Consider the following 115,726-nt stretch of genomic DNA (forward strand, 5'->3'; position numbering starts at 1 on the left):
TGGTAACTGTTTCACAGTACTCCGCAAGGAGGCTCCCTCTGCTAAGGGGGAAAATCCAACTTTAGAAATTACATTTGGTCTGGACGTTTCCCCCCTACAAATAAATACCCAGGCAATACTGGGTTATCGACTAGTTTCCAACAAAATGGACCATATAGCCTGGGACCTGGTTAATTGAGGGTCTGTCTCCTATAGTATCTGTCCGGCTAATCTAGTCTGACAGGTTTGGTGTGCTCCAGGTTTCTCCAGTTGAACAATGCTGTCTATCGAGACCCCAGTAGCATGCCTTCTCTATTCGATTCCATATAACAGTTGTCTACAAGGAGGTACTTCCCAAGGTCCAAGTGCCTGCCCCCCGGCCACTAGTGTTTCGATGGATCCCCAAAAATTGACTTTTCACCCATATCTTTGGCAACTAGGGGTGAAAGCCCCCTTTTCTTCTTATTCTTTGTTTTCAACCTGGTTTAGTTATTTTTGCTATTTTGACTCTTTTTTTGTTTTGTGTTGTTTGATTGTTTCATTTTTCACACTTTGTAAACCACCCAAGGTAACAAAGAGTCAGTCAGCAAACTGAATAAATAAATGGAGCTAAAATCCTCACTTTCAACCTCAGCAAGAAATTCAACTGATGCAACTTTGCCCACTACTGTACTGCTTCAAAAACAACAGCTCAAAAGTACTGTGTATCATCTCTACTCTTCATCATCATGGTGAAAATAGTTTAAAAAAGCACAAACATTTTCTCAAACATAATCATGTGGGCAAGTCTAAATTTCAATCAGTCACAGCCAAGAGCAGAAATACAAGTGTTCATGGTTCCTAATTAAGGAGCCACAAAAAAACACAACAAAGGTGGATTTTGAAAATCCTCATTCCAAACACATTCATGGAGCACACATAAGTATTTTAGGACTCTCACCTTCTTTTTCACCTGGATTTCCTGCTGTGAAACTGTTTCTGCAGGGAGTGGAGAAGTGCTTTTCCTGAGACTTGGTTGGCAGCATAGGTAGGTCTCCTGATTTCTTTCAACTTTTTGATGTTCTCTGGGCAATGACTGCTTTGGGAGATGACATGATTCTTCAAGTTTAAAACTGGTTCTTGTCCAATAAGAAGAGACAGTTTCTTGATGGTTTGGGGCATTCAGTGAAGCAATGGTGAAGTCTGTAAGGGCCTGAATAGGTTTGGAAAAGCAAAGTGGATGTAAGGGATCACTGTTCATGGATAGAGCTCCACAGAGATTCTCAAAAACAATCTTCTGTACAGAGTCCTCCTCTTCTATATCCTGATAATTCTCTCGGTCTCCTGAATTGTTGCCATCAGAGCAAATTTGGGTCTTACTACTGTCTTCCATCTCATCCTCACTCCACCAGTCTTCTGAACTGTCATCATTGTCATCTTCTTCATCTTCTAGTGGACTATAGAATAAGGAAAGTACCAGAGAACTCTGGAAGCTACCGGGGTTGGTAGGCGATTCCATGTTACACGTAGCTTCATTCTTTCCACTCTTTTGCTTCATTTCTGGTTTTTTCTCATCCTTTGAAGAACCAAGTGAACATATTAAGCTTTGTTTTCCACCTATTGGCGGATCCTGGTTAGATTTCATGTTCTTCTCCAGTTCCTGGGGAACGAAGGTGGTTTCCAAAATTTCATCAAGGCCCTTATTAAAATTTAATTGTCCATTAGGATTTAAGCAGTCCAAAGTATTTTCTAAGCATCCACAGAGGTCCAACTCTTTTATAAAGATTTCAGGATTGCAAGTATCTTCTTCCAACAACTTAAGAGAGACATGCTCAGAACTTTTTACAGTCACACATTCCATGTCCTTTCCTGAAGAATCTTGCCAATTATTTCTCAAATCAAATACTATCGTAGGACTTATTAAACACAGCTCAGAAATCCCTTCCTCTTCCAAATGCATGTTATTTACTGGAATGCTGCTTGAGTCGATCAAAACTTGTTCAATGTCTTCTCCAAAACAGTCTAAAAGCAAATTTCTCTCCGAAAGATGGTTTGTATGACTCTTCAGAAAACAACGTTCTTGACAGCTGTCTTTCTCCATCATCATCTCAATGTTGTTTTTATTTCTTTTAAGTTCTCTGGCCTTCTTTATCTTCTCTAAGATGGGCAATGCTCTTCTAGCAATGCCCCTCAACACAGTCTTCATCAGGTTTGTAGAGAAAGGCTGCCAAAAATATAAAAATCTTCGCAACCAGACCATAGTGAGCTTGAACATATGTCGAAGAACTGAAAATGTGCCAGCAGGTGTGTAACTGACTGGTTCAAGAGGTGGATTTTTTGTCATCCCAGAGCCAAAGGGATAGCAACTGTTGAGGAGAATATTTTGGGGTTCAAAGGGTGAGGTGAACTGGCTGTCCATGATACACGGAGGCATTTTAAATCTGAAAAGAAGCAATCGGTGTTGGAATTTAGAGTAAGAACATGTAAGTTGAAACTCAAGATTGTTGGACTATAACAAACTACAGGTCCTTTGACTTATAACTATAATGAACCCCAAATTTCTATTGCTGAACAAGACAGGTAAGTGAATTGTGCCCCATTTTACCTTTTTTTGGTCACAGTTAAGTGAATCGCTGCAGTTGTTAAGTCAATTATATGGCTGTGAAACGAATATGACTTTCAACACTGATTTTGCTTGTTGGAGTGATCACGTGACCCCAGGATAGCATGACTATCATAAATACATGCCAGTTGCCAAGCACCCAAATTTTGATCATTTGACCACAGGGATATGTGTGTGTGTGTGTGTAAAGGGAAGGAGGGAGGGAGGGAGGGAGGGAGAGAGAGAGAGAGAGGGAGAGAGGGAGAGGGAGAAGAGAGAGAACATCAAGTCTAGCACTGTCCTTTGTCTCATACAGATCTCTTTCCCATCATCTGCTATTTTTAACAATATACCTATTTAGGACTAAACTACACTACTCACATATAGTTCTACCAAATACTTTACTATAGTAGTCTTCGTTTTATTTTTATGCAGGAAACCATGACAACTTTAAGATGTGTGGATTTTAAGCATGGCTGGCTGAGGAATTGTGGGAGTTGAAGTCCACATATCTTAAAAGTTGCTATGGTTGTATTGTGCATACATAAACACACATATAAACACACACACACACACACACACAAATCTACCAAACAAACATTTTATTATAGTAGTTTTTCTTTTTATGCAGGAAACAATAACAAAATAAAAATAATGAAAACATGGAAATATCAATTAACATAAGTAATAATGTAATAGACCAGTTTGTTAAAAATATGTTTTGACATATTTTCTAAGGATGATCGTTTTATGAGAACCTAGTGAAGGGGTCATGCTGTGATTGAAAATCAAGTCACGGGTAATCCTCACCTTATAACCATTCTTTTAATATAGGCTTGGCAAAAGTGATTCATGATCTGTTCTCACACTAATGACTGTCACCACCCCTGTGGTCATGTGACTGCAATTATGGACCTTAGCTACCAAGTCACATTTACAACCTGTTGCAGCAGCCTGTGACTTGGTGATTGCAATTTGTGACTTTTTTTTGCCAATCTCCAGCATGACTCACTTAACAACAGTTGTAAAAACTATCATAAAATCGGATTTGATTTCACTTACGACAGGAATTCCAGTCCCAATTGTGATCATGAGATGAGGACTATATTTCATTCTAGATATTCTGGTCCATAACTCCTAACACCCTTCAGCTACATCTGAGATTTCTGGGCATTGCTATTCAACAACATCTGAAAAACCATAATTTCCCACCAACTTTCTTACACTATTCTGATTAAAACCTTTTAATTTGGTCCAGAAAAATAACTGGCATTCTGGCACAAATTTTTAATATGACTAAAAATGCATGATATTCTTTTACTGCAAAGTCTGCAAGAATATTTTTATTTTTTTCAGAGGGAAAACAAGAGCATTTAATGCTTGCTTTATACTAAGTCATGTTCCTGGTATCAGATTCAAATGCTGAACCTCAAAGCCAGAATAACAGAGTTGGATGAGACCTTGGAGATCTTACAGTCCAGGGGTCCCCAAACTTTGCAAATTTAAGACTTGTGGACTTCAACTCCCAGAATTCAGAGCTGGTTGGAGAATTCTGGGAGTTGAAGTCCACAAGTCTTAAAGTTGCCAAGTTTGAAGATCTCTGTTCTAGACCAACTCAGGAAAGAGTTGGCCTATACCATTTCAGACAAATGGTTGTCCAATCTCTTCTTAAAAACTTCCAGTGAAGCCTGAAAGGGAACAGGTTCTGGCATTTGGAAAACCACAACTCCAGCATTCTTTAGAAAATCAAAGTGGAACAAATTCCCTTCCAGGGCATCCTTGTTCCTTTGCTAATCCACTTTTCTCAACAAAAGGCCAAATTCAAAATAAGCTTTGAGAAACAAGAGCTGGCAAGTGGAGGCACGGGGAAAGAGAAAGAGGCTGGAAGACCACATTCTTAGGTGCCTTTCTCCCAAATTCCAGCACAATTCCTTCTGCCCCCTACCTGTAGGGCAGTTCACCTCCCAGCTTTCTTAAGGAAGGTTTCACCAGTTGAGGTGTGTAGGCTGAATTCAGGGCGCGCCCCAGACAAGTTGAAGCAAGTGCCCCTGGAACGCTGGCAACACCCCAGTCCGGAAGAAAGGGGGGAACCGCGCGCGCACATACATACACACACACAGAGTTCGGATGCTGAGTGTGCAGCTGCCAGGAGAGAGGAGGAGAGACAACCCTTCTGACCCACAACAGGTTAGATCTGGAAGTGGGGGGAGGAGGGGACTATATTCACAAAGGGAATCATCAATGTTTGAGAAGCGACAGTCATTACAAAGGAGCAGAAAGGTTTGCAAATGATTGTGGACTGAAATTCTTTTTGATGGTGGATTTGAATGATCAGAAGTTATCAGTGCAAAGAGCTTGGATCCTCTAGGAGAAGATCCTAATGGAATGTAGAGGAATGTTATGGAAAGAGGGACAAGAATTGCAAAGTGGCTTTTGCTGAGGATATCTGGTTCTTTCTGAAAGAGGAAAGTAAGGAGGATCCAATGAGTTTCCTAAGAAGCATTTGATGGATAACAAGCAGTAGCACTGGAAGGAGGGGGGGAGGGGGCTGGTAAAATTGGAAGCTGAGTCAGGAAGAGGAGGCTGATTACTTTGGGGGGCAAAGAAAGGGGAGGAAAGGGAGAAAGAGACTCAAAAGAGTGTCGATAAAAGTCCCTATTCTACAGCAAAAACAACAACACAACACATCTTGGAATATTCTTTGGATGAGGAATCTCAACTAACCCTTCTAGAAGACACCAGGTTGGATAAGCCATCCTACACTTTGGAGAACCACAGACCAAGACTTGAATAATTCACCTTGCATGAAAATTAGAGAGTGGCATAGCAATGATATTTTGAAGGACCAGAGCAAAAAGGACAGCACCTTGGGGGGGGGGGGGAGTGGGGGAGAGAGGCAAAAGCCAAGAACAATCTAGGCTTTAGATGGGGGATCCAGGATCGAGGGAAGGAGACCCACCACGCTTGTGCCAACGGAGGAGAAACAGTTCTGAGAACCGCACGAAGCGAGAGGGAAGATTACCAACAATTAAAAAGGGCGGATCGCTTGGGTGGATGCCTGGGAAGGCAACCCAGAGGGCGGAGGTGGCAGGGCTATCATAATGCCAAGCCGGGACACCTGGCCCGAGTTCGGGAAAACCAGAACTTTTCTGAAAACAGGCGTTGCCTTCGGGAAGTGCCTAAAGCACGCGAGAAACAGAACACACGGGGTGTGGAGGCAGGGAATCAGCTTGGAAACCCGCATTTTTGCGGGGAATAAGCAGGAGATCGAACCCCACAATAGACCAAGGGGTCCAGGACACCCAAGAGCCCCAATACATTGGGGGGGGCAGCATTTTGGGATCTCCCCACCCAACCCCGCCCCGGGGGGAAGAAAAGTCTAATGGTTCTTTTAACCCTCTTACCTGTGGATTTTTAGCCAGTAATTAACTCGCTCCAACATGTAACCGCGGGATAAACGCGAATAAGCGGCCGGACGGTAGGCTTTGCAAAACAGCAGCTCTTCTCGGCACGAACCATTTCGCCCTATCGAGAATGACCTTTGCTTTTCCTGTGTAGATTTAGAACGGAATGTTTGATGGCAAAGCGAAACCCGCAGGCGCTTTATATAAACTCGTTCCGCAATGGAAAGACGTCATCGCATTGTGACGTTGAAGGTACGGGGCGTGGCCAGAGCCGCAGAGGGAGAGGGACGTGAGGACTCTAGAAGGGGAGGGGCGCGCGAAGGATGTGGTGACGTCAGGGGAATTTTCGGTTGCCGACGGCCTGTGTGGGGGTGGGCGGAAATGGAAACTTACCCAATACTTTCAATTTTCGCTTCTGGAGTTTAAAAAACATTATTTGGAAAAACTCACTTTAAAAAAAAAAAACATCCTTGAATAATGTTGACAGACTGTAGGGCAGAGGACACTCACTGGTGATCCACGGACCACTGGTGGTGCGCGAGAAAATTTTTGGTGGTCCTCAGAAAAATTATTTGCATTTTTTATATTGCACTAAATGCGATTTATCTTTTTACTAGTGGCCCACGGGATTTAAAATTACGAATTTAGTGGTCCCTGAGGTCCAAAAGGTTGGTGATCCCTGCTCTAGGGAGATTCTCAGTCATCCAGGTCATGGTTGTCCCAAAGATGCTTTTTCAAGAGGCAACTGGAGTCTGTGGTTTTTCTTTGAAGACAGCTTCTTGGATGAGGAGTGAAACGTCTTTAAAAAAAACGGCAAGAAAGTCCAGTTGCTGCTTGAAAAAACACCTTTGGGTCAATATTGTTGAGACTTTGGAAAAAATGCAAAGGAGAAACAACTAAGATGATTAAAGGCCTTGAGACAAAATCCTATGAAGAATGTTTGCACGAATTGGATATAGCAGTAGACTTATATACCGCTTCATAGGCCTTTCAGGCCTCTCTAAGCGGTTTACAGAGAGTCAGCATATTGCCCCCAACAATCTGGGTCCTCATTTTACCCACCTCGGAAGGATGGAAGGCTGAGTCAACCTTGAGCCGGTGAGATTTGAACCGCTGACCTGCTGATCTAGCAGTAGCCTGCAGTGCTGCATTTAACCACTGCGCCACCTTGGCTCTTGGATATGGCCAATCTACTCTAGCCAAAGGAGGACTAGGGGGGGGGGGACGGGACAATACCAGTGTTCCAGTATTTGAGAGTTTACCACAAATAAGAGGGGGTTCAATTTATTTTACAAAGCACCAGAAGGCAAGACAAGAAACAATGGATGGGAACTAATCAAGGAGAGAAGCAACCTGGAATTAAAGAGAAACTTCCCAACAGTGAGAACTATCAACCAATGGAAAAGCTTGCCTTCAGAAGTTGTGGGTATTTCATCTCTGGAGGTTGTTAAGAAAAGATTGGACAGACATCTGTCTGAAATGGTCTCCTGCTTGAGTAAGGGGTTGGACTAGAAGACCTCCAAAGCCCCTTCCAGCTCTAGTCTGATGATGATGATGATGATGATGATGATGATGATGATGATGATGATGATGATGATTCAAATAGAATTGGATGCCTTGTTTGCAGAGGAAAGAGCTGCAGCTAACAAGGAGTTTGGGGTCTGAAAAATACAAAGCTTATTTCATCATCCATGTATAGATTTATTTACCAACATTTTGCCCCGCCTTTTTTTCAACAACTCACTCTAGCTGCTACTGGATAGGGAGTCCTCGACTTGCAAAAGTTCATTTAGTAACCCTTCAAAACTACAACGGCACTGAAAAAAGGGACATGGCCATTTTTTTACATGGCCATTGTAACATCACAGGATCAAAATTCAGATACTTGGCAACTGACTCATATTTATGATGGTTGCAGTGTCCCGGGATCATATCATCACCTTTTGCTACCTTTTTTTAAAGCAAAGTCAGTGGGGAAATAACTAGAGCTACAAATAGAAAAGGCTACAACTCAGTTTTTCTACCTTTGATACGGTCACAGATATTTTACATGAGACAAAAAAAAACCCACCTTAATCCTGTTCAAATGCACACAAATAAATCTACAGGAAGAATAGAATAGTTGGAAGTGAAGTAAAGAAAAAAAACTTTTTAAAACTTTGTTTTCAAAATCCTTTCCCATTTGGTAAGCAAGACAGGTGGTATTTTGGAGCGGAGAGATAATGTTTTATACATACTGTGCCACCATGGCAACTTTAATATGTGTGAATTTTTAACATGGCTAGCTAAGGAATTCTGGGAGTTGAAGTCCACACATCTTAAAGTTGCCATGGATGTATTATGCATAAACAAACACACTCATAAACACACACACACACTAATTTGCATGTTGTAATAAAGTGCAACAAGGAAAGGACACCAGGAGTTCATATGGTTTTCTTGCATAATAGACTCTGACTACAGTCATTATTTTATCGAATCCCAAAAGACTAGCTAGGCTAGGCATGTCACACCCACCACCCACAGGCTGCATGTAGCACCAAATTGTGATTTATATGCCTTAACTATACTATATATTTTACATGCGATCCAAGACAATTCCTCTATACTCAGTGCGGCCCAGAGAAGCCAAAAAGTTGGAATGGACACCCAGGTTTCAGACAGATGACAATTTCATCATAAGGGAAAAAGAAGAAAAATAAATAACACATGGAATACCAAAAAAAGTCAAAAGATAAAAACTGGAAAGCTACCAAAAATATTTTTGTTTTTTCTCTGTTTCTATAGTCTCTGACTCAGGGGTGGGTTCTTGCCAATTCTAACCTTCTCTATAGAAGAGGTTCCACAAATCTACAGTGCAGTTTAGAACCAGTTCCAGCTCCCTCCCCCCACCCGTCCGCACATCATCAAGATGAAGAGTGAGAAGAGGAATTTTGGGAGTTGAAGTCCACAAGTCTTAAAGCTGTCAAGTTTGAACACCCCTGGGGTTTTTTTTCCTAAGGGTTAGGGGTGCAAGGGTCTTGTAATTTGACATCTTTAAGACGTGCGTGCTTCAAATGCCAGAGTTTCTGAGCCAACATTTTGGTTGTTAAGCAAGAGCGTTGTTAAGTGAGTTTCACCACATTTTACAAGTTGGCCATGCCCACCCAGTCACATGGCTGGCAAGCCACTCTCACCTGGTCATATGGCTGGCAAGCCACTCCCACCTGGTCACATGGCTAGCAAGCCACTCCCACAAAGCAGGCCACACCTACAGAAGAGGTTCTAAAAAAATTTGAAACCTACCACTGCTCTGATTTATTAGAGATTTTGCCTTGTATAATTTTTTAAACCAACACTTCCCTTCCAAACTTAAGGAGTGAAATTAAAAGTGTTTTTTTTTTGCTGATGATTGAAAATTAATGTACAATTAAGTAGCCCAAGTAGGGGAAAGGGATAGAAAATTCTAACCCTAGCTGTATTATTACTAGTACGTACATGATCAGATACATGTACAGCAGTGGTGAGTTTCAGATTCCGTTCCAACTAGTATGGTTGGAACAGCCCCAGAATCACCCACATGCATGCGTGTGGTGCGCGTGGTACGCGTGCACCCCTGCGCAGTGCGCATATGCATTGCAGCATCAAATGACGCTTCCACAAGCCTTCACGACTCTCCAGCTGCTCAGTAGAGTGTTGCGCAGGTGCCATACGTGCCATGCACATGTGCAGAAGCACAAAAAGCTTAAAGCACAGGTAAGGAGCTCGGGCGGGCAGGTGGGCCCTCCGGAGCACCGTACCGGAACGGTACCCGGTGCTCTGGGCAGGATCCGCCTGCAACGCACTACTGATGTACAGGTATGATAACTGTTATCTTAATTTGCATTAGTACAAATTAGTCAAATTTAGTCTATTCTTAAGTAGGATGTATGATTATTTGCATTACATGTAAATTAATCTGAATAGGAATTCCTAATGTCTAACACATTTTTATCAAGCAGAGTTTTCAACAAAGGTTTATAAAATGAATAATACTTGTGTTTAATGTTTCTGCCACCTTATGGTACATTCCTTCTCCTAATGATATTACACTGGATATACAAAGATGATGCTTTAATAATGAAAAATAAGTCATTTTTTCTCGCAGTCCAACCCACTTAACAGGGTTGTTGTTGTTACAGAGAAATATAGGTGGGGGGAAAATTACAAAATAATAAAGGTAAATATATAAATGGCAAATCAAAGGAAGGACTTTGTTCTATATTGGACATACATAAGAGATCTATTAAAGTTCTGAAAGGTTTTATTAGAAGGGTCAAAGAAAATGAAAACAAGCTCTAGGACATTGTTTGAAGGGATTAAAGGTCAACATTTTTAAAAGTAAAAGGAAGAAATACAATTTGAGTTTATTTGATCAAGGTTGAAATAGTTATGATTTTATTTCTAGTAATTCTTAATGGACTTTTGCTGATTGAATGACAGATTTTAAGAATTTGTTTATAGGTGAGAGATGAAATGTGGGATGAAAAGATTGTTTATTGTATTTTAAGAGAAGATGATAAGGTGTTAAATTGTTTATACTTGTGATGAAGAGGCGATTCTTTCTTTAAGTATTTTTTTCTTTCTTTGCTATACTTTATGCAAAGGAACAATAGTTCTTGCCTATTTATCTTCTTTCTAAAGGACATGTCTGTCATCATAGATGCAGAAATACGATTAACATATTTCTAGACTCCTTCTCATGAACCTAAGATTATGAGCTCTAAATACTTGACATTCCTAGCAAGCAATTAAAGCTCAGGAAATAATTAAGACTTGCCCGCACAAATTATTCTTATTCCCTTTTTTTAAACCACCTCTGACCCTCAGTTGCTCCTTCAGCTTCAGTCCTTTAAATATAAACACCAAAGACTGATATCTGTAATGTCTTTTAGGATTTTAAAAATATTAAAGGCATTTTTTGTATATTAAGAGCATGCAACAACATGCAATGTGTCATCCAAATAACATGGATAATGTACTTGCCTCAGGTCATGACATGAAATGATGCAAAAGTACCTAATATATATAATTTGTACAATTATCTCTTGCCACATGTGTCCATTTCAGCACCCTCGTGGTTTGTAAAGATGTTTATATCCTGCAGTCTTCCCTTCTCCAGGTTAAATGTACTCAATGCCTCCAACGTTTCCTTGTTAGTTTTTCCTTAAACATTCTTCTCCATACTTCAGTTTCTCTGTGTTCATCCTAAAATACAGGATCCGCACCTGGATATTTGTTTGTTTGTTTGTCAAACATGTACAAGATAACAAGGATAGGTATGAACATAAATATGAACAAAGGAAGTAAATGCAGATAAATGTGGACAGTAAGACAGGGATGGTAGGCGTGCTGGTGCGCTTATGTACTCCCCATTTACGGACTACTTAAGAATGGGGTGAGATCCACAATAGAGAGTTTAAGGTTGAAGTTGTGAGAGTTAGAGAATCTAACAATGGAGTCATAGAGCATTCTAGATTTTGACGACTCTGTTGCTGAAGTCGTTTTTTCTGCAATCAAGTTTGAAGCGGTTTACCTTGAGTTTGTATCCATTGTTTGCCCGTGTATTATTGTTGTTAAAGCTGAAGAAAACGTTGACAGGCAAGATGTTATTTTGTGTACTAAGCTTAAATTAAAACGCAGGGGGGCGCGGTTTCAGATTGTCCAAGCCCAAAATTTCAAGCCTGGTGGGATAGGAAATTTTATTGTGAGCAGAGGAGTGGAGTACTCTTCTCGTGAAATACCTCTGGACCAGGGGTGGGTTTCTCGCCCCGTTCCAACCGGTTCGGTTGGAACGGGGCCAGCGTCGTCCTCGTGCACGTGTGCAACACCCGCGTGCGCGCGCACAGCACACACATGCGTACTAGCATCTGTGCGATGCTCCAGCTGCTCCTGGAGGATCGCGCAGGCGCTGTATGCATCCTGTGCATGCATGGAAGCGCAGAACTCGTCAAATCCGGGTAAGAAGCGTGGGCGGGCGGGTAGGCCGTTCCCCGTTCCCGGAAGTTACTTACTTCTGGGTTCGCCGACCAACCGGTTTGCAGGGTTCGCCGCGAACCGGTTGAAACCCACCCCTGCTCTGGACCTGCTCAATCGTGTTAATGTCTGATATACAGTGTGGATTCCAGGCAGATGAGCTGTATTCGAGAATAGGTCTAGCAAAGGTTTTGTATGCCATAGTTAGTAATACAGTATTACCAGAGTAGAAGCTTCACAAAATTAGGTTAACAACTTTTAATGCCTTTTTGACAATGCTGTTACAGTGAGCTCTGGGGCTTAGATCATGTGGATCCTACTCATATAATCTTCTGTGTATGATCTGATCAAGACAGAGCAGAGAGAATTAATTATAATTATTTTGTATTTGTATTTGTATTTGTTTATTATTTATAGGCCGCCCTTTTCCCTGAGGGGACTCAGGGCGGCTCACAATTTATAGGGAGGGGAATACAAGACGAGACATGAGACAATACATAAAAGTAGAACACAACATTCATTCATCATTCGGGTGGGGACGGATTAGAATCTTTATCCCCAGGCCTGACGGGATAGCCAGGTCTTGAGGGCTGTGCAGAAGGTCTGGACGGTGGTGAGAGTGCGAATCTCCACAGGGAGATCGTTCCAAAGGGTCGGAGCTACTACTGAAAAGGCTCTCCTCCGCGTGGTTGCCAGTCGACACTGACTGGCGGATGGAACTCGGAGGAGGCCTAATCTGTGCGATCTAATAGGTCGTAGGGAAGTAATTGGCAGGTAATTGGTAATTATCCTCGTAAGTTGAGGACTAATTGAGCCCAAAATGTACGCAGTTAAGTGAGACATTTGTTAAGTGAGTTTTGCCCCTTTTGCAAATTTTCTTGCCAAAGTTGTTAAGTGAATCAATGCAGTTGATAAGTTATTACCCTGATTGTTAAGTGAATGTGCCTCCACCATTGACTTTGCTTGTCAGGAGGTCGCAAAACGTTATCCCCTGGCCCCAGGACACAGCAACCATCATAAATATGAACCAGTTGCCATGATCATAGGGATGCTGCAAAGGTGGTAACTATGAAAAATGGCCACGAGTTACTTTTTTCAGTGCCGTTGTAACTTCAAACAGTCACTAAACAAACTGTTGTAAGTTGAGGACTACCTGTATATGGAAACAGATGAGGAAGTCACTTTCTAGTTTCTTTCTAGTTTCATTTTCTCTTTTCTTTATTCCCTCCAATCTGCTTTTAACCTTGTGAACTAAATACAGTTGAATTGACAATTTAACCAATTCATTTGTCCCATTGAAACCGGTGGGAATAGTCTAACTAGGGATACACCTATTGAAAGGGGTGTGTCCCTTATTGAATTGGGGGGCTTCAAATCTCATAACCTAGTAATTTCAAAACTCAACTATTGCAAAGTGCTTTACATGGGGCTGCTCTTAGAAAAAAACCTCAGAAACTTCCAACAGGTTCAGAAGAAAGGGACATGGGCATGATGACTATGCCCACATGAACCTCTGTTTCCCAAGCTGCACTGATTGCCAATTTGTTTCCAAGTGCTAGTCAAAGTGCTGCTCTTTTATATACAGGTAGTCCTTGACGTACGACCAAAATTGAGCCTAAAATTTCTGTTGCTAGTTGCTTCAGTTGTTAAGTGAATTGCTAAGTTTGTAACACGGTTGTTAAGTGAATCTGGCTTCCCCATTGACTTTGCTTGCCAGAAGGTTACAAAAGAGGATTCACGTGACCCTGGGACACTGCAATGTCATAAATATGAGTCAAATGCCAAGTGTCCGAATTTTGGTGATATGACCATGGGGATTCTTCAACAGTTGTGAGAAAAACAGTGATAAGTCACTTTTTTCAGTGACATTTTAACTTTGAACAGTCACTAAATAAACTATTGTAAGTTGAGGACTACCTGTCATAACTGTAACCTTTAACTGGACAAAATGATGCATTATGGGGCAACACATTTTGAACCAAAATATCTCAAATGGGTTAACTTACAGAAACTTTCTGTTGGTAAGTGAGAAAGTTGTTAAATGAATTTTGCCCCATTTTACAACCTTTGTTGCTACTCTCGTTAAATGAATCACTCTCGTTGTTAAGTTAGCCACACAGTTGTTAAGTAAATCTGGTTTCCCCATTAACTTTGCTTGTCACATGGCCCCCCAGACACTACCACCATCATAAATAAAAAACAATTGCCAATCTTCTGAATTTTGATCATAAGACCTCAGGGGGATGTCGCAACTGTTGTAAGAGTGAAAAACAGTCATAAGTCTTTCAGTGGCGTTGTAGCTTTGGAGAGCCACTAAATGAACTCTTGTAAGTGGAGGACTACCTTTATTATTGTAAGCCACCCAAAGTCAGTTTGGAATCAGGCAGTGCCTAAATTGAATTAAATGAAATAAAAAATATTTGACTAAATCTGATACTAATTTTTATCTTTCTTTGCAAATGGAAACAAATTGAAGGCACTATGGAGAAATCTTACGCATAACTGTGTGAAGCAGGTGGAAGGAAGAACATCAGTTGAAGGGTCCTGTTGCTTGGTGTTACAGGAGGATAAAAATGAGGTCGAAATGAGATACCAGAATGAGATAGAGTTTAAAAAAACAAGATTATGGGGATAACAAAGGATTAGCAGTTCAGAAGTAGAACTTGATGGTCTTTTTCAACAGCAGAACTCAATCTGTAACCCTATAAGTGCTTAGCTTGAAGCAAGAGACACTGAAGTCAGCAGAACAATAATCCTGTGACATAGGATTGTATTATCAGAGAGTACAAAGATGTGAGTTGTTGATGGAAGACACTATATTTCACCAATTACATGGACTGTTCTTGAAGCGGATACTAATTTCCTTGTTTGTGGGGATGTTTATGTTCCTAATCTGGGCATCAGTGTTTCTCAACATCGCAACTTTGCCATTTCTCTAATTCAATGTTATAACCAAAATTTCCTGCCCATATAATCATTGGTTCTTTAACCTGTTCCTCTTCCATTTTAAATATGTATAACTAAATAAGTAGTTATACATTGTCTTTATCATTTTTCATCTGTCCCCATCAGAATCTTATCAAGTTTTATTGATTCTTTGTTTATGCCTCATGTTTTAACATCTTTCTCATATCTTGATTGTAGCTGGAGGCTACCAATTTAACTTCACCTTTTGATTCTGAAATTGTTGACTAGTTTTCAACTCACCATTTTCGTTCAAAATATCTTTTGTAGAGTACAATTTCTTCAAAATTAATGAGGTTTGGATATATTAATACTTCCATTGTAGAAAGCCAGACTGGTATTTCCATGTAGTGTTGTGTTTTAATTTTTTCCAAAATATAGAGCAGTGAATTCCTCACATGATGCCTTTGGAAGCATCCATGCACCGTATCCTGCCATACCATAAGAAGGCAAGCCAACCTAATCATGTCCTTCTAATAGTAATAACCTTCTGTTTGTCAAATTTATCCAATCTTTTATCCATGTAAGAGCTGATGCCTAAGAATATAATTCCCAGTCTGGGAATCCAAACCTCAAAATTTTAAGATGCACAGATTTAAACTCCCAGAATTCCACAGCCAGCATACTGTACCTCTGTACATGTACGTCTGTCTAGATCATGATTCATCACGGCTAGGCATTAGACCAGATTTTTCTAGACTGGCAAACCTCCTAGTGAGACTTCAATGGTAGTTGAATTTTGGGATGTTTGTGCATTTGAATGATATTCAATGGACATAATTTTAATAAATCTCTGCCTCTAGACATCCCTTTATCAATTTTTGGGAATAGTAATTCAATGCTCCACAAAGTTTGTTTGATTTTGGTTTATTGTGTTATAGGAACTTAAATCTAAATATATTCAGTAGACTATGATAAAGCTGAGAATTGTTTAGTACAAAGTGTGAATGTAGCTATGACTGCAGAGGTGGTATTCAGCTGGTTCGGACTGGTTTGCTCGAACTGGTAGCGGAAATTACGGGTGGGCCCGCTGGAATTGGTAGTGGAAATTGCAGGAGGGCCCCCCCCTGGCTCTATGCCATTGTTCTTAGACATGTTTTTAAGGCCGGGTGCATGCACAGAACGTGCGTGTGAGCACAAAGCGCATGAGTGGAAGACTGGGTGCATGTGCTGAAGGGGCGCGTGTGCCCGCAAACCCCACCGCTGTATGAAGTTATTTTTTTCAAGAGTATCGATTGTATTGGATTATAAAAACCTTGTCTCCTAAAAGAGTCACACAACCACTATTTCTATAACCAAAAAGCACCATCTGCGTGCAAGGAAGAGATAGAAACTGCACTGGAAAACTGATGTTTGCAGAAACCGTCCTAAAGAAAGAAACATTCGAAGAAACTTTAGCCAAACAATTCTGCAAGTACTCGCTGAGCTTAGTTAATCACAGTATATTGGCTGATGGAGGAGACGAGATTCCACAGGAACTGGAGCTCAAACAGGGAAATGTGACAAGCAGCGCATTTTGCTATGCAATCTTCTTTAGGGGGATGTAGTGAAGAGGCGTTTGCAGGTCCTGAGAAGCTTACTAGTTTATTGTGCTTGATCCCTTCTGCAAGCCTTGGGAGTTCCTACATGGTTTATTGCAGGGGTGGGCAACTATGTCCCCTTTATGATCTGAGGACTTCAACTCCCAGAATTCTGACTTCTAACTGACGGATGATCTTGCTTTAGTGGCTCAATTTTTCCCTTGCACCTTCCTTTCAACATTGAGGGGAACCAACCATAGTAAAAGGAGAATGACCACACGACTATGCTCCCTGTTCCTAATCCAAGTACACCATCCAGAAGGATAACGTGATAGATGCTATCAAAAGCTGCTAAGATATCAAAAAGGCCAGGGGATTTTTATGACCTCAAGCCAGGGTTCACCAGAGATCATCAACAAGAGGAAACAACGATGCCTCAATACTATCTCCCAATCTGAAATCTGATTGAAAAAGGACAACCCATTTCTTCCTGGAATCTCTGAAGTCATAGCCCAATAACTTTTTCAAAAAGCTTCTAAGAAATGAAGTTAGAGACTGGAGAGAAGATTTCCAGAACTGTTGAGTCTTCACTCACTAGTGTAGGAAGTTAGCACCCATCCCTTTCCTAGAAGAATGAAATATTTTGTGAAATATTAAAAAGCCAGAATATTATATTTCCCTAAAGGAGAAATAGAGGAACCCGCAACACTTCAGCTGCTCGGTGGAGTGTTGCGCAGGTTTTGTATGCTACATGCACATGGCCCGGTTCAGTCAAATACAGGTAAGGACGGCAGGCAGGGGGACGGGCCCTTTGGAGCATCCTACCAGAATGGTAACTAGTGCTCTCAGCAGGCACTGGTACCATTTTGTCTCCAATGCCTTTCTCCTGGTTTGGAACTAAACCAGATAAATATTTCTTCCAATACTAGGAAGGGAATGGATCTGATAGGTGATCAATAGCATTAGCAATAGCAGTTAGACTTATATACCGCTTCATAGGGCTTTCAGCCCTCTCTAAGCGGTTTACAGAGTCAGCATATCACCCCCACAGTCTGGGTGTTCCTTTCACCCACCTCGGAAGGATGGAGGGCTGAGTCAACCTTGAGCCGGTGAAATTAGAACTGCTGAACTGCAGATAACAATTAGCTGAACTGGCCTGCAGTACAGCACTCTAACCACTGTGCCACCTCGGCTCTTCTTAGATTATAGATCAGATTATAGGATTTGCCCAGCCCAATTCCAAGCAGACGTATCCACCAAATACTCGGAATATTCTTCAGAGTAGCCCTGAAGATGATGCTGTGCTTCAGCCTTCCTAAAGAGAGATTAGTGACTGGGTGACTATCTGGAAATGGAACAACAATGGAAGAAATAACCACATTTTTTGCCACTGTTATCACTGCAATAGCTTTCCTAATTTGTGCTCCTACTCACAGTTGGTCAGAGTCATTCTTTGTCTTTCATATTAGGGCTATGATTCACAGAAATAATTGGAAGCTATAATCTTAACACATCTGGAACCCAGAGGATCAACAAATACTTTGAACTTTCCATAAACAGCACATTTGCTTTTCATATCTTGGAGGAATATTGATCTGGCCGTAATTAATTTCTGTTGCTTTAGGGAAGTTGGGGTATTTTTGTGTCTAAACCCAGTTTAGAGTGTCTGCATTTGTACAGAAATTTATCATCATCTTACTAAAAATTCAACTTATTGCTTGTTCTAATAAATAAAATTGCTTGATTTCATTTTTCATTTTTTATTTTTCATTTCAAGAAAGATATATTTGATTCAGGAAAGGAGGATTGTTCAAATAGTTCTCAATGCTACTGCTTTTTTGTTTCACTTCCTCGCCCCTAATATGAAGAAACAATCTAAAACAACTCTACTATCCCTGCCAGACACATGGATGGGCTAAGAATCAAAAATATTTTATGAAGCAGATGGTCTTTGTTGCAATGATGGCCTATTTTTCTAGAAGGGGTTTAGCCACCAGGGGGTGCCAGAGGCTCTGGCTTCTTCTCCCAACCTCAAGGGGACATCAAACCCATTCCAGCTCACCAGTCAAAAATGTTTCTATCAACTTCCTAGTTCTCTGTTTTTCTAAAGCTTTGAGACCACTCCTTTCCCAGAGTTAAGGTCAGGAATTGTGGCGCCCATCACCTCTCCTGTGAACCCCCCCTCCCTTTCTCTGTATGGTTACCCTCCCCCAAGCCAAGCCCCCAGGAAGGTGGAGTGATAGATCCTCAGGACTGAAATTCAATCGCTTTCCTTTATTCTTTCTCTACTCTCATTCCCTAAAGCAGCAAAGGAAAAGCCAGAAGAACAGAGGGAGAGGGGGAAAAATATGATTAGGAAGATTAATTACAAGGGGCTGAAGATCTAAGAACTAGGAAGCTGAATAACATAGAGAGGCAAACTAGAGGGGGAATTGGAGGGAAATGGGGAGGTGGAGAACAGAAGAATAGATAAGAGGACTCCAGTGGGAGGAGAAACAGAGTGATGAGGTGGGGAAGCAGCCAGAAGGAGTGCTGAAAGGAATGGGTAGCATTAGAGAAGGAAGATGAGAGGTAACTGGCCCAAATAAAAGGGGATATTGTGCCCCGATACTAATGCCCAAGAGCTACAGTGGTGGGAACCAAGGAAGACAGAAAATTTCCTGGGATCAATAAGTTTCCAAGGAGAGTGGTCCAACTTTTCCCCCTCAATCTGCCTAGAGATTTGGCCACCACCCAGAAGCCAGGTAAGAGCAGTGATTCATCCCTTTCATCTTAATATTTCCCTTGTATTTGCAAGCTCCCAAGTTGTGGGTGGTGAATTACTGACCACAATTGGATTCCAGCAACTCTTTGCAAGAGAACAATGGATGATTGCAAACAAAAGTGATATTTTCCTGCAATCAGAGACAAGAAGGGAAGAGGGCAGCAGATATAGAAGTTGGGATTCCCGGGGGGGGGGGGAAGGAAGAGGTTTGAAATATCTGCGGAAGGGCTGAGGACAAAAAAAGTAAGGGGGCAGAGTATTGAAGCTCTACCGCTTATTATGTGCATTGCACATAATAAATTTGTGCTCCGAGGAGCCTCCCTAAATGCTGTGTGCTCACAGAGATAATTCTTTGAGTTCAAGAACAACTTTATCTTCCTGCCTTATAGAAGTTGTGACTCTACGGTATCCTGATCAGCCAATTCAACCATAGCTTTCTGCCAACAGTGTGCCTTAGCTGCCAAAAAAGCCAACACAGTTCTAGGCTGCATAAACAGAGGGATAGAATCAAGATCACGTGAAGTGTTAATACCACTTTATAATGCCTTGGTAAGGCCACACTTGGAATAACACATCCAGTTTTGATCACCACAATGTAAAAAAGATGTTGAAACTCTGGAAAAAGTGCAGAGAAGAGCAACAAAAATGGTTACGGGACTGCAGGCTAAAACATATAAAGAACAGTTGCTGGAATGTGTCTAGTTTAATGAAAAGAAGGGCTAGGGGTGACAGGATAGCAATGTTCCAATATCTCAGAAGAGGGAGTCAGGCTATTCTCCAAAGCATCTGAGGGCAGGTCAAGAAACAATGGGTGTTTCCACCATAAACATGGAACAGTTGCAAGCATCTGAATTTTGATGACATAACTATGGGGTTGCTGCAAATGTTGTTCGTGGCACGACAAAACCGTGCTCATCAAAATAGCGGTGATAAAATCGCATCGTTAAAGCCGCGACGTCATCACCGTGCGTCATCACCGCTGCGACAACAGCGCGGCAACAGAAGGGCGCTTTAAAACAGCGCCGCAGCAGAAAGCTGATTTCAATTAAGGTAAGGGTTAGGATTAGGTTTAGGTGTTTGTTTTAGGGTTAGGTTTAGGGTTAGGTTTAGGGTTAGGTTAGGGTTAAGTTTAGGGTTAGGTTTAGGGTTAGGTTTAGGGTTAGGTTTAGGGTACTGAGTGCTTGGGAATGCACGGATTTGCCCTCCGCGATTATGTCATCGTGGTAGGGTCGCGTTTTTCCTTAGCGCTTCGAACGGCGCAAATTAGTCTTCGCGCTTATGTCTCCGCAGATAAGGGCTTCGCGGATTTGTGGTGGAACCAATGTTGTTAAGTATGAAAACCGTCATAAGTCACATTTTTCAGTGCCGTTGTAACTTCAAACAGTCACTAAGTCAAGGATTAACTGTTTATTGTATACTTTTGCTAGCATCCAGATAAGATGAGGAAGGAAAACGTCAGTTTCTAGTTTCATTTTCTCTTTTCTTTACTCCCTCCAATCTGTTTTCACTTTGTGAACCAAATACAGTTGAATTGGCAATTTAACCAACTCATTTGTCCCACTGAAACCAGTGAGAATATTCTAACTAGGGCTACACCTATGGAAAGGGGTGTGTCCCTTACTGAATTGGGGGGTGGGGGCTTTGAATCTCATAACCTAGTAATTTCCAGGCTCAAGTATCTGAATTTTGATCATGTGACGATGGGATGTCACAACTGTCGTAAGTATGAAAAATGATCATGTCACTTTTTTGACTGCCGTTGTATCTTTGAACGGTCACTAAATGAACTGCCGTAAGTCGAGGACTACCTGTACAAGGGGGGTCAGTGACATCATCACCCAAATGACAGCGAAGCACGTGATGTCATGGTAGCTTGCATCATAGGGCAATGGGAAACACTGGAGATATGGATAAAACCCTTATTTGCACTTCCAGAGGCTTTTCCCTGCCCTGCTGGGACCTTAATGAGGCTTAAATTCAGGGCCAAAGTACAGGAATCCAAGCCCAGTGGAGATTTCAAATAGCCAGAAAATAACTTAAGGGGTGGAGACCAGCTAAGATGACTTCATTTATTTAAAATGCGTTTATTTCAACGCCTGTTCATTCTTCCTATTAGGAAAGATTGTTTATTCCCAAGAGCTTCATACCTAAGATTAGGCTATCTAAAGGGGCCTCCGGGATTTAAAACAGATGCCACACTCCCCCAGTTACATTGATCTCAACACTGAAACTTGACAATAATGACTATGTGTATTCTGACAATTTTAACCTAGCATGCTGCATGATTCCGTCTAGTCTGTGTACACGTGTGTTTAGTGTGTTTGTATGGGGGAGGGGAACTGCGATGCTTAAAATTTTATTTTATTTATTCGGTTACTTTAACTCCAGAGGACAAATAGACGGCAGGAAAGAGTCCCTGTATGTCTGTGTTGCTCTCTATCCCTGAATTTCTGCAATCTAAACCCTATAGCCCTACCTGAATGAACCATAGTTAGTTACAGTATTTTTCGGAGTATAAGATGCACCTTCCCCCCCTAAAAGAGCGTGGAAATATTGGTGCATCTAATACACTGAATACAGACATTTTTGGCCTTCGAAGCTCCACCCCCGCATCCCATTTTTGTGAAAAATGGGCCATTTTTCGCAAAAATGGGGGTGTTTTTGCCTTCCCCCAGCCCTGCCAAAGCCTGCAGAGGGCTTCTGGGGGCCGGGGAGGACAAATACTTTTTTTCTTACTTACCTCTTTGAATTTTTTTGTGCATTTTATAGTCTGAAAAATATGGTAATCTCAGGTAATTATGTTCTATCTGGCTAAGCAGAGTTTCCCAAAGCCAGCACCTTCTTGGTTATGGCTTAGTTTACAGCCTGGCTCCACGTTCCCAAACTCTTCTGTGCCCTATTGCCAAGTCTGTGATTTTAAAGGGTTGCTGAACTCCTATGTTTTTTTCATTACACATCACTACCAGCCAGGAGAAGCCAGTCCTCGACTTAAGACCACAACTGAGTCCAAAATTTATGTTGCTGAGCGAAATGTTTCTTAAGTGAGTTTTGCCCTGTTTTACGGCTTTTCTTGCTGCTGCTGTTAAGTGAATCATTGCAATTGTTCAGTGGGTAACACCATTGTTATGTGAATCGGGCTTCCCCATTGACTGCTTGTCAGAAAGTCACAAAAGCTGATCGCTTGACCCCAGGACATTGCGACAGGTCACGAATCTGACCCTGTTGCCACGCATCTGAATTTTGATCACGTGACCCATAGAGATGTTGCAACCATTGTTAAGTGTGAAAAATGTACACTTTTTTCCCCAGTTCCATTATAACTTTGAACGGCTACCTGTAAATTAAGAATGTGAATTTTTTCCCCTGTGGTGGGCTGCTGCTTTGGAGGAAGCAGGACCAGTAAAGGAACAAAAGAGGAAAAAAAACATTTAGGTTACTTTGGCATTCCTTGTGAGCTGTCCCATCTAAGGTATAGATGGAGATTCTCAGCCATCCAGGTCTCGGCTGCCCCAAAGGTGATTTTTCAAAAGGCACCTCAACTTCCTTTGTTTTTCTTTGAAGACATTTCTCTTCTCATCCAAGAAGCTTCTTCAGCTTCAAGAAAGCCCAGTTGCCTCTTGAGAAAAGCACCTTTGGGACTCCCGTCTCTAAGATCCTTACCTCCCACCCACCCACTTTAGGAATAGGGCGAAAGTGGCAGGAGGCGCCTTCTTGGCTTCTGGGTGTGGCCCGGGTTATGCGGACACACACAACCGCTGTGACTGATGCCAAGTATGCTTTTTTCGCCCCCGCGACCAGCTGCCCCGACCCCCTTTGTCTCAGCTGCCGGCCTCAAATGCCAGCGGATGAATAAACGAAGCCATCCAACGGCTGAGAGAGCAGCGCCAGATACACTTAACACTATTCCAAAGGAGGGGGGAAAAAAACACCCCACCCAGCCCTTCACTTCGGCACACCCTGCGCGAGAATCGGGGCTGCTCGTTGCATAGCTCGCGTCGCCCGCACCTCCCAGAGGATCATCAGCCCCGCTGGAAGTAAGGGAGAGAGGAAGGGGACGAGGGTCTTTTACGAGCGGAGGCTCACGGGGGAAACTTGGCTGTTTGTTTGGGGGGAAGTTCCTGGGTGGGGAACTCGACCTGTTGAACTCCTCCCGCGCGGTTGGCCGGCCGCTAGCCCCTCGGGAGGTGTGGCGTCTGGTTTTAACCGGCTTTGTTACAAGGGGCTCGCGGAAAGTTTTACTTGCCACGCGACGCGGAGTTCGTCGGGGCACATTGGTTCGCAAAACCCTGGAAAGGCAAAAGAGGGATCTTCTCCGGGGAATGCTGGGAACCGACACAATTCCAAACACCTGCAAAGCATTTGGGAAGCTGCAGGGCTGCCGATGATTCCACTTCGGTTCCAAGAGTAGCAAGAAACAGGTGCCTTTGTTGCAACCCCCCCCCCATCCCCAGCAGTGTTTCCAGGGCATTAAAAAGGAATTCGCGTTATTGATCTCCTCCTTTTCCCCTTCCACAGATGGGACGGAAACTCAGAGGCAGCTTTTCCTGCCATGGCGCTCTCTTAATAATTTGAAATTATATGCCATTTTCCTTTTAAAGGAATAATAGAATGCATGTCCCTAAGGAGCAGGAGCCACCTGTATAAGATGCTGGGTTGGCACAGAAAAGGATTTTGTTTTCAGTGGCCCTGTGACTTCTGTGGCATTTGAAAAAGGCTTTCTAAAATTTTAGCTTCGGATTATAATGTATGCATTTTCCCAGGCAATTTAAGTTTGTCATCCTTGCCTCTTGAGATGCATTGTGTTATATTTGGGACAGCATCTTTATTCTGCATTAATTTAGTGAGGGTACAATTTTATTACTTCAATACTTTGGGTTAGAATAGTGGATCCCAGCCTTTTGGACACCAGGGGCACCGTGGGAAAAGATTTGGGTCAGAGTTGGGATGGATTTGCATGTTGTCTGCATGCCACGGATGGGGCTTAGCTTGTTTCCCGAGTGGTTGGCATGCTGCAGACCCGTGCTGATCATGGATCACAGTTTGGGGGTCCCTGGGTTAAAAATATTAAAAATATATAAAGTGTACGATTGGGTATTGTGGAGCACCATGAGTCATCTGAAATGGTACCTATTCATAGAAATGTACAGCAGTTTTCAAGGAAATGTGATTTTGGGGTTCCCGGACCCCTTTCGGAAGGTCCAGAAAGTCATATATTTTAAAATTCCTAATACAGTAAATTTCAATAGATGTAGCCCATATAAAGGGACGTGGTTGCTCAGTGACTAAGATGCTGAGCTTGGTTCGAATCCCTAGCTCCTGTTACTTGTCCCAGCTTCTGCCAACCTAGCAGTTCGAAAGCATGTATAAATGCGAGTAGAAAAAAAATAGGAACCACCTTTGATGGGAAGGAAAGTAACACCGTTCTGTGCACCTTCGGCGTTTAGTCATGCCGGCCACATGACCATGGAGACATCTTCGGACAGCCCTGGCTCTTCGGCTTTAAAACAGAGATGAGCACCGCCCCCTAGAGTCGGGAATGACTAGCACATAGATGCGAGGGGAACTTTTACATTTACTTTTAGCCCATAAAAAAGAAAAGTGCCTTTGGGGTCCTCCATCGTTTTTAAGCACTGAATCCTGAGACCAAAACGTTTGAGAACTGCTGATCTAATAGAATCATTAACAGAGATAATGCGTTATAGGTAGTCCTTGACTTACCACCTAATTGAGCTTAAAATTTCTCTTGCTAAGTGATGTGTTTGTTAAGTGAATTTTGCCCCATTTTGCAATCTTTCTTGGCATATTTGTTAAGTGAATCACTGCAGTTCTTGAGTTAGTTAACACAGTTGTAAAATGAATCTGGCTTCCTCATATAAGTCAGTTGGAAAACCGTCATAACTCACTTTTTTCGGTGCCGTTGTAACTTTGGTCACTAAGTGAACTGTTCACTAAATGAACTGTTGAAAATCGAGGATTGTCTGTGCCATAATTTTGATTAAGCGTTTGTTTCTCCACTTTTCTCCATGTACTCTATTAAAAGTGATTATATTTGTATAAATTTGTAAGGATGCTGATTAGCTAAAGAATGCAAGGTACTTTAAATATTACAAAGTTATGCAAAATATTACGGTACTGGTTGTATTCTTAATCATCCTGCCTTAAATAACCATCTTCAAAGGATTCCCTTTGTTAGGGAATGCAAAGTGCTTTAAATGTTCCAATGTTATGCAAATAATTACTATGGTTGTATTTTTAATCATGCTCTCTTAAGTAATCAACTTCAAAAGATTCTGCTGTTTTCACTCTGCTTTTGCAATATATATAATTTACTTTTGATTTATTTTCTGCCTCATAAAGCTTCACAGTTCATCTAAATAAGTTAATTGCTTGGCAAGACCTTTTAGGGAATAGTCTGAAGTCCTATGGAGGAATCCATGTGGAATCCATTATAAAATTGATCATTCCTGTGGATTCTTGAGAAATGAATTGCAGGCACAAGAGATCTTTGGTTATAACTCTAGGTGGGGGACCCTTTTGAGATGTTTTTCTTCCCAGACATGATTCTCCTCTTAGGAAGGTGTCACCCCAAACCGAGGCATCAGTGGTGGTCCCTTTCTCTTGATTTCTTGAGTTATGCCAGCAGATAAGGAAAGGAAGCTTTGGAAGAGCAGAGCTGCCCAATCAAGGTTATTTTCCAGTTCTAATTCCTTTTCTAAGTTAACCTATGCAGAAGGGTATGCATGTGAAGCATTGCAATGTGTAGGTACAACTGAATGCACCTAGAAACAAATTGGGTGAATACTTTGGGGTTTGTTACTGAGTAAAGTAAAGAGTGCCAAAGAATTGAGGCCTTTGAACTATGGTGCTGGAGAAGACTCCTGCGAGTCCCTTGGACAGCAAGATGATCAAACTGGTCAGTCCTAGAGGAGATCAACCCTGACTGTTCTTTAGAAGGCCAGACGCTGAAGATGAAACTTAAATACTTTGCCCACCTAATGAGAAGGAAGGACTCACTGGAGAAGAGCCTAATGCTGGGAACGATTGAGGGCAAAAGAAGAAGGGGACGACAGAGAATGAGGTGGCTGGATGGAGTCACCGAAGCAGTAGGCGTGAGCTTAAATGGACTCCAGAGGATGGTAGAGGACTGGAAGGCCTGGAGGAATATCATCCATGGGGTTGTGATGGGTTGGACATGACTTCACAACTAATAACAACAACAACTGAGTAAATATATTCTTATAAAGGATTATTTGTAACACAGGGTTGACATGAGAGATCCTTGGTGCTCTCTGAGCTCGCTTGTTTTCTTACATACATTTCATTACCCAAACTAGTCCAGCACTGATGATGTTACCTAGTTTGGGTAATGCAACATTTGCAAGGAAATAAGCAAGCTCAGAGGGCACCAAGGACCCCTCATATCCAGGTGAGGCTGAAGACTTCATTTCTTTGCTGGAGATGAGCTAGAGGTGTTTCCAGGTAAATCTATGCTTGGTTCACCCATCAACAACAGTGATTTAACAGAATAACATAATTAGAAGGGACCTTGGAGGTCTTCTAGTCCAACCTCCTGCTCAAGCAGGAAACCCTGTACTATAGTTTCCACCCATCGCTTCTTGTCCTGCCTTCAGATGCTTTGGAGAATAGCTTGACTCCTCCTTCTTTGTGGCAGATATTGGAACACTGCTATTAGCTTTGTGTAAATATACCCAATTTTCTGGGCTCATTTATCATTAAACCAAACCCCAAATCATAGCTTATCGTGATGTGTGAGCCCAATCTTCTCATTAGGCCCAGAGAACATCATTTTTGGGTGGCAACCCTCAGGTGTTTCTCTTGCCAGATTGGCTGCAGTAATCAGTTAAAGAAGGCAGTTGGAAAAGCTGTACTGTGTCTTTGTTTGCTAGTGTCCTCAAGCTTTAAAAATGTGTAAGGTTAAAGAGGTTCAACTCTCTCCTGGAACCTGGCAGCCCTTCCAATGTAATGGTGCAGAATTCTGAACTGATTTTCAAGCTGGGTGGGAACTTTGAGTCCCATAGATTCAACCTATCCCAAAGGTGGCAGAGGAAGGACAGGGGAAATAAAATGTACCCAGTGTGGAAATTGTGAAGTGATAATGTATGCAATAAAGATCAAACGTTTTCTTGATCTGTTGACACACAATGGTGTATTTATAGGATTGCTTCAGTCCAAAGGCTGAATCTACTTCTGAATGAAGTACTGAATCACATACAGTATATATACATTGAACAGATCAGAGGATGGCAGAGGACAAGGCCATTAGTGCTTCATCCCTGTTAGCATACATTTTTCTTTCCACAATGAGACAAAAAATAATCTCATTTTGAATGGAAAAAAGTTAAGGTGTCAAGGAAGGGAACCTGTGATCCCAGTTTTGCTGTCCAGAAAGTGGCTATCAATGCTTGGTCAATTGGAGAAACTTCAAGTGGACTGAATCATAATCATGCTAAAGGTCCAATATGGTCCAATACAAAATGTGCACATTGGCTTGTCTAATCTTTGCTGCTCTATGACTTCTTTGCAGAAGTTACTGGGTGGCCAACGTAGAATTGCCTTTGAAGAGCAGCTTTAAATGTGACTTTTGAGGTGTCACTTGCTTGGTTTAGTACTTTCTCTTTGAGAACCACAGGATGGACGAGGTAAAAGTCAAGATTGCAGGTGTTTTATCTGGAGTTCTCAAAGGCAAATGATTTATGGAAGCGCCTCATACATAGCCAGAGTAGGCCCATAGGCTGTGCTGAAAGTTTCCCCATTCCTGCCTTGTAACCTATAAATTGGAATCATAATTCTTACATAAACATACCTTCTAAAGATGCAGAAACAAGAAACAGATCATTCAACAGAGCAGGATAGCAATGAAAGAATCTTGAACAGGTTTCAGTTGAACTATGTGGCTTTGAAATTGGATAGTAGAAAATGCTTTGAATATTTTCTCTCTTTACATAACTTTAGGGGTACAGTCTAAACAAGAGGTCAGGGTTAGATTATCCAAAATATTAGCATTGGGTGGGAGTTGGAGAGAACAGAGCGGCAGAGAAATTTGTAAAAATGATTTGTGTATAAAGATATATTTGGGGACGACAGACCAGGAGAAGTGTTTGTAGATGCCAGATATAGTTGCTGCAGCATTTCAAGATGTAGTGCAAAGTGTGAATATTAATCCGCTCATTACTGCAAAATTATGTTTAGTGCATGGAATTATTTTGGAAGTTTACAATTCTAATTGAACTTCATTGTTAAAAGCGATCCCTTTATTTTAACCTAAAGTTTTTAAGACATGAATGATAAATCTGTGGCCCCCTTAAATTTGTTTGAACGCCTGTAATTGACTACCCTGGTTGCATCTGATAAAAACGGAAGTGCATGAACACTTAAAACGGTTTCCTCTCTGCTATAGGAGAAATATGTTCAGCATAGAATCTTGGAAAATAGGGCCTGTTTGGAGGAAGGGTAAGATGCGCATTTTGAGCTTAGTTTGGGGGTGGGAGGAGAACTATGCTTTCCTAAATGTAATCTATTATTGAATTCAGTGGAACTTAAGTTCAAAGCAAACATGCATAGAGTAAGAGAAAAATGCTATAAGGTAGGTGGGAACAGTCAAATAGGGCCCCAAGACTTTGACTCCCTCGGGATTGCATCACCAAACTTTGTAGTAAATAGCCCTGTTTGTCTAAGGGCATGCCTAATTCTTTTTACAAGCAAAATAAGCACTAAAATAGATAGGTTAAGCATCTTGAACCTTTTCTAAAGCAATTAATCACCCCTAGGAGTGTTGGACTGTGTTGAATGAATGTGGAGTGAAACACTTTATAGGCTCTTTTTTTAAAAAAAATTATTTTATGAAAGTTTTAAAAAGAAAAAAATGCAAAGTAATATGGAATAAGAAAGAAAAAAGGAATAAAAGAGAAAGCTAAACTGTAACAAGAAAAAAGTAGAAGAAAAATAGGAAAGAAAAAAAATATATAGAGGCTTCCAATTTTTACACCAGTAAATGTACTCTTTTTCTATAAAGTTATGCCATGAGTCTCTTCTTTCCATAATCTATTCTAATAGCCAAAAGCATAGATCAGAAGTTCATTGTTTTCTGTTTTATGAAAAAAGTCTGCAAGTGGTTTGTAGAGAGCAGTAGATGTAGATATTGTCTTTTCTCTAATCAAACAGGGCAATTTGGTCATTTCGGCAAGTTCTACCATCTTCATGGTTCCCCTTCTTTTTAACTAACAGTGACCTACCATAAACTCAACATGAGGAGTTTCCAGACAAACTGGGGTGTGTGTCTTTGTGGGTGGAACAATAGTTGTCTTCTTGCAAATCACCTCTGGAGTTTCCTTCTTTATCTGGAACCTTCTGTGTTTGTGTACTTCTCTCTTGAATTTTTTTCTCTCTTCAGAAGTTGTTGAGGAAGAGTTAAAGTTACTGGACAGCTGCAAAAAAAAACAACAAATTTGACCATGTAAATACTTAATTTCATCCTGACCTTTGGTCAAGCTGTGAAGTGCCAGAACTAAGCCATGGTATTAGGACATTTCAAAACCTCTCCTGTGTGTTGTTTGAAGGGGGGGGAGGGAGGAAAAAAATGAGTTAACAACCTGAACAAATCAAGGCACTGCTGTGGAGAAGTGTATGAGGATAGAGTTGGGGGGAACAACCTTGAATGCTAAAATGTGTCAACTCAAACTGCTATCTAGCTTTTAACTATTCAATTCAATTTATTTATTTATTTTTTTAAAAAAGAAACGGCAATTACATGTCATTTTTTAAATATTTCATTCATATTAGTATTTTTTGGGGGGGATAATGCCCCGAGAAAGCCAGTTTGTTGAATTCTGTTCATACATAGAATTAAATCAAAAGAAACTTCCCAGGACCTCTCATTACGCCTCTAATGATCTACCAGCAATCCTGCCATTGGTGACTTTTCGGAGGAAGACTACATACAACCTTATCAGTTCAACTACTGTAGTAGGGTCATCAACTGCCCTGGCTGGGAACGATGGGAGTTATTATCTGGTGCTGCGATAAATCATCCACTTTTCAGCAACTCTTTATCTACTCCCCAAAATATTTATATAGCCAATTCAGAGAATTTGAAGCCGCTTGTGTTTGTTTCTTGAATATTGTTTACAACAACCTGTTTTATTACAGTTGGCAGCTGAGAATGAAACTGCATTACTTAACCTGGGTGGTCCATTGCAAGTTAGGCACCCAGCCCTGGCATCTTTGGACAGCTGCCAGATCTCCAGTTTCTCAATAGAACTCATAACCAGCATTTATTCTAAGCTTCCTGCAGGGAAAGAAAAACAAGCTTTCCCCCTCAGGCATTTTTTTTTAAAATGAGTCTAATTAAGCACTTAGTTCAGTGTTTTTTTCAACTTTGGCAACTTTAAGATGGGTAGACTTCAATTCCCAGAATCCTGTTGGCCAGGAAATTCTGGGAGTCGAAGTCCACCCATCTTAAAGGTGCCAAGGTTGAGAAACACTGATTTAGGTTTTCCAGGGGAATCTAAAATGACATTAACATTTAGGTGTATTGTAGGTATCAGAAATGGTATATACTCAATAATCTGACTCGGAGTGCTTGGAGGACAGCAACGTAGCATCCTGGATGGTTCTTTATCGCCTTAAAGCTGAATTTAACAGATCTTGAGCCTATCATCTAGGCATGTTAGCTATTCCTGCCAGCTTAGTATTACCCCAAAATTTGGTAAGTTCCCCTTCTACCCTCATTAAATCATTTATGAAGATATTGAAGAATACTGGGCCAAAGATGGAACCTTGTGGTACCCCACTGCTTACTTACCTCCCTTTAGATGTAGTACGATTAAGGAGTACTCGTTGAGTACTATTTGTCAGCCAGTTACAAATCCATCTGATGGTGATGTTATCTATCCCACCTTTTTCCAGCTTACTAGGAAGTTGGTTGTGATCTACTTTGTCGAATGCCTTTGAAGTTTAAGTATATTATGTTCACAATGTTTAGCTGGTCTACTAATCTAGTCACTGTGTTGAAGAATGAAATAACATTGGCATGATCTGCTTGTATTGATACCCCTGTCCCTCATAGTGATTCCTTGCTAAACATTCTTACTAATTCTACAAAGGGAAATAAAAGAGGACTGGATCTCCATGATGGAACAGATTATTTCAAGCAGGAGAGTCCAATCCCTGGAAGGTCTAGAAAAACTCTTGAGATTTGACAGATTAGCTTTGATACTTTTCTTCAATAAGCAATATAGTAACTGTCCCCAATCTTCCTGGCCTCTGCTGCAAAACAGGTTCAGAACTCGAGTGATTTGACAGTTGAAATTACCTTTAATATAACTGAATCCTGAGCTACATGTGAAGGGAGAAAGCAAGTTTAAGGGACATGGGCCCTTCCATGTGGCATATACAGGGCGGGGCATAACCTTTTCCTAGGGGGTCACAGCAAGATCGACAGCAGTTTACAACTTCCGCGACACCTCATTTTAAAGCCCATAAAAAACTGAATTGAATGAGCTATTAAATGTTAAATTTGCTTTAAGAATGGCTGGAAAATTTGATTCGGAAGAACAAAGCTCCTTGCATGCGTGCAAATGCGACTCAGCAATTGTTAAAGGAAAACAATGTCGAATTTTGGGGCAATGACGTCTGGCCGGGAAATTCGCCAGATCTCAATCCAGCAGAGAACATTGGGGCCATAATTAAGGATGAAGTGGAAGCTCTGATGATTCAGGAGCAAGGTCAAAATCGATATTCGGTTGAAACTTTGAGAATGAATTTGGAAACTGTGTTGAAAAATCTGGAAAATCGAACGGAACTGTTTGAAGATTTGTTGTGTTCTTATCCACCTCGTTTGAATGCTGTTCGAAGGGCTAATGGTGGTCATACTGACTATTAAATCGTGTCAATAAACTCAGTTTTTGATGGGCTTTCGAATGGTGTATGAATTATTTGTGTTGTTATTACAAGTGTTGCTGTGACCCCCTAGGAAAAGGTTATGCCCCGCCCTGTATTCATTCTCCTAGCAGCTATCTGTTTAATTTGTTTAATGCACGGTTTCCTCCCTTCGGAAACTTTAAGATGCATGGACTTCAATTCCCAGAATTCTTCAGGAAGCATTTCATACTAAGGAATTGTAGGAATTGAAGTCCTCATATTTTAAAGCCACTGAGGTTGGGAAACACTGGCTTAATGGTAGGGCTTGCCCTAAATCCTGAAGGTCTGCGTGCTTGCTAAACATTTTAGAATTGGGCTAGGAACATTGAGAATTGGGGTTCTGACATCTTTTAGAGCCTTAGATGAGTTATGTTAAACTTGAGGGATATAAATTCAAAATTGTATCTTATCTTCACAAATTAACAACCTGGGATCACCAAAGTTGGCTTTCCCCCTCATTTTTATTGCTCCAAAAGTATAACCTGCCGCCATTCACTGGTATATTTTCTTGCATGGTCAGTTCGCAACCTTGAAATCCTTGAATTTGGAAACAAGCAGATGGCTGTAGCAGCTTGTGTGTGGATTCTCACACATTGCATAGAGTCAAAGTGTGATAGGTTTTTGAACCAGCCATTTGACTTGATATCAAGTGTGAAACCCAACCATTGAGGCTTACTCCTCCCAAAATGTAAAACAAATCATAGCTTAGCATGAAGTATTGTTCTAAGTAGTGAACAGTGCAAATTAGCATGTTAACAATTAAAGCAAGGGGAAGAGCCACTGTACATCGCTCGCCCCTTTAAATTGCACTGCAATGAAGTGTCTTCCTCATGCTAAACTTTATGGTCCTAAATGCCAAGCTTGGAAGCAACCTATGCACTTGTTGCATTTTGCATCATGTAGCGCAATTGTGAAGATGGTTCTTCTCCAGTCCCATGATTTTGGGGAAGGTCAAGCTGCTATTTTCCAATTCCCTCATTATATCTGCTAAATATTCCATCTTTCTCTATGGCTCCAGGCGAAGGCAGAAACATGACGTTCCTCAAACTGAGTGTGGGTGTTTGAATAAGGGCCTTCAGTGCTCCCCTTGCTGTTCGGGATCAAGGCGGGGTAGGGGGGTCCTTCCTGAATCAATGCTCCATTCATCCACTTGGCGTCATAGCCAGGGTAAGAGGTGGGAGGGAGAGTTGATGGAATGCAAAGGCAAAGTGTGCCAGGAGTTATGGGGGTGCCCTTTGGTTGGAGATCATGAGACAAAATGTGTTGCCAGTCAATGCTGGTTGGGAAGAAGTTTTGCGCAAAATGCTTCATTCCATTGTTGTCTCCTTCGCCTTGTTATGGTGGATGGCAAATTTCAATTGGTTTGCAAGTAGTTCTCAACTTGCAACCATCCAAGATTCTTTTAAACTTTTATCTCTTTGCTCAGGTCTCTCCTCCCCATACTTGATAAGGTAATCCTCATTTGGAAACTGTTTGGTGACCATTCACAGTTACAATGGTAATCAAAATGCAATGTTATAACCAGTGCTCAGATTTACAGGCTTTGCAGATCTGTAAGGCTAAAGGTCATAAGCACAGTCCTGGTTATGTTTAGTGACCGCTTTGCTTAATGACCAAATTGCCAGTCCCTGTTGTGATCACTGAATTAGAACTACTGTGTGAAATTGATTTTCTGAATGGTTGTATGGAAATACAGCTAGTCCTCAACTTACAATCACAACTGAGCCCGAAACTTTTGTGGCTGAATGAGACTTTCGTTAAGTAAATTTTGCTCAATTTTATGACCTTTCCTGCAACAGTCGTTAAATGAATCACTGCAGTTGTTAAATTAGGGTTGTTAAGTGAATCTGGCCTCTCCATTGACTTCGCTTGTCAGATGATTGCAAAAGGTGATTACATGACCCTGGGGCACTGCAACCATCATAAATATGGATCAGTTGCCAAGTGTCTGAATTTTGATCATGTGACCACAGGGATGCTGCAACATCCCTCTGTCATAAGTGTGAAACGCTCATAACTCACTTTTTTCAATACCCTTGTAACTTTGAGCAGTTACTAAATGAATTGTTATAAGTTGAGGACTATCTGTACTGTAATTTTACAGGATTGTTTGAGCATATTTTATATTATACATTGGAGCTATGACATCGTTTGAGGGGTGGGCAAAGGGTGCTTTTGGTGTTAAGTGGCATCCTGGGATAGAGGGCTTCAAAAATTGGGCAGGACACAATGAAGTTTTGAGTTTTGCAAAAGTTTGATTTAAATATTAATGTAGCTAAAAATAAATTAATTTGATACAATTAGATTACTTCCTATTTGTTTGATACTTCTTTCTTTCACATTAAAATTTGTCAGAATATTCATGAACCGGCAGAGACATGGTAACAAGGTTGGCCAATGGGGCTTGTTTGGAAAAAAGAAAGTTAAGTTTGGGCATGGCTTAACTGCAGCTCTGAAAGTGCTGTGCAAAAAAGAAACAGAAACTAATATAGTCTGGACTTGTCTGCTGAAATGAAACTGTTCTCTGCTGTTGATATTGTATATATTTATTCATATGATATTATGCATATAAAGAAGTTAATGAATCCTTCTGAATCTATTACCTGTGCGTGCTTTCTGGATTTGATTTTTGCAACAAACTGACAAAATTCACATTTTGATAGCAGTTCAGGAGAGGACACGTGTTGTCCTCCCGTAACCGCTTAGGGGCCCACTAATAATTAAAAAAAATTACAAAATGCAGGTATAATTTGCATCAATAGCATTCCTGTAAAAAGAGAAGCTGTGGCATTTGAAAATTATTGTAATTGCAGCCTGGTAGACGTTTAGGGTGCCAAATCATGCTTGCCCTCAACAAAATATGAATTATGCATGGAAATCAACAATAACAAAGCGTATCATTGGTAACTGAGAAGCAGGAAGCTCAAAACGCCGCTTAAGCGTGAATCAAAACTGGCTTGAGATAGTTAAAATCTCAGATATTTAAAAACGTGGAGGTTCTGGGGTTGTAACAACAAAGGGGACAAGTAACCACAGAATTCTGCTGGCAGCAAAAAGGGATGGAATTTCCCATCTTCAAGTCGATACTGTCTGGAAAGAGATGCCAGACACGAGCAGGTGGGTTTGATCCAAAAATAACTAGAGGGAATGAATGGCCGAGGGCCAAACAGTGGAATAACTTTTGTACTTTCAATACTTCCATTTTGAGTTTCAGCTCCATTTAAAAGAAAAAGAAAAGATCAATGGGGCAGACAAAAACTCATAGTAAATGTGTTATATGGAGGAATGAACGAAAGGATTTTAATTAAACCATGCCTTGTAAGCCTTTCTGCTTCTAAGAACTTTTAATCCCCCCCCCTTTTTGAAATTTTGCTCTGACATAAAGTAGGGAAGGGAACAAAACAGGTTAATGTAGGTTTTACATGTTTGATCGATACCAGGGGGGTGGAATTGGTTCCTGAAGAAAATGATTCAGGATGCTAAATTGGAAAGAGGGGGTAAAATTGATGTAGAGGTTTATGGGGGTGCTAGGTTTGTGGGGTGGAAATAAAGTCTTGGGCACAATATTTTTCCTATTCCATCTTATGCTTAACAGAACTAAAAAAAAAAACTTTATTGGTAACTAAAGTTGCCAAGGGCTTTGTTAATAAAATGTCCTGACAACAAAATATGTTAGCAAATCTGGCTTGCATATTTTGTATTTAAAAGAATCTACCACTATGAAGGAACGCTTTATATTTATTTACTAAATATGTACATCTTTTGGATTTTTGGAAAAATGGCTAATAAAAAAAATAACTAGAACAACGACTCATTTCTTTGAAAATAGGAATAATTTAACTTGCTTTAAAAAACGGAAACAATAGGAACAAGAGTGCTGATATGCTCAGGAATCCAAATTCCATGTCAAGCATTGGATTTTGGGTGGACTTTCAGGATGACGAAGTTCTAATTACAGATATCATAAGCCAGTTTTGTATTTAAGCATTATCTGGTTGCCATAAGTGACAGAAGAATTATGGGCAGGTTTAACGATCAGGCTGATGGAAAAAGGTTGTCTCTCCTTTGTGGTCTAAAATTAGTATAAAAATGTCTGATTCATTACAGACTTTCAGCAAGAAACTCTGAGCTTAAGTTCTCTTTTCTGTCTGATCCCAGTTGGCCAATAAATTTTTTTGTGGATTTGGAACCTTCATTTACAAGGCTGTTATGAGAAATGAGTTCATATTTCCTGAAATAGGCCACGGCTGGCTTGTTTGATAAACCTGGATTAGGACAATATATTATTCTAAACTAGTGATTCCCAACCTTTTTTTGGCCAGGCCCCACCTAAGCATCTTTAAAATCCTGACGCCCCCCCTACTCCCCGTCATATAATTCGTACTTTACTCAAAAAGTGAACTCTACTCACATGGAGGAAAGCCTAAAAGACCATTAACTTGGTTTAAACAAGGTTCAAATTGCCCCCATTAAAAATCAAATTGCCCCCCTGTGGGGTGCGGCCCCCACATTGGGAAGCATTGTTCTAGACAGAGACTCAATTCACTTTTGTTAAAAAGAAACAAGGAAAGGAAGGGAAGTCTGCAAAGAGGAGAGAGAGGTAAAGATTAAAGAACTGACCAAATCTGGATTCACCAATTGGTTAAGAGTTAGAATTATATACAATAGCAAGGTTGGAAGGGACCTTAGTGGTCTTCTAGTCCAACCTTCTGTTTGAGCAGGAGATCTTGTCCCATTCTAGATAAATGGTTGGTGATGGTTAAATTTGATACCTTCTGAAAAGCTGAAAACATATGCTCCATCTTTCTCAAAAGCAGATTGTTTCAAATTGTACTCGTGAGTTCCCCTTAAAAGCGGTGTTTCTCAGCCTTGACAATTTGAAGATGTTTGGACTTCAATTCACAGAATTCCTCAATCATCATGGCTGGCTAAAGAATTCGGTTCCACCACAAATGCGCGCACAACAAAAGCGCGCCTGACTAAACCGCGGTGTCTAAAGCGCGGTGACAAAACCGTGCAACGAATGAGCGATGAATTAGCCCTAAAGCGCGCCGACAGAAGCGCGCTGTAACGTAACCCTAAACCTAACCCTAACCCTAACCCTAAACCTAAACCTAACTCTAAACCTAACCGTAAATCTTACCTTAAATTAAATCGCACTTCTGTCGGCGCGCTGTTGTCGGCGCGCTGTTGTCGGCGCGCTTTTCACATCGCGGTTTTAGCGCCGCGGTGTTGTCGGCGCGCTTATGACGTTCGCGCTTTTGTCGGGTCACGAAGAATTCTGGGAGTTGGAAGTCCGTGCTATCTCAAGTTGCCACTGAGAAACACTACTCTAAAGCATCACATTTATAACAGAATCTTCTGGGCTTTTTTTTTTGCAGATTAACATCAAATTCACCAGAGATCATGTCAGAAGGGGATCGACCAAAAAGTGGTCTGAGTTTAGCCAGCAGTACAGCCACCATCTCTTCAGTTTCCATGGGAACAAAGGTGAGGACCTGGAATTGGTGGGAATCTGACAAATGAGACATAAAAATGAGTCATTTACCATTTATTCACCTATATTTGTTTTTTTCTGAGTGTTGTTGGGCTGTCATTCAGTCTTATTTTCAAAGAACTTCAAAGTAATTGGTTATCTTTGGGGTCAAACACTTGTGCTTTTTAAAAGCACAACACTAGAATCCCATTCCAAGAAAGAAGGAAAGCTAAAAACTTGCATAACAACTACTAATCCTCAAATATTTACTCTTGTCCTTATATATCTGCATTAGCCATTGGTGTTATCTTGATGGTTTGAAAAGAAAATTTCTGCTTGTGACCTTCAGTTCCTTAGAAAGATAAAGCACTTTTCAAGGAATAAAGCCACAATATAATAGCCTCCTATGCACCTAGACAAACTTTTAATGGTTTAAATATCTCATTTATACCTTATGGCGCATTAATAACAATTAAAATGTCAATTGCTTACTATGAGAAATAGGACGCTCGCTCCCTTTGGGGCTAAGGCTAAGTAACATTATACAAAGCACAGAAAAGGAATTAAAAGTAATAAGTAAAAAATAATGGAGGCAAGTAATGAAGGAAAACAAAATAAGATACAGTTAAATCCATAAATATATGAACCATTCACCGTATATTTTTGTCCTAGTTCAGACTACACTGACATTCATCAAGTCCAGCCGTACATTTGCACATTGCTTTGAGTCTTTGAACTTCTCCTTTTGAGGATCTTATCAATTTCACCCAAACAAAACTTACTTTCTTCCACTTCCTTTTGATCCATTCACTTTTTTTCTGCCTCTAATGGTTACAACTAATGAATCAACATTTGATCCAAAAAGCAGACCTTATACCTGCGGTGAAAACATCAGGTAGAAAAAAAAAAGTTTTCTGACACAATTCTCATTTGTTCTTTGTATAGGGCCAGCTTCCTTGATATTTCCTACAATGATTCACTTTTATGTTCAGTTCACATTCATTCATTCATTTTCATTACAAGTAGTCCTTAACTTACAACCATAATTGAGCCCAAAATTCCTGAGTGAGAAATATGTTAAGTGAGTTTTGCCCCATTTTGCAACTTTTCTTGCCACATTTGTTAAGTGAATCACTGCAATTGTTCAATTAATAACACAGTGGTTAAGTGAATATGGCTTCCCCTTTGACTTTGCTTGTCAGAAGATCGCAAAAGGGGGATCCCACAACTCTGGGCACTGCAACCATCATAAATGTGTGTCAGTTGTCAAGCATCTGAGCCATGGCGGCACAGTAGTTAGAGTGTAGTACTTCTGCTGCCTGCTGGCTGCCTGCAGTTTGGCAGTTCAAATCTCACCAGGCTCAAGGTTGGTTCAGCCTTCCATCCTTCTGAGGTGGGTAACATGAGGACCCAGATTGTTGGGGGCAATAGGCTGACTCTGCAAACTGCTTAGAGAAGGCTGTAAAGCTATATATAAGTCTAAGTGCTACTACTATCTGATTCACATGACGATAGGATGCTGCAATGGCCATAAATAGCAATAGCAATAGCAGTTAGACTTATATACCGCTTCATAGGGCTTTCAGCCCTCTCTAAGTGGTTTACAGAGTCAGCATATTGCCCCCACAGTCTGGGTCCTCATTTTACCCACCTCAGAAGGATGGAAGGCTGAGTCAACCCTGAGCCGGTGAGATTTGAACTGCCGAACTGCAGATAACAGTCAGCTGAAGTGGCTGCAGTAGAGCACTCTAACCACTCTGCCACCTTGGCTCATAACATAAATGGTCATAACTGACTTTTTTCAGTGCCATTGTAACTTCGAATAGTCACTAAATGAACTGTTGTAAATTGAGGACTCTGTTTCACTCACTCGCTCATCCATTCCATCGATGTTACTATATTCCCACTGTTGCAATTTATATTCGGATTTTTCCTGGATTTCACCCAACTCTCACTTGAAGGCGGTCTCTACTTGAGAGACCGCCTTCTGCCGATTACCTCCCTCCGACCGATAAGATCGCACAGACTGGGCCTCCTCCGAATTCCATCCGCCAGTCAATGTCGACTGGCGACTACACGGAGGAGAGCCTTTTCTGTTGCAGCTCCAACCCTGTGGAATGATCTCCCCGTCGAGATACGCACCCTCACCACCGTCCAGGCCTTCCGCGCAGCCCTTAAGACCTGGCTCTCCCAGCAGGCCTGGGGATAAGTCTCTAATTTGCCCCACCCGAGTGCTGAATGTTGAATGCAAGTTGTGTTTTTACTACTTTATTTATTTTGTTCACATATTGTTTGTTTTGAATTGCACCCCCTCCCTAATGATTGTAAGCCGCCCTGAGTCCCCTCAGGGAAAAGGGCGGCCTATAAATCCAAATAAAATAAATAAAATAAAATAAATAAACTTCAGTGACGCACATTTGTTTCACTTCTTTTGGCAAGTATGTCCTTCATAAGAGACCACATAGGCTATCTTCTCAGGTCTTTTTTACCTGTCCCTCAATGTATCCCTCCAATACGTTGTTAATATAACTCTTTCCTCTTATTTCTAATTTTGAGGTTTTAAATTCCTTGAGAGCAGCAAAACCACCTTTTTTCCTGTTGTGTGGGCCAAAGAAAAAGACATAGTTTTCTTAACACGGGTTTTAGCAATAGCCGCTTTATAGTGCTTTACAGCTCTAAGCGGTTTACAGAGTCAGCCTATTGCCCCCAACAATCCAGGTCCTTATTTTACCTACCTGGGAAGGATGGAAGGCTGAGTCAACCATGAGCCTGGTGAGATTTGAACTGCTAAATTGCAGGCAGCCGGCAGTCAGCAGAAGTAGCCTGCGGTACTGCAACTCTAAACACCGCGCTACCATGGCTTGTTTTAGGTTCAGTTCTTAGCTTTTCAACTAGGAATCTTGCTTTGAAACTCTGGAGAACTATGTTTAAGATCAGTAATGCTGAGGTAAGCAAATGGGTAACTCAATAGAGAGAGTAGGTTGTATTTTGTTCTTGTTTTTTTTTGTAAAAAGTTTTTTTTTAGTCTCATACATATATTTACAGGTACACATTCACATAGTTATTGTTCTTATTATATTTATCACTTTTACACATTTATTTTTCCATGTAAAGAATTAAAGTATACATTCGAGATTGCTTTGCTTACCGTCCCATACACCTATTTTATGTTATGACCACCCTACTTTTCCTTCCTTTTCTCCCTCCCGCCCTTCTCTACTTCCTTCCTTCCTCCTCTCCTTTCCCTTTCCTTATTCCCAGTGGTGGGTTTCAAAAATTGTTGGAACCTACTCTGTGGGGTGTGGCCTCCTTTGTGGGAGTGGCTTGCCACCCATGTGACCAGATACAAAATTATGAATTAGTACTTAGGTCGGTCCAAGTAGCTATTCAGAAACTCTGGCATTGAAGCATGCAAGTCTTAAAGCTGTCAAGTTACAAGATCCTTGCCAGTGGTGGGTTTCAAAATTTTTTGGAACCTCTTCTGTAGGTGTGGCCTGCTTTCCGGGCCCACCTCTTCTAACCAGTACGGTAGATTTGATGAACCGGTTCTACCGAATAGGTGCGAACTGGTAGGAACCCACCTCTGCTTCTTCCCCTTCCTTTCCCCTACTCCTCTCTTCCTCTTCTCCTTCCTACCCCCTCTCCTCTTCTGATCCTTCCCTGACTTCCTCTCCTTTCTTCTTTCTTCTTTCCTTCTCCTTTGCTCTCTTCTCCTCAGTAACTTGATTTTGCATTTACCCATTTGTTTCTCCGTAGCCAAACGCAGCCCGGCCAGTCCGGAAAGTGCATACATTTGGGAAGAGAGCAAACTCCATCAAGAGAGATCCTAACTCTCCTGTTATAATGCGTGGCTGGCTTTATAAGCAGGTAAACAGTTTCTGAGAAATGCATATTTCTTAGTTTGAGGGATGATGGACTTTTAAGGGAGATCTGTAGGAAAGAAACCGTATTAATCTAAGTAGTCCAAAATCAGGAGGAGTCTGATAACACCTTTTAAGATTTTTAAGTAATCTATATTTTAAAGCCTCAGCTTTCACAAAATTGATTACAGAGACTCCTTGACTTAGGACCACAATTGAGGCAAAAATTTATGTTGATAAGCAAGACAGTTGTTAAGTGAGTTCTACTCCATTTACGACCTTTCTTGCCATAGTTGTTAAGTGAATCGTCGTAGCTGTTAAGTTAATGACATGATTGATAAGTGAATCTAGCTTCCCCACTGACTTTGCTTGTCAGAAGGTCACAAAAAGGGATCACAACACCCTGGGACACCATAACCGTCATAAATATGAACCAGTTGCCAAGCATCCGAATTTTGATCACATGACCGTGGGAATGCTGCAACGGTCGTAAGCATGAAAAACAGTCCTAAGTCATTTTTTTTCAGTGCCATTGTAACTTCAAATGGTTACCATAAGTCCATGATGGAAAACCTATGGCACATGTGCCACAGGTAGCACGCGGAGCCATTTGTTAGGGCACGCGAGGTGTTGACCTATCAACTCCAGCGCACATGCGCGTGCTGGCCAGCTGACTTCGGCCTTTTTTTCGCCTGTTTTTCACCTTCCGTAGGGCAAAAAACAACCCAACGCTTAAACTGGAAGTTCGGGAAGGGACGAAGGCTCCGGAGGGTGAAAAACAGCCCTACAGGCAAACTCCAGTGATTCACTTAACAAATGTGTAAAAAAATTGGGCAAAAATGGCTTAACAAATTTTTCACTCAGGAACATAAATTTTGGGCTCAATTGTGGTTGTAAATTGACAACTACCTGTATACAAATGGTTGTTAAGCCAAGGAGTACCTGTGCTTTGCTGAAGTATGTTGTTTTCTTGCTTTCTTGAGTTCAGAAACATGCTAAAACAGTAGGTAGTTTTAAATTTGGTTTAACATCCTTTAAAAATTGAACGACTCTTCACAATTCCCTTTTAAAACCCCAGGAAAAAAAAAAAGGAAAATTCTGATCATGAGCACTAAATGATTCATTTGATATCATTGTACAACTGTGGAGGATCTGAGCCCTAAAAAGAGTTAAAATCAGGCAATCCTGTTTTACTGAGGTAAAACTTTGACGCAGCTTTTGCCTAACTCACCATCTTTTCCTTTTGGTTCTTTTAGGATAGCTCTGGGCTGAAACTATGGAAACGGCGTTGGTTTGTCCTTTCCAATTACTGCCTCTTCTACTACCGAGGTAATTTGGATTTTCTTGACTTTCTGTTTCGGTTTTCCTTGAGATGGAAGCAAAGCATTTGGAGGTAGGACTGTTTTGTAGCTCAGGAGATGCATCAAGATCAGGCAGAGATCAAAGCAACATCCCCAGGTTCTGAGGACAGAAGTTTAAAAAAGAAATGCAGGTAGTCCTTGGTTTATGACTGTTCACTTAATGACGGTTTGAAGTTGAGGAACATTGCTGTAAGCGTAACCCAGTTCCTTGAAACAGTCATGTTGGCGGAAATTGGGAAGTTGTAACTTTCTGAGCAGGAGCCCTGGGAAGCAACACTGAAGTTTCTTTCTGTGGGATTTTGTGGGTTGTATTCCAGATAGCCGTGAAGAGATGGTTTTGGGCAGTATCCTCCTCCCCAGCTATGAGATTCGGACAGCTTTCTCCAAGGAGAAGAAGAACCGTCGCTTTGTATTCAAGGTCAGGAGGAAGGACTTCATTTATGCTTTTGTCTCTCCTGTGATGATGGAACTTTTCTTAAATGTCCATGGTCACTGTTTCCTTGAAACCACCCTAGAATCTGACCATTGCCTCAGCTTTAACGAGGCAATATCTATGTGTGGTGAATACTGAGCAGAGCATATCTTTCTCCTTCTGTCCTGGCCACTTTTTACAGAGGCGCGATTGAGAGCGTTTTAACAAACTGCATCACTGTTTGGTTTGGTGGTAGCAGTGCCTCAGGTAGAAAGCCCATACAGAGAGTGGTAAGGACAGCCGAGAAGATTATAGGAAGCTCACTTCCCGTTATTCAGGGTACGGCTTATAAGCGCTATGTGCTTAGAGCTCAAAGCATTGTTAGAGACCCCACATACCCACTTTATGGTCTATTTCTGTTGCTCCCCTCTGGGAGGAGGTTTTGAAGTATCTATATAGCAGGACTACTAGATTGTGCTTTGTTCCTTATGCCAGCTGTCTTATAAACTCGCAGGATTTTTTTCACCATGTACTGTATACATATATATCCGAAATAAACTGTGATGTTTCTCTGCGACATTTGTGTGTGTATGTGAGTATGTGCAAAATAGTTATATTTTGAGAGCTGAATGCAACAAAATTTAATTTTAATGTATGCTGATTAGTGTATATTTAAAGTGTCAAAAGTTTCAATTCCTATTCTGTTCTATTCTGTCCTGTTCTATTTCTATTCTATTTCTATTCTAATTCTATTCTATTCTTTATTTGCCTCTGTTGTTGGCTCATCTATCTAATACAGGTAGTCTTCAATTTATGACCAGTTGCTTAATGGCAATGCAAAATTATGACAGACTTTGAAAAAGCTATTTGGGACCTATCCTTGAAGTTAAAAGTGCTCCTCCCCCTCCCTCCCAATCAACTGATTGCATTTTGGGTGAATGGCAGTTGGCTCACATTTTCCAGCAGAAAACGTCAAAAGCCACCCATTGGATACATTGGATTTGGTTAATGACCATGGGATTTGCCTAATGACGATGCTGTTTGCTTAACGACTGTGATAACTCACTTTACAAATATCATACAAATGGTTATAAAATCAAGTCAAGTCATTTGGTGGCCTGTATTTAATGACCACAATGACTTATAACCAAAATTCCAGGGACAGTTGTAGTTGTAAGTTGACGACTACCTGTATCATATATTGATTTAGAATCAATTGATTTGGAATTGATTTAGAATCTTTCAGCCTGCTCAGAGGAATTCAAGGGTACGTGTGCATCCAGTTTCTAGAAAGAAGCTTCACTTCAGTTAGTTTAAAAGCTGCATCAACTAGGATTTCTTGCTCTGCCTGGTAGCAGCTGATTTACAGAGACTTTCAGACAAAAGAACACAAAACACAGAATAATAGAGCTGGAAGGGACCTTGGAGGTCTTCTAGTCCAACCCTCTGTTCAATACCATGAGATGCATAGATTGGAAGATGTAGAAATGGTACCAAATCTAATGCAGGACCTCTTTTTTTTGGGGGGGGGTGTGTGTGTTGAGTTAGCGTTGACTCATGGAGACTGCCAGGGCAAATCCCTGCAGCATTCTTGGCCAGGCTTTAGAATTGCTTATGGAAGCTCCTATCCTGCCTTTAGGGCAGTGAAATAGCCACATTGGATGGCAGACAGGGGGAAACCAAGCCCATTCATTGTCCTTCACTGCATCTCCGGCAAGAGGCTGCCCAGAATGCTTTGCCACTTCATTTGGCCTTTCTAATGGGTGTCTTCAGAAGAATGGATTGTGAGATAGCCACCTGGTGCCTCCTTGCTTTGGCAGCCATGCAACTATCCTACAGAGCTGTGTTTCTCAGCCTTGGCAGCCTTGAAGACGTGTGGACTTCAACTCCCAGAATTCCCCAGCCAGCCATGCTAAGGAGTTTTGGGAGTTGAAGTCCAGATATCTTCGAGCTTCTGAGGTTGAGAAATACTGCTGCAGAGTTATCTTGAAGCACCCCACAAAAACAAACGAGCCACACCCCATCCGCTATAAAGCAGAGTAACATTCTTTGCCAGGAGTAGTATATAGGAAACCCAACAATTCCCATTCTCTCCTTTTCTGCTGGTGTTCTAAGACTTGTATCTTCTGCCCTCTTCAGGAGGCTCCAACCACTACAAGGAATTTCTTTCCCTTTGCTTTTTTTCCCATAGGCTGAACACCCTGGCATGCGGACTTACTATTTCAGTGCCGACACCCAGTTGGATATGAATAGCTGGATCAGGGCCATGAACCAGTCAGCTGCTGCTGAGTGCAACTGTGGAAACCTGTAAGGGCTGGGTATGGGGACAGGCACAAAACCCTGTTGTGGGTGTATTGCCAATTTTGTGTAATCAGGAGTTGGGGCATAATGTATTGTAGAAAGTTCCAGAAATAATAATCTCTTGGAAAGACAGTGAACTTACTATTTAAGTAAGAATTGGTCAGGGGGGAAAAGGACAGTGGAAGAACAGAACAATTTTCTGGAAAAGAAAAACCTAGTTATCCTTGTGGAAGAACTGGGGAAGATCTTGGTAAAATCAATTGGACAGAGCAGCATTTGATGGAAGAGGAGGAAATCAGATTTTGCACTGGGAATAATGGGCAATATTATGGAGACCTGGAACAGTCACTTGGATTTATTGGTCTGGTCTGGTGGTTAAGGTACAAGACTAGAAACTAGGAGTCGGTGAGTTCTAGTCCTACCTTAGGCAGGACAGCCAGCTGGATGGCTTTGGAGCAATCACCAGGTGACTGTGAATTCTAGTAGCATTTTAGGCATGAAAACAAGGTAGACTTTGGGCCAATTAGCAATCGCCAGGAGTGTTAGTTCTAGTTCTGCCTTAGGCATGAAAATCAACTGCATGTATTGACTTTGGGCCAATTACCAGGAGACTTTGAGTTCTAGTCCTGTTTTAGGCATGAACATTGGCTGGGTGACTTTGGGCCAGCCACTCACTCTCAGCCCAACACACCTCAGAGGATTTTTATTGTGAGGAAAATAGGAGAAGGAAGGTGCATGGAATGGTTCCACCACAAAACCGCTTTTGACTAAAGTGCGCTCGACGAAACCGCGTAGCTGATGTCATCACAGCGCGACAACAGCGCAGAGAAAAAAGCAAGCTGTAAACGCTAAAGCTAAAATTAACCCCTAAACCTAAACCTAACCCCCCTAAACCTAAACCTAATCCCCCTAAACCTAATCCTAAACCTAACCCTAAACCTAACCCTTAAACCTAACCCTAACCCTTAATCTAACCCTAATCCTAACCCTAATCCTAACCCTTAACCTAACGCTAAACCTAATCCTAACCCTTAACCTAACCCTAAACCTAACCCTAACCCTTAACCTAACCCTAAACCTAACCCTAACCCTAATCCTTAACCTAACCCTAAACCTAACCCTAAACCTAACCCTTACCTTAACTTGAACCGGCTTGCTTTCAAAGCGCTATTTAAAGCGCCCTTCTTTCTCCGTGCTCGCTGTTGTCGCCCTGCTGATGACATCAGCGACGCGGTTTAATCGGGCGCACTTTAGTCGAGCGCAGTTTTGTCGTGCCACGGCATGGAATATGTTCGCCACTTTGAGTTATTTGTAAAAACAATAAAGGTGGGTTACAAAATAAATAATTAAAATTAAAAAAAATTCCCCTTCTGCTCCACCTCAGCAATCAAGGGGGTCTCCACAGCCAGTCAGTGTCTGCCCACACCAGCTTTGAGGACATCCGGCTGCCCCAGGGTGATTGTGCCAAAAGCACCGAATCACTAGAAGTTGCCCATCTCTCAGAGATCCAGGAAGCCCGGGCCTCCTCATCCGAGAGCCTCCACCTGCCTGACATCCAGACAGGATCTCCTTGCGTTAAGAGGGCTTCTTTATCTAGTTCACTCAACGGGAGCGTCTGCTGTGAAAAGAAAGAGCAGCCAGAACTGAGGTAAGAAGAAGCAAAACCAATTTCACTGCTCTGGATGCTGTAGAGCACAGGTGTCAAACTCACCGCGTCATATTGCTGTCATGTGATGTTTCCAGGGGTGGGTTCCACATGTGCACACACAGTGCAATAAAAATTGCTCTACACATGCGCAGAAGTAAAAAAACCAAGATGCAGCCACCCGGAGAACCAATGCGGAGGCATGGCAGATCTGGGTCGTTGCTGGTTCCAGAGACCGACACCACCAAACCACTACGGGTTTGGCTGAAGTGATCCTAAGTAGTAGGAACCCACCACTTGTTATGTTTTCCCCATTCGCGGAGCTGGTGTGGGCGTGGCCTGTGTGTGACACATCTGGCCTGTGGGTTGCCAGTTTGACACCCCTGCTGTAGAGGAAGGATGTCCAATCTTGGTAACTTTAAGATCTGTGGACTTCAAATCCCACAATTCTTCAGCCAGCTTGGCTGGATGGGGAATTTTGGGAGTTGAAGTCCACAAGTCTTAAAAGTTGCCAAGGTTGGACACCTCTAATGTAAAGAATGGGAAGGATGTAGTAGCAGATGGCTGTATAGAGTTTGGATCACCATGATTGACTTTATCTTCTCCTTCATCTTCTCTTGGCAGCTCCCTGTCATCCCAGACACATGGATGTCCCTCTCCTATTAGTTGCACCAAGTTCGCTTCCCGGCCACGGAGCCCACTACCGCCTTCATCTGAGAGTCCACCTCCTCCTTCTCCATCTCAGATATCTCAGCCTTCCCCTGTGTTTTCACTGCGTTCCTCACGCGCTTATTCCCTCCCAGTAGCCCCAGCCGAGTCCCCAAAGTTGCCACAGGCTCACCTCCCGAACATGCATGATCCCCACTGGAGCCTTCATGATGCCCATCGGAGCCCTCCGCGATCTGTAGTTGCACAGGCTGCCTCCTGTGATGACCTCTCTATCATGAGCTCGCCAAGGAGTCTGCATGCTAACATTCCCATGGGGAGGGTGGACATTGCCCCCAACAAAGGCCTTCCCAATAACCCTTACGCTGTTGTATCACCGGCCCACAAAGGCCACTCTCTGACCCCTGCAGACCGGTATGATGTGTTCCCTACTTCTGAAGACTCCTATGCCAGGCGCTACGCTCAAAGTCCTCATCTCCATAGAGTCCGGCCTGTGGGTGAAGATGGCTTAGCCCCCTCAATAGGGAGACCGCAGCAAAACAGAGTAAGTGGAAATTACTTACTTCAGTAAGCACAGCAATCTCATTGGAATATGTTCCTCCTGAGCTTAAACTAACCATGGTCCTCCTGGATTTTTGGAAGGCTCTGAAGATGTGATTGTAGGAGATGATTGGGCTGAGACCTCAAGACAGGAGTTGAACATGTCATCAGACTTGACATCCCTTTGTGCCCACAAGAAATCCAGTCCACTTTGAATTCCATTGAGTCTTCTCTACCGCCAATTTGCTTTGATCATTAGTAGTTCAGATTTTTGTAGAGCACACTTCCCCAACCTATTCGGCTTTGCTGACCAGGGGCAAAAAGGGGATGATTTTGCACAAGTGGTGAGCAGGCACGTGCGTGCACAGGCAGCTTCATTTGTGCGAGTAGTGGGCACACACACCAGCTGCTCACACAAATGGAGCTCACCTGCACATGCACACACGCCATTTGCACAAGTGGGGATGCACACATTTTTTTGTGTTTCTTGTGTTTCTACTGCTGGTTCAGTTTGCTTGTATGTTTATTTTATTGGTTCATTTTTGAGTTTTGATGCTGTTTTAAGGTAAGATGAGGCCTGTACAAATCAAGTAAGCAAACAAATTGAATTTGGTCTGTAATCTGAATTTGAATTTTTGCAGTACACTGCTTGGAGAGTCAAGCAATGGGTTAAACTCAGCCAATCTGCCCAGGACTGAATTGAAACTTTAGCCACACCTCTGGTGTTGCCTTGACTCGCCAGATTTTCAATTCAGTCAAAGCCCAGTGGACGCATTTAGTTTCTCTTCAGTCCTTTCAGATTGGCTTGGACTCTCAAAAAATTTTCTGTTAATTTGAGTTTTTTTCCTTTATTTTTCCTTCCCCAGAGAGCAGGAGAGGTGAGAAGTTCCTTTTGCACATCCTTTTCTGTACCTTCTTGCTTTTTCCCAGCTTCCACAGTGTCCTGGGCTTGCTCAGGCGCCCGGAGGTTGCTGGCAGATGCTGGTGGGAGTGTGGGGTCGGAGTGCCGACACCCACACAATCGCGCTTTTTCCACTCTTCTGCGCAATTGCTTTTTTCCGGCAGGGGTTTCTGTTGCCACTGTCCGCTCTTGCTGGGGAGACGGCTGTCGGCAGGCATTTTTTACTGATGGCCATTTTGGATTGCCTTTTTGCCATGGCCGCCATTTTGGTTTTGCTTTTCCTGTCTCACATTTTTCTGCCTCTTCCTGCCCTACTTTGTGCCGATCGCTACTGCAGACTACTTGTCCGGACCTCCGTCGGGGTCTTTGTTGGGGATTGTTCCCTGCGACTCAAGCTCTTCCTTAGCATCAGAGACCAGGCTCGTCAATTCTGCATCTGCGCTGGTGCTGGGAGTAAAATTAACTCACACCTGAGCAACTGCCTCCGGCTTATTACTCCTGCCTGCTGCCTTCAGTGTCTCCCCCTTCGGAGCGCGAAGGCGTTTTGTTCCAAGGTCACCAAGGTGGTGAATAAAGGGCCCCTAGTCCCTTCCAGTCACCCAGATTTCTGTCATGGCAGAGCAGGCCCCTGGGGATAATAGCCAGCCTAGTCCCTCCACCAGCAGGATTCCTCCTAGACAGGCTAGCAAGGTGGCAAGGGAGGCCCAAAAGCCAGCAAACCTTCCACCAGGCAGGACAAGCAATTAGAGTCAGGCCTTGATAAAGATGCCCTCAGGTGGCAAAAGGCCTTGGAAAAACAATTCCTCAAGGCCCAGCAGCAGGCCCAGGCCTCTAATCGGTCTCCCCCCCAGGGATCCTTCACCAGACGTCAGACCAGGGCAAAGGCCTCCCATTTCTGAAAGTGAAGGGGAAGGGCAGGAATTTTCCTCTCAGGCTTCACTGGCCATGGCTGCTTAGCCAGGCTCACCAGGGGCTTCAGTGGCTGACCATGCAGACTTTTTTGAATGCCTATCAGAAGGAGAAGGCGATCCAGTTCTCTTGGGCCATCTGGCTCCACAATGTCCGCTCGCCCATCCGCCTCATAGAAAATAAGGACAAAAAGAAGGTTGTGCCTTCAGTCACCAAGAAGTCTGATTGCAAGGGTTCCAATTTTTATAGGAAGCAGCCCTTTCGGGCTTCCGACCAGCCCTCAACTTCGGCCACCTACCAGAGGACCTACCCCCAAAATACAGACAGGCTTCAGGACCGCCAGTCCTTTCATGACAGAGGCAGCCAGCAGAATTTCTTCAAGCAACCCTTCTGTGGGGGGGGGGTCTGGCTCCAGACCCTTCCATCAGTATAAGTGACCATCAGCAGAGGGCTCCCATTGGTGGGCGTGTGCAACTGTTCCACGCCCAATGGGAGCGCACCACGTCTGACCAGTGGGTCCTCCAAACCATCCGCATAGGTCTGACGCTGGAACTCCTCTCGCCCCCGCCTCGTCACTTCATCAGGTGTCCCACCCCCTCCTGCCCTGTAAAAAAGGCTCTCATGGAGCAGGAGATCCTCCACCTCAGGGAAATCAGGGCCATAGAACCGGTTCCACCTGGTCACGAGGGGACAGGGTTTTATTCCATTCTGTTCCTTGTCCCAAAGAATTTGGGGGTGTGTGTGTGTGGAGGGGCAAATTAGATCTAAAGAAGCTAAACCACCATATAGTGTACAAAAAATTCAACATGCAATCCCTCCAATCCATCCTGGGCTGCATCAGACCAGAGGATCTGTTAACGTCCATAGACCTGAAGGAGCTTATCTACACGTCCCCATCTACAAGGCCCACCACAGGTTTCTAAGGTTTTTCTATGCAAGCCAGCACTCCCAGTGCAAGGTTCTGCCGTTCGGCCTGTCATCGGTCCTACGAACCTTCACAAAGATCCTGGCAGCGGTTGTGGCCTTCCTCAGATCACGCCCAGTGTGCCTACAATGCTACCTGGATGACATTCTCATCCAGTCATCGTCCCGCCAGCAACCGACGCTAGACCTGCAATACACAACGACAGTTCTTCGGGACCATGGGTTCTCTGTCAACCTGGAAAAGAGTTATCTGGCCCCAACCACCAGGTTGCAGCACCTTGGGGCCGTCATAGATACTGTTGCATGTCAGGACTCCCCGTTTCCCAACCAAATGACGAGCCTCAGATCTCTCGTGCATCAAATTCACCAGGAAAGGCACGTCCTGATTGTACGGCTGTCCCAGCTCGAGGCTGGCTCTGTGTCATTTTCAGAGCATCATCCAGGGTCACCATGTGAAGATCCTCACAGACAATGTGACAGTGAAATAACACATACATTGCCAGGGGGGCACTCGATCCAGATCTCTGATGGCGGAGGCCGAGTCCCTGGGAAGGTGGGTGGAAAGACATCTGTGCTCAATTTAGGCGGAGCACATATCCGGAGTGAACAACATCCAGGCGGACTGGCTGAGCAGGGCCACGATTAACCATTCAGAGTGGCGCCTGCACCCCGACCTACTCCATTTCCTGTCTCAGAGGTTCGGGCAACCAATAGTCGACCTATTCGCCACCCCAGAGAACGCCACCTCCCAAGTTTCTTCACGAGGTTTTACCACCCGCAGGCAGAAGGTGTCAACGCCTTACATTGCCCCTGGCCGCCTAGACTCCTATATGCCTTCCCTCCACTGCCCCTCCTGCCCAGAATGATCTGGAAGATCCTGGAGGAGAGAGCAGGAGTTCTACTCGTGGCTCCCTCTGGCCAAGAAGAACCTGGTTCGCCGATCTGGTGAGTCTGTTCGTCAATCCACCTTGGTGGATTCCCCGCAGGAGGTCTCTCTCAGCCAGGGAGCTCTACAACACCCAGAGCCCCAGTGGCTACAACTAGCCGTATGGCACTTGAGAGGGACCTTCTCAGCAGGGGCAGTCTCTCTACTGCCTCCAGATTCTGGACTATTTGCAGGATGGACTTGACCAGGGCCTGGCACCTAACATCCTCAGGTGCCAGATGGCTGCTCTATCCACAATCCTTGTACCCGACTGTCACTCGTCACTTGGACGACACCCCATCATCCGTAGCGTCCTGCGGGGTGCCACCAATTTGAGACCTCTGGTCGTCCATAGGTACCCGTCATGGGAACTCGAGGTGGTGTTACGGGCCCTTATATCTGTACCCTTTGAGCCTCTCCATTCTGCCAGTTTGAAACATCTCACCTTTAAGACAGTTTTCTTAATTGCCATCACGTCTGCTCGACAGATCTGGGAGTTGGTGAGAGAGGACTCACCAAGTCTCTATTGGTGAGAGAGGACTTGTGTCTGATTCATCCTGATAGAGTGGTCCTCTGCCTGGACCCAACATTTATTCCCAAGATCAACTTCTGGTTTCACCATGCCCAGGAGGTCGTTCTCTCGGATTTTTGTCTTCATCCCAGACATCTGAGGGAAAAGAGATGGCACATGCTTGACGTCCGCCACTCTCTACGCAAGTACATCAAGTGTATGGCAGTTTTTAGACGTTCTGAATCGCTTTTCATCTCGTTTCAACCTGCATCTCAAGGTCTCAAAGTCTCTTCATCCACCATCGATCGTTGGCTGCGGGCATGCATCTCCCTCGCGTACGTCTTACAATCCAGACCGGTGCCTCGTCATATCACCGCACATTCCACGAGGAGTGCAGCTACCACAGCGGCCTAGGCGACCCAGGCGCCAATAGAAGAGATTTGCAAGGCAGCTACTTGGACTTCCTTATCTCCATTTGTTCGGAACTATAAATTGGACAAATTTGCTTCTGCGGAGGAGGCTTTCAGCAGAGAGACCCTGGACTCTTCTGCTTCCCGCCCTAGTGACATTTAGCTTGGGTATGTCCCATTGCTTGGACTCTCCAAGCAGCGTACTGGAAAATGACCATTGTCTTACTTGAAGGGTCGTTTTCAGTACGCTGCGAGGAGAATCCAACCCTGGGGTCTTTCTCTGCTTTCACAGTTTATTGGACCTGCTAGTTTTTTTGGACTAGTTTGGAGTTCTTATCAACACGTACAGTTCCATGCATTCATTGAAAATCTGGCAAGTCAAGGCATCACCAGAGGCTTGGCTAAAGTTTCAATTCAGTCCTGGACAGATTGGCTGAGTTTAACCCATTGCTTGGACCTCCTTGTAGTGTACTGAAAACGACCCTACAGGTAAGACAGTGGTCATTCTCATGAATCTCTCTCTGTTTTTGCCAGTTTGCAGACCGAGGTTACCTCTCTCCATCAGTTGGCCCGTCCCGTGCTTTGGTCATGTCCCGGCTTCATGGCCGATTGGTGAGTATCGGAGAGGCAGAGATAGGTAACATTTTTCCTTTTGCTGCTCTGTTGGCTATGCTCCCTCACATCTCTTATCTAGCTTATAGAATCTAGATATTCTAGGTCTGGAGTATCATATTTACAGACAGAATATGTCCTCCACATTCATCATGACTAGGATTGTGTGTGGCTATTTGCATGTTTTTGTGAAAATATTGCAATCTGTGGCTAAGTTCAGGTAATCCTCAGCATGCAACCGTTCATTTAGTGGCTGTTCAAAGTTGCAACTGCACTGAACAAAGTGATCTATGACCATTTTTCACACTTATGACCATTGCAGCATCCCCATGGTTTCGGGATTTACATTCGGATGCTTGACAACTGACTCACATTATTACGGCTCCCAGAGTCATGCGATCCCTTTTTTGCGACCTTCTGACAAGCAAAGTCAATGAGGAAGCCAAATTCACTTAACAACCGTGTTACTAATTTAGGAACTCCAGTGATTAACTTAACGAATGTGGCGAGGAAAGTCGTAAAATGGGGCAAAACTCACTTAACAAATTTCTCACTTAGAGATAACAAATTTTGGACTCAATAGTGGTCATAAATTGAGGATTACCTGTAATTCTGAATCAGCAAAAGCTGAGTTCTGCAGCCCAGTTACATAATTGATATAAATTATGCCAATAAAGCAAAATGCAGGTAGTCCTCAACTTATAATCAATTGCTTAGCAACCATTGGATGGTGCAATGGAGCTTCCGTGGGGGGGGGGCGGTGTACCTGATTCCAAAGTTCCAACAGTCACCTCCCCCCCAGGTCGCATTACCATGTGTTGGGCACTGGGCAACTAACCCACATTTATGGCTAGTTGCAGCATCCTGTGATCATGTGACTGTTTCAAAATGTTCCCCCCCCCCTAGAAATTGGTGTTTACTTATAGTGAACAATGAGTTTGCTTAAAAGCTGCTTTGTTTCTTTATAATCACTGTATTTGCTTAGTGACCACTGCAAAGTAAAATTGTGTCTGGTCATAACCTGATTTACGACACAATTTACAATCCTAATTGCCAGGCTGGAGGCTACCTTTAGCAGCTTTGATTAGATTAGATTAGATTAGATTAGATTTGTTTTATTTATATGCCGCCCTTTTCCGGGAGGGACTCAGGGCGGCAAACAACTCAAAGGGGGGAAAGGGAACATAGAACACAATACAAGCAGTTAAAATAGCCAGGAATCACACAACCACACAGGTCGAGAGGGGAGGGGAACTCGTCAACCCCAGGCTGCCGGCACAGCCAGGTTTTGACAGCTTTCCGGAAGGCCTGGAGAGAGGTGAGGGTCCGAATCTCTGCGGGAGTTCGTTCCAAAGGGCCGGAGCTGCCACAGAGAAGGCCCTCCCCCGGGTGGTAGCCAGATGGCATTGGCTAGTAGACGGAACCCAGAGGAGGCCAACCCTGTGTGATCTAATGGGTCTTTGGGAGGTAATTGGCAGCAGGCGGTCTCTCAAGTACATCTTGCAGAAAACTGGTCCTTGTTCTCAACCACATTTGAAATTCCCACTTTTGTGTTCAAGAATTATTTTGGGATCCTTAGAGCTAGAAATCTGCTCCCTGTCTAGAATTAAAGCTCAGAGTTTTCGAAAAGTGCTTTGTGTATAATACACACTCATTTTTTTTCCCCTGCACTCTCATGGAATTATGCTATAAAACACAGACTTGGTCCTAACCCTTCTTGGCTATATTCCTTAATATTGCTTTCCCTTTTCCTACAGATAACCCCCCACTCTGCCTCATCAAGCTACCTGCACCTACCACCCCTTCCTCCCCTGCCCAATCGGCCCACCCCAGGAAAAAGGACATCTATAGGGATCACGGTATGTAGATTTGTACTCTGTTCCTTCTCTGTTACTCAGCCAACAAACCCTCCATCCCAGGCATTATTAGGTGAGATAATTTACTAACTGCATGGAACATCTAATTGTTATATTTATAGGACTCTTTTCTTTCATTGTTTAGACCAGTGTTTCTCAACCTTGGCGACTTTAAGTCCTGCGGACTTCAACTCCCAGAATCCCCCAGCCAGCTACTGGGGGATTCTGGGAGTTGAAGTCCGCAGGACTTAAAGTCGCCAAGGTTGAGAAACACTGGTTTAGAGTAATGTGAATTGATCAGTAGCTGGAACATTTATTCCTGTTTGCACAGTAGATTATTTGGGCAGGGATGTGAAGCACTAGATACAAAATGGTTTGGGAGAACTAGAAGTATCCAAATATAATGGTATATGGTGATAGGCAATTTACTACCTGTTGGGTTATCCTTCTTTCCACATATAATATAGGTTGGCACTATCTTCTTCTTCTTCTTCTCCTTCTCCTTCTCCTTCTCCTTCTCCTTCTCCTTCTCCTTCTCCTTCTCCTTCTCCTTCTCCTTCTCCTTCTCCTTCTCCTTCTCCTTCTCCTTCTCCTTCTCCTTCCCCTTCCCCTTCCCCTTCCCCTTCCCCTTCCCCTTCCCCTTCCCCTTCCCCTTCCCCTTCCCCTTCCCCTTCCCCTTCCCCTTCCCCTTCCCCTTCCCCTTCCCCTCCTCCTCCTCCTCCTCCTCCTCCTCCTCCTCCTCCTCCTCCTCCTCCTCCTCCTCCTCCTCCTCCTCCTCCTCCTCCTCCCTCTTCCTGTGGAACAGCCTGCCACTGTGCTGGGGATAGGGGGAACCAAGGGACCTGTGGACTCACCTGTCAACCTCCAGCAACCCCCCAGCCAGCCATACCTTGCCAGAAGGCATCGAAGACACATTCTCATCCTTTCCTCGCTGCCCACTGCTGTTAAGAAAATTCAGATTTTGGCCTTGGTTTCAAAGCAGCCAATTGCTGCTCACCCATTAGGCCTTGCTGTCAACCAATTGGGTGCAGAGGCCAGAGGGAGATGGGACAAAGGGCCATTTCTGGGAAATGTTAGTAAGAATGACAGTCACGTAGCTGTGGCCCACTGTGGCAGAGCAGCAGTGGGAGGCACTGAAACAGTCATAATTTTGCCAAATTTCAATCCCATGGGAGTCAGGGTTCCTGGATTTTGGTCACATTCTTTAAGTTAGCCTATTTGAGATACGTTGGTTCAAAAACCGTGTCTCAATGATGCAACATTTTGCCCAGTTGAAGGTTACAGACAAACAGACACAAGAATGTTAGTAATACATAGATAGATAAGTACAGATAGTTCTTCACATACAATCTTTCATTTAGCAACCATTCGAAGTTACAACAGGACTGAAAAAAGTGACTTATTTCCAGTCCTCACATGATCATGTGGTCAAAATTCAGGCATTTGGCAACCTGCATGTATTTATGATGGCTGCAGCTTAATGGAATTATGTGAATGTCATTTCTGATCTTCAGTGTTCCATTGGAATGTTGTATTGCTGCTGAGATAATATAGTTTAGCAAGATTTTGGCTAATCCCCATTTAGTGTCACTTTTACTCGATTAATTTGATCAAGAGTCACCATTTTAGTTTTTAAACTATTTCTTTCAGGCTCCTTTTTTGAGATATGGTCATAATATGTCAGAGTCCTCCATGATACCAACATCGCCCCTCGGGTGAAAATCTAGTTCCTTAAATTAATGTTTTGCCTCTCTTTCTCCCTGATTGGCTAGGTTCCTTTATGTGAGAATTGCACAAATACTAATAGAAACCTTTTTAGATCCATGTTTGGGGAAAGCTCTTGAGCAAGGGTGTCAAACTCAATTTCATTGAGGGCTGCATCAGTGTTCTGTTTGGCGTTGGGGTGCTGGGGTGGGCGTGGCCAGTTCGACATCACTCGTATCTGGGACAGCAGCGGTGGGTGTTCTGCCAGTGAAAACAGGCTCCCGAGCTCAGTTTTCTGCTGCAACGGCCTCCTGCAACCCCCTGCCAGAGAAAACGGAGCTCAGGAGAGGCACATGTGGCCCTTTGAGCTTCGTTTTCTCTGGTAGAGGCATAGTGGGCCAGTCCTTTTCTGTTTCCAGGGTGGTCCCACGGGCCAGATCTAAATATCCCACAGGCTGTATCTGCCCCGCGAGTCTTGAGTTTGATATCCCTGCTGTTGAGCAAAGGTGGGTTCCTACCAGTTCGCACCTATTCGGTAGAACCGGTTCGTCAAATCTACCGAACCGGTTAGAAGAGGTTCCACCAGTGGAGCCGGAAAGCAGGCCACACCTACAGAAGAGGTTCCAAATTTTTTTGAAACCCACCACTGGTTCTTGGATATAATTATTCTACGCTATCATGCTCATATTTATAAAACTCAGTGCCTCTGTGAAAGGTAAGGATGACTACTGCGTTTGTGGTGCAGTCAGAACATTGTGTATGTTGAAGTTGTTTTAACGCAAACCAAAGATGCCTTTTTAAAAACAAGTTTACATCATATTCTTATGCATGCCAGTGCTGTGTGTGAGGTAATTTAAGGTGGTTCTGACAAGTGTCGTCGGCATCTTCATATCCGGTCACATGGGTGGCAAGCCACTCCCATCCAGTCACATGGGTGGCAAGCCACTCCCACAAGGGAGGCCACACCCACAGAGTAGGTTCGAACAATTTTTGAAACCCACCACTGCTTTTGAGCATATACATGGTGCTCAAGCCACCAACTGCCACTTCTTCCCCCTTCTATTTATGGGGTGATAACATGGATGCTCTTTGCTGTCTTTCCAGGGTCGAAACACACTCCGGGAAAGGAGTACCCAATCTCCTGGCAGGCAACGGTTTGAAAGTGACACTGATGTACGCATTTCTCTTTCCTTACCAATGGATGATGTGTATGGTTTGCTTTGCCCATTTCCCTTACAGGCAGTCCTCGACTTACAACAGGTCCTTTAGTGGTCACTCGAAGTTACAACGGCACTGAAAAAAGTGACTTATGACCGTTTTTCACACTTGCGACTGTTGCAGCACACACACACACACCCCGGTGGTCACATGATCAAAATTTTAAATATTTGGCAACTGACAGTTGTCAGCGATCACCTTTTGTGACCTTCTGATGAGCAAAGTCAATGGGGAAACTGGATTCATTTAACAACCACAGTGATTCACTTAACAACTGTTGCAAGAAAGGTGGTAAGAGCAAAACTCATTCAACAAATGTCTGAACTTCAACGGAAATTTTGGGCTCATTTGTGGTCGTAAGGACTGAGGACTGCCTGTAGGAAAAGCACCATTTCAGAAAGAAATGAAATGAAATGAAAGATCTCAAAGGTCAATTGTAAAATGAAAATGAAGAACCATTGTTGGCCTAAGAACAAGAAGGAAGGGGATTAGGCAGATTTCCCTAGGGCCAAATAGCAAAAATCCGCTGCCCCCACAGAAAAGATTCCATCCAAGTCTAGAAGATTATTTTAGTTTGTCCAAATTAAATAATTTTGCCATGGTCCCTACTGCTTCTTTGAGACAAGTTGTGGTTAAGGCGTCAGGCTGGAAAATGGGTGACCCTGAATTCTTCTCCTGCCTTGGGTACAAAGCCACCTGGCTGCTCTTGGGCCAGCCATTCTCTCTCAACCCTAGAAAAGAGGCAATGGCAATCCACTTCCAAAATACCTTGCCAAAAAACATAAAGGGACTAGTCTAGGCAATCCCCAGGAGTCAAAACTGATTTAAAGGCATACAATCATTCTCAGTAGGCTTCTAATTTTTAACAATTATATATAAAAAAAATTCTAGCACTTTAATCACTGGATCAAATTGCATCATTTGGCCACATGCTTCTGTCTTTTGATATTGGGGCTCTGGGTTCAGACCTAAAGTTTGGCTCTTATACTATCTCCGGTAGCCCTTTAATCCAGTGCTTCTCAAACTTTTCTCTTCATTACCCAAAAACGCTTATCAGAAAGTCCCTATCTAAATGTCCCTGTTGTGATTGAGTATGTCTGCATGCATGTATATATTAGATTTATGTATATAGCCACACACTCTCTCTCTTAGCGGCTCTGCATTGCTTAGAAAAAATGAAAAACTCAATATAAAAGAATAAAGAACAGTACACCTCCCCTCCCTAGCAACAACACACAATTAAATGAGCTATTTGGTGGGTCCCATGATCCCACTCTGGAGTAATAGGTTTCTGTATTGTTACTCCTCAACCCTCACTCCCCATTTTACCCAGTTTTGGATAACTTGTTCGGGTTTGGATAATGAGCTGCAGTGCACAATGGTTAGATGCAGTATTGCAGGCGACCTGCTGCTTGCTGACTGCCTGCAATTTGGCAGCTCAAATCTCACCAGGCTCAAAGTTAACTCAGTCTTCCATCATTCCGAGGTGGGTAAAATGAGGACCCAGATTGTTGGGGGCAATAGGCTGATTCTGCAAACCGCTTAGAGAGAGGGCTGCGAAAGCATTGTAAAGCGGTATATAAATCTAAGTACTATTGCTATTTGGGAATCACTTCTCTAATCAGTTTCCCACTCCCTAGCGGCAGATAATAGGCACTCTTACATTGTATGGATGAAGGGTAGCTCATTGGGATTGAGGGGACCTATTTCCATGCCTTATTCACTTTTATCAGTGGCAAAAGCTTTACACCATATAAAGATCTATTTGTAGTAACCGGTCAAGCAGCTGGCGGAAGCATCTGATTAATTTGGAACCTTTCAGTGAATTAAATTCAAAGATTAATCAATTGAATTTTGGAACCATGGAATTTTTGTCATCATAAAGCAAAGGATTTCTTCCATGATTAGTAAATGTTTCTCTGGATGAGTTGGGGCTGTAACTTCTAGTACTCCCACTTCGCGTGTCCGAAAATGTTGGAAGTTGCAGTCCACATTGTGAAAAGCCGAAGGATTTTGACTTGTAAGCTAAGACTTTTAAAAACCAGGTGCTGGTGCACTACTGCACCAGTGGGTTCCGGCTCCCGTTGCAACCGGTACACTGCAAAGGGGCTGGGCGCCCACCACATGCACACGCGCAGCGCACACATGCATACCCACAACCCGTGACGCTCCAGCTGCTCGGCTGAGCATCACGCAGGTGCCGTACGCCCCATGCCCGTGCGCAAATGCCCCGGTCGGCTCAAATAGAGGTAAGGAGAGCGAGCGGGCAGGTGGGCCCTCCAGAGCACCATACAGGAACAGTATCTGGTGCTCCCAGCAGGCACCATATTGGGGCGTACCAGTTGTATCCTACCATTGCACTGCACCTTCTGAGAGCATTAGTTGGAATCAGTACATTTTTCCTCCTATGTTTTCAGGCTCTCTTGACAAAATTGTGCGGCCAAGACAAGGTGCTTCGAGGTCTGGAAGAAGAGACAGGGCAGCTCCGTATTGAAAAGGTATCTAATTCCACTTCCATTGAACAAATGAGCATTTGCTTAGCTCTGTTATGTTTGAGAATATTGTGTTTGGTGAATCATTCTGGAATCTCTCCTCTTTTTGGATGGTGGAGAAAAGACTTGCAAGGTACACGACACTTTTGGGATAGAAGGGGGAAAGTGTTGTGGCCTACCAGTAGCTAACAGAACTGGCAGCAGATTCAGACAGTGAGGAGGTTGGGGAGGAACATGGCCCAGTCCTGGGGTCTGGGGAAGGCTCTGATGAGGGTTCTGCGTCAGAGGAAGAGAGTGGGCCAGAGCCATATACCAGTTGTCAGCTGCCTTCAGAGTCAGACATTAGTGAGACGAAAAGCTGGAGCCTGTTCCCAGTGTGCACATGTGCAGAGTGACTAGACGAAGGGAACAGCTAAAGAACAGGGGTCGACTTGGGAGTAAGGACACAGGTGGATGATGAATGGCCCCTCCCAGAGGAAATAAAAGAAGAGCGAAGGGGGAGTGGAGTTTGCAGGAGACATTAGTTTGCTTAATTGGTTCATGACTCTCCGAGACCCCTTGCCAAGTTTTGCAGATATGGGCCTGGCAACTCTCCAAACCAGATAAAGTCTGTGACTGTAAATCCTCCCTTGAAAGACTTTGCTGGATGTGAATGAGCTGAATTCACAGTAAATTAATAAAAGGGTTTTATGTCGGGGACAAGGAGTTTACTTCATGCTCTTGGGAAGCCTCGGTCAGAACAGATAGGTCCAGATGAACCGAAATGAAACTGTGGTAAATCATGGCTTCCTTGCAATGGGAAATATAAGATCTTGCTACATAGAAGAAAGTTTGTCATGGATCAATGTATTTATTGATTTATAAATTATAATTTCTTAACTAAGTAGACAAATCTCTCCGGGCAATTCACAGTAACACACACACAAACAGAAACAGTGAGAGAGAGAGAGAAATTGAGCTGAAACGTTCAGTCTGTAGCAAAAGTCAGGCCCCATTGATCAATTGTTTTATTCCTTTTATTCTTAAAATGTTTTATTAATTAGTGGGTTGGACTAGAACACCTTCAAGGTCCCTTTCAGCTTTGCTATTCTGTTATTCTGATTTTTAAAAAATGTATCCTTACAATAAGGTTGCAGCTACCACTTCCGGGTATGCTTCTTGTCTAGACAACCTCACAAGGCTGGCGTTCCTTAACAGTCCTTGTTACATGTCTTTCATAAAATAGAGTTCCCAGAAATGTACACCTACTAAGGATGTTTGGCCTTACCTTCTCCCCTGTAGCCAGAGTTGTGTTAACTCAGGATCAGACCTCTCCGTCTGTCTGCACTTTCTTTTCTACCTTAGTTAGCCTGGAGAAAGCTGATGGAGCAATGACATCACCAGAAGAGAGAAGCTAATTTGCCTCTTTTTAAATGTTTTCACCAGCAGTCTTGGGAGATAATCCAGGCAAAATGTGCTATCTTTACTATAAATTGACACAGACAGAATCTTGAAAAACTTAAGGCACATCTCTTCCTCCTCAGCTTTACAGTGTAAGAAACTAGGGAGGGTCCTTTTTGAGATGCATCCCGAGGTGGTATTCAGCCGGTTCAGACCGGCCCGGCTGAACCGGTAGTGGGAATCGCGTGTGGGCCTGCCCACCTGCCCCGGTTCTGTGCCATTGTATCTAGGCATGTTTTCAAGCTGCACACATGTTCAAGCTGCATGCATGATCAAAGCGCATGCATGGAAGGACAAGCGCATATGTGGACGAGCACATGCACTACCACATTTGCAAATGGGTAGGAAAAGTAAGTGAATACCATCCCTGCCCCCACCCATTCCTTCTGTGGACTCAATTTCCAATTTTGTTTAAGCTTTGTCTAGCCCGTGGCTCTTCCTCTTGTCTCCTAAGGTCATTTTCACATATATCGCCTGATATCTATCGGAAATGACTTTCCATCTCAAATTGAACATAAGACCTGTCACCATTTGATTAATTGCCACCGAATATCAGCTGCAAGGCCTTGGGACTGGTTCCCTCCCTATGCTAAGTCGTCTGTGATACCGTGCATTTCTGTGAAAATGCCTTGAAACAAATGTTGTTTCGTTGCTCCCTCAAACTGCAATGAAGGAAACTCTGTGCTGGGTGGACAGTTCTCAAAATTGATGCTGTATTGTTTCAGGAACGCCTTGAAAAGGCCTTGGAAGTAACACACTTGAGGCTGGAGGAATTTAAAGGCCAAGATGCCACCGTGGAGAAGATCTGCTATCAACAAAGACAACTACAAGATGAACTGGTACATACTCGTGCCCGTCTCTGCGATCTCGCTCTGGTGAGTAGTTGCATCTCCCTGATACTTGAGTGAAAATATTTTTTGGAGACACATCCTACCTAGATCTGCACATGGATCAGTTGGTAGCTGCCTATCAGGGTCAGGTCTGATCATCAACTGATGGTGTTAATAGTAAAAGAGGAAGAAATACCGTATATCTGTCTTTCCCAGCCGAGAGACATCCAGATGCACTGAAGGTTTTGCACAGGTTCTTGGCTGTTCCTAGCATTGCACTGTTCTGGACAGAGAGCTCTGAAGTTGCTTCTGGGATCTACTGGAGCCACTCTCCCAGCTCAGGGTGCTCCTACCATCACTGGGAGAGCTTAAGCCTTTGTTTGCTTGTTTTTATTTGTCAACAAGTACAAGGAAACAAATATGAAAACACATGAAAAAATGGCACAAATAAATGGATATAAATAAGCAAAAGATAACCATAAACACATAAAAAGAGTACTATCAATGGGGACAGTAGGGCAGGGATGGTAGGCACACTGGTGTTATGCTCACCCCCTTAGGGATCTCTTAAGAAACGCGTAAAGTCCATGGTAGATAGTTTAAGGTAAAAGGTATGGGGGTTAGAGGAACTAACAACAGGATCAGGTAGGGTGTTCCACATATTTACTACACTGTTGCTGGAATCGTTTTTCCTGCAATCAAGATTAGAACGGATTACATTTAGTTTGTATCTATTGATAGCCCTTGTGATATTGCAGTTGAAGTAAAAGTAGTCATATCCTTTATATCCTCTCTAATTCCTCCTTCAGGCCCTGGTGCCCCTCCTCCTTCCTGGTGTTTCTGTCACTTGGTATACACCAGGGGTGGGTTTCTCGCCCCGTTCCAACCGGATCGGTTGGAACGAGGCCGGCGGCGTCCTCGCGCACGCACGCGGCGTCCTCGCGCACGCACGCGGCGTCCTTGTGCACGCACGTGGCGCGCGCGTGCACGCACGCGGCACGCACATCCGTACTAGCGTCTGCGCGATGCTCCAGCTGCTCCTGGAGGATCGCGCAGGCGTTCTGCGCATGCGTGGAAAGCGCAAAATTCAAAAAAACCGGGTAAGGAGCGGGTGCGGGCGGGCGCGGGGGGGGCCTTCACCGTTCCCGGAAGTTACTTACTTCCGGGTTCGGCGACCAACCGGATCACAGGGACCGGTGCGAACCGGTCGAAACCCACCCCTGGTATACACCATATCTATGACCACTCCTGTAATCTGCCCCTTGTCTCCTACTACAGTGTCTGGTTGATTGCCTAGTACCTGCCTGTCTGCCTGTCTGGATCTGAAAATCCCACAGGATCTTAACCCTCTTATTCTCCACAACCTTCTGTGGAATCTCCCATCTGTACTTGGGAGAGTTTTGCCCATACAATGTGCACAGCGTTCCTGTAAACAATGCCAGCTACTTGGATATGTTTCTCTGTGTACATGTATTTATTCCTGTCAGTGGTGGGATGCTGCTGGTTTAACAACTGGTTTGGTTGTTGCTGGTTTAACAACCAGTTCAGTGCTGTGTCTTAAAGCGCTTGCTTGCAGCGCTGAAAATTGAGCATTTAGAAGTTCAGCTGCTCACCTTCCAAGTCAGCAAAAGTAGGTAGATCGGAGGAGGGGGGGAATCAGCTGTGCTGCACGATTGACAAGAGCTAAAAAGCAGGAAATAAAGGACAGCGTAGGACAGGGGGTAGGGCCAGCTGATTGCTGGAGCTACCAATTCTTCCGAGGCTGAATATCACCTCTGATTCCTCTAAGATCTGGGCTGCAATAATCCAGATGACCCTAGTGGTTGTTCTGATATTTTGCAGCACAAATTCGGTAAAACAAAGTACAACGATACTTCGGTACTCATTGTTAATTGGCTCCGGGAGTTCCAACAACAATGAGTACCAAACAATTTTTTCCCTCATAAGGAATACTATAGTGAGTTACAAGGCAGCCCACACCAACCAGTTCTAGCTTGTGCATTGAGTACCAAACAAACAATGACTACCAGGACAAAGTTTTCTTGTAAAAATGTTTTGAATATCAAATTTTATGAGTTTCAAAGCAGTGGAGTACCAAGATACCACTGTACTGTATCTCATCAGATTTCTCCCTTATCACACAGTAGCACAGGTAAGATGGATCGTATCTTAAGATTTGGTTAGTGTATGAATATGTATTCAGTAGGGAATGTCTAACTAAGTAGCTGAGTCATTGTTTTTGTCCAGGACAGTGAACGAGTGTGGGAGGATTATACGGCCTTGGAAAATGATGTTCAGATGCTGAAGGGTTCCTTGGAGCATATCCGGACTGCCGGGCATCCCCAGGTAAATCCTAAATATGAGGGGCAGAGCTTTCTCAATAGTCGCTTCAAACATACAAAACTATTCCAGGGGATACCCACTAGGCTGCACTGCTAAGTAGGCCCTAGTTATTCACTGACATGAGCCTTTGATTGAGTTGACATTTATTGGGTGCTACAATATGTCATGTTTTTTCTGGTTTCTCTTATTAATTTAATAATACAGAATTATAATACAGAATGCATGGACTAATAAACAATTAATTTGGTATAACAACAACAACAACAACAACAACAACAACAACAACAGCAACAACACAGTTAAAAATTGACAAAATCCCAATCAGTCAAATGCAAAAAGCCACACTGCCTGGATCTGCACGCATATTACGAAAATACATTATGACGTCCTAGGCCCTTGGGTGGGGCCCGACTAGTAATCAATGCCAAATCCGGCAGAACAACTGGCTGCAGTGATAGAATTCTGTTGTTGCGAATAATAATAATTTCTTTCATTTTATACACATTATTCTGCATTGTGATGGGAATAGGGCCGTATTTCTACAACCAATACACACAAACAGATATATTCCTAGTCTGTTTAATAATAGGGACAGAAAGTAGGAGACAACCTGGATATCCATCTTCAGGGTCCATCCATTCTCTTTTTTCATCTATAGGAACTCCTGTTTCTCTTTGATTAATTGCTGAACTAGAAAGTTACTTTTAAACAGTGGGAGAAAAAAAGAAAAAAAAGACTAAAAAGGCCTCAGTAGTTGTACATTTGATATCAACACATACTGAACATTCCTATTTAAAATACTGCACAGCTTTAGAAATAACGATCGGCCTTTAAAAATTAAGGGAGCGTTTGTAATAGTGCTCCTGTCACTTGAGAGATTCCGGTCTTGTCCGAATGCAATGATGGGAAAAGGCAGAAAGGTGGGAGGGGCATCAGTTGTCTCCATTTGTCCATCAATTCCCTTCCCTTAGGATCAAGCAGCAGCTCAACAGGATTTGTGGAGAATCCACGACATCTTGGCAGGACTGAGATGCAGCCCAGCAAATTATCGCACCGTGGAAAACCGAAGATCAGGTGCTTAATGCAATGGGATCAGCACTGCAACTGCACTAGGGGAGGGGGGGGGACGGAGTGGGATAGTTCTCTGTTATGAATCAACAGCGTTGCAACCAAGGGGTTCCTTCTTCATCAGGTATGTCCCATTGTTATACCTGGGATTTATTCCTGGGATTGGTACCCCACTTTTCCAGCAGTAGATGTGAGTAATTGTTGTTTATCGTCAAAGAAATAAAATTGACAATGTAGTTGAGAAGGTAAAGATCCCCGTGATTCAGTGTGATTCTTGGTGACTACCTGGATCCTCAAATGCAGATATATATTTTTTTATTTTTCCAAAATGACTTCCAGCTTCCCAGTCAAAGCTACAGTCCTGTTATTTATTCCCTGGAATTGGGGGGAAGGACTCAGCTCCAATTAATGAAATAACAGAGCTGGAAAAGATATTGGAGGCCTTCTAGTCCAAGACCCTGCTCAGACAGGAAACTCTGTACCATTTCAGGCAAATGCTTGTCCACTTTCTTCTTAAAAACCTCCAGGGGTGGAACACCTACAACTTCTGATTAATGTATCACTGTTCCACATTAACTGTTCTAACTGTCAGGAAATTTCTCCTTAATTCTAAGGTTTCTTCTGTCCTTGATTAGTTTCCACCCATTGCTTCTTGTTCTACCCTCAGGTGCTTTGAAGAATAGCTTGACTCCCTCTTCTTTGTGGCAACCCCTGAGATATTGAAACACTGCTATCATGTCTCCCCTAGTCCTTCTTTTCATTAGACTAGACATACCCAATTCTTGCAACTGTTCATATGTTTTCGCCTACAGTCGCCTCATCATTATCTAAATTTCTAAGCTGCTGTCTCCTGAGACTATCTTGTAAATAAACACTATCAAAAGTGCAATTAAACATATCTTGGGACAAACAGCAAACACGTCCAACCAGTCATCAGCTTTAGCAGCCAATGACTAAGAATACATAAATGAAAAAAGATGTTTTGACTTTGGAAAGAGTGCAGAGAAGAGCAACTAAGATTATTAAAGCCCTGGAGACTAAAACATAGGAAGAATGGTTGCAGGATTTGGGTATGGCCAGTCTAGAGAAAAGAAGGACTTGAGGTGATGTGATAGCCATATCCCAATATTTAAGGGACTGCCACAAAGAAGAGAGAGTCAACTTATTTTCCAAAGCAACAGAAGGCAAGACAAGAAACAATGGGTGGAAACTAATCAAGGAGAGAAGCAATCTGGAATTAAAGAGAAACTTCCTAACAGTGAGGACAATTAACCAGAGGAACAGCTTGCCTTCAGAAATTGTGGGTGCTTCATCACTGGAGGTTTTTAAGAGACTGGACAGACACTTGTCTGAAATGGTATAGGATCTCCTGCTTGAAGAGGAGGTTGGAGTAGAAGACCTCAAGGTACCTTCCAACTCTGTTCTGATCTCTGACTCAAAAATGTTTTGGTCTGTGGGTTGGAAAATAACAGAGGTAGATTTTTAATGTTTTTTTTTTTGTTTTGAAACATTGAGTGCAGCAACCAGGAAGGTCTTCTTGTGTGCCCCCCCAGCAGAGAAATCCCTAATAATGTTCTGACTAAGGGAAGAACCTTGGGAGAAAAGAATCATTTGCAATATTATTATTTTTTTGCTTTCTTCGTTGTAGATGTGTCTCCAAGCTCACCCCCACCTCTGGATTCTCATTTGGGTGCAAATCATCACTCTCTGTTCTCCTGCACTGAAACAAAGGTATTTCAAAAAGAAAAAAGTAACCTTATCTGGACTTTGGCTCCAGAGTGTGATGGACTCTCCCTCACCCCTTGTCTTTCTTTCAGACTTCTGTCCTGTTCTATTTTTATAAACATTCTTTAGAGGCTGAGCATTCTCTTTGCTTGATGTTGACTGTGTATTTAATTTGGGAATATCCTGCCAGAAGATATGGGAATCTCTCTCTCTCTCTCTTTCTCTCTCCCTCCCTCCCTCCCTCCCTCCCTCTCTCTCTCTCCATAAAAAAGAATAGAAATAGTAAAATAGGGGAAGCAGAAAGAGAGGGGAAAAGATAGTGTGAGGTAGAAGGGGAAAAAAGAAAAAAAGGCATTGACTTCTGACTCATTATAGCACAGTACTAGATAAAAACATTCCAGCCTCACCTTTTTGTTTAAAGTAAAATAAATTAAAAAGATAAGAAAGCAAAATGATAGTGGTGGTGGTGAAACAGTGCATTCCAGTTATCCAGTTAACAAAACAATGTTATCTGGTAATAAGCTTCATTGGGCTTTGTGGTAGCTTTCCTGTGGCTTTCAGTTTGTAAAACCAATTTGAAGGGTTTCACACAGATGGCATACAATCTTTTAGCGTTGCTTCAGAAAAGCAAATAATTTTGCAAAAAGTATTGGTGTTGGAGATAACTAGAAGCTCTATTAAAAGGAAATAAGTATTTGGATTTTGCTTGGTTATTTTGTTCTTCCTCTGATTTTTGTGTCATAATGTGTTTTTAAAAAGTGGTGAAATCTGAACAGCTTTTAATCACCAATCCAACAATTTGGTCAATGCAAGGAGGTTATATTGTAAATTTCTCTAATACTCCAGTAGATGGCACTGAATATCAATTTAACAACAATAGAATTCTTTATTGCCCAAGTACACTCACTGAAAAAAAATTGGAGGTTTTTCACAAAAGTTCCTTTGTTACATGAGTCAGAGCTTCCTTGAATCAACTGGCTGATCATTCTGTAAAACAGTCCTCAATTTATGACCACAGCTCAGACCAGAATTTTTTGTTGCCAAGCAAGATGTTGTTCAAGTGAGTTGCATCCAGTTTTATGACCTTTTTAATGACCTTTTATTGGCCAGGTTTATTAATCAAATCGCTGCAGTTTAAATCACATGGTTGTTGAGCAAATCTGGCTTCCTCCGTTGACTTCGTTATCGGAAACCAGTTGGGAAGTTTGCAAATGGAGATTACATAACGCGGGGAAGGCTTACAGCCATTCTAGATGCATGTTGATTACCAAGGACCTGAATTTTGATCACATGACAGTGGGGATGTTGCAGTGGTCATAGGTGTGAGGACTGCTTATCACTTTTTTTCAGTGCTGTTGTAACTTTGAATCTTGCTAAGCAAATGTTGTAAATTGAGGCCTACCTGTACAACCTAAGACCACAAATGAGCTCAAAATTTCTGTCGTTAAGTGAATTTTGCCCCATTTTACAGCTTTTCCTGCCACGGTCCTTAAGTGAATCGGTGTAGATGTTCAATTAGTAACCCAGTTGTTAAGTGAATCTGGCTTCCCCCATTGATTTTGCTTGTCAGAAGATCGCAAAACGTGATAACGTGCCCGTAGGACACTGCAACCGTCATAAGTATGAGTCAGTTGCCAAGCGTTTGAATTTTGATCATGGGGGTGCTGCAGTGGTCGTAAGTGTGAAAAACAGAAACTCCCTTTTTTTCAGTGCTGCTGTAACTTTGAACAGCCACATTAAATGAACTGTTGTAAACCGAGGATTATCTGTACTGGATTCTGTGAATATTTCAACTGATTCAGTGTTTTTCTCCCATCCTCCCGGTACATTTTCTGCTCCCCAAAAAGAGCAGACTTCCCTCTAACCTGTCATCTTATCCACAACATGATGATACAATCCTGATTTTATGCATTGGAAAATGTGCGCTGGGGGTTGTGGTATTTCAGAAGGTAACCTGAGAACGTGGGGTTAATTAAACATTCTCTTGGCTGTGGAAGCCCCTTGCTGGAATCCCAAACAGCTTCTACAACGTTTGCCATTTATTCCAGGAATCTACTCCCATCTATGGGCCGGAGACAGGAAAACCAGCCAGAATGGGGAGCAAACAGCAGGATTGCCCTGGTTCAGCAAACTGGCAGGTACGGCTGTTTCTAGCACATGGGATGTCTGGGCTCCGTTTCCTTCCCCGACTCTGCTCCCCCCTCTGGGCGGTACCCTCAACTTGACCCACCTTTCTATTCCCTTCCAGCAAAGTCCATCTACCTCCAGCAGAGGGCAGTTGGGAGCATCTCAGCATGTGGATGGACTCAAGGGGTCCCCAAACCATCCCTCCACTGAGCCCCCAGAGAGTGAGAAAGGGAAGGTTGGCAGAGGAGAAGATTCTATTAGACCAGGTGAATGAAACTGAGAGATAAGTGCACTTCTAGGCCACAGTTTGAGCATGGAGCCACTTCCCTGTGGGAAGTCGAAAAGCTGTCCACTTAGCCTTCAGCCAGGAAACAGCTTGACTGGCATTAATGGTGCTGTCCCCAATGCTATCCCCAGTTATGGAGGCCATCAAATAGTGGTGTCCTTCTTTTTGGTGTGTAGGGAACTTCCCAAGAGCCTGAAGCAAACTCCTTGTCCTGACAAAAACCCCTTTTATTAATTTACTGTGAATTCTTCTCATTCACATTCAGCAAAGTCTTTGGAGGGAGGTGTTAGATTGGGTAATGGATTGGCACACATAGGCTTAACGGTAACAACAGCTCTTTATTGAATACAACAAGAGAGAACAATCCAGCAAAGGCTGAGACTCCCTTTTATAGGGAGCTGTCAGAGCCTTCGACCAATAGGATTTAACCTCTGTTCCCGCCGGAACAGAGGACCTTGGTGGAAACCACTGTAGTTAGAACTGATATCTAACACCCCTCCCCTCTTAGATGGAACAATCCTACTTGTAACGTAGTCACGCAGGTAGGCGGGCCTTTGGGTCACCTGACCTGCGCAGTTCAGTCGAGGGGGTTTCCCTGGACAGGTCGGAAACCGGTATCAGCTCAGAAAGGTTTTTCGTTGTCTCGAACACTCCCTCGGCCACAGTATCCGAGAACATGTTCTTCTTGTGGCCTTCAGGAAGGCCCATGAGGTTGTTTGCCTTGAGGAAGCAGTCAAATCGTAGCATGTACAATTCCCAGTGCTTGGTGACTGGGTCATACAGAGTCAGTGGGGCGTGCATAGCCATTTTGTGTACAGAGGGCGATTTGAATTTGCCGCTCAAAAATGGCTGCTCGAAGCCGCGCTGAGCTCCGGGCTGGATGTACTTGCTGGATTGCTACGCTCTTTTTGGGTTCGCCTAGTTGCCTTCCAATCCCACCTTCGTCACCAGAGTTAGATTGGGTAATGGATAGGCACACACAGGCTTAACAATAACAACAGCTCTTTATTGAGTACAACAAGTGAGAACAGCGAAGGTTGAGTCTGACAGCAGCCCTTTTATAGGGAGCTGTCAGAGCCTTCGACCAATAGGATTAAACCTCTGTTCCCGCCGGAACAGAGGACCTTGGTGGAAACCACTGTAGTTAGAACTGATATCTAACAGGAGGATTTACAGTCACAGACCTTATCTGGCTGGGATAGGCCAATATCTGCAAAACTTGGCAAGGAGACTCGGACTCCTGCAAACTCCACTCCCTTTCGCTCCTCTTTTATTTCCTCTGGGAGGGGCTATTCATTGTCCGCCTGTGGCCTTACTCCCAAATCGGCCCCTGTTCTTTAGTTGTCCCCTTCATCTGACAACTCTGCACATGCAGGGAACAGGCTCCAGCTGTTTGTCTGCCTCACTGAAGCCTGCCTCTAAAGGCAGCTGATAACTGGCATACGGCCCTGGCCCCCTCTCTGCCTCTGACACTGAGCTTTCATTAGCCCTCTTTCCCCTGACTCCAGGACTGGCCCATGTCCCTCCCAACCTCCTCGCTGTCCGAATCTACTGCCAGCTGGCAGGCCATAACAATTAGTGCCTGAGAAACAGCCTAGAGAAGACCCTCCCACCTAGCCCCTGGAAGTTACTTTTTTTTAAATTAAACCCAGGTTTAAGTATTCTTTGGAAAGAGCATTTAATCCAAGTTCATGCTCCTTTTGAAATAGTGCATTGAACTGGACTTCAAAGGAGCCGAATTAACAGGTGACTGTACAGGAAGGAGGGGTTGCCTGGTAGGCATCCCCTTCTTTTCCCATGCTGCTCAGCTCCTCTGTTGCCCAGGTGACGACTCAAGGGAATGCATAATCACACCTGCCCATCCCATCTGGCCCAGCAGAAAGGGTATATTACAGGCCCCATCCAGAAAGGAATATCACTTGTTGGGATCTAGGAAAAGAGCATTCTCTGCTTTGTAACTTGCCCTATGGAACACCATTTCCCCTGAGGTCAGGCTAGCCTGGCTTTGTTGGTCTTCTGAAAGCCAAGCAAAGGACTGAAGATGCAGTTTTGCCAGCCAGCCTGGGGATTTGCTAGCAACGGATGCAGAGCCCGCTAAACGGCTGTAGATTGATTATGTCCTATAAAATCATTGTCAACCCTCAGCATTTACATACTGCAAATTGATTTTCTTCATGGTGATAGGTTTCCTAACCTGGTTCTTCCACCTCTTCAGCTACAGTAGCTCTTAGTTCTACTGTAACTAAGTTTATCCTTCTTGCTACAGGTCATCCTTTTCTTCTCTTTCCCAGCATCAGCACTAACATTAGCACTAGCACTTAAGATTTATATTCTCTGACTGTCGGGGTTTAATTCCCACCGGCTCAAAGTTGACTCAGCTTTGCATTCTTCCAAGATCGGTAAAATGGGGACCCAGATTGTTGGGGGCAATACGCTGACTCTCTAAAGCCCTTAGAAAAGGCTGTAATGCACAGTGAAATGATATATATAAGTCTAAGTGCCATTGCTATATACTTCTGTATAGCACCCTCTGAGCAGTTTACAGAGTCAGCATATTGCCCCCTATAATCTGGGTCTTCATTTTACCAACCTTGGAAGGATGGAAAGCTGAGTCAACCTTGAGCCGGTCAGGATCGAACTCCTGGCTGCGGGCAGAGTTTGCGTGCAATACTGCATTCTAACCACTGCATTATCAGAGCCTTCCCTAGAGAGCTGGGTCCTTGCAATATGGATCCCAAGTAGGATAATTTGGGCCGGATCATTTATGTCTGGGGTGAGAACTTTATAGATTGGCTGTGTTGATAGTCATATTGTGCTGTCCTGCTAATTATGTTTTTGTTTCTAAAAAGCTTTTAATGTTTTTGTTGTTATGGGTTTGGTTGTTTTTGGTGGCGCTTTGTGTTTTTAACTTTGTAACCCACCAAGATTCATGTTTCTGTGAATTTTGCAAATTTTAGAGTACCTATCCCTTCCCCACCCTTTCACAGTGCATGAAACTAGGGAGGGTTTGAGACATTTGTTATGCCCACATTTCTTCTGTGGGCTAAGCTGCCTCTTATCCCCTGACCATGGCTCTTCTCCTTGTCTCCCAAGGTCATTCCCTCTTACTATTACAGGCCGCCTCTGGTATATATTACCAGTTAAAGGCAATATCATGAGATATAGCTGGGGCAGCCTTATCTTACATTTATGCACATGATATATGATTAGGTTTCATTCTTGCTTGCTTATGATAATAACAACAGCTGTAAGGACCTGCCCCAGCTATATCAGGAAAGTGCATTGTATTTTTCGGAATATAAGATGCACCAAGATTTTGAAGAGGCAAATGTTAAAAAAAGGTTTTGTACTGTGCAGACCTCCCAAAAATGGCCCGTTCACTGCAAAAATGGGCCCATTTTTTAAATTAAAAAAAGAGCCTGCATAGCCTTTAGGAGGCTTATAGAGTGCTCCGGGAGGGGGGGGCGAGCAAAAAACGGCCCATTTTCCGCTCATTTTTGCCCTCCCCAGCCCCCAGAAGAACTCTGGAAGCCTCCTAAAGGCTCTGCACGGCCATTTTGGGGAAGGTGGGGGGGGTTTCGGGAGGCCAAAAATGCTGTATTCCGTGCATAAAACGCAGCCAGATTTTCACCCTCTTTTTTTGAGGGAAAAAGGTGTGTCTTATACTCTGAAAAATACGGTAGGACTCTTGAGTCCATTCAGTTGAATCAAAAGAATGTTTACTGAGAGAAAGTGATTGCAGGGAAACAAGGCAGAACCTGAAAAGTTCCATGCAAAGCACAAAGCAATTATTTTCATTTCCCCAAGCCCAACCAGACCTGACCAGTCCACCAGCAGCCAATGTGATGCTGCAGAGTAATTCTGAGAACTGCTGAGGTATTATGCAGATAACAGTTCACCCCCAGGGCATGGCAGCCTTGAAACCAAGCTGGAACCTGCTGGAAGGGAGTCCGCTCCATCTCCCAAGGCCATTCTCCTCTCTGATTCCCCAGCAGTTACAGCAAAAGCATGGGAAAATGCCAGCAAGCCTCCTTCTCCCCCCACTTCCGACAGAATGGCAAGACAAGATGGTGGGCCTAGAAACAGCACTTAGAGTTACTTTTATAGTCCTCTCTGAGTGGTTTACAGAGTCAGCATATTACCTCCAACAATGTAGGTCCTCATTTTACCGACCTCGGAAGGATGGAAGGCTGAGTCAAGGCTCGAGGTGGTCAGGATCAAAGGAACTCTTTCGTTCCAGGTCGCTTCTCTCCTTGATTAGTTTCCAATCATTGTTTCTTGTCCTGCCCTCTGGTGTTTTGGAAAATTAATTGACCCCCCCCTCTTCTTTGTTACAGCCCCTCAAATACTGGAATTCTGCTATCAGGTCCCCCCTAAAAGTCCTCCTTTTCTTTAGGCTAGCCAAACCCAAATCCCACAACTGTTCTTCATATGTTTTAGTCTTCCAGGATTTAATTATCTTAGTTGCTCTTCTTTGCACTTTTTCCGAAGTCTCAACATCTTTTTTGTAGACCAAAACTGGATACAATATTCCAGATGTGGCCTTACTAAGGCTTTATAAAGTGGTGCTAATACTTCACGTGATTTTGATTCTATGCCTCTGCTTATACAATCAAGGACTGAATTCGTTTCTTTGGCTGCCGCCGCAGACTATTAGCTCATATTTAAGCGATCGTCCACTAGGACTCCGAGGTCCCTCTCAGAGTTATGGTTTTTTGAGCCAGGTTTTGCCTAATTTACACTTGGGTTTTAACCTTTGGTTTTTCCTGCCCAGGTTTAAAAACCTTGCTTTTCTCCACATTAAATTTCATTGTCCTGGATAGGGTGCATCAAATGGAACAACTTGCCACCAGAAATTGTGAATGCACCAACACTGGAGGTTTTTAGGAAGAGATTGGATAACCATTTGTCTGAAGTGGTATAGGGTTTTCCTGCCTCAGCAGGGGGTTGGACTAGAAGACCTCCAAGGTCCCTTCCAACTCTGTTATTCTTATTCTATTCTATTCTATAGTAAAGTCCTTCCACACCTACCCACATCTTGCACAGATACAGTATAGAGTAAAAACACAAACTCTCATCATTCAAGTCTGTCAAGATCTTTTTGGATCCTGTCAAGCATTACCTGCCCATCCCTTTAGGATAGAATAAAGGCATCTCACTAAATATTATAATCTTAATGTAATCAATGCTTGAGAAGATGGCCAGGTCATCATCTCCATCCTCCCTTAACCTTTTCATCTCTTCCTGCTTAATTACCCACAATACCGCTTTCCCTTCCCATTTCAGGCTGCTTTCCCATTGGTCAGGAAATGTTCCCTTGGGAGAAGCAGGATACCTCTGTCATTTGCATTAGCACTGAATGATGGATCCTTCTATGCTCTTCCAACCAACAGGAATGGCATTTATAAGATTTGATCTTGGATTGCTTACTCAAACGGCTCATTCTGGGATGGAAGCAGAAACCAAGAGAGATAGGAAATTTAATCTTGAAAGTTGTTGTTTTTTTCTCTTTGCTTCCCTTCCCTTCCATAGACCTAGAAGGCTGCATCCATAGAAGTGAAGGTTCTGAACACAGCATTGTCAAGGTATGGCGGGATGGCAAAATTATTCTGCCTTTCTCATTTGCTTATTTATTTATTTATTTGTTAGGTTCTACCCAGCCTTTCCTCCAGGAGCTCAAAAGTGCCATTCGTAGCATTCCTTTTTCTTTTTCCAAAGAACAATCCTGTGAGGTAGGTTGGGATGAGAGACAGCGAGTAGCCCCCCTGGCAGCATGAGAATGGAATTAAATTGACTCTCCATGGTGCTAAATGAGTGTTTTTTCAATCTTAGCAAATCAGCCAGTGACCATAGCTGGGGAATTCTGGGAGCTGAAGCCCACGAAATTTTGAACTTGAGAAACACTGATCTGGACCAATTCCATAACCACAATGCCATCCTGGCTCTCCTCTAGTGCTTTTCAGATGTGACCTGGGAACTATAGTTCCAAGATATTTGGTTGAGGAAAGTTGTTGAGGGATGGCGGTTGAAGGGATTAAAATAGTCCAGTGTTTTTCAACCTTTTTGTGCAAAGGCACACTTTTTTCATGAAAAAAATCACGAGGCACACCACCATTAGAAAATGTTAAAAAAAATTTAACTCTGTGCCTATATTGACTATATATAAAGTGTTTTTCCCACGGCACACCTTACACTATGTCACGGCACACTAGTGTGCCGCGGCACAGTGGTTGAAAAACACTGAAATAGTCATTTTATTCATTCTAGCTTTTCATGAACATGCAATGGCTCTTGGAACTGCAACTAAAATAACTTTTTTTAAACAGTTTCTGGAATTTATGAGGAAAGGGACGAAGTTGTAATGCAGGGGTGGGGAACCATGGGCCATTCATGACTTTTGGACTTCAACTCCCAGAATTCTTGAGCCAGCCTCTGAGTGAGGAATTCTGGGAGTTGAAGTCCACAAGTCATTAAAGGGCTATGGTTCCCCACCCTTTTCATAATGGATGAATAGCAGTCAAGTCACAAATGATGGCAAAGGCTGTGGATGATGGTAAAAGAATGCCAGCATGTAGCTCAGCAATGTACCACACATTTCTTTGTGCTGTGAGGGATGTGCATTATAACATCATGGTATCCCTGGAGTGGGCAGGGCAAATGTTTTTTGGAGGCGCAGTATAGGGTTCCTTAACAACTGGAAGATTGGCTTGATTTGGAAGCTGGCTTAGGATTCGAAAGGAAATTGAAATTCAAATTATTTTTACTACCGGTTCTGTGGGTGTGGCTTGGTGGGCGTGGCACCAAGGGAAGGGTAGTGCAAAATCCCCATTCCTTCCCCACTCTAGGGCCAGTCAGAGGTGGCATTTGCTGGTTCTCCGAACTACTCAAAATTTCTGCTACCGGTTCTCCAGAACCTGTCAGAGCCTGCTGAATTTCACCCCTGATTTCATCCCTTCATGGAAAAGGGGGGTCCAGTCCAGGGGAGACAAAGAGGGTACTGAGATAGCTCTCCCATCACCCTGGGGGTAAAGCTTACTCATGCTTGCAGTTGTGATAAAGGACTGAAAGGAGAAGAAAACCTTCTGAGGTAAAAATGTGGCACCTGAGCAGTGACTTCTCCCAACCTTCCTTTCTTCCCTCACATCCAGGTGGCCTCTTCCGAAACGACGGTCCCTCGGCGGTCCCGCATGAGCGCCCAGGAACAGCTGGACAGGATGCAGCGGCACCAGGAGGCCAAACGGAAATCTGAGGCTGCCCAGCCCCCACCCTTGGGCCACTGGCGAGACTCTCTCAAGCATGGGTCTAGCCGGGTGGGTGTGAAGCCTTGCGGGGAGGGGGAGCGTAGGAGAGCAGCAGGGGTCTTGGGTGGACACTTGAGTGAAACACCCTGACGCTAAGTGGGAGAGTGGTTCTTTGGCCCAGAGAGGAGCCAAAATACATTGGGTGTGAGAAGGAGAGAGTTCTAGAGTTTCTCATGCTGTGGTGGAAGCCAGCCGCTTGGGTTTGCTGAGAGGAAGCCCGAAGAAGGTTCCAGAAGCTGGGTCTCCAAAGACAGGAGTGAAGGGGGCTACATCCCACTCTTGGGTGGGACAGGGATGGGGGCTGAGGAAAGGAAAGGTTTCCACCAAGGGTGGTTGTGATTTTTTCGCATTTATCCAGTGAAACGGAAGAATTGCCTTCCAGGCTTTGTAAATCAAAACCAGAAGGAAAGGATGGTGTGCTTAATTTCTAGCTTAGAAACGAGGGGTGCTTTGTCAAGAGCTGGGGCTACATCTCTGTTGCTCATGCCACCTTCCCCTCCCATCGTTTAATCTCTCCTTCAGCCCCTTCCCAATGCCCCCCCTGAGTCATCACCCAAGGAGGGAATGCAAATTGGGGAAGTCAAGCCTCCTCGGTGCCCCCCAACCCCTGAGTGGGAGCGACAGCGGGTAATGCAGCTCTCCTATGCGCTGGCGACCGAGGCTTCGCAGCGGGGAAAACTCCTCACAGGTACTAGGATAGGCCACTGTGTTTGTTTATTTGTCCCAAGCATGTATGTCCTGCCTTTTGATCCCCTGGTTTTTTTCTCTCCCCCAAATAGCTCCATGTTAGGGTGGTGATTCACCTAAGTAGGTAAAATACTGACTCAGATCCCTAATAGGCAAGAATACCAACCCCCAAAGCTATGTTTTGGGGTTGCTGTTTTTTTTTGCAAAATCTGATCCAAAATGTACAACTCACAGCCTCTTAAATTGCCCATCACCTCTTTAGTTCTCCCGTTCTGCCTTCTATGTGCCTGAAAGTAAATGCCTTGTTCTGACCTGCACTAGCCAAGTAATATAGAGAGTCCTTGACTTGTGACTGTAATTGAGCCACACATTTTCATTGATAAGTGAAACCTTTGCTAAGTGAACTTGCCCCATTTTACAACCTTCCTTGCTACAGTGAAGTGAAGGGGATCACATGACCCCAGGACACTGCAGCTGTTCATAAATATGAATCAGTCACCAAGTGTCTGAATTTTGATCATGTGACGATGGGGATACTGCAATGGTCGTAAGTGTGAAAAAGAGTCATGTCGCTTTTTTCATTCCTCTTGTAACTTTGAACGGTCACTAAATGAACTGTTTTAAGCCGAGTACCACCTCTATATAAGTATTATTTTATAGTTTCGGGACACTTGTATACCTTATTCACACAATTTCCAAGGCATTCCCAGGACATCATCATTGTGTTAGATACAGGCCAAGACCCTTAAACTTCACATGATTTTCCTTTGTGTTTTATTTGGATATATAGTGTCATAATTTTTATTTTCCTGCCAGCCATTTCCCAACAGATACAGTTAGTCCTCAGTTAACAACGGTAATTGGGACCAGGAACTCCATCACTAAGTGATATAGTTGTAAAGAATGACATCATGTGATTTATGATAGCGGTTCCAGTTCATCAAGGGAATCCTATAATCCTTAGGTGTGATGTCACATCATCCCAATTTTAACCTTCCGTTGGCTTTCCTCATTGACTTTGCTTGTCAGAAGCTGGTAGTGAAGATCACAAATGACCACCACATGGGACATTGCAAGCATCATAATTGCAAGCCAATTCCCAAGCATTTGGATCATGCCTATAACAACTATGGCCATGTTGCTTGAACACAATTTGAAGACCAGCTGAAAGGGCCTTCATAACTTTGAATGTTGGCTGAATGAATGGTTAACTAAAGACTATTTATTTATACATCAATTTTTTTTAATTCAGCTGCCATCTCTCTTATAGAGGGGCTTTATGTATAAAGACTAAAAACTCTGTGTATAAAGACTTACCTGGATTTTTTCCGTGGTCAATCCATTTTCCTATCCAAACTCCTGCACGCAATAGAGACCTTGTTAACTGCAGAGGTCATAATAAAACTGTTTTCACTTACATGTTCTTACAAAAAAGTAAAGGCTCCCTTGAGTCAGTTGCTGGTGATTACTTGGACAGATTGGTGATGTTTTCCTGGCAATGATACAAAAGTGATTCATTCATTCTTCTTGGAAAAGTTTTTACAGCTATCCAGCCTGGCTTATAGCCCTTTCAGTATAAGTGCTATGTAGGATCCAGTGCTTTAAAAACAGAAGCAGTAACCCTCTTTAAGCATGCACATGTATAAAGAATTGAATAAAGACAGATGAATTAACACTGAGAGCAAACACAACTCCATTTAAGCCATGGAGCCCTGTACTCCTAAGACTTACAACCACAATTGGGACAAGCATTTCCGTTGCCAAGCATCTATACTGAATTATGACTCATGCTTGATTTTATGACAAGTTTGGGTTTGTTTGTTAAGTGAATCACGTCAGTTGTTCAGTGAATCATGTGGATCTTAAGCAAATCCAACCCTCCCCTATTTATTTTACTGGTCAGGAGCAAATGGCGATCATGTGACCCTGGGGTGCTACAACCACTAGAAATACATTCCAGGTGCCCAGAAGTTGAATTTTGATCACATGACTGTGGGAATGCTATTGCAAGTCCTAAGCCTGGTCATAAGCCACTTTTTTCAATGCCATTCTAACTTCGAAGGATTACTAAATGGATGGTTGTAGGTCAAGGATTACCTGGATGTTCAAGCCAATGCTACAGAGGCTGCATTGTTCCACTACTCCCTTATCATTGCATGGACCTACCGTTCGTTGTTTGTTGAACCCCGAGACTGATTTGCAGATGAAGCCCATCCAAGATGCCAGATGAAAACCCATCACTGCTTTACCAAAATATAACAAAAACCCAGGCTTATGCCTGGAACCCCAGAAAACATTTACATTAGAGTGGGATTAGTTTAATCCTTTCTGCTTTTTGTCATTTATTTTTGCTCTCTCCTATATGACCAATTAATTGCCTTCAGGGCATTTGTAATTAAATATATGTGCCAAACTCTAAAAAAAAGAAAAAAAGCCACAAATAGCCACCCACCGGTTCTCTGAAGCTGGCAATGAGAGGGCTATCTCTGGATTTCTCTTTTTGTACTTTTTTACAAGGAGCAACACCATGAACGAACATATCAGAAAGCTTTTTCTGCGACACCATTTCACAGGAGCCCTCTGTGCAGCTTTCTGTGCCGCTTGTTAGAAATGCAAAAATATGGCTTGTAGTTGTCTTCTAGTTGCCACAATCAGTTGACTTCGGCATTTGTGGGCCTTGCAGCCAAGACTATGCTACCTCCCGGAAGATGTGAATGAAGTAGTAGCCACAATTCAGTGTCATTATTCTAGCCAATTGCCCTGTAATTCTCTGGTCATTCCCCCCTTCTCTTACTAACCACAGCTGACTCTGCTTAGCTTCCAGATCAGCCAATGTCGGATAATGTTGCCCTCTTACTGAAACTATTGACCATCTTATATATTCCAAGTAATTATGCCTATTGTCCATAGAGCTTGAGTGCTTGGTGGATCAAGGTTTTCTAATTTAGTTCATGTCTTTTTCTCCCCAGGAAGGACCAGTTCTCGCTCCTCCCTAGATGATTTGCTTGCCTCAGAAGATGGCTTGAACCATCACTATTTTCCTGGGGATGGCACCTGCATAAAGCTAGACTCTAGCAATACAACAGATGGACACAATCAAACAAATACTCAGAGTCCCAGCTGTAGCACTGACCCTAAAGTTGCAAATCAGGTGCCAGCGTCACCCCAAGCAAACAAACCAATGTTCAGTTCCTCAGAAGCTTCTGACTGGTCCTTGCCTTGCCCTTGCGAGGAAAGTTGGTTGCCATCCAAGCTGAAGACTCCACAGCCAGCATCCCACCTGTTTGACCCAGCCAGAGAGGAGCCATTCCTACTCGGCGGTCCTCATTGGGAGGAACCTTTGCCTCAGGCAACCAATTGGAATGGATGTTTTTGCAGAACAGCCAATTGGGTTCTGCCTCCTGTATGGGACTTAGAGATGTGGGCAGCTGATCAAAAGCTAGTCGGCAATCCAAGCCTAAACAATGGGAGATGCATCCATTGGAGAGGTGAGCCTCAACAGGTGGCAGCATATTTTGGAGAAATGGCACAGCCTGTTAAGGTCACCTTGATAAAATCAAGTTTTTAACTGAAGTGGGATGAAGAGAAGATCTAAAGTGTCATAAAAGAATAGGGGCCAGTCTTGGAGATGGTTGCCTGCTCTCTTAGAAATATTCAAAATAAGAACATATAAAATCTTGGCCTTTTAGATCAGAAACACCATATCTCCTGTATGTGAACATCTCCAGCATACCATCTGTATTTCCCAATTGAATTTTCTCAGTTACTTTCTCACCAACTCATCTAGTCTAGAAAAACCATGATTTTTTTTGTTTAGTTTTCGTTGTTGCTCCAGTCCTAGACGCTCCTGGAAACAAATCATGATGAGTTCCATGGTCTCAGTCTATAGCAGTGTTTCTCAACCTTGGCAGCTTTAAGATACCTGGACTTCAAAGTATCTTAAAGTTGCTAAAGTTAAGAAACACTGGTCTACAAATTTATATACTGGGTTGGGAAATGGGGGCACTCAATTTCAAATCCATACGTATTCAAGACGTTTAGTAGTTATGGCAGAGAATGCTCTTACTCTTTGATTTTTAGGAGGTCAAAATCCACCAAGATTGCTTCAGGAAGTGTTTCCCCTTTAAGAAAAAAAAAAAGCTAAAGTATCCTTGTATAGATGCCTGTTTATAATGGGGAACTCCTAAAAAATAAGGTTACCATGTACAAATATTTGATAAATAGATAGACATCGGTGGATTCCTGACCATTAGTGTCTGCAGATATTCCTATTCGACAAATAAATTCCAAAGGCATATCATACTGTACATCCTAGTTGGATGATACTAATACTTTCTGCATTTTTTTAAAAGATGCAGCTTTAGATCCCACCTTTATTATTTTTATAAATAATTCAACATGGCAAACATAACAAATATTCCCCTTCATCCTATTTCCCCCACAATGCTAACTCCGGAAAGTGAGTTGGCCTGAGAGCAAAAGAGATTGGCCCAAAGTCATCCAGCCGGTTTTCATGCCTAAGGTGGGACTAGAACTTACCGTCTATTAGTTATTGTCCCAAAGTCACCCAGCCAGTTTTTATGCTTAAAGTGGGATTAGAACTCGCATTTCACTTTTGCTTACAACTTTGCAGAGATTCCTGGCTTCAGAGAGATAATTTCTCATTCCATCTTGCAAGCACCTATGTTTCAGTGCTGTTGCCATTGTTGAGACATTATTCAATTTCCAGATTGCAATTGGGGGTGGGGGCACTCCTTTTTCATAACAGCATGGAAGTTATTTGAACATTCCTGGGGGTGAATGTAGGAACAGAGAGGGTTTTTTTCCCCCCAGCAATTGCTTATATCTTTTCATAATTTGTTTTATTAATGTTATCTTTTGGGTTGTAAATGGATATCTTTTTTTCTGTAAATAGGGATGGGGTTTCAGAGATAAGGATTATTTTCCTGGGATGCCCTATCAAAATGCAAGCTCTCCTTCTAGATGACTTAAGAAGCAACTGTACTTGCATAAGAAGAAGAAAACATTGGGAGGAAACTGCCACTAAGATCTCTGAATGGGAGTTTTATCTCCAATTGGAAAGAGAAAGAATAGTTTGATTGTGTGGGGAGAATGATTGGGCAATGGCTGTATTGAAAAAACATTTGGATCTGTCCTAGCAAGTACAAGGAATGTTTCTCATGAAAATGGGTGCCTCTTAAAACAAAGGCAGTGATTTATATTTTGAAGGCATCTCAAGACTGGCTGACTTGTTCCCAGTACAAACAGTCGGTGGCCTGTGCAGGAACGTATCCCATAGTTATTGACCAGAATGGACATGTCAATTTGCCTAGAACTGCATCAAACAAAAGTAGGGAAGTCAGTAAGGGAATGAACAGGAAAGTGATGAGAAGTGTGGGAAGTACGAATACACTGAATGGAATTGGAGTGGTTTCAGGGGAAAAAAGTGACATAAGGAAAAGAGCTAGTTAGAAAAAGCTGAAGAAGAAAAAGTGATACGAATTATTGACCCTGATGAACATTTTCTTCCATTTCTGAAATGTAGGGGCCTAAATGAAGGAGTTGCTTACTTGGAATCTAGCTGGAGAATTAAACAGGGTCACCATAATGTGAGAGCCAGTTTGATGTACTGGTTAAGGCATTAGGATAAGAACCAGAGGTCTGTAAATTGTAGTCCTGCCTTAGCACAAAGCCAACTAGGTGACCTTGGGCCAGTCACTTTCTTTCAGCCCAAACAAAGAGGCAGTGGCAAAACTTCTTCAAACTTGCCAAGAAAACTGCAGAGACTTGTCTAACCAATCTTCAAAAATAATAATATATATTTGTAGTTGTAGTGGGTCCATTACTCCCTAGCGGTTCCAGATCAAGCCTGTGATGGCTAGGTTACAACATGTGAGCAGCCAGTAGAGATTAGCAAAGAGAAGCAGAAATTCTAATTCTTGACTGCCAGCTCATGTTTGTCTAGACCAGTGTTTCTCAACCTTAGCAACTTGAAGATGTCTGGACTTCAACTCACAGAATTCCCCAGCCAGCGAATACTTAAAGTCTTTCTAACAATCCCAACAGATTCAGCAGGGCCTACTCCGCCACAACACCAACATTGCTGAGGTAGATTAGCTGAGAAATTTCTACTTGTTAAAAGATTCTTGTACAGATTTTGATAAGAGGGTTAAAGAATAGCACCCAAACCTATCCTGGAGCACAAAAGCTCAAGAATTTGAACAAAGCAGCCAAAGATTCCTGTTGTAACAGCTCCTTGCTCTGTTGAGGCACCTGTCTTCCCATGCAGAATTATAATTCTCTTTTAAGAATCAGAATATTTTTACTGTATTTAAGGAGAATGTGCCAGCTACTGCAGGAACTTCCTCAGACATGTAAACACTAAGCCTTTCCATGTGTGAATTATTCCAATTTGTATAATCAATAAACATTGTAATGTATCTCTGAGCCTTTGCCTATTCATTGAGTGAGGCTGACAGATTAGGATTTGGAAGCAGCCACCCACTCTGAAGCTGAGTGGGAAAGATTTGAAAAACCAACATCTGAAAACTTGTTCTGCATTCCAAATAAGTGAAATCAGTAACTCCAATGCCTAGTAAGGGACTTCTTTTCCACTTTTAATTTAGCTACACTGCTTTATGGTCCAAATAATTTGTTAATGTGTTCTTTATAAATTCGCTTTAGAATGTAAATATTCTTTTAATGTACAGTTCTAAGAGAAAGTGTTTCAGAATTACACATCACAGCTACTTCCAAATAATAAATGAGGAATACTTTTCACCCAATTTCTCGTTTACACAATTTCATATACAAAGACACACAAGAAACAAAAGAAATAGGAATAATTGAATCTTGGAGGAACATGTATTAGATTTTTAGAAACACAATGAAACAATGACATATTGGCCAATTCATTCCATTCTCCCCCCTTGGATTTTTTGGCATTTGCCTTTTTTTCCCCCCCAAAAGAATGTTCTATCTACGAATTATATAGTCTTTAGACCTTAATAATCCAGGAGCAGAGTTCCAGCTATCTCTTTTGGTTTCCTAGTTTTACAAGTGGAACAATACTTGAGAAAATGCAACTGAAAAGAGAATGAATTTGCCAAAATGTGGTTCTGCTATTTGGAGAATACTGAAACATATTTTTTCCATCAGGAATTCAGGATAACATCCTGTAGGCATTTGCTTGCCTCTAGAGTTCTGTGAGACAATTCCTATTTACCAAAAGGATTGGAAAAGGAATCATTGTAGAGCAGAGGTAAGCAGTGTATGTGAGTACACAGTTCCATTTGTGAGTGCGCCCTCCACTCAGGCATACTGAACTTTGTGCGCAAGCAAACGGTGCTTCTGCTCATATGTGAAGCTCCATTTGTGTGAGCGGCAAACACTTGCGTGAGCAAAGCTCCACACCAAAGGTGGGTTCCTACCAGTTCGGACCGGTTCGGCCAAACCGGGAGTGGTTTGGCAACCTGGGTTGCTGAAACTAGCAGTGACCCAGGCCTGAAACGCCCTTGAACCTGTTCTCCTATGGGGCGGCCATCTTGATTTTTAGTTCTGTGCATGCGCAGAACAATTGTAACTGCACACATTTAATTTTTTTGCATGCACCGAACTGGCAGTGGTGCTGGGAGCAACCCACCACTGCTACACACACACACACACAAGCAGAGGACACTGAGTGGTAGGTGTTTTGCTCCAAGCTCCATTTCTTTTGCGGCCTGGTTTCAACCAAGCCATGGCCCGGTAGTGGGCCATGCGCTGGGGACTCCTATTGTAGTGAGTGAGTCTTACAGCCAGTTTTGCTTCTCTTAACATTATTTTCACTATACTTTTTGCCATATTTTGAACATCTTATTTTTTTCTTTCTCTCCATCCACAAATATTAAATAACATATCTACTTGTTCTGGTGTGGTTTTTTTTGCCATTTATTGATAACTTACAATTGTTCACTTAGTTTTGCCCATCAATCGTAACTATTTAGATCTTGGTAAATAATTTTCAGATCCATATTCCTAATTGCATCATACAATCTATTATTTGCTGCAAAGCATGGTTTGCATACCAAAACACAATTCTTTGAACTCTTGGCTAATTATTTGGTTTACAGAGAACATTCCGTTAGAATCTCTTGGTTTCCACCCATCTTATTGCCAGCCTTAAAGTCTTTCTAAAAGTCCCAATTTTCAGTTTTCCAAAAGGCTTTCCTTCTTCACGTGGCTTATTTATTTGCAGTTTCACGATCTCACGCTTTTCCAATCTGCTACCTCCTGCAATTGTCTATTCTTTCTCCAAAATATTTGTTTTTCATTTAAATTGCACTAGTATCAATCAATACACATGTAATAAAATTAGTGTTTCTGTAACCATAAGCAATGAAGAGAGAGGATAGAAATTAGAACTAATGGCAGGGAAAATGAGCACTGAACAGATGATATCCTGGACCATAGATTGCAGTTCAAAAATCCTACTTTTGCTGTGATTTCAATTGGTGACTATCAAAGCAAGCTATTCTATCTGCCTCTCGCCACTGCTGACTTATTCCTCACCAACCCTAGAGTCAACAACAACAACAAAAATTCAGCCTGAAAGTTGCTGCCCCTACTATTGATCTTCATCTGTTTTTTCTCTTCCCAAGCACTGCAGTAAAATAATCTGATTTTTCTCTAAAATAATGGATGTTCTTAGTGCCCAAATAAAATTATCCCAATTTCTGTCGATAAATTCCAGACTAGTTGACGCCCAGCACTTTTCCAGTCAGTTCTTGTATTTAGAGAAGAGAGCAAGTGCATAGGCCACTAATGCAGAAGGCAGAGAATTTTATTTATGTGTTAAATGTCAGCAAATGTCAAAACAGTGTTTCTCAACCTTGGTGACTTTAAGTCCTGTGGACTTCAACTCCCAGAATCCCCCAGCCAGCATAGCTGGCTGGGGAATTCTGGGAGTTGAAGTCCACAGGACTTAAAGTCACCAAGGTTGAGAAACACTGTGTCAAAACAATTAATTGCAAAAATGAGACAAAAGGCAGGAAAAGGCAAGAAGAGAATAAAAAATACAGTAGACCTCAATTTTACAACCATTTGCTTAGTGACCGTTCAAAGTTACAACGGCACTGAAAAAAGTAAATTATGGTTGTTTTTCATCCTGACAACCATTGCAGTATCCCCCCTCCCCCATGGTCACATGATCGAAATTCAGATGCTGGGCAATTGACTCATGTTTATGATGGTTGCTATGTCCGAGGGTCAAGGGACCACCTTTTGCGACCTTCTGACAGGCAAAGTCCAAGGTGAAAGTCCCAGATTCACTTAGCAACTGTGTTACTAGCAATAGAGTGATTCACTTAACAATGTGGCAAGAAAGGTCATAAAATGGGGCAAAATTCATTTAACAATTACAACAACGTACATTTTGGGCTCAATGGCGATTGTAAGTTAAGGACTACTTGCAAACAAAGTCAAGAATGTATTCAACCAAAGCAGACGTAAAGTGAGATTTGGACATTAAGTGTGAAACCTACTGGGTCAGGCTGGACAGCCTCTTATAGCCCCTTTACTTCTATATTAAAAGCCACATAGACAGAGTTGGAGCTTGCAAAAGAAACAGGAAGCCAGTGCCTAACCACAAGATGTCTCTATGTCAAAAGTCTATGTCAAAAGTCCAAGGTTCAATTAAAGTTTGTTAATGACACGTACTCCGTAAACAAAAGGAGAAGTAAGATCCCATCTCCTTATAAGGTTTTCTCCTCAAGAATTGTGTTAAGTATTTTCGTGTTGCAATGCTTTTGAGAATGTATAAGAATGCGTGCTCCGATAATTAAGGTTGTTCAGAACTTGCAATGCTAGCCATGGGCTAGCTTTCTGAACCTGGCTGCCAAATAAACCTTTCCTGTATCCTGAGAAGTCTAAAGCCTGTCATTTTCTGCAACACAACCTATCTTCCTACATGTCATGTCATGTCAATATACACTTTCTAGAGCAGGAGTCACCAACCTTTCGGACCTCACGGACCATTAAATTCATAATTTTACATCCCGCAGACCACTAATATGATCTGCCTAATGACTGGCTGGGTGGGTGTGGCTAGGTGGTCATATGACTGGGTGGGTGTGGCCAACTCATCACTAATATTGAAGGGCACCTCACCAGCCTCCCCCCTCCCCTCCCAGCCACTCCTTGCCTGCCCACCCGGGCTCCTTAGGGCCCCAACAGCAAGCAGTTGTTGGAGCTAAGCAACCACCAAGAGTTGGCAAAACAGCTGGCTCAATTCCAATTGGATCTGACGAAGAAGGAGGCTCCATAGAAACACCTCACTGAGGACTAGGAGCATAGGCTTTCAAGCAAAGGAAAGATCTGTGGGAATGCAAGACCAGGTATCTGGAGGCTCAGCGGGCTGAGACGGCCAGCCAATTCCAGGCCATTATGCAATCTCACTGGAACAAGGCCCTCTGGCTCTTTGCCACCAGTGGCACTTCCCTCCAACCTTCGCCCAAAGCCCCTCACCAGGAGGCCGAAGTAGATTAGTTTGCACCTAAGTCGGAATTTCATCCCCCACAACCTACACAAAAACACCCAAAAGAGGGAGACTCTCTGCAGCAACACAAATGTTCATTGCACATATCCGGCCCAGGGGACGTAGTTTGAGGACCCCAGATTTAGTGCAATATAAAAAATGCAAATAATTTTTCAGCGGACCACCAAAATTTTCTCATGGACCACCAGGGGTCCATGGACCACCAGGTGTTGACTGCTTTTTCTAGAGCCACTGAAAACAATGCTGAAGATGATTGGCATGATTCTTTCAGCCTTTCATGTACTCAATGGCAGCAAAATGGAGATGGGGAAATAGGATGCCAGCAGATCCTTCCTCTGGTCCACATCATGAAGGAAACAATTTAGTGGGGACGGATGATGTATTCAACAGACTGAAGCTTGAGATGAAGGCCAAGGGATATAGTAGGAGAAATGACTTTTCATATTTTTTCCAGGTGATTGTACTTACCAGGTAAGTACAAGTAAGAAGCTCCTCTCTTTTTTTAAATTCATTTTCATTGATATTTGATGTAATGATGTCAACAATCAGAAGTACACAACTTTTGGGGAGTTAGTGGCAGGGCTCAACCTTGAATGGAATGCTGGAGGCCATATTCCAAAAGATAGCTATTGCCAGGGAAAAATTAAACTAATTCCACTCCCTTTTCATGTGAGTTTCATTAAGGTGAAATCAGTACAGTCTACATTTATTATGTCTCTGGTATAATAAAGATTCCAATTTAGTAGCATCTTCTGGAAGTCCCTGAGTGCAGACATCAATGCACACCTGGGGCCCATGAAACTCCAGTTTTATAAGACTGTTATAAAATTACAATTAGTCTAGAGCGTGTTTCCCAATTGTGCTCATTTTAAGACGTGTGGACTTCCACTCCCAGAATTCCCCAGCAAGCATAGAACCTAGAATCATAGGGCTGAAAAGGGACCATGGAGGTCTTCTATTCTAACTTCCTGCTCAAGGAAGGGGACCTTAAGCCATCCCAGTCAAATGGTTGTCCAATCTAATTTTGAAAACCTCCAGTGATGGAGCATCCACAACTCCAGAAGGCCAGCTATTCCATTGATTAATTGTTCCCATTGCCAGGAAGTTTCTCTTTACTTCTAGGTTCGATTCCTCTTTAACAAGCTTCTACCCATTACTTCTTGTCCTGCCTTCTGGCGCTTTGGAGAATAAGTCGATCTCCTCTCTTCTGTGACAGCCTCCCAGGTACTGGAAGACAGTTATTATGTCCCCCCCCCCGCCCCGCCCACACCATCCTTTTTTTCCATAGGGCTAGCAGGCTTTTGTTTATATTTATATTTTAACTCTGTACTATAATGTATGATTGCACATAAATAACGAAATAAATAAAATTACTGCAGTTTTATTTCCACTTACTGCTTCGGAGCAGTGAATTATGATAGTTTCCCCCCCCCTCCTCCCCCCTGCTGTTTTCTGAAAACAGCAGAAAACAAAAAAAGACTCAATTTCCCAGCATGCCGCTGGAGAAGGAGCATGCGTAAAGGTCGAAAACCCCAGGAGGCTGAAACTTTGTGTCCAAAGATTAGCTCTGGCTCGCTTGTAAATCGGGATTGATTTCGATTGCAGCCGGAATGGCAAGTGGGCAGCGGTACCCGGGCAAGGTCGTCATAGTAACGGGGGGTACCGGCGGCATTGGCGAAGGCATCGTGAGAGAATTTGGTGAGATTAGGGAGATGGAGTGGGGAATGGGAAGAGGAGCAGGGAGATTTTACAAAAGAAAAAAAAAAGGTAGGCGGGGGAGTTCGGATCTTTAGTGTAACCTCTGCGTGAAGCGTTAGCCGCAAAGTTAATGTATTGAACTGGGGTGGGTCTAGACCAGGCTTGGCAACTTTAAGACTTGTGGACTTCAATTCCCAGAATTCCTCAGCTGATGAATTCTGGGAATTGAAGTCCACAAGTCTTAAAGTTGCCAAGGTTGGAGACGCCTGGTCTAGACCAAATTTGGAGTCAAAGAGGTGACCTCCATATGTGCTCAGATGTCTAGATTCAAAGAAATCCTCCCCCCCACCTCCCCACCCCCCCACCCCCCCCACCAGCATCCGCTATTGGGGACAACACCTGAACATAATTGCCATTTAGTTTAGCCTTATATAAATTCCTTAACCTTTTAGGATGCTATAAAAGAAAAATTAAAGAATCATTTTTGGGCTGAAACATGGCTGTCTATTGTAATCAGAGGGTTTAGAGCTTTGTGTGAATCCAACCGTTGTGTGTAAACTGCAGGACTTTGAAATGTGTACTTTTCCAAATTATCAGTTTTTATGTCAGAGTTCAGCCTTCTTAGCTTAAACCCCTCTCTTCAAAGATTAACTACTAGTGTAGCTAGATTGAATGTTGCTCAATCAGCTGGGAACTTCTGGGAGTCCACAAAGCTTAAGGTTGCCAAAGTTGAGAAATACTTCACTAGAACAAAACAAATTCTGCCTGCGGTATCAGGAAACAGACTGAAACAACATCCTGCCTTTGTAAAGAGCACACAGATTGTGTACATGCTACTAAATGAGGAACAAAATATTAAGAAAACTGGATTTCTGTTAAGAAATTGATGGAAACTCTCTCTCTCCATATATGGATATTTATAGTACAGATAGTCCTAAATTGAGCCCAAAATTTCTGTCACTAAGTGAGACATTTGTTAAGTGAATCTGGTCCCGTTTTATGACCTTTCTTAGCACAGTTAAGTGCTTCACTGCAGTAATTAAGTTAGTAACACATTTGTTAAGTGAATCTGGCTTCCCCATTGATTTGGCAGAAGAGCACAAAAGATCACAAGACCTCAGGATACTGCAACCATCACAAATATGAGTCAGTTGCCAAGCATCTGAATTTTGATCACATGACCATGGAGATGCAACAATGGCTGTAAGTGTGAAAAAAGGGTCATAAGTCACTTTTCAATGTCACTGTATCGTCGAATGATCACTAAATGAACTATTGTAAGTTGAGGACTATCTATATTTTCAAACTTTTTCATATTTCAAGGGTAGAGATAGATTTTAATGAATTAGCTTTGACATTTCTTTTGGTTGAGTTTCTGTTCCCAGTTTTTCACCATAGCCTGAAAGTGAGTTAAAATTATTGGTTTCTTTTTCTGCCTTCAAAAATAAGTATTCTCCCTCAAGCCAGTTCATAGAAACTTAAAATGGAATGGAGAGACAATTGAACTTTGGGAGTTTTAGCAGATTAAAAAGGTTTACCATAAAACAAGTGTACTCAATCTGCAATCTCCCTTAACATTTTACATGCAACTACCAAGGACCGTCAAAAAATTGCTATTAAATTACAATATTTAATATTTATTTATTAGATTTTTATTTGCAGTGAACATACTCAATATTCCTTTCTCCTCCTATTTTTCCTAAAACAACAATCCTGTAAGGTGAGTTGGACTGAAAGATAGAGACTGGCCCAAAGTTATGCAGCCAGTGTCAGCGTTCCAAGTATCATGTAGAATTAAATCAGAGTCAAAGGCAAAACGATCCTTAAAGTTTCAATTTAATAAAGCAGACATCTTGGCATTATGCTATGAAATCCCAATATTGGAAATGACATCAGAATTCCACCCAGTTAAAAGTTCATGGTCTTGTCCCCACAACCACAATCCATCACATGGTCCAATCTTCTTCCACACTGGCATCCACACCCAGCTGCTTCCGGTCAGGTGTCAAAGTAAGGAGACAAAAGATGACCTTGGCTTCTAGTAAAGAATGAAAACAATACATTCCACAATTCTACTCTTTCTATTCCCCCCTCCCATCAACTTAGTATTGAAACAGCATAATGAAATAAGAGAAAGTGTAGCAGGCCAAGATTCTAAAAGGAATATAATTGCAGGCCTGACAGCCAGCTTATTTTTCAAGATCAGTGAAGGTCAGTTGAATGCTGCCACTTATCTGGGAGGTAATGAAAGATGCTTTTCGGACTATAGCAAGTCGTTCCAGGCCATATTGATTTAATCGACCAATAGTCTAATAATCTAATCTAATGGAGCAATAGTCAACCTTGGCAACTTTAAGATGTGTGGTCTTCAACTCCCAGAAGTTAAAAGTTTCCAGGGTTGAAAAACACTGGTTTCTATACTCATAAGCTGTTATTGGGTGAAGGGAACCAATATTATAGAAACAGTCCTCAATTTATGTCAACAATTAAGACCAGAATTTCCTTTGTTAAAGAAGAAGGTTGTTAAGTGGGTTATTCCTGATTTTGCAACATTTTTCCCATGGTGGTGAAGTGAATCACTGCAGTTGTTACATAAATCAGAGATCTGTTAAGCAAATCCATCTTCTCCTATTGACTTTTGCTTGTTGGAAGCCAGAGGTAAGGTTGCAAATGATGATCACATAATTCCCAGGATGCTGCAACCATCATAAATATATGCCGGTTGCCAAGCACCCAAATTTTGATCACATGACCATGGGAATGCTGTGATGGCCACAAGTGTGAGGACCAGACATAAGTCACTTTTTTTTCAGTGCTGATGTTACTTCAAACGGTCACTAAATGAATGGTTGTAAGTCAAGGACTACCTGCTAACTTGCTATATCATATTCCTGTATTCCTCATCAAATGATGTGGTGAATAAAGTCACTAGGTTTTGTTTTGAAATATTCCACTTGGTTTTTTTTCCTCTCCTTTCCAGTTCATCATGGAGCCAAAGTGGTCTTCTGCGCACCAGCATCAGAAGGTGAGACCTAGAACTCCTGCTGTCCTTGCTTTATATTTGATTATTTATAATCCTGCTGCCAGTTTAGCTGATCAGGTTGACAATAGAAAGTTGCAAAACCTGTAAGGAAAAAAATGCAAATGAAGCAAGCTGCAGTTCATAGTAGCACATGCCTTTTTAATAAAACCCATCAAAATCATATAGTGCTTTGGGACCCATTCAGATATTTAAATGAAAGAAGGTAAGTATCTAATTGTAGCTTTGCTAGAATTCAGCAATCTACCTTTGCAGAAAATGGAAGCAGTGAGAAAAACCAATATTTTCTGGCCAGAAAAATAATTGAATTGAATTGAATTGAATTTATTATATTTCTATGCCGCCCTATTCCCAGAAGGGACTCAGGGCGGCTCACAACCAGGTCAGGGGGGGGGGGGGAGGGGATACAAATAGGAAAAAAAAACGGGACATGGACAAAACAATACCACAATTTAAAAACAATCAACAGCCACACCATTCGAGCGGGGACAAGAACTCATCAGCCCCAGGCCTGTCGGAACAGCCAGGTTTTAAAGGCTTTGCGGAAAGCTTGGAGGGTGGTGAGGGTCCGAATCTCCATGGGGAGCTCGTTCCAAAGGGCCGGAGCAGCCACAGAGAAGGCCCTCCTCCGGGTGGTCGCCAGTCGGCATTGGCCAGTGGATGGAATTCGGAGGAGGCCTAATCTGTGGGATCTAATCGGTCTGTTGGAGGTAATTGGCAGCAGGTGGTCTCTCAAATAAGATGTCCACTAAATCACTAGCATGTCTACTTGCTACAAAAGCATGCCTACTTGCTACAAATGTAATATTTTCCTGGGGAGATGATTTTCATTTAGGAAAATGGGATGTGTGATCTTTCCAAAGGAACAGCAAAATATATAATGATCTTTGCAATTGAGCAGCAGTTTAAACCTGCCTGGTGCTGTATTCCTCACACAGACCTATCATCTAAGGCTCACTAAGCTAACTTTGGCTCTGACTAACTATTTTATTTTGCTATTGAATCAAATTGCTTGCGTGGTGGCCTAGTGGTGAAGATGCTTGCCTGCCACTCAGAAGGTTGACAGTTCAATTCCAGTTAGCGACAGATATTTCTCTCTCAGGGTGCAAAGAGAAAATATCTGCTGTGAACTTTGTGTGGTGTCAGGAAGGGCATCCGTACAGTAAATCAACTCCATCCACTCTCCCTGAATCTACCCCAAATTATGGGATTATAGGGCCGTAAAAGGAGGGTTTTTTTTAAATTAATCAAACTGTTTCTAAATTTACCCAGTGTAATGATAGATAAAGTAAGGTTATCTATCTGACTTGGAAAGGAAAGGAAAGGAAAGGAAAGGAAGGAAGGAAGGAAGGAAGGAAGAAAGAAAGAAAGAAAGAAAGAAAGAAAGAAAGAAAGAAAGAAAGAAAGAAAGAAAGAAAGGAGGGAGGAAGGAAGGATGGTATCGATCCAAACCTAGCACTAACTTAGTAAATTAGCTCTAAGCCTTCGTTTTCTTCTTGCTGTAATTTGGATTACTTCCTTCATTAAGTACAGTAGACAATTTGCCATGGTAGCTTAAATAGCTTTTTCAATGCCATAATGCTGGGCTAGCTTTAATAGTAGGCAGAAGTCTGTGGCGGTGGATTTAAAACATATAACAACAATTATGTTTACCAATCTAGCAAAATGTTTTGTCAGTGGTATAAACTTAATAGTAAGTTGTCATTAAAATGGACAAACCTTATCACAATGGGCTGTTTGAGAATGCTACTCATGAGTAGATCTTGAGGCAAGATGGAAATACTAGCAGCTCCCATTTTTTTTGTTTAATTATTCAAATTTGTTGAAACTACCAACTTCAATTGACTAGAAATAGCTAGATATATTCCCACTGTATTCTAAAACCATTTTTTAATAATGGTGGAAATCAATTTCTCAGGTGTGAGTGGTGCACCTGTTAATTTTACTTGGACCGCAGCTGGAACTACAGAGACAGCTAAAGACTCCAGGTATAAATAACTTGGGATAAAATAATTATCCTTCGTTTCCATTCCCCTATGGGAGCACTAAACCCACTTTGCATCTCTTTGCAGAAGAAAAAGGAAAAGTTCTTGAGAGAGAACTTGCAGAAGGTGGTGGATCTGGAGAAGGTCGTTTTGTGGTCTGTGATGTCCTCTGTGAAGCAGACATGAAGGTAGGATGGACTTCTGGACTTCTCTTCCTGGATGGGTTCTTTCCTAGATCCTTATTTCTTATGGTGTTTTTTTTTTTTTTGAACTTCTGCATTTTTTTCATTGCTTCTGCAATGTAACTTCTCACACTGAAGTCCAATGCAAATGCAGCAAATCCAAGAATTCCCAACCTTAGTGACTTTAAGGAAGTGTGGTGTTCAACTCCCAGAATACCCCAGACAGCATGGTTGGTTGGAGAATTCTGGGAATGAAGTCCAGGCATCTTAAAGTTGCCAAGGTTGGGAAACCCTAACCAAAATTCTTCACCTTATTGTTTGTTTTGGATATAATGCTGAGTTGAAAGTAGTTTGTAAGACAACCACTGGATTTCATGCATTGCACTCTAACTTCATGTGACAAATTTGGTTTTGATTTAGCATAAAATGCAAACTCAATCAGTGGGATTTGTAAATTGCGGCTTCTGGCTTTGTATTGTGAGTAAAGAAGCCTTGTCTAGCTTCTTCAACAAATAGTAGTTAAAAAAAACTTACAATTTTGTGTATTGCGGAATCCTAGTGCAGGGCTAGCTCAAAGGGTCATGTATATAAACACTACTACCCAGATTTTTGGGTAAACGTGCAGAACAAGCGTTAGTGAAGTTAACAATAGCAATTCATGATCTATAGACAACTTTGGGGACAACATTTCTCTGAATAACAGCTATGGAGGAAATAGGTAAGATGGCAAACATTTCCCAGTTCTCATTGGTTGAATATCCTTTCTTTAGTCTTTATTTGTGCAAATGCATGCATGTGATTCCTGCCTAGCTGCTTACATATCTACCTGCCATTATCATCTCAGGTTTCCCACATGGTTCCCATCCAAATACTGATATTGTGTAGATGTGTACCTACTTCGCTTCAGAAAGATGGCTGTATCACAGCTTCACGGCCTACACTGCCTTAAAAATTGGAAAATTTCCCTAAATCTACCCTCCACCATTACTTCTGCAGTAGCTGCCAACTGTCCACATATCTCATATGGATAACAAATGTTTATGCTTTTATGTGATTAGGAAAATATTAGAATGTGCAGAAATGAACAGATTAAGGCTGGCAATTAAGGAGAAAGCAAACTGAATATTATGTGATATGGGAATTATTTAATCACATAAAATCATGTTAGAATTATGATTATTATGTTTAATATTATTTTATTCTTATTAGAGGATACGTTAAGAGGGAAAAATGAATGTTTACTATGCTCAATTGTTCACTACACTATAATTGTAAGTTCAGAGAATTAATATCAATGTAGTGAATGATGTTGTAAATTCTGATGGTTATCGCACAGAGATATTTGTACCCAGATGACACAGTTTAAGAGAAGATGGAATGTTCATATTTTTTTAAAAAAACTTTTAGAAAAGTTTATGCTTGGACATGGCTGTTTAAGAAGGTTGCAACTCGCAAAGAGCCAAATAATTTGATTCTCCTCTTGATCTTCTTCCACATAGCAATAAGACTTATATACTGCTTCATAGTACTTTACAGCCCTCTCTAAGCAGTTTACAGAGTCAGCATTTTGCCCACAACAGTCTATGTCCTCATTTTACCAATCTTGGAAGGATGGAAAGATGAGTTAATCTTGAGCCACTGAGGAACAAATTGCTGGCAGTGGGCAGAATTAGCCTGCAGTACTGCAGTCTAACCACTGCGCCACCTCTACCATCCCTGAAATCTTTCTTTTTTTTACCCTGTACCTTCTCTACAGAGATTAGTGTCGGTGACCATAGGACAGTATGGACAACTAGATTGCCTGGTGAACAATGCTGGCGGGCGTGAGTTATTTCCAAAACGATTGGGCCTGTCTTGCTAACCATTTAAAATGTTGTTACTTATCCCACTAATCCTGACAATATTCTTATGTATGTGATGGTGGCGAATATCTGTAGCTCAGGAGGAGGAGGAGGGTGGAAGTTCATTCTCCGAGTTTGAGGGCTGGTTTCCCAACATTTTGTTAGCAGGCCAGGTAACATCTTCAGGAGAGTTTAGGGGATGTCAGTGTCAGTGTTCCTCTGTTTGTGTCATCAGTAAGTCTTGTGATGGGGAGGTCACAAGATCCATCACAAGCCCCTCACCTGATGCGATTTTATTTATTTATTTTATTTGTTTAGTTTGTCAAACATGTACGAGATAACAAGTATAAGAATAAATATGGACATGAACACAGGAAATGGGTAGGAATAAACTGGGACAATGGGACAGGGGGGGAGGCATGCTGGTGTGCTTATGCACACCCCCTTACAGACCTCTTAGTAATGGGGTGAAGTCCATACTAGACAATTTAAAGCAGTGTTTCTCAACCTTGGCAACTTTTAAGTCCTGTGGACTTCAACTCCCAGAATCCCCCAGTGATTCTGGTTTAAAGTAAAGTTATGCGTGACCCGTCAAAAGCGCGGACGACAAAAGCGCGATCGACAAAATCGTGCCTTTGACATCATCACAGCGCGACGAAAAAGATCGAAAAATTCAAATAAAAATTAATAAAAATTAAATTAAAGCAAGCCGATTCACATAAAGGTAAGGGTTAGGTTTAGGGTTAGGGTTAGGGTTAGGTTAAGGGTTAGGGTTAGCTTTAGAGCGTTAGCGTTAGCGTTAGGGTTAGGTTAAGGGTTAGCGTTAGGTTTTTCGTTACTTTAACGGTTAGGTTTAGGGTTAGGTTTAGGGTTAGGTTTAGGGTTAGGTTAAGAGTTAGGTTTAGGGTTAGGTTTGGTGGGCTTAGGGTAAGGTTTTCGCTTTATTTTTACATTTTTCGAACTTTTTCGTCGCGCTGTGATGACGTCACAGCGCGCTTTTGTCGAGCGCGATTTTGTCCTACGCGCTTTTGTGGTGGAACCAAGTTATGGGGGTTTGAGGATGTATCAACAGAGTTGGCTAGTGCATTCCAGGCGTTGACCACTCTGTTGCTGAAATCGCATGTTCTGCAATCGAGTTTGGAGCGGTTTACCTTGAGTTTGTATCTATTGTTTGCCTGTGTATTATTGCGATTGAAGTAGTCACTGATAGGTGGGACGTTGTGGCAGACAATTTTGTGTACTACGTTTAGGTCAGACCTTAATCGGCATAGTTCTAGGTTGTCCTAACCCAAAATTTCAAACCAGGTGGCATAAGGTATTCTATTGTGAGCAGAGGAATGGAGTACTCTTCTCGTGAAATACCTCTGGACTCGCTCGATTGCATTAATGTCCAATATACAGTGTGGATTCCAGGCAGAGGAGCTGTATTCGAGAATTGGTCTGGCAAAGGTTTTGTATGCTCTAGTCTGCAATATAATGTTACTGGGAAGAAGCTTCGCAAAATTAGGTTAACAACTCTTAATGCTTTTTTGGCAATGCTGTTACAGTGAGCTCTGGGGCTTAGACTTCCCCATCACAAGACCTGCTAACCCCACAAAGACCGTATAAACAGAAGAACATTGTTTCCCCTAAACTCCGCGAAGATGTTACCTAGCCTGGAAAGAAATATTCGGAAACCAACCCATAGGCTCGGAGATCAATCTCCACCCTCATTTATTTTAACGTGTTTTTTTCAATTGTTTCTAATTTGTTTGAGGTTGCTTTTATCACATTGAGTCCCTGTAGATTTCTGCAAAGGTATCTGTTGATTTTTATGAGCGGGGATAGATTACTTTCCTCAACCTGACACCCCCCCATGTGTTAGATTACAACTTCCATGACCCTATGAAAGTCTCTCCAATTTTATCTCCATAGCAACCTTGTGAGATTGTTGGAGAGACAGAGAATGTAATTAACCATTTGAACCAATTGAATTGGTTCTCCCTAGTCATCATCACCTTGGAAAAACAAGACAGAGAACATTGACAAGGTTGATTAAGCATGACTTTATTTGGTGCATAAACTGATCTAGGTGACGCATGATCCTCAGGATTAATTTGGAATAAGGACATTTACAGTGCTAGAAAAGCAAAATACGCCCACCAGCGAGCAGGAAGGCAATATATATAGATTTATGCAATATCTTTTCTTTCTTTCTCTGCCAAACAGATCCTCCCGATCAAAGAATCGATGATGTATCTGCCCAAGAATTCCGCAGTCTCATGGACCTCAACGTTGTCAGTGGTTTCTTAATGGCCAAGGTAGCTTTTCAGATACACACACACAAACACACACACACACACCTATATCTTAATTAGATATATTATAATTAATATTAATTATTACATGTTATTCTATATGCACAAAATGCACAACACATGCATACAAGATGGCTTTTTACCACACTGCTATTGTGTACATTTTATTCCTTACCCTGCAGTTGTAAAACAAGGATTGGTGCAGAGTTTTGGAGTGATAGCAATACAGAACCCTCGATGGGACTTAGCAATAGCAGTTAGACTTATATACCGCTTCATAGGGCTTTCAGCCCTCTCTAAGCGGTTTACAGAGTCGGCATATTGCCCCCACAGTCTGGGTCCTCATTTCACCCACCTTGGAAGGATGGAAGGCTGAGTCAACCTTGAGCCGGTGAGATTAGAACCGCTGAACTGCAGATAACAGTCAGCTGAAGTGGCCTGCAGTACTGCACCCTAACCACTGCGCCACCTCAGCTTTCTTTCTTCTTGCCTAGATTTCTATCTATATTCTCCCTAGTGAGGAAATGGACCAGTCAAAGTGGAAAGAACAGTCTACTTCCTTCTATGACCTGTTCTTTCGTTTGGGCCGTGAGGTCGTATGAACACAATACAGTTAGTCCTCGACTTAACGATCGCAATTGAGCCCAAAATTTCTGTTGCTGAGTGAAACAGTTTTAAAGTAAAAACGTTGCCCCCTTTTACAACTTTTCTTGCTAAGTTGTTGAGTGAATCAATGCAGTTGTTTAGTAACACAGTTGTTAGGTGAACCTGGCTTCTCCATTGACTTTACTTCTCAGAAGGGCGCAAAAGGGAATCATATGACTCCGGCCACTGCAACACTCATAAATTTGACTCAGTTGCCAAGTATTTGAATTTTGATCATGTGACCACCACAGAGATGCTGCGAAAAATGGTCATAAGCCACTTTTTTCAGTGCCATTGTAACTTTGAATGGTCACTAAATGAACTGTTATAAATTGAGGACTACCTGCGGGAGGGGGGGCACGCATGCGCACGACACCATTTTGGGGAGGTTTGCAGAGTGCAAAAACTTTTTTTCTTTTTTAATTTGCCTATTCAAAATCTTGGTGCATCTTATACTCCGAAAAATACGGTAACTCCTGTTAAGGGTGCACAATTTCTGGGTTAAAAGCAAAGCAGGCTTTAGATAGGGTACCATGAGCCACGTTCCAAGGCAGATATGGTAGGAGGGGACAGGCCCCAAATAATGATTTCACTGAAGTTCAAATGTAAAAAAAAGATTACATGCAAAGGATCTTCTTAATCAGAGCTCAGTGTAACTAGCTTTGCATGTACCACTTCCATTACCACTGTGATTTACATCTTTATACAGACAATTTGTTACTTTTTTCGTTTGTTCATTTGAATTCACCTGTATACAGTACACAGGTGACAATATTATTAGTATCGTTACATTATTATGCCAGATGGCATTTATGAAAATAAATGCTCCAATTCAGCAACCTTTCCTCAGTAGCCAGCCCATCCAATTAGTCCATTAAATGAGATTTCAGTATAATAGGCTACTCTCCAATAGCAATAGCACTTAGACTTACATACTGCTTCACAGTGCTTTTACAGCCCTCTCTAAGTGATTTACAGAGCCAGCATTCTGCCCCTAACAATCTGGGTCCTCATTTTACTGACCTCAGAAGGATGGAAGGCTGAGTCACCCTTGAGCCTGGTGAGATTCGATCTGCCAAATTGCAGGCAGCCTGCAGTACTGCACTCTAATCACTGTGCTACCATGGCTCATGCATTTACATTTTACCCAAATATCCCATTGAAAGTCTCAATTTCATATCTTCTGAAGAGCCGCCCCCCCCTCCTCCAAGGCTTTGGAGATTGGTTCTAATCAGCATCTGCGTTTCCATGGTTACGGGATCCTGTTGTCCTCCCTAGAGATCAAATCTGTCTCTACTTTGCATGTAAAATCCACATTTCCTCTGAGATGTTTCCCTTGGGATGAGTGGAGAGAGGGATTGAAATTATTTCAAGATCATGTTTGAAGGTGGAATGCTTTTTCAGCAGCTTTTCTGGGGAATTGCTTCAGATCCATGATGAGGTATCTTTTTTTTTTTTTTTGTAAATGAAAGAGCCCAAGTTTCAACTGCATCTTATTTTGTTAAAAGTCTCCTTCTTTATACTGGCACTTTTCAGTAGTATTGGCTTTACAATGATTAAAAACACCCTTGCTGGCTTGGGATCTTGGGAATCGTAGTCTCAATGCATCTGGAAATCCTTGTGCCCTAAGAAAAATTGGGAACTGAGAACAGTCTTCGTGAACCACTGACAATTATGGGGAAATACTGAGCAAAATCTTTATTGGCACTGTAGCTTTCTTATGTACCCCTACTTAACCATATTTGTCGGATTATAAGACGCACCGGTATATAAGACACACTAAGATTTTGAAGAGGTAAGTAAGAAAAAAAGGGTTTTGTCCTTCCCAGCCCCCAAGGGCACTCTGCAGGCTTCAGCAGGGCTGGAGGAAGGCAAAAATGTCCCAATTTTTGCAGAAAATGGGCCATTTTTCACAAAAATGGGCACATTTTCCCCTTCCCCCAGCGCTGCTGAAGCCAGCAGAGTGCTTCTGGGGGATTGAAGGAAGGGAAAAACGCCTCTGTGTTTTTCGAATCTGACCGAACACTATTAAGAGCCTTTATTAGGGCTTATTTAGTGGCGATACGGGCGGCAAAATGTACATATTTTTCCGCTCTTATTGCATCCGCAGAATCCCGCCCAGCCGCCCTGTTTAGGGTGACCCGCTCCCTCCTAAAAGGTGAGGAAGCGGGGGAACCCCTGCAGGGAAGAGCTGAGGAGTTTGTTCAGTTTCTGTTGGATAAAATCACTTAGATTCCGACGGACCTGGACTCTACTTGGGCAGCACCAGCTGAGATGCTGAGGGAGGGTCTTAGTTAGATTTGCTGGGATGAGTTCGAGTTTGTCACCCCTGAGGAAATGGACAAGGCCATGGGAGCGATGAGTGCCTCTACCTGTTTATTGGACCTGTGCCCCTCCTGGCTGGTCTCAACCAGCAGGGAGGTAACACGAGGCTGGCTCCAGATGAATACGAACGCATCTTTACAGGAGGGGTCTTTCCCACAGCCACTTAAGGAAGCGGTGGTAAGGCCCCTCCTTAAGAAGCCTTCTCTGGACCCAGCTATTCTTATGAACTATCGTCCTGTCTCCAACCTTCCTTTTCTGGGAAAGGTTGTTGAGAAGGTGGTGGCGCTTCAATTCCGATGGACCTTGAATGAAGCAGATTATCTAGACTCCTTTCAGTCTGGCTTCAGGCCTGGATATAGCTTTGGTCGCGCTGGCCGATGATCTCTGGCAGGCCAAGGATAGAGGACATTCCTCTATCCTGGTGCTTCTTGACCACTCAATGGCTTTCGATACCATCAACCATGGTATCCTTCTGCGACGGTTAGAGGAGGTGGGAGTGGGAGGCACCGTTCTACGGTGGTTCTCCTCTTACCTCTCTGACAGGTCGTAGTCGATGTTGGTCGGGCGACAGAGATCGACCCCTAGGTCCCTTAAATATGGGGTGCCGCAGGGTTCGGTCTTGTCCCCCCTCCTATTTAACATCTACATGAAGCCACTGGATGAGATCATTCGACAGCACGGGGTTAAGTATCATCAGTATGCTGATGATACACAATTATATTTCTCTGCCCCGTGCCAGCTCAGTGTAGCGGAGGATGTGATGTGCCGGTGCCTGGAGGCTGTTAGGGTCTGGATGGGGGAAAACAAACTCGTGCTCAATCCTGACAAGACTGAGTCGCTATGGATGTTCCCCCCGAAGGACAGCCCAGATAGTCCATCATTGATTCTGGGGGGCGAAAATTTACACCCCTCAGAGAGGGCACGCAATTTGGGGGTCCTCCTGGATTCACAGCTGACACTAGAACATCATCTGTCGGCTGTGACCAGGGGAGCCTTTGCCCAGGTTCGCCTGGTGCATCAATTGCGGCCCTACTTGGATCGGGAGGAACTCCAGACCGTCACTCACGCCCTAGTCACCTCAAGGCTCGATTACTGCAATGCACTCTACATGGGGCTACCCTTGAAAAGCATTCGGAGACTGCAATTAGTCCAGAATGCAGCCGCGTGAGTGTACCTATCCTCTGCGAGCTGCACTGGCTACCTATTGGTCTCCGGATGCAATTCAAAGTGTTGGTTATTACCTTTAAAGCCCTGCATTGCTTAGGACCAGCATACCTGCGAGACTGCCTACTGCCACACTCCCACCCACACAGGGTGGGCCTCCTTCAGATGCCGTCAGCCAGCCAATGTCGGCTGGCGGCTCCCCGGAGGAGAGCCTTCTCTGTGGCTGCCCCGATCCTTTGGAACGAACTACCCCCAGAAATCCGGACCTCACCCACTCTCATGGCCTTCAGAAAAGCTGTCAAGACCTGGCTGTTCCGGCAGGCCTGGGGCTGTTGACCTCACCGTTGAGGTCCAGCCCCGACTGAAATGAATGTACCTGTGTTGTTTTTAACTTGTCTATTTTATTTTATTTTATTTTTTCTTTCCCCTCTCTGTAAGCCACCCGGAGTCCTCCGGGATTGGGCGGCCTATAAATAAACTTAAACTTAAACTCCACTTTTGCAAATACAGTAATGACAATTTCTGGAGCGGATGGGGTCAATGTTATTTGCCTGTTTTGGAGATAGTACAATTAAGGAAGAAAAGAGTATGACTAGGACAAAATATTTTTTACAATTCCACTGAGGGCCATCTCTACCATAAGATAGAGGGAGGAACTGCCTTGAGAAGATGATCTTGAGCATCATAATTGAGTAGAAAATTGTTAGTTGCTGATGTTGTTACCACACTTTCATTATCAGAGTAAAGGGCGGTATGGATTTCTTAGGTGCCAAAAGGATTTGAATGAGGGTGTCATACTTGACTTGGTGGTTGGAGGTAGGTTGGTGGGAGAAAAAATGGCATTTGCTACTCAGCTTCAAGCAAGAACTTTTTCTATACATCTAGTTCACTGAACCATCCACCACCATCCAGCCCCTTTCCTGCTCTCTATTCCCTTTCCTTGTGTATCCCTTTGTGATTACTTAAGGAATGGCTAAACATAATTACTTTTATTGTGGCTAAAATAAAATAAAAAAGATTTCAGTTGAATCAATACTAAATAAATGTCCAGAGTTGATACACCTTCTTATCGTAATTCTTGATTTTTCTTCATTTGGCTGTTAACAGTTTGCACTGCCCTACCTCCGGAAAACCAATGGAAACATCATTAACATTGCGAGCCTCGTTGGTCACTTTGGACAAAAGTTAGCTGTACCATATGTGGCAACCAAGGTAATCCAAATCAAAATGTTCCAGTCATATAGGCCTATTTTCTCCTCTATAATTGTCCAGTCATAAAATCTTTCCCAATGAAAATATTTTTGCTCATTTCTCTGTATCAAGCTGCTCTCCAGAGTTGTAGGCACCAGTTGGATTTATTTCTTTGATTTTGATAATTTTGTTTAAATGGCCAGAAGAGCTTTCCATGTCGTAGCATGGTGGAGCTTTTTTGCCCTAATGGCAAGATATAAAGCTTCCAATTCCAGGAAAGTTAAATTGCCTAAGAATTTAATAACACTACAAATTCATTTTAAGGACTAGAGCTACTTAATTAACTGAAGGACTCTTACTTTCAGCTTATCAGCAACTGAGTGTTGGAATCAGGGCTTCCTAAGGCTATTTGATGATTAATAATAAGGAAGGGGGGGGAGGGAGGAAAAGACAGAGTGAGAATGAATCAACTTTTCTATCAAATCCTGCTTTGATGGAGGTTGTACTGCAGATGGAAGCTAATGACATGAAAAGTTGGCCTGATAGGCAGGAGAGAAATTGTAGCTTAGTCAAGTTGCTGATTGCCTTTATAACTTTTCAATGCTTTCAATTTGCAGGGTGCTGTGGTTGCGATGACTAAAGCTATGGCTATAGATGAGAGCCAATATGGTGTCAGAGTCAACAGGTAATGTGGTTGCTGTGAATCGGCCTATAAACACCCTGGTTCAATATCAAGTTCAAGAGTTTAAGAGGAAAAAAAAGAGTTCCCTAATGTTGTTTTGAGGAGAAAAATCATTTGTTAATGGTTTCTCTATCCAAAACAACATTAAAGACTTTTTATTTCCTGCTGGGATAGACAACCTGCAACCCTTTGGTCTATGCCACTTCTGCTGATTTTGTGCAGTCCTTAGCATCAGACCTTTAGTTCTCAATAGGTTACTTCAAGGAGATGCGGCCTTTGTTAGAAAAAAGCCAGCTGTTCCCTCACTTCAGTCATCTATGTCTCATCAAGGTTGTATTCATAGAGAAGTCTGAATATGCTGCTGAATTCAGGGACTAATTCCTTAACAGAAAGGCAACATAGAAAAGCGATCAGTAGTTCCATTCAGACATTAATTCCATCCTTACTGTTGGGATGGGTGGGTGGGTGGGTGGGTGGGTGGGTGGATGAGTGGATGGGTGGACAGATATAAGACACACAGAGAGATGATAGAGAAATATGATAAGAGTTGAGAAGGAGAAATTAGATAGACAGACAGATTGTGTTTTAAACAATACAGAACCTTTTCTGGAAAGATTGCAGAAGTGGTTTGCTAGTTTGTTTTTCTAAAATATACCAGTAGTCCTTGACTTACAACAATTCGTTTAGTGATCTTTAAAAAAAAAGTGACTTATGGCCAATTTTTCAAACCTACGACCATTGCAGCATCCCCATGGCCACATGAGCAAAATTCGGAGGCTTGGCAACTGACTATGATAGTTGCAGCATCCCAGGTTCATGGGATCACTTTTCACGACCTTTGGACAAACAAAGTCAATGGAGAAGCCAGATTAATTTAACAACAGTGATACTAACTTAATAACTGCAGTGATTCACTTAATAACTATGGCAAGAAAGATTGTAAAATGAGGCAAAATTCACTTAACAACTGTCTTGTTCAGCAACAGAAATTTTGGGCTCAATTGTAGTTGTAAGTGGAGGACTACCTGCATTCTTTTTACTAACCCAATCTAGTTTACAAGGATTTCCTGGTTGCTAATTTAGCTTTTAAAACATCAGCCAAGAAGCTTCATTTTATTGAGGGCACAGTTAAGCTACTTGAGAGTAAATCAGCAATGTTCCCTCTAATTTTTTTTCAGTGTAAGCGGAAAAGTATAGTGTTTGAGCGGCACAGTTTCATGCCTGAGCACCTAAGAGAGCCACAGTTTGAACTGCTGTCACGTCTGCTGGACATTTGCGCAACATACCAAGCGTCAAGCGCCGATTGCTAGCGAGGTTTCAGCCTGATGAATGCCAGGCATGAAAAGTGCCACTCAAAGACTATACTTTTCCGCTCACCCTGAAAAAAAAAAGGCTCTCTGCTCAGCTTTTAGATTGTTAGACTGGCTAGAGAGAGACATGGCACCAACAGGGTCCTGGCCTGGGTCCTGGCATTTTGCAGGCAACCTGTCCTCTCACATTCCTTTGGAATGCAACCCCCATCACATGTGAATTAGATTTTGCCAATTATCCTATTAAAAGATAACGCTATTATTCTAAAATACGACTAACTCGATATTAAAAACTGTAAATATGTAATGCTGATAAATAATAGCAGTAATTGTTATTTAGTATGATTAAAATCAGTATTGATATATCAATATAATATCTATCGAAATTGACAATATACACTAAAATAACAATACAAATATATAATGTGGAATATAAATGTAATAAATATAATATATAAATGCAACATAAATGTAATAAAATAATTTATCATGAAACTCTCCCCCTTTAAAGTAGTAAGATCAATTAAATAGTCTAGCAAGTTTGGACAATATGCTATATGTTATGTTACTTAAGAATATATATACCTCAGAATCAGATACAACATCCACATCATTTCCAACTGAGTCAATAAAATCATATGCCATGCCAAAACTATTTTAAATAAAGATATGAAATTAATCAAGTATTGCATTTATTTTTCAAAATGAATGTACAATTTTTTTAGAGCCAAGGTGGCGCGGTGGTTAAATGCAGCACTGCAGGCTACTTCAGCTGACTGCTAGATCAGCAGTTCAGCGGTTCAAATCTCACCGGCTCAGGGTTGACTCAGCCTTCCATCCTTACGAGGTGGGTAAAATGAGGACCCGGATTGTTGTTGGAGGCAATATGCTGACTCTGTAAAACCGCTTAGAGAGGGCTTAAAGCCCTATGAAGCGGTATATAAGTCTACTGCTATTTATTATTTAAGTTTTGTACCCTATATTTTCTAACTAACGTTAACTTTAAAAAGATGTTACATCAGACTACAATACAAGTAATTAAATGAAGACTAAAATAAGTGTTTTGGCATATTGAGCTTTTTATATTTCTTTCTTATATTGCTTCCTTAGTTGAGAACTTGCTCCTCAGCTTACTTACGCATTAACTGTTTGTTGCTTTTATGGTTTATTCATTCACTGCTCCATCTTCAGTTTTTTTCACAGGGGGCAGGGCTTCCTTCCTCCCTCCCTTCCTTCCTTCCTTCCCTCCCTCCCTCCCTCCACTCCTTTGGCCACCAATTTTGATCCAATTCTCTCTCTCTCTCTCTCTCTCTCACACACACACACACACACACACACACGTTCTTTGGGGGGGGGGGTTTAATTACTCCGCCTCACTGCGCAAAGTCGGCTCAGCATGTGTTCGGCCCCCACTTACGCCGAATCAAATCCGCGGCCGGCGGGACCAGGGGGTTGCATTTCAAAGCCGCCAGTCCTCTTGCTTCTTCTCTTTCACCAGCAAAGCTCCCGCTGGCGCCTCCGCCCATGGCAGTGGTGCCACTCCCTCCACGCGGAGCCCCTGAGCTGGCTCCCGCGTTATCCCTCCCCCTTCCTCCTCTGCTGTGCTTTTGAGGCCGCGGGAGCTAGTAGGAAAGCGGCGGAGGTGGAGGCAGCGGCAGGGGTAACCCAGAGCCCAGCTGAGGTGGAGTCAGCTGGGCTCTGGGTTACCCCTGCTGTCGCCTCCACCTCCGCCGCTTTCCTACTAGTCCCGCGGCCTCAAAAGCACGGCAGAGGAGGAAGGGGGAGGGATAACGCGGGAGCCAGCTCAGGTGCTCCGCGTGGAGGGAGAGGCACCACTGCCATGGGCCGGGAAGCCAGCGGGAGCTTTGCTGATGAAGGAGAAGAAGCAAGAGGACTGGCGGCTCATCAAAACAAGACTGGGGAGGTCCTTTGCGGGAGGCCAGTTCTAGCCGCCTGCAAAGGACTTCCCCACGTTTGCTTTGGTAGAAATCTCTGCGCGGCAGTTAGAAACTTCTGCGCGGGGATTTCTTTCCATGTGCGCGGCCGCGCACGCGCGCACCTTAGAGGGAACAGTGTAAATCAGTAGAGTTTGCGTTCCAATTAAATACAGAAGTTTCATGAGATTTTATCATTTTAATATAGGACTAATATCACTGCATGATATTTGATAGGCCCATGATATTCTTAAATATTTTGGAAGAGAGTTGATTTTGAATTATGCTCAGAATTTATGGGGTAGCTGTTTGGGGGGTGATAGATGCTCTGGTATTCATAAATGCTGTGCTGCCAATCTCTGCACCAGCATAAGTAAGGCAATTTTAATTTAATGAGGTTACATTTATAAAAATTATGGAATTGTGGGGGGGGGGGGGGGAGTTGCATAGAAGTAGATCAGTTTACTCTTGCACAATGTTTTCTCATCAGCACTCTCTAACCATTGGAATTCCAGCATCTCACCCAGCAATATTTGGACTCCCGGATGGGAAAAGCTTGCAAGCCAGGCAACCAGTGCAGAGGCATTGATCAAGGAAGGCGAAGATGCTCAGGCAAGTGCATGATGGGAAAATGGGGAATGTGCGGTTGGACAATTTAGATAATATTTCAGAGGTCCATATATAAACATTGTGAAAACACAAGCAAAGCACTTCCGGCCAGAACAGCAAGATTCTTGCATAGTGCAAATTAAGGATACCTGCCAGTGGTGGGTTTCAATTTTTTTAGAACCTCTTCTGTAGGTGTGGCCTGCTTTGTGGGAGTGGCTTACTGGCCATGTGACTGGGTGGGCATGGCCAATTTGTAAATGTGGTGAAACTCACTTAACAATCTTCTTGCTTAGCAACCAAAATGTTGGCTCAGAAACTCTGGCATTTGAAGCAGGTAAGTCTTAAAGCTGTCAAGTTCAAGACTCTTGCACCCCTAACCGTTTAGAAAAAAAACAAACCCAAGGTGTTCAAACTTGACAGCTTTAAGACTTGTGGACTTCAACTCCCAGAATTCCTCCTCTCGCTCTTCATCTTGATGATGTGTGGACGGGCAGAGGGAGGGAGCTGAAACCGGTTCTAAACGGCACTGTAGATTTGTGGAACCTCTTCTATAGAAGAGGTTAGAACTGGCAGGAACCCACCCCTGATACCTGCATATATTATCTTAGCTTAGTTGCTTCCTTTGCCATGGAGAAACTTTGAAAGTCTCTCTGGTGAGCCAAATGGAACTCTTTCTTAGCCTGACTTTCTAACTTGGGGTTTCCATTAATTTTAAGTTGAGGAGTTAATTTAAGGGGCATGTTCGCAGCACTTTCCCAAGTGGGCCTTAATTCGAAAATTTCCACAGTGAAATGAATCACAAAACAGCTATTTATCAAAAACCAATTGGTGTCGGTCACCGGGACCAGAGGTTTAGTCTTGTGAGCTTTCGGACTTGTGATGGACCCCCACCCTCAGCGAACCTCCATCTTACCAGAATGAGTGCTTTGGGGGACTCTATGCATAATATTTACCGTATTTTTGGAGTATAAAATGCACCAGAGTATAAGATGCACCATGACTTTGAAGAGGTAAATTTTTTAAAAAGTTTTTGCACTCTGCAGGCCTCCCAAACCCTCTGCACACGTTTTTTGCAAAAAAAAAAAAGAAGGGGGGGGGGCATGCAGAGCTTTGGGAGTTGTAGAATGCTCCTGCAGGCTGAGGAAGGGCAAAAATGAGCAAAAACGGCCCATTTTTTGCTCATTTTTTTGCCCTCTTCAGGAGCATAAAGGGAGCAGGGTTTCAGTAGGCCAAAAATGCTGTATTCAGTATATAAGATGCAACCAGATTTTCACCCTTTGCGGGGGGGGGGGAAGGGAAGGTGTATGGCACACGGTATGTGGCACCTGATTGCAGGTGGCTTTTTAAGTTGTTGATTGGGGTGATATGCCATCATAGAACAATGAAAGAAAAGTTGATCCACCTACCTCTCTCCAACTTCCACAAAGATTGGAAACTGGAATAAAAACATCAACTTCTGGGCCGCAGGATTTCTAGGATCCATTTGTTTTTGGCTTTAATGGGCCGAGGACAAACCAAATTATAAACTGCAGTTATCTATTTTTATTTTTTTAAACATTTTCGTGAGACTTTATCATGCTTGGAAATACAGGTAATATTCAACATACAACAATTGAGCCCAAAATTTATGTTGCTAAGTGAGAAATTTGTTAGGTGAGTTTTACCCCATTTTATCACTTTTCTTGCCATATTTGCTAAGTGAATCACTGCAGTTGTTAAATTAGTAACCCCGTATATCTGGTTTCCCCGCTGACCTTACTTGTCAGAAAGTCACAAAAGGGGATCACATGACCCTGGGACACTGCAACCGTCATAAATGTGAATCAGTTGTCAAGCATCTGGATGTAAATCATGTAACCATGGGGATGCGGCAATGGTCGTAAGTCTGAAAAATGGTCATAAGTGCTTTTTTCAGTGCTGTTGTAATTTTGAACGGTCACTAAGTGAACTGGTGTAAGTCAATCTGTAAAGATGATGGTAAACTCTTCTGGTTTAGGTAGTCCTCGAGTTATGACTACAGTTGATCCCAACATTTATGTTGCTAAGGGAAACATTTGTTAAGTGAGTTTGCCCCATTTTATGACTTTTGTTGCCACAGTTGTTAAGTGAATCATTGCATTTGTTAACTTAGTAACATGGTGGTTAAGTGATTCTGAACTTCCCGTTGACTTTGTTGTTGGAAGGTTGTGAAAGCTGATCACTTGACATTGTAACCGTCCTAAATATGAACCAGTTGCCAGGCACCTGAATTTTGATCACGTGACCATGGGGATGTTGCAACGGTCATAAGTGTGAAAAATTGTCATAAGTCATTTTTTCAGTGCCATTGTAATTTTGAATGGTCACTGCATGAACTGTTGTAAGTCAAGGATCACCTGCACTTCACCTTTAATTCACAGATAGACTCTAGATGTAGAAGATGGCCAGGCTGAGCTGAAGGGAAGGGTCAAATTCATCATCAGTCATGAGTTTCTTTGTGCCCACAAGACACTTAAGTCCAGCCCAACTTGAATTCCTTTGACTCTTATCTGCTGCCAAATTGCTTTGACCATTATTCAGATTCTTGCAGAGAGCTTAACTTGCAATAAATCTTTACACCCTTTGGAACTGCCTGGATCTGCTGATTTCCCTGGCGCTTGACACTAGCAGGTAGAAGGAGAGAAATGTGTGGAATGTTTTGGAGCCTGTGATTGGGGTTATTGAATTATGATGAGTTCATCACAGAACCCTGAGTTCTGGGATCTTTGTTTTTTATTCAATAATGGCCCAAGATTCATGGGTAAAGATAAATGTATTGGGGCAGTGTATGTACCTCCTTGGGCAGAGTCCATCTTTCCCTCTTTCTCTTCTCTGTTGTGATTGCAGCTTATGGGACGGATGGGGACTCCAGCAGAGTGTGCAAAAGCGGCTCTCTTCCTCGCTTCAGATGCCACGTTTTGCACAGGGATCAACCTTTTCCTCAGTGGCGGAGCTGAACTTGGCTACGGGAGGAAGAGCCACCAAGACCCCAGTTCTGGTTTTGACAGCTAGCAAGAGCCAGCTGTCAATTTTGGCAAATTACAAACTCACATTGGGAGATCTATTCGAGTTCCATTCTCTGCTGGCTTCGTGAAAGTGAAGTGGAACAGTTCCACTGCTGCATTGATTTGTGGTAGTAAAAAATACTGTATTCACAAGCGCTCTGGGACCTGTTGAGGTTTTAATGAATTCTAATCCACCACAAAAAATGAAGAGACTTTATCTTTTCTCACCCCAGAAAGCTTTCTGCCTTGCCTTTGTGTGATAGGCAGCAATAATTCATTGGCAGAACAGCTGGTCCTCAGCACGGAAAGGCGTTGCATGCCAAAATGAGGAGCGCACCCACTTTCCCATTGATTGGCATGATGGCATGACCAGTAGGATATCTTAATGGCAAGAAGCCAAAAGGTCCTGCTTGCCAAATTTTCACTGAAGGTTGCAATTGGCTGCTTGAGGGGAGGGAAAAGCGGGGTGGGTGTGTGAATGTATGAAATTATGTACAGGGCTGAAATAGTAATATGTTGCAATGGAGGGGAAATCATCACCACTTCAGTCTCCTGAAAACTATGGACCTAAAAGAATTGCCAACTTGTGTGCTTATTCAGTCTCTGATTCTCTAATCCTTTTCGTCCCTCTGGCCTACCAGAATTCAACATCAAAATACTGATAACAGAACAACAGAGATGGAAGGGACCTTGGAGGTCTTGCAGTCTAACCCTACTGCTCAAGCAGGAAACCTTATGCCACTTCAGACAAATGGTTGTCGAATCTCTTCTTAAAAACTTCCAGTGCTGGAGCATTCACAACTTCTGGAAGCAAGTCGTTCCACTGATTAATTGTACTAACTGATGGTTGGCAGTGTGACTTGGGAGAAGGTTAAAAAAAAAAAAGACTCAAAATAAGATTAGTCAAAAATTGGGGAGCATAAATAATCTGTTTTTAATTAACTCCCTCTCTGTCCATCTGTCCCCCCCTGCAAATCTAAGAATTGAGCTGAAAATATTAACTCCACCTTACCTTCAATCTCACTGCCTCACCTTATGAGGTGCTCCTGATATTAATATCCTAATGTTAAAGTAGTTCAGAATTGCTCATCTTGAACTTGGAGAAGAAATTTGTCACGGAAGGTCATTTTAAACTCCATCTTTATGTTACTTTTCATCAGTCTTCCCCTTGGTGATGCCCGCCAGATAAAGGCACTGCAACTTCAGGGACCGCCCTCCCTCTCTCAAATTCAAATAACTACATTGTGAACAGAAACTGCACAAATCCTGACCTTAACAATAAAAACGAATTCTGAGTTCAGCTCCAGTGAACATTCCAAATTAAGCCTTTGATAACAGCACAGACCTGTTTTTCACACAGTTGTGCCTAAGGTGAACTAGACCTTGAGGCTAAATCTGATTTTTTTTTAAAGCTTGCTTTGTTAAGCGTGAAAATGTTTAACTGGCCCCTTCTGATTCCCTGACCATGAAATGCCTTATCAATCATTGTTCCTCGGGATTAACATGTAGACAAAGTGGAGCCTATATTTGCCTTGGCTGGTTCTGGTGTTTGCATACAAATTTTAAAAAAATATTATCGCCATCAACATTTTGTTCCTGTCTTTTTCCAAAAATATTAATCTTGGTCCTTTTCTTTAATCCTCCAAGGATGTCTGTAAAATAGGCCTACATATTCAATTTGGGGAGGAGCTGAATCCCAACTGCCTTGGCCCAGTAGGCAATCTATGGATGTTTAGACCTTATTTCCCATTAGCTTAAACAACATGAGCAATGGCAAAGTCCATGGAAGTGAATGTCCAAAACCTCTAGAGCAAGGGTGTCAAACTCAATTTCATTGAGGGCCTCATCAAATTGTGTTTGACTTGGGGAGCGGGGCAGGGGAGGGGGCATGGCCAGCTCGATGTCACTCATGTCAGGTGGGGTGGGGTGGTGGCCCAAGTGCTCTGCCAGTGAAAATGGCCTCCCAAGCTCAGTTTTTGGCTGCGACTGCCTCCTGCAACCCCCTGTCAGCAAAAACAGAGCTTGGGAAGGCCTCATCCAGATACTCTCCCTTAGCAGGCGGGCCTCCCGAGCTCTATTTTCATTGGCAGAGGGTTTATCAACCTTCAGAGAGCAAATAATTAAGATGTAACACTAAAGAGTAATAGATGATGGAAGAATATGATGGTTGATTAAAACAAATGATTACTCCTGTCACAAGTAGTCCTTGACAACAGTTCACTTAGTGACTGTTCAAATTACAACAGCACTAAAAAAGTAAATGCCTTGCTTAACAACAGAAATGTTGGGCTCAGTTGTGGTCATAAGTCAAGGACTACCTGTATTATCATAATGAAGAACTGGTATGATGGCACAATGTTTAAAGCGTTGAACCCACACCAAGGAGGCCTAGATTATATGCAGTAGTCCACGTTTAGCCATGGAAACTCAGTGGATGATTTTGGGTCAGAATGATAGAGTTGGAAGGTACCTTGGAGATCTTCAAGCAGGAAAGCCTATATACCATTCCAGACAAATCTCTTCTTAAAAGCTTCCAGTGTTGGAGAACCCACACCTTTTGGAGGTAAGTTGTTCCACTGATTAAATGTTGT

At 42.7% G+C, this 115,726-nt stretch overlaps 3 protein-coding genes across 7 annotated transcripts in view; 2 read left to right on the forward strand and 1 right to left on the reverse strand.

Annotated features, from left to right (window-relative positions):
- PPP1R15A (protein phosphatase 1 regulatory subunit 15A) overlaps positions 1-6,192 on the reverse strand; it is a 10,212-nt gene extending 4,020 nt beyond the window's left edge. Inside the window, exons 1-2 of the mRNA XM_014067935.2 lie at positions 5,965-6,192; positions 920-2,399 (exon numbers count right to left, since the gene is read on the reverse strand). Of these exons, the coding sequence (XP_013923410.2) occupies positions 920-2,399; positions 5,965-6,002 (1,518 nt within the window). The 5' untranslated portion in view covers positions 6,003-6,192. The remainder of the gene's footprint in view (positions 1-919; positions 2,400-5,964) is intronic.
- Positions 6,193-18,867: 12,675 nt separating this feature from the next.
- On the forward strand, positions 18,868-85,115 carry PLEKHA4 (pleckstrin homology domain containing A4). Of its 5 annotated transcripts, none has more exons than XM_087713850.1 (22): positions 18,868-19,186; positions 37,527-37,635; positions 41,378-41,488; positions 42,738-42,810; positions 43,160-43,260; positions 45,446-45,561; positions 46,940-47,203; positions 47,825-48,410; positions 53,521-53,598; positions 55,356-55,457; positions 58,263-58,331; positions 60,794-60,874; positions 63,034-63,183; positions 65,386-65,484; positions 66,453-66,555; positions 68,198-68,280; positions 70,323-70,412; positions 70,523-70,667; positions 76,220-76,272; positions 77,836-77,997; positions 78,511-78,676; positions 81,645-85,115. In XM_087713850.1, the coding sequence occupies exons 2-22, from the start codon at positions 37,552-37,554 to the stop codon at positions 82,241-82,243; spliced, it is 3,315 nt and encodes a 1,104-aa protein (XP_087569976.1). In that variant the 5' UTR covers positions 18,868-19,186; positions 37,527-37,551; the 3' UTR covers positions 82,244-85,115. The 5 variants fall into 5 exon arrangements, with proteins under 5 accessions (XP_087569976.1, XP_087569974.1, XP_087569977.1 ...); XM_087713848.1 differs by lacking the exon at positions 76,220-76,272 and adding an exon at positions 76,337-76,419; XM_087713849.1 differs by lacking the exons at positions 18,868-19,186; positions 76,220-76,272 and adding exons at positions 23,201-23,240; positions 76,337-76,419.
- Positions 85,116-90,738: 5,623 nt separating this feature from the next.
- Positions 90,739-114,721, forward strand: HSD17B14 (hydroxysteroid 17-beta dehydrogenase 14). Its single transcript, XM_087713853.1, has 9 exons — positions 90,739-90,907; positions 93,888-93,932; positions 96,020-96,120; positions 97,871-97,937; positions 100,164-100,255; positions 105,494-105,598; positions 106,195-106,262; positions 110,019-110,115; positions 112,978-114,721. Exons 1-9 carry the CDS (start codon positions 90,820-90,822, stop codon positions 113,140-113,142), a joined length of 828 nt encoding a protein of 275 aa, XP_087569979.1. The 5' UTR covers positions 90,739-90,819; the 3' UTR covers positions 113,143-114,721.
- The last annotated feature ends 1,005 nt before the right edge of the window (positions 114,722-115,726 follow it).

Source organism: Thamnophis sirtalis, unplaced genomic scaffold (assembly GCF_051295495.1).
Source record: "Thamnophis sirtalis isolate CommonGarterSnake01/CBP01778 unplaced genomic scaffold, rThaSir2_p1.2 scaffold_4, whole genome shotgun sequence".
Taxonomy (NCBI): Eukaryota; Metazoa; Chordata; class Lepidosauria; order Squamata; family Natricidae; genus Thamnophis; species Thamnophis sirtalis.

What these genes read in the sequence shown, in the direction of transcription:
- PLEKHA4 (XM_087713848.1), top strand. Translation starts at nt 37,552, where the DNA reads ATGTCAGAAGGGGATCGACCAAAAAGTGGTCTGAGTTTAGCCAGCAGT. An exon ending in GGTTTGAAAGTGACACTGAT is followed by an intron (nt 58,332 to 60,793) that starts GTACGCATTTCT and finishes CTATGTTTTCAG; the next exon opens with GCTCTCTTGACAAAATTGTG. An exon ending in GTCTCTGCGATCTCGCTCTG is followed by an intron (nt 63,184 to 65,385) that starts GTGAGTAGTTGC and finishes GTTTTTGTCCAG; the next exon opens with GACAGTGAACGAGTGTGGGA.
- HSD17B14 (XM_087713853.1), top strand. Translation starts at nt 90,820, where the DNA reads ATGGCAAGTGGGCAGCGGTACCCGGGCAAGGTCGTCATAGTAACGGGG. An exon ending in TCTGTGAAGCAGACATGAAG is followed by an intron (nt 96,121 to 97,870) that starts GTAGGATGGACT and finishes CCTTCTCTACAG; the next exon opens with AGATTAGTGTCGGTGACCAT. An exon ending in GGTGAACAATGCTGGCGGGC is followed by an intron (nt 97,938 to 100,163) that starts GTGAGTTATTTC and finishes TCTGCCAAACAG; the next exon opens with ATCCTCCCGATCAAAGAATC.